Below are 144,179 nucleotides of genomic sequence, written 5' to 3' on the forward strand. Positions count from 1 at the left end.
GATTTAGGACACACACTGTGTTTCTGGGGCCGTATGAAGGTTTTCCTGTTTCTTCAGGAGCTAGTTTCTTTATGAGACTAATAGGGGTATTTCACCTCAAACATCAGAAAGCTCAGGCATTACAAACAAACCCATCTTGTCCCTCAGGTTTTATTTTCTCATTTGGGCTGTCTATTGGACAGTGGGCAGATGATGGTGCTAATTGAGGGGAGGGTGGGTAAGTCTGAGAAGCAAGTTTGAGTAGGTAAAGAGGGAGATGTTATATGCCATTGCTTGTGTCGAGTTTGAGATGCTTATAAAATACAAGTGGAGTCTTCGGATTTTATCCTATTCCTGTCTCTAAGTAACTATCCTGGGGGGCCTCAAACCCTTATGCCTGTTTCTCCTTGCAAAAAGTTCCAACTTCTTTACTTTTCTCTAGTTTCTTCCCTTCATTCATTTCCTATTCACCGAATATTCCCTGAGCGCTTACAGTGTCTCAGGAGAGGTTCTAGGCCCTGGGGTTGAAGGCGCTGTAAGGCACTGCTCCCCACAGATTAACATTCTAGTGGAGGAATACCATTCAGAAACAAATGTCTAATGAAAGCAGCGGAGCGACATCAGATGGTGTTAGGGCTGGGAAAAGAAGGAAGCAGAGTGATGTGGCTGAAGGTGATTTGGGGTTGCGTTAGATGGAGTGAGATTCGAGGCAGAAAGGGATATGGAGGATAAGACTTTCCGAGGGAGAAAATACTACACAGGACGTACAGTGGGGAGAGTCCGTGTGCTCTGGGATGGGGGCAGGACATTCCTGTGGCCAGAGTGAAGTGGGAGGGGCAGAGTGGTCAAGGATGAGTTGGCATGGGGCTTTATAAAACACAGTCAAGGGCGTGAACTTTATTCTAAGCATGATGGGAAGTCACGGGAAGATTGTAAGCACAGAGCTAATGGAATATGAATTTCATCTGGTTGTTGTGCAACAAAAAGATTCTGGCTGTGGCAAATGGGGAATCAGGGAGACCCACTAGAAGCTAGCGAATCCTATGCAGAGATGGTGGCCTGGGTTAGGTGGTGCTGGAGAAGGAGGAAATAGACAGATTTGGCATCTATGTTGGTAATATTCTTTTTTTTTTTTTTAAGATTGTGTTTATTTATTTGACAGAGAGAGAGATCACAAGTAGGCAGAGAGGCAGGCAGAGAGAGACGGGGAAGCAGGTTCCCCGCTGAGCAGAGAGCCCAATGCAGGGCTCAATCTCAGGACCCTGAGATCATGACCTGAGCCGAAGGCAGAAGCTTAACCCACTGAGCCACCCAGGTGCCCCTAAGATTTATTTATTTTAAAGAGAGAGAGAGAGCGAGTGGGGGAAGACGCAGAGGGAGAGGGAGAGAGAATTTCAAACAGACTCCTCACTGAACTCCGAGTCCGAGGTGGGGGTTGATCTCCCAACCCTGAGATCATGACCTGAGCAGAAACCAAGAGTTGGTCGTTTAACTGACTGAGCCAACTAAAGCACCCCTTAAAATTTTATTTTTAAGTAACCTCTACCCCCAACATGGGGCTCAAACTTACAACATGGAGATCAAGAGTTGCATGCTCGGCAGACTAAGCCAGCCAGGTGCCCTGGGGGTGTGTTTTTTTTTTTTTAAACAATGTCTTTAGAAGAATCATGGTAAAATGTGCATAACATAAAATTTACCACTTTACCCATTTTTAAGTGTGCAGCTCGTTGGCATTAAGTCCACTCACATTGTTGTGCAACGATCCCCCCCATCCATTGCCAGACATTTTCTTCTTGCAGAACTGAAACTCCTAGAACTGTATTCATGAAACAACCCCCTTCCTCGGCAGCCTCCATTCTAGTTTCTGTCTCTATGGATCTGACTATTCTAAGTCCTGCATATAAATGGAATCGTTCGGTATTTTTCCTCTGGCAACTGGCTTATTTCACTTAGCATCATGTCTTCATGTTTCATCCATGTTGTAGCATATGTCAGAATTTCCTTTCTGTGTTAAGACTGAATAATATCCCATTGTGTGTGTATCTACTACATATTAAACAACTCATTCATCCATCAGTGGATACTTGGGTTGCTTATATGCATTTTCACTATTGTGAATACTGCTGATATAAACATGGGTGTACAAACAACTCTTCAAGACCCTGGTTTCAGTTATTTGGGGTGTATACCCAGAAAGAAAATTCCTGGATCACATGGTAATTTACATTTAGTTTTTTGAGGAATCCAATATTATTTTCCATAATGGCTGCACCATTTTACAGTCCCACCTACAGTGAGCAAGGGTTCCAATTTCTCCACAGCCTTGCCAACACTTACTATTTTTTGTTGTGTTGTGTTTTTGATAGTAGCCATGCTAATGGGTATGAAGTGATACATCACTGTGGTTTTAATTCTTGTTTCCCCAGGGGTTAGTGATGTTGAGCTTGTTTTTGTGGGCTTATTAGCCATCTTAATATCTTTGTAGACAGTTTTGTTCATGTTATCAGAGTGGTTGTTTTTGTGGTAGTGGTGGGTGAGTTTTAGTCCTCTGTGTATTTTGGATATTGATCTCTGATCAGATATATAATTTGCAAATATTTCTACCATTCTGTGGACTACCTGGCAGTATATTTGAAGCATGCAGTCAATTGGATGGAGAGGCAAGAGAAAAGGATTGACCCAAGCTACCTCCTGGACTTGGGCTCAGGTGAGTAGGGCTGCTGCTCACCTAGGTGGGACAGACTTGAGAGACTTGTTGGAGGTGAGAGTGAGAGGAAAGCTCCATTGGGACATATTATGTCTGAGGTGCTTCGTAGACATCCATGTAGAGGCGTGAAGGCAGCCAGTGAATATAATATTTCAAGAAGAGGTCAGGCCAAAAGCAGAAATTTGAGTATTTTTCAGACAGTAGGTAGCATGGATAGAACTGGGTGAGGTCACCTAGGAATGAGAGAGAGCTCCAACCTGGGTTATCCAACAGGTTCAGCAGTGAAGGGAGACCCAACAAAAGAGACTGAGAAAGAATCACCAGTGCAGTAGAAAGATCCAGGAGAGTTCAGTATTTGAGGAAGCCAAGAGAAGTCTGTGTTGGCATGGTGAAGGATTACAGAGCAATGAGATGGGAGTGGAAGGGTTCTTTCATCTAGAATGTCAGTTTTACATAGATGATGCTAGAATATATTTATGTATTTGTGTAAAGAATCTAATAAAGAGGGACACTTAATAGTTCAGGAGAAAAGAGAAAATTGCAGAAGTGGAGCCCCTGAGAATATGAGAGGTCTGATCTCCGGTAAATAGAATGCTGGAAGGTGTTATCAAGGTCATGAAGTGATAATAACGATGGCTGGCATTTACTGACCACATGAGCCAGGCACTGTTCAGGTGATTTATGTTTGTTTGCTTTTTTAATAAAGATTTTATTTATTTATTTATTTGACAGAGAGAGGGAGAGAGAGCATAAGCAGGTGGAACTGCAGAAGGAGAGGGAGAAGCGGGCTCCCCACTGAGCAAGGAGCCCCACGTGGGGCGTGATCTCCGGACCCCGAGATCATGACCTAAGCCAAAGTTGGATGCTTAACTGACTGGGCCACCCAGGTGCCCCAAGTGCTTAATGTTATTACTTGATTTCATTCTCTTAACCAGAATGGGCAAGATGAGTGTGGACAGTGGGGCAGGGAGGACTGGGTGGTGGCAGTGAGGAAGTGAGAAGTAGTCACTTTGGACAATGGGGTAGGAAGATACCAGGGTAAGGTAGAAGAGCCGAGCAGGACTGAGCTTGTTTGAGATTCACATGCATGAACTTATTTTTTTTTTTTTTTTAGGATTTTATTTATTTATTTATTTGACAAAGATCACAAGTAGGCAGAGAGGCAGGCAGAGAGAGAGGGAGAAAGAGTTTCCCTGCTGAGCAGAGAGTCCAATGCGGGGCTCGATCCCAGGACCCTGAGATCATGACCTGAGTGGAAGGCAGAGACTTAACCCACTGAGCCACGCAGGCGCCCCCACATGCATGAACTTGAAGTGTGACCAGTTAGCATGGATGTGTGCTTCTGTCCAGCAATGTTTCCCTGCTCTGGGTAAAACAAAACAAACCCAAAAGCCAAACAACAAACAAACAAACAAACAAACAAAAAACCATCAACAACAAAAAGATCACCCCCCCCCCACCACCAAAACCCAAAACAAAACAACCCCAGCGTAGACCGGGTAGACAGTTGGATTTGCCTAGGTTAGGGCATAAAGGGGCCACTTAGAACAAGAGCAGGCAGGGTTTCAGGCTGTCTGTAGGGGAGGGTTTATAATCAGGAAACCAAGGAGTCTAAGCTGGATCTGGGCAAAAATAATGACGAGAGCAAGGTGATGGATAGATTTAGGATAGATTTAGGCTTAGAAGTGTTGGAAGAGTAAGATACTTGCTGGAGCCCGAGTATCAGGGATATGAGTTGGAAAGAGCCATGGCCATAGATCTGAGGACACAGTCAAGATTTCAGAGGTGCTCAGGTTGTTGGTGATGCTGAGGTCAAGGGTGGGTGGAAGCTTTGATGACTAGGGGTGCTCTCCTGCCTTCTTTCCCTAATTCCTAACACAGCGAAGTGATGCTGTGATGTTCCTAAGAAACCCCTTCAACCTTGGCTCCTATTTCTCCCACCTCCCACCTTGTGCCCTGTAACTTATTGTGGAGATCCCACTGACCCACAAAGTCCGAAAAAGAACACGGAAGAAGGGAAATGTACATTTCTTTTTTTAAAGATACCGTTCTCCACATGCTGAGCTCAGCTCATATATTGCTTTCGTTCTGAGTCTGATGGGACCCTCCCACCTGTACCTGTTGTCACTTTTTCCTCCTGGAAATGAGGAAACCCAGTGGTTTAGGATAATTTGCTGAAGCCCTTGACCTGAACACTTTGTCTTTAATTAAAATGACTCATCTGGGGGAGCCTGGGTGGCTCAGTGGATTAAGCCTCTGCCTTTGGCTCAGGTCATGATCTCAGGGTCCTGGGATCGAGCCCCGAGCCCCGTGTCAGGCTCTCTGCTCAGCAGAGAGCTTGCTTCTGCCTCTTTTTGCCTGCCTCTCTGCCTACTTGTGATCTCTGTCTTTCAAATAAATAAATAAAATAAAAAATAACAGTGGTTTAGGATGATTTGCTGAGGCACCTGACCTGAACACTTTGTCTTTAATTAAACTGACTCATCTGGGCAAGTTGCCACCCAATGATGATAAACAAAGATATTTAATTAGAAAGTGTGGGTTATTTTTAGAATAGCTTTTCCAAAATTACCATCGTTTGATATGTTTTCACATTAAAAAAAAAAGATTTTAGTTATTTATTCAACAGAGGGAGAGACAGAGAGGGAACACAACCAGGGGCAGAAGGAGAGGGAGAAGCAGGCTCCCCACAGAGCAAGGAGCCCTATGTGGGACTCAATCTCAGGACCCTGGGATCATGACCTGAGTCAAAGGCAGATGCTTAACAACTGAGCCACCCAGGTGCCCCACCATTTTTACATTTTTTGCCATCCGAAACCACCTATAATCATTAGTTACTTAACATCTTTATTTAAGTGATGTACTTTTTTAAACTTGAAAGATGTTTATTTTCAAAAGAACCTTTGTATAAATAACATATATTTACATATAAGTATAAAAATAAATGGAGCACCAGGAACCTCTTGCCAAATATAATCTGAAAAAATATTGGATGCCCGTAAAACAGTGTTAGTAAAATAGCTAGATATAATGGGATGCTGAAGATGGGGGCCCGAGTTTGGCTCCCTGTTATAGGGACAGCTTGTCATGTGGTGGAGAGATGTTGCCACATGCTAGCTCCAGCCGGAGACTTTCTGACCTAACAAAAAAGACTGAAAGGGAACCAACCCAACAGAAATGTGTACATAAGTTTGCCAAAGACATATATCAGTATGTCCATAGCCCTGTTTTCTAGTTTCCAAAAACCGGGAAATCACTTAAATGCTCATTATGAGTAAGAAGGATGGGGCACCTGGGTGCCTCAGTCGATTAAGTGTCCCAATCTTGGTTTGGGCTCAGGGCATGAGCTCAGGGTCATGAGATCGAGCCCTGCTTTGGGCTCCAGGCTCAGTGCAGAGTCTGCTAGGGATTCTTACCCCTCCTTCTCCCTCCCCCTCTGCTCCTCCCTTGGATCATGTTCACTCTTTCTCTCAAATAAATAAAAGAGTAAAATCTAAAAAAGAAGAAGAAGAAGAAGGAGAAGGAGGAGGAGGAGGAGGAGAAGAAGGAGAAGGAGAAGGAGAATAGATGGATAAATCTGGTCTGATACAGTCCCAGAATAAGATCCTATGCAGCAATGAAAATCAGCAGTCTAATCCCACATGCAGCTGCATGGAAGGATCTCATCGTAAACACGGTGTTTTAAATGACTCATGGTTGCATCTCCAATACCCAGGAGGGGCCTGGCACCTCATAGACCCTTAGCAAATATCGATTGCCTGAATGGTCTCATTTTATCCTCACACAATGCTGGAGACCGGTGGGGTGGGTATCAGAGTTTTTAGTTATAGATGTGGAACCTGAGACTCAGAGGGGCCAAGTGGCCTTATTCAAGGTCATGCAGAACACGACCACTGCATTAGGGGGCCTGCCCTGTAAAACGTGTGAGTTCTCCATCATCTTCGGTTACAGAGCTGTTCCCCTAGGTTTTTAGCACAAATAACATATTTCAGTTTCTTCTGTTGTTGTTAAATCATCTTTGAGGCCTAACTTAGAGATGTTTATTTCCATTATGAGATATTTTGGACTGGGCTTTGAAAGGGAAAGGGCCAGAAGGCTGCACTTTCAGAGAAAGGGGTGTAGGGCAGGGGAGAAAGCTCGCTGGGGAGATTTATGTTAAGGAATTACAGCAAACTGTCATTCTGTCTGAGTAAGTGTGGCTAGAAACAGGAAGGGGAACACAGAAGATCGTGGTAGCATGCAGACTTAATGGAAAGTCAGATGAACAGATGGGACCGAGCTGTCCTGGGAACTGTCAAAGGAAGACGCTCGAGGCGGCTTTGGAGAAATCCCTGCACAAACGCAGGTGAACTGGGCTGGAGACAAGTGTCTCTTGTAGGCTCAGAAAGGATTCTTAGTGAAATACACAAAAAGAAAAGCAAAGGCACCTCCTGCCCAAACCGTGGCTCTACAATCAGTCCAGATTCAAGGAAGTGGTGTTCTGGGGGTGGGAGGGTGGACACATTTATTGAGACATGTGTTTCACTTAAAGGTTAGATTTACTTTTTTAATTTTAAGAACTCAAAATGACCAGCTATATCCTTTAATTTTAATTTTTTTAAAGGTTTATTTTAGAGAAAGAGAGAGAGGAGGGGCAGGAGAGGGAGAGAGAGGATCTTGGGCAAATTGCCTACTCAGCTTGGAGCCCAAAGTGGGGCTCGATCCCACGACCCTGAGATAATGACTTGAGCCAAAATCGAGAGTCACATGCTCAACCACCTGAGCCATCCAGGCACCCTCCGCTGCCAAACTATATCCTTTTAAACTCCAGTAGTGTTTTCTGGGAAAAGGACCAGAGGAGTTGAAACTGACAGAGATGAAGTGAACAACAATGTTTGAGGGTAAAGAGGGACACATGAGCCAAAACAGGAAAAGGCAAGCTCTTGTGGAGTATTTCCTTTCAGTTGAAAAAAAATGTTGACTATTTCAAGTAAGGCTTGGTGAAGACCGACAGGTTGGTTTCCACAAATAAAAACAAGTCCGCGTTTTGATGATAAGCTCATTTTGAAAAAATGATATTAAAAAAAAATATTGCAAGGATTCTGTTAGTGGTCATAAGGAACACATTTATTAGAAGCTCACAGAGAGGCTGATCCTTCAGGAGATATAAAGTGAGTGAATGAGGACACCAGCGATTTCTGCAGAGGATTTGAAACATGTATTTGGAGTCCCCACTTTAGAAAGCATGCCATAGTAGGAATTTACCAAGGCCCTACTGCAGCAAAACACCCAGATGCTAGGTGATACACACTTGGATTGCAGACTTAAATGCATTGCTGAGCTTGCTAGAGAATGAGGGAAATGCACAAGCCACCTATCATTCCTGTACCGAAATTTCAGGATGTATGCATGGTGTGGGGGGTGAGTAGTCAGAAGTGTGGCATGTGCCAATTATTAAGCTATTGTGCTTTTTAAAAAATATTTATTTATTTAAATTTTACTTAGTTAATATACAGTGCAATATTGGTTTCTGGAGGAGAATTCAGTGATTAATCATTTATATGTAGCAGCCAGTGCTCATCATAACAAGAGCCCCTCTTAATGCCCATCCCCCATCTAGCCCATCCCCCAGGCATCTATGTCCATTAACCCAACAGTTTATTCTCTATCGTTAAGAGTCTCTTATGGTTTGTTTCCATCTTTCCTTCTTGCCCCCTCATATGCTCATCTGTTTTCTTTCTTAAATTCCACATATGAGTGAGATCATGTATTATTTGTCTTTCTCTGATTGTATTATTTCCTTTAGCATGATACACCGTAGTTCTGTTCATGTCATTGCATATGGTAAATTTCTTTCTTTTTGATGGCTGAGTAATAGTCCATTGTGTACAGATGCCTCATCTTTATTCATTCATCTGTCTATGGCCACTTGACCTTTTTCATAGTTTGACTATTGTTTTTCGTTTTTTTTTTTTTTTTAAAGATTTTATTTATCTATTTGAGAGAGAGAGAGAGAGAGAGAACATGAGTGGGGGAGAGGGGCAGAGGCAGAAGCAGATCCCTGCTGAGCAGGGAGCACAAAGTGGGGTCCTATCCCAGGACCCTGGATCATGACCTGAGTTGAAGGTAGATGCTTAACCAACTGAGCTAGCCAGGCATCCCCAGCTATTGTTGATAATGCTTAAGCTATGAATTCTTAGCTTCTGAGCCAGGAGGACTCCTCAGCTTGGTGGTTCAGAACCAGCTCTCTGCAGCCCGGCTTCCTGCCTATCCCACTGGCTCTCTATAGTCTGTCATTGGAGGCACTAAAAAGAGACAAAGGCTGAAGCTGGGGAAGGGGCTTGCTGCTTCCTGTTGGCTCACTCTTTTGTTAGTGCCACTCCTGCAACATTTCTTCACCCCAGTGGTGGCAGCTGATGGGTTACAGTTGACTTCAGTTTCCAGTTTGCCCCACTTGCTTGGAATGGGTCTCCCTGTCCTGTGTCGGGGGGGCCAGTGCCCCACGGGCAGCACCCCTCTGAGTCTGAGCCCCTGAACTCTTCTCTTTCTGTCTCCTGCCAGTCACAACCTTGCCTTTGTGCTTCCCAAGCCACACAGTGGTGATGGTGGCTGTCTGATGTTACTCTGTTTTCCATCTGTGTCACTCTGGTGCTTGTGAATCAAAGCCAGTTCCCTAGATTGAGTTATTCATTACAGTAACTGATGTGTTTTCTCATAGCTGACTGAACCAGGATGAAACAGGCCTCAAATGATTTGCTATAATGTCATAGGAAGAACATGAATAACATCAGGTCTTTATCCGATACTGAGAGATGCCCCGAGGAAGAAATAAGGTGACCTGGAGCTGGAAGTTCTTAAAAATCTGCTAACGAGGGGCCCCAGGCGGACAAGTGATGGTGCTTGCTGTGGGAGACTTGATAGGGAATGCTTTTGGCAGGATGTACCTGGTCCCTCCAGGGTTGCTTATAGCAACAACAGAACAAACAATCCCCGCTTGGAATCTGTGATTTATGGGCATAGCTCCCTGAAAAGGTCACACAAGCCATGTAATCATCTGAGGAGGGCTGTTGCATGATTGAAACATCTTCCTTCCCTGTAAATAACAGAGCTGCAGGGGGTTTTCAGAGACCTGCACTCATAAGGGCACATGGGTGTCCTGCTGAGAAGGGACTGAGGGGGTAGGACCTGGCCCAGACCTCCGTGCTTCCTTTGTGCCCAGCAACTACGCGTGTCCTTGACCTAATTAGTAACACGTGATGCTGGGTAAGAGCTCTGTTACAGATGAGTCTGATTTGACAGTTGGTCCTTCATGTTATTACAGAGGCCATTTCTCAGAATGCTACTCTTGCTTCATCGAAATAGGGGAGGAAACAACAGCTGAAGATGTATGATACAGGCCTAGGGGACCCAAGAGATGAGTGAAGGGCATCCTTGAGGCAGTGGGTAGAGGATCCCAGATGAGGGGGAGGCCAGTTGACACTGGAGGAGCGTGACCCAAGAGACAGTAGGTGGGGAGCTGTTTTCAGCAAGAGGCCTTCTGGCTTTGGGCTGGGAGAACTTGGCTCGATTTCTCCATATACTTGGCTTGCCTGGGTCTCATGCTAATACAGCCCTTGCTTTCCTCTCCATACCCTAAATGTGAGAGGCGAAACGTCAAAACTTGTAGAATATCTATTAAGATGCAAGAGCTAACTACAAAATGAAATTTATATTCAATTACATTCAAATTAAAAACTGTTCACGAAAAGTACGACAAAGAAAGTGAAAGATAAACCACATAATATGTGTATTGTGTGCATGTGTGTGGGGTGTGCATGTGGTGTGCATGTGTGGTGTGTATGTGCATGTGTGGTATGTGTGTGCATGTGTGGTATGTGTGTGCATGTGTGTGGTGTGTATGTGCGGTGTGTATGTGTGTGCACGTGTGTGGTACGCAGTGTGTGTATGTGTGTGGTGCGTGTATGTGTGTGTGTGCTGAGTGCATATATGGTGTGTGTGTATGTGTGGCCTGCATGTGTGCAGTGTGTATGTGTGGTGTGTGCATATATGTGTGTACATGTGGTGTATGGTGTGTGTGCATGTGTGTGGTGTGTGTGTGTGGTATGTGTGTGGTGTTTCATGTGTGTGGTGTGTGGTGTGTGTGCGTGTTTGAGGGCATGGTATTTATGACACATATACACAAAGGTTATTGCCCCAAATCGTAGAGATATATATTTATATCTTTTTGTAAAGATTTATTTATTTATTCAGAAGGGAGAGGGGCAGAGCAAGAGGGAAAAGGAAACCCACAGAGGCTGAGCACTGAGGCTGGCATGGGGCTCGATCTCACAACCCTGAGATCAGACCCCAGCCAAAACCAAGAGTCAGATGCTTAACTAACGGCACCTCCCGGGCACCGCTATATTTATATCTTTATATAAGAATATATAAAGAACTCTCACAAATCAATAAGAAAAACATAAAGAGCCAAATGGGAAAATGAACAAAAGCCAGGAACAGGCATTTCACAGAAGAGGAAATAAGATGGAAAATAAATACATGAAAAGATATTCGATCTTCTTGAAACCTGTGCAAATGAAAAACCCAAATAGGCAAAAATCAAGAAGTCCTAAATTTACCAAATGTCAACGGAGAGAAGTCCCTAGCTGGTGGGAGTACAAGGTGGTTAAAACGTTTGGGAAACCCTCTGACATTACCTTGCAAAGCTGAAAACATGCTTACCCTGGACATCAGCAGTTGTACCCCTGAAGCAGAAAGCTGGGTATGTCTTGGTGTGGAAAAGAGGGACATATTGATCTTCTAGCCTACAGAGTGGATGGCTGACCTGGTCCTCTGGTTCACAGGCTTATGGTCTCCTCGGGCAGCAACCAGCCTTGTCTTGTGCTTATTTCAGTGTGCCTACAGATAGAATTTTTTGTATGTACAATGATATTAAGGTCTGTCCACAACATATTCATAGAATACTAACAGCACCACTCTTTACCCGGGAACAGCCCCAAGACCAGGACCAGGCAATGAAATGGCTTTAGTATGTCGCAATGCTGGCTTTCAGTGGAATACTAGACAGTAGTGAACATGCACTAATCTGATCTATACCCATTACCAGAGATGAATTCCAAAACACGGTATAAAAGGAAAAAGCAGGTCTCAAATGATCCTTAAAATATGATTCTATTTATGTAAGGTGTATAAACATTCACAACTTAAAATGGGTAGGGTTGTATACATATGTAGTTAAAATGATAAACTTGTATCTAAAGTGTTGGTAACCTTGGGGACATGTGGAAGCTTCCAAGATGTTGCTATTATTCTGTCTCAAGCTGAAGGGTAGGTAAATGGGATTTAAAAAAACCAGTTGTTTATATAATATGTCATACATATATTATATATACATATATACATTATATATATATAATCTTATATTGTGTGCATATACACATATATCTATGCTTATATATACATATTAGATATACAATATTTTTATTATCTACTTGTATATATACATATGTATATGTATATATATAAAAGCTCTCTATCTTTTTGATTATAAGAAATATTCCATATAGTTGTATACTATTTAAAAATTTTTTTTAAAATCAAAATTTTAAAATTTTAAAGTTAAAATCATTTAAAAAATATTACATAAAGTTGTATAATATTTTTAAAAGGGTATAAAAAGGTAGATAGGTAACCACTTTTTTTTTGTATAAAAGAAGTATCTACATATTTCATTAATTCAAATGCACACTTTTTCTTTCCACAGTTTAACACCCATGAAATTAGAAAGTATCTTAAAATTGCTACTGAACAAGCAGCACTTAGGCTATAATCACCATTGTCATGTGTTCCTGTTTCTAACTATTGATATTACTGTCAATTATGTGCATCGTTGATTCTATGCGCTTTGATTTTAAATACCACTTAAAATGTCTTTAAATAGATTTCATTATAATTTGGCAACAAACCAGGAGTACTGTGTACACAGGAACCTGGCAACAAGAAATACATTCTGTATCAGGGAGGCCAATACTCAGTGTTGAAGAAATACTTGTGATCTCATCTTTTCTTGCAATGTAACAACCAAGGATCTTCTGAGACCTAAGAAAGGAAGATATTCCAGGGTAGTGAGGCTGTTGCATTTTGTTCCTGATATATGCGCAAAGGTATTATCCAGTGCATTCCCAGTCAAACAGCTAATGGTGGGGCACCTGGGTGGCTCAGAGGGTTGAGCCTCTGTCTTCGGCTCAGGTCATGGTCTCAGGGTCCTGGGATTGAGTCCCACATCGGGCTCTCTGCTCGGCGGGAAGCCTGCTTCCTTCTCCCTCTCTGCCTGCCTCTCTGCCTATTTGTGATCTCTCTCTGTCAAATAAATAAATAAAATCTTAAAAAAAAAAAACAGCTAATGGTGAGAGGAATCATCAAATCCCCTGGAATAGAGGAAAGACATTTCAAAGCAACAGCAAGTGGATATGATGGATTCATGCATCTGGTGAGACTGTGATTAATTTTTGTGTCACACTTTTAGTTTTTTTTCCCCTTAGGAGTATATAAAGTGTACTGTCAACAGCATCTTAGATGAGATGAAATACAGTATATGAGTTCTGGACTTAATTAAATAGAAAAGTCTGGAGGAATAGAAAAGTCTTTGGCTATCAAAGAAATAATACATCTGACTTGTGAGTTTATAAAAGTGATTTTTTTTCATCGTTGCCTATGGTTGTTGTTGTTGTTTTTTTTCCCCTACGACTAGGACATTACTTTGAGAACAAAAATACCATTATTGAGCAACATTCAGATTTCATATAATTTGTTAAAAAAAAAAAAAGTCAAGCATACAACTAAGATAACGTGACAAAATGGTAGCTGACGTGCGCCCACAGGTCACACAGATCCTGCTGTGGCAGGCACTGGCAAAGCTGCTCTGTGGAGAGAGCTCTGACGAGACTCACAGCATCTCAGTTCCAGTCCTAGCATGTATAATGCGTATGTTCTCAACAGTGAGTTCTAGAACCTCTTGGCTTCACCTCCCCCAACTGTAAAGTAGGGGGTCTGATACACCTTTACAGGCTGTTCACAACTGATTGTAGTTTTCAAAGTTTTGTGTATCACCAATGTCCATGGATGTTAAGTTTGTGTGTGCACAAATGGGGTGAGGAAACAGGGGTTTTAGGTTTAGTAAGGATGGAAAAAGTTAACCTGATTTCTTGGAAATTTATGTGTACTACTAATGTGTCCCATGAATATTGCAGAAGGGCTGCAGTGTGAGGAGTAGTTCTTGGGACTAGTATTTTGTGTGACGTAGAGCTATATAGTGATTATCTGTATGGATTTTCTCCAGAAGTTTCTGGAAGGTTGACTTGGTGGTAAAAGTAACCCATGTCACTACCTCTAGTTCTCTCTGATCCTCAGTTTCCAAAATGTCCTCATCTCTAGGTTCTAACCTTGCTTAAAACTCTATTTTATACTTTAAAACCAAACCAAACCAAAAACCCAGTCTTCCTCATCTGTCAGGAGTTAGTCCTTCACCAGCTTCCCTCAGGAAGATTTTCTTCCCCCAGCATGCCCCGTGACTGGACACCAATCCCAGTGCAGCACAGCTGCCTGCTTCATGGGGCTGTCACCCCTCGAGACTTGCATCCCTGTGCTGGGCATGACACAGGAGCTCATCAGTCAGAAGATGGAGGCTCTAGAACCATTTCCTTCCCCTGTGAGAAGTGTCTGTCCATGAATAATGAAAACTGCTTTGTTCTTGACTCAATCATAGAATGATAGATAAGTAGTAATTTTGGGAAATGTGGTGAAGTGCTCTTGCACATAGGGTGAATAAAAGACATGAAAATAAAATTACAGAAAGCAAACCTATTCAGTATTTCCAAATTCGACTTACCAACCCCCCAATCTCAAATTGGTTAGGTTTATAAGTTGCAAGGCATGTCTGGGGTAAATCTCCACTAGATGATGGTCTTTAAGCTGGTGGGCCTGCTCTCGAGGTGCATCAGTGCTCCCTCTCATGGGGTCTCACACAAAGAACCCTGACCTGAGCATTAGAAGAGTTTAGTCTCAACTTTGCCACCAACTGTTCTGAGTGTGAGATCTTGTCAGGTAGAGGAATGTCACACGATGGCCATTTCTAGTTGGAGTGCTTAAGACAAGCCATAGTTAGCAAGTCTAGGTGGTGTGGTGGCAGTGGTGGCCAAGGGTCGTAATGCTGAGAGGCCTGAGGTAGGGAGGGAAGGACTGTGCCTGTAAGCTACCAGCTTCAGCTGAAGAGGAATTAGTCCCATCACTTTTTTAAGTTTATTTTTTCAGTGTGCCAAGATTCATTGTTTATGCACCACACCCAGTGCTCCATTCAATACATGCCCTCCTTAATACATACCACCAGGCTCACCTAACCCCCACCTCCCTCCCCTCCAAAACCCTGCTTTTTTCTCAGAAGAAAGGTTGGGAAGGCTACATCTTCTACAGTGCACTAGACAGTCTTTGCCTCCATAGAAACATCTATCCAAATGCCCGTAGCTTCCCCCTGCAGACACACTGAGAAACACTCCAGACCATTGCCATACTTGCCACTGCCTGGTCTCGGCTCACTGCTCTTCCATAAACAACCCGAACAACAGCCCATCTGCTTTCCCCCTTGCATTCAGGTTGTTTATGGGGGAGCAGTGAGCCGAGACCAGGCAGTGGCAAGTATGGCAATGGTCTGGACTGTTTCTCAGTGTGTCTGCAGGGGGAAGCTACGGGCATTTGGCATAGATGTTTCTATGGAGGCAAAGACTGTCTAGTGCGTAGAAGGTGTAGCCTTCCTGACCTTCCTTCTACTAAATACTAGCAGGACCGAGTTATCATGATGACCAGAAACTGCAGCAGTTCTAGTACCCCCTAGGATGGTATCTCTTTCCTACCTGGGTTTCAGAACAACTGGAAGCCAAATGGTCTAGTTGAGTTCCCACCAGAAAATTCATTACTCCAGTGTCAATATTTAGTTCCAACTTTAAGAGGTAACATATCTTCACAACCCAACTGTTTGGTCCCTGTATGCTCAGAGCAGGCGTGACTAAACTGAACACACTGAGAACACATCTTCAGGTGTGTAACCAACCTCACACTCACAGGGCAGAGATTGTTGGTCAAGGACTTTGGAGCCTGGGAACCTACTGGGGACCTACTCTGGCTTCTCCTGACCAACTTTAAGAAAAATCACTTTAGCTTTTTGGGCTTTGGTTAAATTCATCTTGTTCCTTGTCTCCAAGGTCCCTTCCAGATCCAACATTCACTTTTACCAGGAGGCCATCATGGACTCATACTTGAATGTGAAAATGGAACAATATACCTAAGACCAAGTATTTGGAGAGAAGAAATGGTTTCCACAGGGAGAAAATTTAAAATATAGAAAAAAAATTCTTACCACTCAAGTTTTGGAAACATTTTATAATTTATATATAAAATCTTGTAAGAAACCATGTAAAATGACAGAAATATCCACCTTACATTAAGAGTCAAAAAAAATTCACACACACTGAATGTAAATTTTAATTATAAAACAATATGAACAAAACATTTTAAAATAATCTCAATTATTTGGCAACTCATCACATCATTGCTAGAGACAAATTTGATCTTAAGAAAAATTTAATTTTATGAAAAACTTAAGTTGGACAGTTTGTTCATATGGGAGTTAAAACATGTCTAAAAAAGAATCTGGCAATAAAGCCAGTTTCTATCTTGAAATAACTGCATATAAAACAACATAAAATCCAGAAGCTCGATAGACATGAGTGAGCTAATCTCGATGCATTTCCCTTCACTGAAAAGGACAATATGGAAAGAGAATGGGCAGAAGCCTCAGAAAAGCACAGAGGGGAAGAATGAACAACGACAGAGGCATGTTTGCTGCAGGTGACAGGATGTAACTTTACCTGAACCAGAACCTCTCACACCAGTGGGGCTGGAAGTAAAGTCACAGATGTGAGCATAATCTAAAAACAAGTTACATTCTTAAAAACAGTCACAACTGTGAACAGAGAAGCAATGCAGACCCTTTCTTGAGCTAAACTACTTCACTTGGATACATGCGAGAAGATTCTGTATTTCCTGCCAGATCATATTCAGAGAGTTACTAGGCAGGCAGCATCCTAAAACATTTCTACTAATGACTGCATAGCATTTAAAACCCCCCCTTTTTTTATAAAAAAAAAATAATAAAATAAAATAAACAGATATATAGTAAAGTTCACAGATAAGTTTTCTCTGTAAAATAAATAAAGTGTTCATTGATTAGCATCATACATAGAGTAAAATACAACCTATTTTTACATGTTTATATACTGTACACAGATTACCAGTAGGCAGCCTGGTGTATGATGGGCTGGAAGGGTTTGCATTAGTGATGTGTCACATCGGGAAATCCCAATTTCAAATGTTAAAATATACAACTACTTTGTTTTGAGTTCAGATACAAAGTAAACTTATTTTTCTTTATCTGAAATAAATGTACATAATATCTTCTATGAACAATAGTTTATAAAGCTGTTTAAAACAGAAGGAGAAAAAGCTTGCACCTAGGAACTTAGAGCACATGCATGTCCTTTCCCTGGTTAAAAAAAAAAAAAGCTGTGGCCCCAAGGCTTGATTCTCTTCTCTTGGCTGTGTCCCCAACAAGCCAGGGGCAGCAGAGGCCAGGATTACCGCTTGGCCTTCTTCGAGGGGGCTTCTTCCACCCTCTGCTGGCCTCTGGTTCGGGCTCCGGGAGGGCTGGCTTCCCTCCTGCGCTTGCTAGAAGGGGAGAGCTGGGCCTTCGATCTGGAGTAAACCAAAATCAAGATAGTGGTAAGAGCTGAAAGGAGTGGCTTCAATAATTTGGGAATTCTTTAAAACAGGGAAAGTTTTTGACTTGAGAGCCAGGAAGGGAAAACCCGGGTCACATTTATATAGAAGAGGAGACTACAGAAGAACAGTGCTAACTGGTCATCTGCTGACCAGCTCACACCCAAATGGCCCGAGAGGAGCTTGGAGGCCTGTGCTCCTGTTCCAGCTTGGTCACACTCCCGGTGCCGGCCTGTGTCAAATCTACCTTCTTCTCTGGGTCCTAGTTCTTTTATCTACAAAACAATCAACAGCCAGTCAGTCCTCCACATGCTGCCCAAGGTGAGGCGACCAGTGGGAATAGAGGACTGTGGACTATGTCTGAGTGGTGCCTGATCAGGTCTCATGGGACAGTGTTACGGAGGAGAGCCGGCAATGTTAGAAAAGGCATGGGAATTTCAGAGCAGCATTCTGGCCAATCTCCCTGCCACCAGCCTACCCCTGCTCTCCCATCTGCCAGAATTACCTGTCAGAAACCCCAATGAATCAAGTCACTGTCCTGTTTATCTTTTATACGTATATTCCTCTTGATTATCTGATGCCTCTGGATCATCACCCTGAGAATTCACGAAGTCCTTTATAATTTGCCCCAGCTTCTAAACCACTCTGGGATACAGTCCTGCCAAAATACGGCCATTCCCAAACACAGGACATTCTTTCACATTTTCATGCTTTGGCATGTGAGTTTTTAGAGATCACCCCATACCTCCCATCTAGCAGACATCCTTGTCTTTAAGTCCCAGTTCAAAAGCAAGCCCTCCAAGCCTTCCTCACCTTCAGAGAGTAAGATGCTCTCTGGATATCCACAGCACTCTGTGTCTTCAACAGAGTGCTTACCACTGTCAATTACCTGCTGGCTTTTGCCAGCTCTAGGCTATAGTCATTATTTTGAACAATATGCAAGTTTTGTTGCAGTGATAGAGGCAGAATGTGAGCATTCTGCAAGTGTACTGCGAAACAGAGTTTTAGTGTGAGTGGTGCCAAAAAAGCTTCCAAGTCATGGATGAATGTCCCTGTTAGGATCCTTTTCCAGGGCCACTGCTGGGTATTACTCCTTTTCCTCTCCCCAGTATGTTGCACGAAGGCACATATCAGCAAGCAGCCATAGTTCTATCCATGAAGGAAAAGGCCTGGAAAACCCAGACTGCAAGAGATGGACTGATGGAGCTGCACTGATAAGACAGGTCTTCTTACTGTTCTGACGGCACAAGTGAGTAAACTCGAACCGAGTCACTCGGTGCTGCATAGGATACAGTTTCAACATACATGCATGTACCGAGAAGGGCTGGAGAGCAGTGGGCATGCCAGTGCTGTGCAAGATTCCATGTAGCAGGGGACAGCAGCTCGGGGTCAGGGTGCATCCTCCGGGCTGTTTGAGCTCAGGGGGGTCACCCAAGCCCTTTCCTGCACCCTACGTGTGGTCTGTGACCAACGGCACCAGCATCACCTGGGAGCTACTAGAAATGCAGACTCTCAGGCCCCACCCAGACCTACAGAATCAGAATCTTAGCACTGAGTTTCCCCAACTGGTCCGCAATTCCATTTTGAGAAATATGGACCAGACCTTCCTGAGATTCCTTCCCTCACTTATAAAATAAGGATAAATATGACATTTCACTTAATGAGGATTAAGTGGGAGAATGCGTATGAAAGATGCCTGGCACTTTACTGTGCTTCCCTTTCTAGAACATGGGGCTGATAACACATACTACATTACCCATATGCTAGGAAGATCATGACTGTTTTTGTACACTGTGAAGAGTCTTTTAGCTCTGTCGATGCTATAATGTACAGAAAGTAAGACAAGACTCACATCTCAAGAAAGAAGCTTAGAGTTCAGAGACGGCATACACCACCATCCTGTGCACAGCAGGCTGGTAGTGCTGCAGGAAGGACAGAGAGGAACTAAAGCAGCAGGGGCCTCCTAAAGAGGGAGTGGGAAGGATGGCAGTGCCTGGCCTGCTAGCAGCTGGGGCAAGGGCACTCAAGAATCAGCATAAGCCAAGGCCACAAAGGAGGGCTGGGCGCAGCCTGTGGGAAGTGGTAGGATGAACGAGGCTGTAGACGGTGGGAGCCAGCCAGGGGCTGAGCTGGAAGTGGCTGTTTTACTCTGTTTACCCCACTGCTTCTCTAACATGCTGGCTAAAACAGAAACGATTCTGGGCTGTGACGCAACTGGCCATGCTGTGCCGCTTTAGCCAAGTACTTGGACCTGGGACACTCGGGAAGAAACACGCTTCACCTCTGGTCCTGGTGGACAGGAGTCCGTGTGTAAGGCTCACAAAGCTCAAGGGCAAGTCTGTGGAGGAGGGCGTGAAACGAGGCCTGAGATTCCTTCTGCGGCCCCAATGCCTTCTGGAGTGGGTTTCCATTTGGGAAACCAATGATCCCAAGACAGTTATGTGGCAAGAGAAAAATCTTAAAGGAATTTGGGAAGGAAACATTACCGTACCAAAAATAGTCTCTGGAGATTAAAGTTGACTTCAAGTGTAAGCAGGGACTTACCTTCCTAATGGGGGAGATTTACTAACTTTTTCGCAGGTAGATAACTTCTCTTTTGCTAATATTTGGCGATTTCTAGCAGAAATGGTTTCTGGGCTGCCAAACGTGGATGCTGCACGTGCTGATGGCTTGCTATGATGCCTTCTGAAACAGATGACAAAAACACCGGGCAGCGGTATACTGAACACGCCAGGCCCAGGGCCACTTCAGAAAGGACGACGCTCCTCATGGGTGAGTCAGAGAATGGGGACAAAAAAAGCAGAAAATGGTTGGTTTTCTGGACTGTTGGTAAAAAGTAGGTCCGATGTCATCCACAACTAACTGCCTGCATGACGGTGTCTTTGCTTTTACTGTGCAGGGTATTTTGTCATGATTTTAGAGAAAGACGACTCTGTGATAATAAACAATACACTGGTGGACAAGATGACAATTCCTCAAGTGCTCACTAGGGCCAGGATAGTAAAAAACAGTACAATTCATAAGGCCAGCTGGTCAGACCCTGCAACTGGTCCAGGCAGGCAACTGCACAAGGACTAGGGGATGGAAGAGCAGGCTTGCCAATGAAACTCTAAGAGAAAGGACTTGCTGAGCCAGTGTGCAGGTCCAGCAAGGGAACAGAGACTGGGTGCATGTGGAAGCAGGTACCCCAGGATAAGGTGGGGCAACCCTCTTCTGAGTTCATCAGCCCACGCTCTGTGCAGAACCTGTGCTTCCTTACAGAGGAGAGCAGATAAATTCTGGAACAAACAGGAGTGAGGAGGGGGATCGAAACAGAAGACCTGGAAGCTGCCCTCCAATGCTCAGGGAAATGCTGCAGAGAAGCCCCAAGAGCAGAACTAGAATAAGAGCAGATGCCTCAGGGAGGCCGACTTCTACTGGACACAAGGAAGAGAATGCTGAGGAGAAGGAGGCTTTCCTGTCCCCAAGGAACCTGCAAGCAGAAAGACCTTTGCAGAGGAGCTGCTGGTGCAGACAGTGAGGCAGTAACCCATAAAGACCCCAGCCAACCCTAAGAATCTGCAATGAGGAAGATGCCAGAGCCCAGGAACCGAAACTGATGCTGACGAATCTAAACAAAGAGAAAAGGATCCATTTGCAAATCAAAAGTTCTCAAGGTCCGTTAAGGAGGAGTACTGACAGTCTAGGTGTTTACAGAATCACAGGTCAAATAAGATTTGTTTTCAAAGAAGGAAGTTTAACAGGGCAACCTCACCACTACTTGTGGCTTACGCAACTATCTGAAGTGGGGCCTTTTGGCCTACAAAACTATTTGAAGTGGGGCCCTGCTGTCCTGGGTGACCTCTGTGTGGGTGTTTAAGGAGTGGTGGTACTGCGGGGGTGTGCTCCAGCACCCCCAGCTTCTCCCATCAGCAGGAAACTTGCTTCTGTCTCTTCCGTTTATTTGAGTTGTTCCATCTAAAAACAAATATGGGACCCCACCTTACCTTCAGCTGTGGGAGCTCTTAAAGTCTTGTGGCTCTAAAATCTGACTCTTTTGAGAAATCAAACCATGGCATGAATGGCTAATAATATGCAAATATGAAGTGAACAGAAATAGGCTGATTTTAAGTCTTTATATAAACACAAGACATTATTACTGTTACACTTCGGTGACAGATATAGTAAGTGATACTCATGAAATAAATGTCCCTGAACTTTTTGATTAATGATGGCTAATGAAACGACAAAAGATGATACCAAATCAACAACTTCTGAATCACCTTGGAAATGGAAAATATTTTTGCTTTAGTAGATTGATAAACAGTAAACGGATGCAACATGTCTCAAAATGGGCAGTGGGAAAAGAACACTGATATTAATGGGTACCGGTTGGGGTATAATTGGCAAATAATATTTGTTCAAAGTTAAACAGGTTTCTTTCTTTTAGGACTATGCCAGGCTCTTAATATTTTAATGTGCGCTGTGACTTAAGAAGGAAAAGGAATTCACCAGCATTCCTGAAACTCATTTGACCATGGCACTTTTTTTCCAGGGGCTTCTGGTCATACTGGGGTTTGGCAGAATAAACTTTGGGAAACATGAAATTAATTTATGTTAGTAAAACATGGTTGCACATGGGCAATTTCACATGTCAACCTATTCCATAGCACTGCAGAATTCCAAGCATCCTATGATGGTGATGGGTATGCCTGCCTTTTCTCTTGCACTTGACCCGGGCGTGCTACATGTAGGGACTGTTCTGTATACACAGGACCTGCTTTCACCCACGGGCCCAGAATAGTATCTGAGATAGCTACTGAGGCTCAATAAATATCTGTACAGGAACTGAATGGGTTTCACTGAACAGGCACTTTGAACCTGGCAAAGCCTGGTGTGATCCTCAACAATCGTTTAAGATGCAAGGCGGGTTTCTCCAAGAAGAACTGCAGTGTCCAAGGGCTAAGAGCATGTGCTCTCTGCTTAAGATAAAACGAAAGGAAATGGCTTACACTGTGGCACGAGTGAGTCAATGAAAAGAGAATCACATGAAAGGCAAAGCTGCTGTCTGATGGAGAAGGTGGTGAAGGCCTGTGGAAGCTCTCTGTTGCCCCCGTTACCTCTGAGCCTCTGATCTGGTGGTGGACCTTGTAGTGGCTCCTGAGGGCTCATCCTCTTCCTCCTCCTCCTCTTCCTCCTCAGAATCCTGGTCCTTCTTGTCCTCAGTGTCTTCAGAAACTGATTTCTGGCGTTTTCTTTCTGGCTCTGAAGATTCTGTTCAAATAGAAGGGTAACACCTGGATTGTACAATTCCCCAAGACACTTCCAAAGGAGAGTCATGGAGTTTAGAATGTAGGATATTAGGGACTTGGAGGCAGAAGAAGTGGTTTTCCATTTCCTTTTGTTTCAGCACTTGCAATTCACAACTGTTTAACTTAATCTCAAACACATTTGGGATAGTTTACTTAGGCAGTTCACAGCCAGCATTCATGAGAAATTCACATGTACTCAGAAAAGCATCTGGGATGTACCATTTCTGACATGGGATTAGAGTCATTTCACACATATTTATGTAATATTAATACTGACTGTGCCCCACTGGATTTTTTCCTTATCCAGAGAAAAACTCTTAAAAAAGGGGATTTTGAAATGATAAGACCCTGCAATTAAGAAATGTGCCAGAAACACACCAGCATCATCTGACAGAGTGAGTGAACGCTTGGGCTTTCTTCCTCTCCGACGCACACTTGCTACTGTTTTTTCTTCACCATCGTCCTGGAAGCAATAAAATTAAAGTTGAAAGGATGGTTAATTGAACATACCTTGTTCAGTACCTAAAGGACATACCTTGATAAGAAAACTGACACTTACGTTGCTTATACCTCTTTCTTGTAGGGTCGTGGTTTCTTTATTGGACTCATCTTTAAGAAAAGGAAAATGTCTGCATTAACACTCTCTTAGTATAAAATTAACTTTTCAACAGTCTGCCTTATTGTCTCTGAATGTACCAGTGCTGATTAATGTACTGTTTAACAATTTATCATTATTTTGTATCAGGCAAGCAGAGTTTGAGTGAGAATACCTAGCAGAAAGTACATTCGAATACAAGTCAGGACCTCCAGATTTGCACTTCAGACTTTTCACAAATAACCTATGCAATCTGAGAAAATTACTTAAATTCTTCAAGCCTCAGTTTTTATCCATAAGATAAAAGGGTCAGACCACCTGTATGGTCCCTTTCAGATCAAATACTCTGCACCCAGAAAGAGAGGAGGAAAGGGACATCTGCGGAGCCCTCAAACCACACCAGGACGCACAGGTCAGGATTACAGATCTCACTGATATCTTATGTAGCTCCCTCTCCATTATGATATCCCTTTGGTAGTTAGGAAAAACGAGACTCAAGTAACTTGATTTAAGTAATTTGTTCAGTCACAGGACTAATAAGTAGTGCAATAGCTAGAGTTCTCTTGACTATAAACAGTTACATCAGAGCAATTAGAAAAGTACATATCTAACTTATTTTAGGTTGTGTATGCCTATTCTTTATATATTTGCTTTCTGTAGAAGTTACAATTTTCTGACAATGTATCTTGGGGAAAAATGAAGTTTAGTTTAATGCACTGTTTGAAATTAAAGTTCAGGGATGCTCCCTAGACACTCAACAACCCAAAGGTACTTCTCACTGGTGGCGAGGTCCATGTATCACCCTTTTTGCAGGTTCAGTACACTGATGTGGGCAGAAGAGTCACACCAAGAAGGCCACAGCGAAGAAGCCTGTCGTAACTGGTCACCATTACCCAGACTTGGAAAAGTGCTGCCCAACCCCAAACATACCCGCACAGCTCCAATTACAGTCCTTAAAGGGCGGTCAATTATAAAGGTTTCTTTATAATTCTTTCTCGTTGTATCGATTCAAAATATTATAACATTATGAATAAAAACTGGTTAAAAACCAAACATAAGCAAAATTTCCCCTTGTAAAAAAAGATAATAAATCAACCTTAATTTTCCAAGAGACAAGAACAACTGAAATATGATCACAAGATCACACAGTTAACTACGTGGAAAGGTTTCCACATTACGTATTTGCTGTACCTTGGTGAGATTATGTACGTACTTTCCTGATCGCACCAACTATTTTACCCCAAACAGGTGTCACATTCATCTTTTTTGCCTATGCCATCACTTTAAAACTCACCAAAAGGCCTTGTTGCCTTTTAAAAAAGAAAAAAGATTTTATGAAAGAGAGTGAGAGCGTGTGTGTTGAGGGCAGAGGGAGAGGGAGAAAGAATCTCAAGCAGATTCCCTGTTGAGCACGGAACCTGACATGGGGCTTGATCTCACGACCCTGAGATCATGTCCTAAGTCAAAATCAAGTGTCAGTTGCTTAACCAACCTAGCTACAGGTGCCCCGGTCTTGCTGTTTTTATGTAAAAAAAAAATTTAATTAACCAAGACATTAATATATACACATTGTAAAAATTCCAGAAAATTCAGGCAATGTTAACAACATGGAATGTTCCCATTATCCAACCACCCAGGGCCAATCATTGTCAACATTTTGGAGTATTTCTCTCCTTGGAATGAGGACAAAAAATAACTGAAACAGTTTTATCTCTTGCACTCTGGCTTTAGAAACTACACAGGCTGCTTTCAAAATTCTTCTTTTTCTGAGAACAATAGGCTCTTGAGTAAATTCCTAACTTCCTGGTAAGAGTGCCTAGTTCCCAGGCTGATCTATTTCTCCCTTAAACATATCCAGTAAATTATGATTTGGACACAGCAATGTCATCCCCATTTTACTTTTTGTTGCCTTTACCCTCCTCTCTGGAGGCTTCTTAGACACTTCCAAAACCAAGAAGAGCTCAGATCACAAGAAATGCCAATAGCTGTAGTCTCCCAGGGCTACAAGGACAACCTTCTAATCCACTTCATGGCAAAACAATGAAACTCTAAAACCTTCCCCAATAGCCAACTGCCCCCACCCCTTCCTTGGATCCAATGCAGAGCAATGCTCTAGGTACACACCTGTCTGTGTGAATTTTGGTTTGCCGCCAGGTGGAGACTGTTCTACCTAAATTTAAACCAACAAAAAACTGAAGTCAGCAGTTAGTCATCATCACAAAGAAAGTCATCTGTTCTGCAAGGCAGGTTTAGGACCTCTATTATGGAGGCAGAGTACTTGGAACCTATCTTTTGCAGCTAATTAAGAATACCAAGCAAATATAGATGCCATGCTTCTGAACACATGGTCTTTCCACAAGACAATCAGGGCTCCCACGAGCCTCTTCCCCAGCCATTCCACTGCAACCCTAGGAGAGGGGCACAGGAGGTGACGCAGCCAGGCCACTGCTCATATTCCCCATGCTGTCTTACGTGCTGACAAATGTGTTTGCCTATGGTGCTTTCGTTTTGCTGTCTTGTAATAATTCTATTGAGATGAGCACTATAGGTATTCTTATGCTACTTTATGTCCAATAGGAGCTTTAAGAGGGTCACATGATCAGCTCGGCATCACAGTTCTGGGAGTAAGTGGCAAAGCCGAGGCTGGAACCTCATTTGCTTTTAGGACACTGGACATATATTTGTCCTTCTACTAATGCTGTCATGCAATGAAGTCTTGATACAATGATTTTTGCTGAATATACACTTCAGAGTCAAAGATAAAGTTTAAAAAGATAAAGTGTCACTGAGGATTTTCCTGCACTGAAATCAGTGTATGTTTGTTGAGAGGAACTCTACAGAGAGTAGTAAGAGGTGAGACACACTAGAGATTTCCATAAAGAAGCAATTACCTAAAAACCGTATAAAAACGACCATTTTCTGTATTTTAATCAAGGATGACAAGAAGCTAAGTCCCTAGATAATTTTTATATAAGCAAACTCATAAGTGAGGATGGGATCAGACTGAAGACTGTTTATGTAAAACATTAGTAACTGAAAAATTATTTAAATGGTTATTCAGTGTTTTATTTAAGGGATTCTTTTAATACTTTTCTAATATTTGAAAAAATAAAGTAGTGGAAAATGCAAATATTGCAGTATACACTATCCAGGTCAAGAACTCCCAGAGTTCTCATCTGTTACAATTACTTACAGTGACAATGCCAGTATCTGTTTTGCAGTCTTCTTCTAAAAAGCAAAAAATAAAAATCTCACTTAGAAAATCAGTTTGAAAATGTCTTTTTTTTTTTTTTTTTTAAAGTAGGCCCCATACCCAACATGGAGCTTGCACTCACGACTCTGAGATTAAGTGCACACTCTACCAGCCAGGCACCCCCTGAAAATGTCTTGCGTGTGAACCGAAAACACAAAAAATACTCACTTGTTTTTAACGCTGTTTCTAAGGGGTGTTTACGAGGTCTTCCTCTTTTCCTTTTAATAATTACTGGCTGATCTTCCTAAGGGGGAAAGGGAGGGGGAAAAAAGCAATAAAAATTTAGAGTTCCCTCCTCAGAGGTCTCCGATCCTGTCACTTAAAATAATACATGACCCCTGTGCTTCATTTCTCTCTGTGCATTCCATCACCTGACAAACACTGAGAACTGTACTGTGAAACTATGATGAGGTAATCGAAGTGAGCATTTTGTGTCCACTTTGACTTCGGCAATCGGTATGCATGCACATTTAAATTTGGATTTAGTCCTAGTCACTTGTGACCAAATGTTATCCCTTACGAAAAATAAAGGAGGCCACTGAACTTCTCATACAGAAGTATGAGAAAACAATAGGAACTATTAAGAAGTTGTACTGGGTAGAATGTAAGAAACAAAACTAATGAACACAGGAGAAGGGAAGGAAAAATAAAACAAGATAAAAACAAGAGAGGGAGGCAAACTAGAAGAGATTCTTAACTCTAGGGAACAAACTGAGGGTGGTGGGAGGGGAGGTGGGTGAGGGGATGGGTAACTGGGGGATGGGTATTAAGGAGGGCACTTGATGGAATGAGTGCTGGTGTTGCATGCAACTGATGAATCACTAAATTCTACCTCTGAAACTAATAATACATGTTAACTAACTTGAATTTAAAAATAAAATTTAAAAAAGGGTGTCAGACAAACTTGGTAATGGTTATCTAGATGTGTCTGTTGTATAGGTTGTCTCCCTTGATTTAGGGCCTGTCTCAGGCCAGTGGATTCCTCCCTGCACTGGGCTCCCTGCAAATCCCCTGAGACAGGGAGGGGCAGGGCTGGAGGTTGGCCTGTTCCTGCTGCCTTCCAGGAATCCCCCACCTGGCCTCACAAAACTGGGCTCCACTGGGCATCAGCTGTAGGCCTTCTGCATATCCCGCTGTGCTGCCCCCATTTTGTCCTGTCCAGACTCCAGGGCTCAGCAGCCCGATTCTCTGACCTAAACACTTGCCTGACTCGGCCATGCCCCACTGCCAGGACAGGAACGTGACTTAACAACTGAGGTACAGCTCTGGGCTGATCCTATGCAGTCTTGACAGAAATAGGTCTCAAACAAATGTTTGGATGAAATGCAAATGAAGAGACCAAAATTAATCAAACAGACACTGATAAAATGCATAGTATGAAAGGGTGTCCCACTGCACTAAAAAAATGAACTACTTCAAAAGCACTTGACAAAAACTTTAGGTAATAGCACTTAATGCATTTTATTTGCCATTAGTACTTAAATATCTGAACAGGAAGATACAAAAAAGACATCCCCTACCTCCTGAGATTTCACGTTGTCATCGTCATTCTGCTCTGTCTTTTCGCCAGCAGCTTCACCACTGCTGTATTCGTCTGCAGAGACAGCAAAGCTCTGTTCAGGGCTGGGGACCACAGTCAGCCACATGGCCACCACACCTGCCCAGGTGTCCTGCACTGCCCCAGTCACACATGCACATGTATGTCATCGTGGGCCTATGCCACAGAAGTTAACAAGCAGGAGTCTGGCTAATTGATAAGAAGCACACTTTGGGTTAAGACCCAAATTCAAAATGATTCCCAAGCCCTGTGAGTATAAAGTGCATTCTCAAGGGAGGGCAAACAAGTCGGCGCGGTTTAGGCTATGAAGCCTGGTGAGAGATGAGTCTCATCTCAAAACAATTCATCTAAGTCTGTATAGTATACTCACCTTTTTCATCCATGGCCCTTGAAGCAGTGCTGTTTGTCTTAGAACCTGTTTTAGATAATTCTTCCAAATCTCCAGTGTTCTCCTCCTGTGGAGAAGTTAAACAATACAAGAAGCTTCTTAACCCTGCCTCACTTGTCCTCCCCAAGGTTTTCCTTTTTATCTCAAAAACAAATTTCTAGCTGTTTTTTAATAAGTTTGTCGCAGAATTTTAAAAAGTAACTCTTTCTTGAAGCTAGTGAAGCTATACAAAGAGATACAAATTCTGAAGGTGGAACAGAATGAGATAAAACTCAACCATAAAGCAACAAGGGCACTATCTTCCTCCCTGCAAAATAGAATCGGTCTTTTCCTCCCTCATCCCGTATTTTATCTTTCTGAGAGAAATTCCAAAGAAGGAACTGATAGGAACTTGCAACAGATTTCTTTTCTTTATTGGGTGTTGGAGGAGGGGACTAGGGGGAAGGGATAAAGAGGGAAAGTGCCTATGAGAATTTCAGAGTATCAGGGTAGGCTGATTTAGAGCAACGGTCTCTCAACAGTTGAATCATTCACACTTAGTTGCAAAACAGTTTTCAGCATGATATACCAAAATGTTGTACTGTAATACTGATATAGTATGTAAAAAACAAAACAAACCCAACCGACACAAATTAAAATATAAAATTAGAATTGTCTTATAAACATTTTTTTTTTTTTTAAAGATTTTATTTATTTATTTCACAGAGAGAGATCACAAGTAGGCAGAGAGGCAGGCAGAGAGAGAGATAGAGGAGGAAGCAGGTTCTCCGCTGAGCAGAGAGCCCGATGCGGGACTCGATCCCAGGACCCTGAGATCATGACCTGAGCCGAAGGCAGAGGCTTAACCCACTGAGCCACCCAGGCGCCCCTAAACATTTGTTTTATAAACATTGAAAACATTATCTAGATGTGATTTCTTAGTGAAAATGGTTGGTATATTTTAGTTAAATTCTGCATTAAAAAACTTTCATGATATTGAAGGGAAAATAAAAAGAGACCCCTTCAATATTCCTGCCTCTCTCCAAATTAAAGAGTACTGTCTCAGGATTCTTGTTCTAGACAGGGCAGGCGGAAGGATGGGGTTAAAATCCTGTTTCTTTCCTTCACCATGACCAATTGAAATTCATGACGATACAGGACTCTCTACTTGGTTGTTAAAATTCTTTGACTACTTTTTATTTAGTTCATCAGTCACTGGCAGAAAACAGAGACTCTGAACTGGTTTTAGTAAGCTAGAATTCAACTGAATATTTCTATAAGCTAACTTAAACACTTTTGGAACATGGTGGAAAAAAATAAATTAGGGAAAGACAGAGAAAGGAGATGGAACTAGTTTGGAATAGACAATGAGCAGCACTGAGTCTCAGAAATGGAAGCATGCCTAAGAAGAGCTATCTAGCAGGAAATGGAGAAATCTGGGCCTAGAGAGCAGGAGCAGAAATAAAATTTGTGAGCCACTTCCCTGAGTCATCAGATGAAAATAAGACCATATGAAAAAAAGGCAATGAGTGAGGCCAATCCTTGGACAACTTATATTTTAGAGGCAGGAAGTAAAGTAGAGAGAAGGCAGGTTATTAAAACTTTAACATAATATGTATCACTGTATTTCAATGTTTTGGTACAAGCACATCTGTGGTAAAGCATCTGACACTTTGGAAGGAAGCACCTAGAAGCCTGAAGTCAATGACATCACTGAACAGAAACCTATGCAATGGTTATACACAAACTGTGAAATTAATACACTCTTACAGTATAAAATAATAAAGTACAGTATTTTTTTTTCCTGCAGGATCCTAAAAAATATACATTTTATAATATAATGAATATTAGAGATACGTAAAGTACAAAGAATACTAGAATGAAAAAGAATTATTTTAATAAGTGTTCACAGTGATGAAATTAGGTTACCCCAAAACTTAAAATTAATACGTGGAAAGAATACCTTTATATCTTGTGGTTCAGTTTCTGAACACTGCCTCTGTGCTGTTTCTATTTTGGAATCTAGGACATCTGGATTATCATCTGTAAATCAGTTTGGACAGAATCACAAAGGAATAAAAGCTAAATGAAAAATGAAATACACAGTTCTATTTTAAGACAGTTTAAGACTTCTTTTTTAGTCTTGTGATACAGTGAAGAGAAAAGTTATTCTAAATGTATTTATGTCATGTGATTTAAGCACTGAACACTGCTGTGGCCCCTGCAAAACCAAAAATGTAAAATATAAAAAATAAAATAAAAAAATCCACAAATGCTTAGCTGATACCAGTATGCTAGAAGACTCTATGGTAAGGGCTTAGGGCATACAAAGTTCCCAGAGATATGTCTAACTTCCCGAATGTGGTTACCACCTAGGAGGTACAGCATAGTGATTGAGACCATGGGTTTAGGAATCAGATTTACTTGGTGGGAATAAAGTCACAATCTTGCTGAATCTTAATTTCTTTATTTATAAAATGGTAATAATGCCTAATTCACACAGTTATTATGAATGTGTATAAAATAACATGAATAGTACCTAAAATATGAACTCAAGAATTAAAAAATAATTACATGCTCCTAACCAAAAAAGGAAAGTATTTCTCCTTTCTTTCTCACATATTACTTAATAAATATTTGTTACATTTGTACCTCATGCCAGGTATCAATGTATAAGTCTCTGTACCATCTGATAGGGTAGCTATTAGCTATATGTGGCTGCTGAAATTTGAGTAATTAAAATTGAATGCAATTATAAATCCAGTCTTTCATTCACACCAACCACATTTAATTGCTCAATAGTCACACATGGCTAGTGGCTGCTGTACTAGATAAAAGAACATTTCCATCATTGTGGCAAGTTCTGTGGGAGCACTGTTATAGACCATGGGAAAATCAACAGTATGAAGCACACAAGGGCTATTACATGAATTTTTATTAACGTGCTTCACTAGCTCTGTGGGGCATCTGTTGATGATATAAAATAAGGAGTTAGATGGCACCTGGTTGGGCCCAGGCACAGGTTACAGAGGGAGTGTGGGTCTGTTTGAGTTCCAGGGTTTGGGTCTTCTGCAGGTAAAAATGTAGTTTCTAAATCAACTTCAGAAAAAGCCCTGGAGATGCCAAGCCAGTCTGGATACAAACTGGACTCCAGAGCTGTAAAAGTAAGCAATTATTCCTCTCAAAAATTTTTGATATTGGCCCAAAATTTTGGATGTAAAAATAATATGATCTTCTAAGATGTCTGAAAAAGGAATATATATGGTCTAAATATGTTACCCAGTTCATCTTCTGAAGAGGGATAATGCTTCTTTCTTTTTCTTTTAGGCATCTGCCTTTCTTCCTCTTCAACCTGGAATCAAGAATGACTATATATTAAAGTCAACAGAATTTGGAACCAAATCTACTGAAATGACAGTACATTTATTAGCTTTAGTCTTTGAAATAAGTTTTTTTTTTTTTAAAGATTTTATTTATTTGACAGAGATCACAAGTAGGCAGAGAGGAAAGCAGAGAGAGAGAGAGAGAGAGGAAGCAGGCTCCCTGCTGAGCAGAGAGCCTGATACGGGACTTGATCCCAGGACCCTGAGATCATGACCTGAGCCGAAGGCAGAGGCTTAACCCACTGAGCCACCCAGGCGTCCCTGAAATAAGTTTTTTAAAAATCTAGAGTAACACTTTCGGCATCTAGATTTGGATGATACTTATTTTGTAAGGTTGAGTCGTCTTCTTTTTTTTTTGTATTGTATTTGAATGTAAATCCATACAAAACATTAGAACCTGTTTCTGGTTAGTCACTGTATTCCAACCATTCTAAAATGTGTTAAAAACAAAACAAAACAAAAAACAACAACATGCTTCTTCTTTTCCCATCTCTGAAGTCAAGATATGTCTTACAATCAGTGGCATGTCCTAAATTAATTGGTAGCGTTCTCCTCTTTCGGTGGCCTAGCAAAGAACTGAGGAAAGACAGTGTAAGAAATAACATTTAGGGGCGCCTGGGTGGCTCAGTGGGTTAAGCTGCTGCCTTCGGCTCAGGTCATGATCTCGGAGTCCTGGGATCGAGCCCCGCATCCAGCTCTCTGCTCAGCAGGGAGCCTGCTTCCTCCTCTCTCTCTGCCTGCCTCTCTGCCTGCTTGTGATCTCTCTGTCAAATAAATAAATAAAATCTTAAAAAAAAAAAAAAAAGAAAGAAAGAAATAACATTTAGCCTTCCTGACTACAATGTGGACATAGTTACCAATAATTACCTACACGAGAGTATAAACAGATAAAAGTGATATGGAGAGCCACTTAATTTTTAATACATACAAAGAACTAAGGCCTTTGTACAAAAGCACTATATACAAAACACGAATACTTTAGTTTCTTATGCAAACCCACCTCTTTAGGATTTGCTTCAACACTGTGATCTCTTAAGGCTTCACTGTCTTTTCTGCCGCTGGATATTTCTGATTAATAAATACAAAAAAGAGAAAAAAAAAGTTAAGTATTTATTCATTTCAATACTTATTTTAGGGTGTGCATGGCAGCGGGAAGGACACTTTATAAGTCATTTTGACGGGGTCCTCATAGCAACCACGTAAGCTCCCTGATTCCCATTTGCAGAATGTAAATAAACAGGTTTATGGAGGGATGAGGTCACTGGACTCTGCACAGTGACTTCACAGCCAGTTTCCTCCAGCTTATGGAGCAACACAATATGAAGATGTATCCAAGGAAAACAAGAGGTATTATTTCATAGCTGTCAGATTAGCAAACATTCACCAGTCTGGTAAAACCAAAAAAGGAGAAGGTGTGGAGTACACCACCCAGGGACAATTTGGCACATCCAGTAAAGCTGAAGAGGTACCCACCAACTCAGCAATTCCACACTAAGCTCCAGGTACATGACATATGCATTGGGAGAGAGGTACAAGATCATGTGCGGCAGCACTCTGCAATTGGGAAAAGTTGCAAAAGACCCAAATGCCCACCAACAAAAGCAAAAGAGAATTACAGTGATATATTCACACAATGGAATACCAAAGAGCAACTGAAATAAAGTAATTAGAGTTATACATATCAACATGACACAATTTCAGAGCATAATGCCAAATGAAAAAACAAGGTGGAGACAGTTTCTTTAATGTGATCTCCTCTTCCTAAACTATGCAACATCAGGCTACATATTTTTTATGGAAATATATATAGCAATTGCAGAACAGTGGCTCCCTTTTGAGCGAGATAAGAGAGACTGGGATCAGTGAGGCATATGTGATTTCAACTATATCTGTAATATTTTTTTAAAAAGCACCTGAAGCAAATATACTACACTTTTAAAGATATGACAAAACTAGGTGATAAGTACATGACTGTTTATAATTATTGCTGCTTTACTTTGGTTTGAAATATGGTATATTATTATAAAAAGACTTCTTTCCCCACTCTTGGAATAAGGTATCAACAACATTCCTATGTTCTTTTTGAGAGGAGAAGTATCCCTCTGGAGTTGGTAGCCTCCACAGGTTTCATGGAATGAGGCCTGACTCCTAGGAGAATATCGACATAAAGGTGATACACTTGATCTACCAGAGACTGCCTGTCAGAAGTAAACACAGAACTTCTACAGTACAAACCTCAGGCAGCTACACATTTTGTATTCCCATTGGATTAAGTCCACAGTGAAGTTACTGAGAAAGTTCTAGTAGCTATTTACGTCAAGGCACCACTTAATAGCTGCAGGACCTTGAACAAGGCAGTGGACCCCTCACACCCTTGGTTCCCTAGCTACAGAAGTAATGCTGCTAATACCTACCAAATGATATGAATTAAGTAAGAGAAAATTTGTGAAGTAATTAGCACAGGGCTTGGCATTCAACAAATGGGAACTATAATTAAAACCAATATTAATACTACAAAATTCATTAACTTACCTTCTTTGTTAGGAGATTTGCTACGAAGTTCTTCATTTGCTCTTGAGCCCATATTTTTGGCCTAAACATACCACAGAAAAAACAAGTAAGAGAACTGACATAACCTGGTTGTTTGTAGGAAATGTGGAAATGGGCTGGAATACATGCTCTTTTAAATTTTATCCACAAGAGGTAGAGCACAGAACATCTTCCTTTTGAAGAAGTCTCGTTTTAACAAATTATCATCCTACTATGTTTTATTCTCCTTGTTTTTAGAACAGTTATAACAAAAGTGTAAGAAATTTAAAAAAATAAATAAATAAATTCTGAATTCTATGAATTTTCTTCCCATCCCATATCCTCATGACTTTTTTCTTTATTTAAAAATGCTAAAGGATTCTGTCATTTTGTCATCATCTCTCTGGCAAATCTCGTCAACTGTACTTTTATTTTTTTAACCGAGGGGAAGTCAGAATTTCCTACAACATTCTAAATCCTAGTTACAGAATTTCATGCATATTTGGAAAGGCCAGTGATATTCTCAGATTGGGGAAAGGCAGCTGCCAGGGTCCTCAGGGTAGTGAGGTGAGGAGGAGCACTGGCTCCACAGGAGAGTAAATCTGAACCAAACCAAGTGGGCTTTTCTCTTTCCTCTTACTCAGCTGACTGTATAAGAGTTTCTAGCCATAACGCAGGATGTTTCAAGGGGTGAAGATAGCCCTCTGATGTCTGGCAGTGCACAGAGCTCCCCGGAGTTCTCTTGGGACACTGGAAATAATGTGTCTCTTTGCAATTTACAGGCACTTTACAGAATGTTCTCTCCTGGTATCAGGTCCCCTGTGCATTAAGAAAGACATAAAATTTCTTTCAAGCACCAAAGACATTATGACAGCCACAGCTGGGAAAGAATATGTATATGTGGCAATTAGAGTGTAGTATCTTCATAAAGGCTTTCCAGAAAAACAAAAAGAACTTTAGTTCTTAAAATAAAATGTTTTGTTTATAGCACCAGGATAATTTCAGATGTTGTAATCCAATTATCAAACTTGTTACAATAATAAAAAATAGAAAGTTCATGGTTCTTTGAAGGATTTCATTAGTAATTCTGAGGTGAGTTTCCTAGTCTGAGGTATCTGGGCCTTCTTCTGTTTCCTTAAATGTTTCAAGAGTGATCTTTTTTCTTGGGGAAAACAATTAAAATTCCCAACATCAGTGAATACAATTGTACACTGGCCTGAGTATCTCAGCTGGTATGCTGCACGTGAGCGGAGAGCGCACTACAAATAGCCTCCTGTCTCCTGAAGAACGCACAGACCACCTTTGCTAGATGGCCCTTTTACATTTGCTCTCAAAACACCAAGCCCCATAACAAAACCCAAACCATTATGGTGACTTACATTATTAAGTGATTCATTCACCAAGAAAGGCTCCCTCTGTAGTTCGGCTGTTCAAAAACAAAAATAAGAAATAAGGAAACTGAATATTGTTTCTGAACCACAGAGAATAAACTTAGAATTTTTTAAGGTAAAGCAGGACTATGTCGCTATTGCCTAGCTGCCTTGTGAACTATTTAAATTCTGACCAATTATTTTCTATAAACTGTGCCTGCCATTATTCCAGAAAAACAACAGAAATTAATGTTGCCTACATTTTTATAATAATGGCAGTGGTCCATTAAATCCCTGCACCTATTTACCTATGTTGATCATCTGAAGCTTAGGAGAAAGGTAGACCTTTGCTGTAACTATTCAGCAGCAAAGTGACACTGGTTCATTTAAAAATAATGCCATCAAGTGAAAAGTTAGATTCTATTCCTTCAAACAGCAATGGTCTATTTATATTCTCTGGAAACTTGAAGTACGAGGTCTACTGTTTCTACTCAACAATGACAGAACACACATTTTTCTTTTAAACAACTTCCTTTTACGTAAGTAGATCCCTTATTGAATCGTACCTAAACATAGTGAAGTCATCTGGAATAAACTGTGGGAACAAAGGACTTCAGAATCCAAAAATGTTACCTTCTTGACAATTAACAAATGGGATTATTAATTATTTGTACCTTTTTAAATAAAGATTTTATTTATTTATTTGAGAGCACGGGGGGGGGGGGAGGAACAGAGGGAGAAGCAGACTCCCTGCTGAGCAAGAAGCTGGATGTGGGGCTCCATCGCAGGACCCTGGGATCATGACCCGAGCCGAAGGCAAAAGCTTAACTAAGCCACCTAGGTGCTCAATTATTTGTACTTTAACACATATATACAAGTTTTAACTAATACATCTAGGTTTTGAATACATCTGTCATCATTACGGTTTTAACACATCAGCATGAATGGTTTCTCAGGCCTTGGGGGTGGTCTTCCAGGACTGCCTGATACTTCTGTTTATAAGGCTTTTGAAATCACATACTTCAAAGGTCACCTCTTCAGATGGTTTTGCCTTAGAAGGTCCCTGCCCGGATCACCCCAGATAGTCCTGGGTGAGGATTTATACACACTACTCCTTACACACTGCCCTTCCCTTTGCTGTGTCCACCTAATGCAAACTTATTCATGCCTCCATATCTGGTTCCAACTTAGGGGGAGTGACGAGTGTTATGAAAATTCAAAACTTACATATTCTTTGAGCCTTCAATTCTCTTTCATGGAAATACTTAGGGAAACACGTAACTACACACATAATGAAAGTTCATTGCAGCTTTATTTATAATAGTAAATACTATAAAACTGGAGACCACTGAAGATCTAACAAGTGGGAAAAGGCGTTATAGACTACTTTCAGCTGTTAAAACAAATGAAGTCAATCTGTATATACTAAGTAAAAAAAAAAGATATTAGAAAACACTACAAATACTATGATTACATTTTTGTTTAAATAAAGGGTTGTATTTAAGGAGGGTACCATGAGAAGTGGGAAAACGATTATGCACTTCTATGTGTCTTACTTTCTATAATTAAAGGGGAGAGAGAAATTGGTTCAGTTTAAACCCTTGCCCTCCCAAAAGCCCTCCCCAGCAAAGCTGACCCCACCAGACACGAATGTATCTTTATTACAGAGAGCACCTTTCTCCTGGCATGTTATTTCTGCAAACTCCCTGAGCGCAGACAGGGACTTCATTCTCTACCTCAATTTCCCTTACCTTGCTTACCAATGTTCGTTGGGGGAATAATTTAAAGAGCCAAGGTCATCACATTGTAAACATATAGTTGCTCTCCTAGCACCTTCCCCAAGAGCTTGGATTGTGGTCTGGGGCACAATGTGTTTCCAGGGATACCAGCTCTACTCTCACCCCAGGAACAGAGCACTTGATTTACTTTTAATCAACCAGCAAGTACGTTCATCTGGCCAAAGTAATTAGTTTAGGATGGACAAAGGTAACTAAGCTGAATCAGAATAAGTCTTGGGATTTTGGCCAGGAATGAGAGGACAAAGATATTTCTCTAGAGACTAACAAATGAGAAAGCAATTACCTCTACTGGGGTCTAAGGGAAAGGGAAGAAATTGGGTGTTTGCAAGATGGGTCTTTGGGGACATCACCATGCTCTTGGATCATGCTCTGCCTGAACTTTGCAATTTTGTGAATACTATTATGAACTAGATGTTTGAGGCCCCCCAAAATTCATATATTGAAACCCCAAGTCCCTAGTGTGATAGTATTTGGAGGTGGGGCCTTTGGGATGTTTAAGTATAATGAGGGTGGAACATTGTGCTGGGATTAGTGTCTTTATGGAAATAAGAAGAGAGAGGAGATCTCTTTCTCTACATGCATACATGCGAAAATATAACCAAAAAGAGATTCCTTACCAAGAACCTGACCATGTTGGCACGCTGAACTTGGACCTCCAGCCTCTAGAACCAAGGGAAATAAGTATTTGGTGCTTAAGCACTCAGTCTATGGAATTCTGTTCTAACAGCCTAAACTGCCTAAGATGGTGAACTAATACATTTCCTATAAACATTTGCAGGTTTTTTTGTGACTTGCAACTAAAATCACCCTGACTGCTCTATGCAGCTTGCATGGACATTTTAACATGGGAGAAAAAAAAAAAAAAAAAAAAAAAAGAAAGAAATAGCATAAATTTGGTGACAGGCTCTAAAGTTGCTTTTACTTTCCCCCCTAGTTAACATGCAGATCAGAAGAGACAATATCGTAATGACTAGAATACAAACCAGAAATAATTGTCCATTGTCACAATTCTCATTTCTATTTCCCTAACCCAGTGGTTCTCAAAGTGCGGTCCAAAGACCCCTGGGGCTCCTGAAATCGTCATTCAAGGGCTCCACGAGGTCCACACTACTGTCAAAATACTAAGATGTTATTCACCTTTTAAATTCATGAGTACACAATGCAATTTTCCAGAGGCCATGTGATGTTCCCAGAATTATCTGAAAAGGCTATTAAAATCAACCATGTTAAGTGTGATGCTGAATTTTCTTCATATACTTCAACCAAGACAACAACAGCAACATATTGAGTATAGGAACAGCACGAGTAACCAGCTGCTTTCTATTATGCTAGATTTAAAGAGATTTGCGAAAATGCAAAACCATGTCGCTTTTCTTAGTGCATTTTGTCATTTGGGAAAATCGGCTATTTTTCACGAAAAACAGTGTTATTTATGTTAACCTACAGTGAGTTAATTATATTGGATGGATATGTATATTATAACCTTCTCAGTTTTAGTTTGTTATTTGGTAAATGTCAACAGGTATAATCCACAAAACGAAAGTTCTCTAGGATCCTCAATAATTTTTAAGAGTATAAAGTGGTCCTGAGTTTGGGAGCTGCTGCCTTAAGAGGCTCTCTCCTACAAAACATCAAGTAGACCCTGAAGACAGCACACAGAGACTGGGAAGAGGCTGTACAAACTGGCAGCAGCGCCAGTGGTCACTGGGGCCCAGCTAGAGTCCAAGGGCCAATAGGCAGAAGTGTGAGTGGGTGCATGGGCTGTAAGTTAGCTTTTGGAAAGGAGGTGTGACAGCACCTGGAAGGGCAGGAAGGTGCGTGGAGACACATTTTGGGGAAAGAGCAAGAGTCTGCTTCAAAGCAACTTGCTTTCTGCTGTACTTATTTGGAAATAAGAGATTTACATGTTACCTTACATAAAACTGACCGATAACTGATGAGAAAAAGTATATGCTAAAAATAAAATAGTAAAGAATCCTCTCCAACCTATTTTAAAAAGTGAGAGGCAAATTCACATTGCCTGTCAGGTGTTTTATTATGAATCAGCTATTATTTTGATTTTTTTTTTTTTTTTTAAGATTCATTTATTTGAGAGAGAGCAGAGCGAGTGAGAGAGAACATGAGTGGAGAAGAGGGGCACAGGGAGAAGGAGAAACAGACTCCCCACTGAGCAGGGAGTCTGATGGAGGATTTGATCTCAGGACCCTGAGATCATGACCTGAGCCAAAGGCAGATGCTTCACTGACTGTGCTACCCAGGCACCTCTCAGTTATTGATTTTAAGCTGTAACAAAAGATAAAACCATAGGCCAGGAAATTAATGTGAACCACCACGGAAAGGAGCTTACCTACTCCACTTGGCTTTCTCCCACATGGACTTGCTGGTGCTGTTAGAATTTCATGGTTTTTCTCTTCCTCCGATGGTATAAATGTCTAAAAAGACCAAAGCACCATAAAAAACTAAGTTAACTGAGGTTTTTAGAACAAGAAGTCACGACTAACCTAAACTTAATTAAAACATCTAGCATATTGTAGCAACATAAAAGACTACTTTCAAGTCTGTGCAAAATTGAAAATGAATACATGCCAACTTTCGAAAATGAAAAACAAAATCAATCTATTTCATCCATCAATGGTTCTCCCGTTGCTTTAAAAGTTAAACTCCAAATCAGTAATGACACACATGACCCTCATTAATCATGTCCCTTCCCTCGTCAGGTCTGCATTTGTCCACACAACGCTGTTATCACTGCAGTGCCCATGGCTCACAATTGGCCCTTCTGCTCTGTGTCTAGAACATGCATCTTTGCCTGCAAGGCTCTTTTTGTTTCTTTCTCCTCTGGTAAACTTCTACTCTACTTGTAAAACCCCACTCCAATATCTTCCTTGCAAACCCTCCTGTCTGTGTACCCATGGCTCCTGCTAGTAAGTGGAGTCTCCTCTGCATGTACATAGTCCCAGGGTTACTACTATCTTGTCTCTCATATACTCAAGAGGGTGCCATGAGGTCAGGCTGCAAAGGGTGTGTGGAGATTCAAGTTATATTTTGGAAATAGATCGGGCAAGAACTGGCAATGGATTAAATATGGGGTGACAAGAAGAGACTGAAGGTGACTCCTGCTGACCGGTTTGAGAAAATGGAACTATGACGGCACTATTTACTGAGATTGTTGAGGTTCTTAGCTTTCCTGCCTCATGATATGACAGAAACAATGTGTAAGTGTCTTAAGTACACTGGCAACAGGAGCCGCATGATGCTTAAGGACACATACATCTGCGTGTAGTCAAATGGCACTCATATCACCTATAGCTCAGCATAATTGGACTATCAGCCATACCTTAGTTTTCAAGGTGCCTTTCAGTGCTCGTCCTCCCAGAACATTCGGTGGAGATTCTTCATGGCCTAATGAAATTCAGACCATTAAACCAATTAAAGAATTTGCTTACAAAATACATGCTGAATCAAAAGGTAACAGGATGCTATTATCTAGCATGCCATGACCCCTTCCTCTGCTGTTTTATTTTGCCATCAGTAGAAAACAATAAAAGGAATATGGATGAAAAATCTTGGATGAAAGGCAGGGGTCATTTACTCATTTTGGGAAGTGAAATTGTTTCTTGCTGTTAAGACGGCTGCCCAGAAAGAATAACAAAAGATTATTTCTGGAGACATCACATTTCCAAATATTTTTCTACAGTGTTCTGTATCAAGTTTGGCCCTAAAAGAAAATATTCTGGGCCACTGTTATATATTCTCAACAAAGAAAATGTTTATGAATAGACTCACTTTGTTGCTTCACTCTGACACAGCAAAGCTGAAAATCAAATTAGGAAGCCATGAGGCAGACAAAAGGAAAATGGCATTTTCTCTGGTGGAGACTCAATCCTATCTCTGTTGTAGTCCTTTCTTTCTCTCTCCCTTGTCCCTCTGTGACTGTGGCTTCCAGTTCTTTCACCCACCCACACAGAAGCCTCCAGAGAAAATCCTTCCTTTCTCTAAGAGGCTGCAGGCTTTTCCTTGGTAAAACCTTTTCTGTTTTTTGCTCCTTCAGGGAAACAAAGGTGGGGAGGGGAAGGAGTAACAGACTGTAGCAAGGGTTAAGTCATAAAAATCTACAAAGCATTCAATTTACCCAGGCTAAATTCAATGGAAAAATTTCAAGTTATTTTAACCCTTGGAACACTTCTTAACGGCGCCTTTCTTAAGTCCCTAGAATGAACAGGACTCAATCTACTGGCCTCAGCTTCCTGAGGCTGTATTTGATGACATTCAAGGTCTGTTCCAGTTTAAAAGTCCAGGACACCAAAATTTATACAGCCAGAGTAGAAAAGTCAACATCCCTGACCCCTTCAAGTCTAGCCCATGATGTCCCTCTGAGTTCTCAAAGATTCTAAGCATCTGCCACCAGAGTGTCACTGCCTACTTAAAATACAAGGCTGGATTCACAGCTGTTTCCCATTTTGAAGAGTTACCTTTGCATTCCCAGAGCCTAGCACAGTAGTAGTTGGCACGGAGTGTTCCAAGTTGTATGGCATAGTGAATGACTGAGCCCAAAAGCTTACCCCTTTGAAAGTTATCAAGTATGTCTAGCAAGATTGACACTCTTTGAAGCCTGTCAGGAGGAAACATTTTTCTTTTCTTTCAAATTTCAAATCAGAAACTCATTTTACCTGAACATAAAACTCAGTTTAAAAAAAAAAAAAGTGCTTCCCTGATTTTAAGTAGCCAGCTGAACTGAACTGACATATACCACAAGACAATAGGACATCAGATGAAGGCTGGATTGGTGTTTGTTACTATTGTCCCCATCTTACACAACAGAAAACTGAAGCTCAGAGGTAATTTTTTTCTAACAGGCCCCAAGGACTATGCAAGTTATTTAAACAATCAGAACCCATTTCCTCATTTGTAAAATGAGGATGATAAAAAAAAAATACTCATTTCGCAGGGCTGCTGTAAGGTAGTGTTCATTTTGACTCACAAGAAACCTGAGGGTCAAAGTATACCAACTTGCACGTGGCTGGCTGACTTCCCCTCCCCCAGCTTCCTGCCTCTGCTCTCCTAGCACAGGAAAAATGGGTCTAAGGTTTTCAGTTTTTAAACCCAAGTTTCTAAGCTCAATCTTCCCATTTGAGAAATTATTTTGTGACATTTTGGAACCAAAATCCTCTTTTGGAAGACTGTTTAAAATGTACTCTACAATCATCTTTGTGAGATGTTAAAATGTGCAATTGGAGAGATTCTCACCTATGTCATGCAAATTTTCTTCAGGAGGAACCTTGAGGTCTGCCTCTTCCTGGGATGATTTCCTCATGCCATTACCATCTCCTGTTTTCTCGCTGGACCCTTGAACCAGCTGTTTGCCATTGTGATCACCCTTTACAGTCAGGTCGTGCTCATAGTTTGGAGCAGACAGAGCAACATTGTAGGCAGCTGGAAGGACTAGCGCGTGGCAAGGGCCAATTTCTGATTCTTGGCCATTAATACATTCAGTGGTAGTGTTCACGGGGGGCGTGGGCCAGGACTGCTCAGGGGAGGATGGCTCCACTGCAGTGTCTCTGGCAGGTAGCACGTCATTGGTGTTCTTAGCACCAGGACTTACTGCTGGTAAGCAGTGGATCCCGAGGGAGGGGTCCTCAGTCGTTGGCCCCGCCTTTTGCTCTGGTCCCGCCAGATCCTCAGGTGAGTCCACTCCCCTCCGCAGATCCCTTCCTGCCCAACAGGTGCTATGGCCTGCGGTAGCCGCCTCCTGGCTCCCCCGTCTTCTCTGAACAGAGCTCAGCCACACACTCCTCTCTGCTGCATTTATGAGGCCCAAATTGCTCTCACTCTGTCCCTTCCCCACTAGCGGCACCTCGCAGGAACCGTCCCGCCTGCACCCTTCCTCCGATGTTTGTGCAGCCCCTGGCTGGCCGCCCGCAGCAGAGGGCTCATGGAATGCCACCCTGCGGGGCCCCTCCTCGGTGCCCGCGGCTCTGCCCCCTGCCGGCGGCCCAGAGTGTGGACAGCTGTTTGCGCACATCAGGCGCGGCCTTGGGGCCTCGCCCTTGCTCATCCTGTGAGCCGACGGTAGCGCTTTCCCATCTACGCTACTCGCAGTCCGCGGGTTCTCATCCAGCCTGTCAAGGCCGGCGGGCGCCAGCACGCACTCAGCCGTGCTGGTGGAGATGATGGCGGCGTCACTCAAATCCTCCATCCTTGCCGCGCCAGGTGGCTCGTCGTCCTGCGGGAGAGCGCCCATCATGACTGCTTCTCGGCCTTCGGAGGTGCTTGTGGAAATCATGGTGGTGTCGCTGATCTCCTCTGCTCGGGTGACGGAGGGCTGGACTTCCTCCTGAGGGGCGGCGCTGGACACGGGGCCCTCGCAGTCTTCTCCCGAGCTGGTGGAGATGATGGCGCTCCCGTCTTTCTCTTCCAGACCCAAGGTGGTGGGTCGCACCTTTTCGCTTTCGGCGACGACGCCAGAAATAGAAGCCTCGCACTCCTCTGCTATGCTGGTGGAGATGAGTGCGCACTCATCTTTCTCCTCCTTGCTGGTTGAGGCAAGAGGGCTCTCAACCGCTGTGGCCGCACTGGGCATGGGCCCCTCGAAGTCGTCGGTGCTCACTAGGCCGGGGTCCTGAGTGCTTTCTTCCATGGTGGCCACTGGCTGCTGACTTTCTGCACACGTGATGGTTGTGGCACTGGAGATGGGCACTTCGAACTCCTCCCCTATGCTCGTGGAAATCATGGCACACTCATCTTTCTCTTCATTTCTCATAGCAGGGAGCTGGCTCTCATCTCCTGACACTGCACTGGGCATGGGGGCCTCAAATTCCTCCATGTTTATTCTGGTGCCGTCCTTATTTTCTCCGGTTCTCAGCGCACTTGAATGACCTTCTTCCACGCCTGTGACTGTGCTTAACTGAGTGCTGTACTCATGCGTGGTACTGGTGGAAATCATCAAGCCTTTGCCTGGACTTTTACCCCCAGCTAAGCAAGTTTGGTTGGTAACACTGTCACTGGCTGTACTAGCCATAAGGCCATCACATTCTTCATTGTCCACTGAGGTGATGATACCTTCGTCTTCTTTTCCACTGGGTGATGTGTGACCAGCTTCACATTCTGGGACTGCCCTGGATGCAAGCACCTTGTAGCTGCCCCCCACCAGGCCGGTGGAAATTGTGGTGTCATCAATTTTTTCTTTTCTGGTGAGCAAACTGTCACTCTGACCTGAAGCTGCACTAGTCATGGGACCCTCACCACCTTCAGGAACTGGTGCCACTTCACCCTTCCCTGAGGCCACGCTGGTTACACTGCTTTCTACAATCCCTTTTGCACTGGAGCAGATCTCCCTATGTTTCATGCCTTTCTCTGCACCACTCATGCTGTCAACATTGCTCTCATTGGCATTGGTGATGGTGGCTCCAGCCTCTGCTCCCATGCGCCCTGCTGCAGTACCAATCTGACTGTCACCTTCTTCGGCACTTCCACAAATTGATACCCCTTCACTCTCCTCCTCTGTCCCAGTGCAAGTGGATGCATGCCCAATTTCATTTCCCCTTCCAGTACTGGTCACCACCCCTTCACCTTCCTCATCCTCCTCTTTTGCACCAGTGCTGGTTACAATTCCTTCATCATCACAAGGCCCAGCAGCGACGGATGGTATGTTAGTGGCTTCTTTGGCTACTGTGCTGTCCATTGCACTCTCTCCGTTGTCTTCTGATTCAGAACTTAGAGGAAAGCCCTCACTGCCCTCTTCTGAACCTGTGCAGCTCCCCAACCCCTCTCCATCTTCTTCTGTTATCCCTGTGCTGGTGACGGCACTTTCGCCTTCTGCCCCATCATTCACAGAAGCATTTCCTTCCTGGGGGGCACTGGTTCCTGGTGGTGTGTCATTACTGACAAGGGCCACAGCTGCGCCTGTAACCACATGCTCTTCCTGTCGTTTGGCGCCTGTTACTGGGCACATAATAGAAGTAGCACTTCTCCTTTCTGCTCCAGTACATGTCACAGTTCCCTCAGTTTCTTTTTTGGGGCCCATTCTTGTCAGATTTCTCTGGAATCCATCCACCTCTTCACTGCTTAAGGAGCCCTCTCTTATTTCTGTCCCAGCACTTGTCACCGCGCCATCACTTTCAACCTCACTAATAAAGGTAATAGTTCCTTCAGCCATTTCCGAGTCCGTACGTGAAGAACCATCACATTTTTCTTCAGAGCCGGCACTGGTGACAGCGTCATCCTTCTCTTCTATCACACCACTGTTGACATCATCTTCAACCGTGACTTCGTGAGCAGTCACAGGGCCCACTGCTCTCTCTTCAGATTCCGCCATAGCACACTCTCCACTTTCTCCCTCCTTGGTGCTTGTGAGGAAGGTTTCACTTTCGGCAAATCCTTCTGTGACAACACCGCCGCCTTCTTCTGCTGCAGCAAAAACCGTGTATTCACTGGCTTCTGCCCCAGTGTGAAGAGGATTGTTTTTAGAGCATGCACCTGTTATGAAGCCTTCATCTGCCTCAATGCTTGTGCAGGGCACAGCCACCTCACCCTCTCCTGTTTCTGAGGAAGTGGTTGTGGCATCCCCTGCCTTTACTGTATTTAGGGGAACACCTTCGTCCTTCCTTGCAGTGCTAGTGGCAAAAGAAGTCTTTTCTGCTCTGCCAGACCCGGCTGTGCCATCAGCAGTTTCTCCATTCCTTTGCTGTAAAACTGAGGAAGCAGCGTTACTTCTGGCACTGGTGTCAACCTCGCTACTTTCAGTCCTTCCTTCAACCACAAGTGATTTGTTTTCCATTTCACCTGGGCCATTACTACACTTAAGTTTGACGGTCTCAGTATCTTTTTCTGTTCTCATGCCTACCACAGGGTCAACAGTGATGCCATGCTTTTTGCCATTTTCTAGTACCGCTCTTGTTGTCTCCTTTGAACTGGGCTCTGTGTTGAAGTCACTTTCTTTTCTGGCCATGTCCATAAAGCTGCCTTCTTTGTGAGCATTCTCATTTTCTGTATTCACATCCATTAACTTGCTACCAACAGGCACAATTACTTTTCCTTGTTTAGTGTGCAGCACAGCAGGCTGGAAACCTTCTGGAATGTGTCTTCTGCTATCCATGCTTGCTTTTGCCAGCGTATCTACTGTGGAAACTACCCCACTTTCTTTGCTGTCACTTGTCCTAGGGACTTCTGATTCCCTAAGAGTCAAACTTTGGTTAGGAATATCAGACTGCTCTACAAGGGAAGTGCTAGCTGTGCCACCTTCTAAAACAGTCCTTTTGTCAATCAAAGGACTTATATCTGCATCACAAGATTCTTTCTGAGGGGTCACAGTTACTGAACTTAAGAACGGTGAAGGATCTAAATTTGGGGAATGCTCACGATCAGCATTTCCTTGAGCAACATGTTCTTCAGTGAGTCTGGTTGTGTTTTTCAAAATCTTCTGTGTCCTATCATTTTCTGATGGGGCTCGTGGCAACAGTCTATGACTAGTTTCAGAGTCTGTATTTGTTTCATGAGTTCCCTGTTGAATGGGTTCTTTTTCCCCAGGGTTCAGTTTGGACACAGCACTTTGGGTATGCACTTTCTTGGTAAGGGTGCCTTTATGGTCAGCATGCTTTTCAGAATTACCAACAACTCCTGTTCCACGTCCTGATTTACAGGCTGGAGCTGCTGTTTTTGAATCTACTGTGGAAGTTCTTAATTCATCCTTTAGAATGATATTGGTTTTTTGTTTCGTAACATTTTCAGAGTCACTGCCTTGCTGAGAACTATTACTGCTGCCATCTTGGGTTTTAGATACTTCAAATACATTTTCAACAGATGGCTCAGAATCAATTTCCATTGGCTCTTGTTCAGGCATTACTGTGATATCACTGCTCTTTTTTGGTTTCTGAACAGAGGAACTATTGGGAGTGCTCAAGGAGTTTGCTGCTGGTTTTTCTTCTCCTTTGGTCATTTCTTGGGATAAGCTTCCTCTTCGGTTTTCACACAACCTTCTACTTAATTTCTTTTCCAAAACCGAACTATTCCCTCTGGCCTTTTCATGATTACTGTCAACTTCTTTACCATCCTTGTCATCTGATTTATTTTCTTCCTTCCTTTTCATTTCCTTACTACCATGCTTTAAGGTTCTGCTTTTGTGCCCATCTGATAACTTTCTCTCGGGTCTGGAGGAGCCTGAATCCTTATCAGCCCTGTATTTCTCCTTTGCTAATGGTAACTTGGTTCTGTGACTAGAATCCTTCTGTGTACCATGTGCTAAGGAAGCAGCACTGTCCAATACAACTTCGACACCAATTTCCTCAGAAGGTTTGTCTTCAACTTTAGACTTCCGCTGTCTATCTGGGTCGATTTCTTCTGTGTTCTTCTCCTTATCTGGTTTTGGAGTGGCCACCTGTTTTGTGACACTTTCTTGTAATTCCGTTTCAACTACTTTTAACTGTTTGCCTTGACTTTTTGGTTTAGACTTTAACATAAGTTTCTCTTCTAGTAAGCTCTTTGTTCTTCGCTTCTCCTTGTGAACCACCTCTTCTGGTTTTGAATTACTATCTAAATTAGTTGAGTCTGTATCACACTTATCCTCTGAATAACTTTCACTTCTTCTCTGTAATGCGATTCCATGTTGCTTAGAACTCAGAGAATCTTTCTGAATTTTAGAATCACTTGATCTTCTTGATTTGTGCTCTGCCTTAGTCTTCTCGGCTGATATGTGCCTCTCTTTTTTGTTGTTTTCTTTACGAACATTCTCATCAGTTTTTATAATATATTCAGAAACTGGCTTTCCATCTTTGCCTAAAATTGATAACTTCCTTTCATTCTTATGTTTACTTTTTCGTTCAGTTTTTTCATCTGAAGAAAGTTTCGTTTGTTGATTTTGCTTTTGAATATTTTCATCCATTTTTAAACCTTTCTCTGAAGAATGAAGCTCAGTCTCATCACTTGTTTTATGCATACAGTCACCTTTATATTTATGTTTTGTAGATAATTTGTCTTCTGACAGAGTCTTGTCTTTTTCAGACTTTTCCTTGGAAGATTTTGTCTCTTTCTTAGGTAGGCTTTTCACATGTGCTGTTTCAGAATCATCTTTTTTTAGATGCTTTTCATTTTTAAGTGTGCTTTTCTGTTTCTGGGGCTCTTCTGTGCTAATTTCCGACCGTTCTGCTTGCCTTTTCCCATCTCTTGTATCAGGCTCTTCCTGTGCCCCTTCCACCACAACAGGGGTAGACGTGCGCCTTTTATGTTCTCTTTCTATTTTGGATTCATTTTTGTTTTCATCAGCTGAATGCAAAGATTCTGAAAGTCTCCGGGCAGGTTTACTTGGTTCACTTTTTGCATGAACATGCTTCAGATCCTTTGAAGAAGATATCTTTTCCTTTTCACAATGCTGTAAGAAAATAAATGTTAAAATATGAGCAATACTAAAATCGACTTTTATATTTAAACTTAACATTTGGGTACACTGTATATGCTGAATGTTGTCATGTGTGACATGTCACTTAATCTCAGCCAGCAGCCTGTGGTAAGTATGGGTGACCTCATTTTATGCACCAGGAAACTGAAGGTCAGAGTGGCTCCATAACTTGATACCCAGGCAACAAGTTGAGAGGATTTCATTCTCAGTTGGGGACTCTTCCCACTATATCACAGACATCTGTGCACAATTAGTTATTTCTCCTAAGATCTGTCCATGCATTTGGGAGGCCTTTAACTTCAAATTATTAGAGCTCACTAATACCCAGTAGCCATTAATATAAGCTGCACAAATGACAGTCTGATATTCTTTTTAGTCCCAAAGCATATCTGACAATGAAGATAATTAAAAATTTTATACTGAAATAAATAAAGGTTCCCTAACATTTTAATTTAGGAGCCTGAATTATTTATGGAAACCTCATGAATCCAGGCTACTTGTAGGACATTTTACTTAGGAAGTTTCAAATGCACATGATAACTCACTGTAACACTAACCATATCACATATAAAGCATGTGTATGTTTGTTTTTTTAAAAATATTTTATTTATTTATTTGACAGACAGAGATCACAAGTAGGCAGAGAGAGGAGGAAGCAGGCTCCCTGCTGAGCAGAGAGCCCGATGCGGGGCTCAATCCCAGGATCATGGGATCATGACCTGAGCCAAAGGCAGAGGCTTTAACCCACTGAGCCACCCAGGTGCCCCAAGCATGTGTATGTTTATATAACCAAAGGAAGACACTGACGGATGAGCACATCTGACCTTCCTCCCAGCCCCAAGGTATGACACTGAGGAGATTATTAGTATTAATGAATGAAATATACTTTAGTACAGTCTCACTACTACATAATTATTCTGATTCAAATAATGGGGTGAAGTTCTCAGAAAGATTTCTGTGTCTCTGGGTCAGTTTATCACTGTACTGTCTTAGCATTTAACACAAAGATTAATGAAATTCTACTAACTCGGGAGTAGGGCATAGTGAAATCTTAAAAAAACACTTTAAAATTCATCGAAGAAAGAACACGATTTTATCAACCTAATTTTATAATAATTCTAACCAATTAACATGAATAAAATTTTATGAGATACTTTTTCAAAGAAATTTATCACAAAATGAAGCTAAATATTTTAAATTACTCCACTAAAACATCAGGATATACTCATAAATATACCTATAATTTCTAAATAAAGAAATGAAGATTATTTATTGGCTACGAACAAATAATCTTTAAATTATTAGTTTTCCCTAACATAGTTAGGGTTTAGGGGCACCTGGCTGGCTCAGTTGGTAGAGCATGTGACTCTTGATTTCAGGGTCATGAGTCTGAGCCCCAGGTTGGGTGTGGAGCTTACTCGAAAAAGAAAAAAGTTTGGCTTCAGAATTACAAATATGGCAGGGCAAATAAGGATTTAAATCCGTGAAAGTAAAAGTTTACCCCAAGAAAATAATCCAAACGTTCACTGAACATAATTTTTACTATTTCAATTGATCAGATCTTGTAAGTAATCTAAGTGCTCAACTCTAAGGAAATGCTTAAATCATGGTATGTAAGGCAGATGTGCTAACCACTACACCATGGGACCTTAAATCATGGTATGTCTATTCAATAAAACACTATGCAATCATTAAATATAATAGTTAGAAGCTTACAAAATAAATGAGATGAGTAAGAAGGAATGTTAAAATCATTTTGCAAGATTATATCCACTCTACAAAATTACATACATTTATGGATGAAGAGTGTATGAGAACGAAATGGATGGTCCGCTATGGTGGAGGGATTTTAGAGCCCTCCCTTTTCTTTCTTTTTTTTTTTTTCTAAAGATTTTATTTATTTATTTGGGAAAGAGAGAGTGAGCAAGAGAAAGGGAGCATGAGTAGGGGGAGGGGCAGAGGGAGAATAGACTCCCCACTTAGCAGGGATCCCAATGTGGGGCTGATATTAGGACTCAGATCACGACCTGGGCGGAAGGTAGACGTTTAACCTATGGAGCCACCCAGGCGCCACACCCCCCCATTTTTCTTATTATCATTACTGGCAATTTTGTTATTGTCAGTATAAGAAATAGGGGTGGGGACTTAGGGGTGAGGGAAAGGAAAGTAGGAAAAAGTAGCTGTTAACTAAATAAAAGATTACATGAATCAACTAGTTAAAATGAGGAATTCAGGCCATAATAGAATGGGAGTTCAAGAATGCTAAAGATGAGGGATTTTTTATTTAACTTGGAAAAGAGCAAATTGAATTTCTAAGTTTTACTCCAAAGGATTGAATGGCCTACATCTAACAAAAGAGAATTTAAAATAGGTTTTATTAATTAAGACACACCTCACTTGTCTTGAGAGTTTCTTTTGAATCTTCTTCAGACTGTGGTTTCTTTTTAGAATTCTCTTCAACATTCCTAAATGAGAAGGAAGAGTCAGACATTAACTTGATTTGAATCAAATATAAGTGTTTCTCAGGAAGGTTTAAAAAAAAAAAAAAAAAGCTTCGTTTTTCTTTATTATAAACACTTGATCCATAAATGAAGCCTCTCTGCATTTCAGTTTAATTCCTATCTTAGTCAACAGAAGCAAACATAATCCCCAGTGTGACTAACTTACTCTTGGCACTAAAGGAAAGTATACTTGAAAAAATTCCCAATTTGTTGCTTGAAAATGAATACTTTATTGGCTATCATTAGATTTCAAACGTCTTACCATCTTTTGAGTAAATATGGTAGTCGTATTTATTCAGATCAACAGTAATGAGGTACAATAAGAAAACTGAGAGCAGACTCCTCTGAGTTCTGCAGATTATTGATTCTGCTACCTTGAAGTCTGTGATAAATGTCCATAATTGCAACCTGGTCATAGCTTATGGCTCCAAGGACTTCAGAGTCACTTTCAGAGTCTCTCCAGCTTTCTAATTCTTATAGAATTAACTATGATAACATAATGATAAGTAAGAATTTGGTTCAGCCCTCTGGATTATGGGGAGATGCATGAATACCATTGAAGAGAATGCCTAGCAAGCCTGGAAAATGCATGCAGTCACTGTAAATAAGTGGTTATTGAATGTCCACAGTGGAGATATTTCTTGAGATTCTAGAGGGGCTATGAACTCTGAAATTCTAGAAACAACTAGTTTATGCATGTGCGTTTTTCTGGGGACCCACCCTCCAAAAATCATTAAGAAACACTATTTTGAAATATAGATATTAACACAATGAATTATGCGACAAGAAGTGAAACCCTATGGTTTTCATAAACATGTGATAATGACACACACATTCAAGGTATGGCTGCTCTTTATTAACCCTGTCAATGCCTCTCTTCTGAAAGCATGCCGGGGGAATGTTACCAGAGGAATGCTGCCAGATAAAATAAGTACCTCGAATCTTTCTTTCTTTTTTTGCTTAAGGCTACTTTTTTCTCTAAAACTTTCCGTTCTTTAAGGACTTCTTTAATTCTGGGGGTTTTAGGTTCCACACTCTTTGCTGATGATTCTTCTAAATCCACACTATTTTTGCCTAGGAAAGAAACAATCAATAAATTGTATTTCAGAACAGAGTTTATAAACAACATTAGTATTTCTTTTTCATTAAGATTTTCTAATTACTGTAAAAATGCTAGATAGCTTTAATATCCTTAAGTTGTGCTGGGATAAAAAAAATATTTTAGATGGAGGAGCCTTACTTTTTTAATTGCAAATGTATATATGTTTTTGTATATTATACAGGATCACTGCCCAGAGTAAGTTCAGTTTGGGTCAATGAAATATTCCAGATAAATGTCTGACACTTTAGATAACATAAAGCATTGATTAATTCTACTGATATCACCATCAAGGCTTGATTACTCATGGGATAACAATTGATTTTCCAGAGATAATTCATTCCATAATCACAGAAAGTAAATTGCTAAAATGTGAGTTGTATAAGCTGGCACCCGACAGAATGTTTAGACACAGAAATATAATTTAAAAAGCTATTCAACACATCAGATTAAAAAGGAATCTCCCATACCTGAAAATAGATTAATTTTTTAACACAGTTTTTTGAGATGTAATTTAGATCATTATATTTTATAATCATCTCATAAGTAATATGGGTATCTAAAATTAATGAAGTATATAAGACATTTAAAATATTAAAGTTAACACTTCCTATACCTTGATTCTTAGCTTTTGAAGACTTTGTCTTTTCAGCTTTCTGCTTTCGTTTTTCTTCAAGTTTCTCTCTATTAATTTGCCTTCTTAAAAGCCTCTCTTCTTTTTCTTTAGCCTAAAACCACAAAATAGTCACAGTTACCCTATGAGGAAAAAGCAAAAACACTGAAAAAAAATATGTTTGCCCTTCAGATGTTCTTACAAAATAAGGGGGTTTGCAATGCTGCATATTCATTATACCATCTGGAAGCTACCAGAAGAGTAAGAGACAGATGTGAAAATTTTTTATTACTCTTTCAGATTGCCATTAGTTTAAAGAATGGGAAAGGTATCATTTTGGGAAATGTGATTTAATAAACCAGTTAATTTAACTAAAAGGAGGGCTGTGAGGGGCCACTGGGTGGCTCAGTCAGTTAAGCATCCAACTCCAGATTTTAGCTCAGGTCATAATCTCAGGATTGTGAGACTGAGCCTCATGTGGGGCTCTGCCCTGGGGCATGGAGCCTACTTAAGATTCTCTTTCTGTGTCTCCCTCTGCCCCCTGCCCCACTGCTCACTCTCTCTCTCTCTCAAAAAAAAAAAAAAAAAGCTGGAAATTATGTATGAACATCAAGTATACATAGGCAAATATATCATAATTTTAAAATTATTCTAAAGGAGAAAGTTGTGCAGATTTAAGAGACAGGCTAGTCTTAAAACAAATACAACTGGCTGGTTATGTTCTTGGAACCCAGGTTTTATATGTGGGACTTTCTGCTTTTCTATTTAAAAAAGCCAAGAGGGGCGCCTGGGTGGCTCAGTGGGTTAAGCCTCTGCCTTCAGCTCAGGTCATAATCTCAGGGTCCTGGGATCAAGCCCCGCATTGGGCTCTCTGCTCAGCAGGGAGCCTGCCTCCCCCCTGCTCTCCTTCTGCCCGCTTCGCTGCCTACTTGTGATCTCTGTCTGTCAAATAAATTAAAAAAAAAAAAAAAAAAAAGCCAAGAATCCAGTTATTGTCGGTTACTCCCACCACCCCATTCCCACTCAGAACTCAAAGTCTCAAAGTGCCAAAAATCCTAGGTATAGGCATAAATCCTGATGAAGCCAGTTTCTCAAGAGATAAGCCATTATTAGCATTCCTACTTCTTTCAAATTATTTTTCTGTGCATTATTTCCTTATTCTAATGTGTAATTCCGTATTTTAATGTTTCTAAAACTGTTAAGTCATCTTAAAACAGATGTACACATATGATGAAGTGGCAATCTTTTTCTTTAAGAAGCTGTTAATAATCCAAGCACCCATCTTTAACTAGAAAATATGCAGACTGTACCCCCTCTTCATATTATACTGATGGCTGCACATCCTCTTTATATGGCTCGATCCATTCTGGATTCAAACATGTCCATACTGTGAAGCATTGTTACCAAGTTCTCACAATTGATCAAGATACAAAGACCCACATTCCATGTTTATGTCTGTACTGCCTCATTAAATGACACGTTCCTGAAGGCAGAACCGACATGTCAGTTTGGTGTGCTGTCCAGTACTCTGCACACAGACCAGTCAAATAGGCTAAAATAGCAACAGATCTAGTCTGAACTTACAATCGACTGGCGCCGTTGTTCTACAGTAAGCTCATCATCGGAATCACTGTAATACTTTGAGTAAAGATACGGTTTGTGAACATAAGCGTGCCGTACACTTTTTGCTTTTCCTTCACTGGGATCACTGGTTTGAGTTTTTGTTTTGTTCTGCTTGTTCTTCTCCTCATCTGGAAGAAAGCCAACAGAAAAAGGAGTGCTTCTGTGAATGACCAATAAAATTAACACTATGCTTGAACCACATCAAGTGGCAAAACAGTACCAATGTAGTTCAAGTACATCTGAGGTCCAACAGGAAATATCAGTATGCAAAAAATCAGAAATAAACATTTTAATGGCTGTAATCCAAATCTTAATTTATTTCTTACAATTAACTTATCACACATAAAGAAAGCAAAGGAAAATCAGATCTTATTGCTATTTATGGTTCCTTGACAAATAGTTAATTCTCATTTGTAGGTCAGTGGACCTGGTATGAATATTTTACCACCGTAAAACTGAATAAATTTACTTGAAGCAAAATTTAAAATGGGCTTGAAATTCTTTTCTTTGAGATTTTAATGATAAAAGAGTCCCTACACAAGAGGCCCTACACAAAGTATACACTAAAACTCCTCTACCTTGGAGTGCCTGGGTGGCTCAGTTGGTTAAGTATCTGACTTTAACTCAGGTCATGATCTCAGGGTCCTGTGATTAAGCCCAGAGTTGGGCTCCCTGCTCAGTATGGAGTCTGCTTCTCCCATTCCCTTTGCTCCTCCCCGTTTATGCTCTTTCTCTCAAATCAATAAACAAAATTAAAATAAATAATAATAAAACACCTCTACCCTACAAAGGTAGGTATGTTGCCCCATGACACAGTCAAGTAGAACACTTGTAAACAAGGTTTTCATTTCCTACCACTTAGTACTTTAAAAATAATCACCTTCTTACTTTTTGGATCTCATACATAGAAAACCAGGAGTCCTGTCTAGGAAAAAACTTGAAGAGCCCCACAAAAGCAACCAGAATGAGAATTTTAGTCAGCTTCAGAAAGCGGGGTGCTCACAGAATGATTAGCATCCATCATCCTACATAAAGCCTACAGAACTGACCTCATGAAGAGGTATGAAAAGTGGCTGAATACTGATGTTGCTTTTTGAGCTGGTCATCCTGGGGCTACTAAGAATGCAAAATGGGAGAGACTGAAAAATACATCTGTGGAATTAAAAGCATCTACTTTTTCTCCTCTAGGATTTTCTCTTTACAGTGTTTTATCCAAAAGTCAATAGCAAATTTACAAGATGCTACTTACAAATAGTTGCAAATATTTGATTTTTTAAAAAGGTCATAAGCAGAACTTAATCATGTGATACAGAGCCACACAAAATGTTGGTTAGAAGCCCAGACTCAGGTTTGAAACTGGCCCTGTAGCTCAACAGCTGCGTGACCCTGGACAAGGAACCTTCTCTTGGTAACTTTGTTTCCTCACTTGGACCCACTCCCCAGGGCTGTTGTGAGGATTACAGAAGCTTGTACACATAGGAATGTGAGAAGTTAACACAATGACTAGAATACAGTAAGTGTTTAATAAGGATTAGCTGAAAAACGAACTGTAAAGAGAAGTATGGTTGTGTCCTGGGACAAGGCATGACTGTGGTCTAGCTTCTGGGAGGTGATCTCTGAGTCTCTGGAATATCGTGTCTGACAGGTATTTCTGTTTGCTTGGGGCTCTTGGGTCAAATTAAATCATATCACAGTATGATCTGGGTTGGAAGATTTGGGCCATGAGGTATCAGCCTGACTTTCAGAGAGGCTGGGGACTGAGATCAGACACTATGTCTACATGATGAAGCACCAACAAAAACTTTGGACATCAAGGGTTATGTGAGTTTCCCTAGTTGGCAATTAGCCATACATATTGTCTGACATCAATGGCAGGAAAGCAATGCTCTCCATAACTCTATAGGAAAAGGCCAACTGGAAGCTCAATGTTTGGAACTTTCTTGGACTCTGACCTATATGCCTGTTCCTTGGCTGGTTTTAATGTGTGTCCCTCAGCGGTAACAAACCATAACCATAAATTTTAAAGCTTTCAGTGAGTCCTTCTAGAGAATTATCAAACCTAAGGGTGGGCTTGGGATCCCAAATTTGCAACTGGTGTCAGAAGTAACGGCAATCTTGTGGACTGTGTTCCCTCAACATCACCTGTACAACCCCAGACACATACACTCACACATAGAGCATCTTCATGTACACTGTCTCATCTACACCTTCTAATAAACCTGAGGAATGGAGTTAAAAGATGGAGTACCAAGGCTTGTTGAGTAACTTACCAAGCTTGCTCAGACAACCTCGGAGCTGGGACTCAGAAACAAATCTTTCAACTACAAAGTCCCATGCTCTTGCCACTATACCATACTGTCTTTCACGAAACAGCCATCTGAATATACAAATGATGCTCCACGGGAAGCTTCATAGAGGCATTATTAAGTAAAATGCTTTACCATCTGATGTAATCTCTCCTTCTTCCATGCTATCAGACATTAGAACTTCCTCCTCGGTATCTTCTTCAAAAGAGGAAAGGTCACTGGTATGGACGGAGCTAACTGTGATGTCTGTAAGTCCATCCACATCAGAATCTATCAAAGAGCAATCTTCAAGAAGGAAACAAAACATGAAGATAAATCACATTGTTACAAAAACATATTCAGCACCCAATTCCTAATTACATCTATAATTCCTGCATTAAATACATGTCAAGGATCTTCAACTTTAGAAATAAAAATCTCTCAAAAAAAAAGAAAGAAAAAAAAAAAAAAGAAATAGAAATCTCTCATCATTTGTAACCAGTATCAAGGTAGAGCTGTTTTGAGAAAATACAAAGGCAAACTAGTATTCTGTAAAAATAACTACTAATTTATGATGTAAATGACATATACCAAAGCAAATATTAAAAAAGTGAATTATTTACTAATATTTTAAAGATTAGGATATATAACTATGAATTAAGTTGCTTGGAATAATGTATGTGCATAAATTACAAGTTAAATTATAAGGTTTAGACCTTTTCTCTTCATTTACTTTGTGAGTTGGTACAGTGACATGGAAAATATACAAATGTTTATTCTTCATTTTTTAGCAAAGGGGATATGACTTTTTAGGCTTTTGAAATAGCTGAAATAGTTACTAAAATCTGAAGGCAAATTTGACACCTCGTCCCCGATGGACACTTTCTGATGTGTAAACAGCTGTAGATTTTTGCAAGTTTTTATATACCTTCTTTTGTCCCTTCAATGGTTTTAGGTTTATTACTGTTCTTTTCTGAAGGGAGTTTTGAACATTCTATTTCTTTTTCCTTTGTTTGTTTTTCCTCTTTTACTTTTTGTAGGTCCTCATTCCTTTTGGAGTGATCAAATTTCTTTTCAGTCTTTTCCTTCTTTTCTTTCTTTCTTTCTCCTTTGTCATTGCTCTCTGGCTTCTTTTCACCTTTGTCTGTTGATTTGTTCTTTTGGTCACTGCTTTCCTGTTGAACATCCTTATTCAGCAGAACTGAATTATTGCTCTCTTTCGTGTGATTTTTAATTTCTTCAATTGGACAAGGGAGATCAGTAAATTCTTCAGGCTTGGGAGCTGTCTCCTGTCCTTCCCCTGCAGAATCGGGTGTAGGTTTTTCTTTATCAGCTATGTCCTCTGAAGTTTTTTCCTTTTCAGTACTAGTGTCAATGCTTGGCTGAGAAGGGAGTTTTTTGGATACTCTCTCACTGGTCTTGGCATTTGATGTTTCTGTCGAAGCCCTGGCCGCACTGGCTTCTTGGTTAAGAGAAGTTATGGTTTCCAAGATAGACATGGCATCATTGGCTACATTAGTGCTGGGTCCAGGAACTGGGACACCTTTGAGGGAAAGACAAGTGTTAAAAAAAAAAAATTATGCAGAGGCGCCTGGGTGGCTCATTTGGTTGAGTGCCCAACTCTTGATTTTGGCTCAGGTCCCAATCTCAGGATCATGGGATTGAACCCTGTGTGGGGCTCTGCACTCAGCAGGGAGTCTGCTTGAGGATTCTCTCCCTGTCCCTCTGCCCCTCCCTGTGCTCGTGCACCTGCACTCTCTCTCTAAAATAAATAAATCCTTTAAAAAAAGAGAAAGAAAAAATTTATGCAGAAGGTAAGCCCTTCTGCTGAATTAACACTACAAGCCACTGCCATCTTTATAAGACACATATGCTATATACACCATTCATATTTCTTTAGACTTTTGGATACCAGTGTTAATACCTAGTACATTCTAAATTCTCTACTGTTCTAATACTGAGTCACAGGAAAGCCACCATACTGAGAATAGTCTTAATTCTCTTTAGTTATTTTAATTATTCCCTCTACTGAAACATACATAAACACACACACACACACACACACACTCTCAATACATTAGTAAAATGACTATTATTTTGTGTTAATCTAAAAAAGAAACGTTTTGTCAGTTAAGGAATATAGGTGATCTTTAAAATAAATATAATTTCACTAGCATTGCCATGGAGACAGATGTTTTAAGGAACTACATATCCCTAACTTTATACTTGGTTCAAGAAGCAAAGCAATGGAACTGACCAAGAGGAAAAGCAAGGCACCTTGTGTAATGATGGAAGAGTCTGGTTTCTCATCGTCCGGGGCTGTGCTGCTACTTGCATCCTCTTTGTGATTTAGTGTGGCCAAAAACTCATGCACAGCTTTCTCTACTTGAGGTCTGAATGTGTGGTTGATCTTTGGATCCACAACCTGAGAAATAATTCGGTCAATACCAGACTCCAACATTCCTGATCTGAAACACAAGAAAATTTTCACAGAAAGGTAAAAAACAATTTCAAATTATTTGCATTAATTACTTTTAAGTAAACTGTATCTATTACATGTATGTGCAACCTTAAATTGCCCTGATCCACTCATCTTAATATATGGAAAGAACAGGTGGTGGGAAATATACCACACTACAAGAAAGTCGGTATGCTGTTTATCATTGGTATCACTAGTGGAAATACTAAAGCAGACAAAACAAAAAACAAATCCTTAAAAACTAGACACAATAGGGGCACCTGGGTGGCTCAGTCTTTAAGCATCTGCATTTGGCTCAGGTCATAATCCCAGGGTCTTGGGGTTGAGCCCTGCATGGGCTCCCTGCTTGGTGGGAGGCCTGCTTCTCCCTCTCCCACTCTCTTGCTTGTGTTCCCTCTCTTGCTGTCTTAAAAAAATCTTAAAATCTTAAATCTAAAATCTTAAAAAAAAAAAAAAAAAGAAAGAAAACTAGACACAATAGACTATCTAGAGTCTACCCTTAACAGGTGATGCCTATCTTACTCCAACGCTGGCAGGGAATATGGGAATAAATGTTCACTAAAGCTGAATTCTGGGTATAAAATAAACCTATGTACTCAACAACTTTTTTTTTTTTTAACAGAAAAATGTAAAACTTTTGTAGTATTAGGATCTTTAGGAAAACTGAAGAACACACAGAGTGTAATTTCATTAAAACTTACAAAAAAAGAAAGTAAACTTCAGAAACACAAAAACAAAACTTAAGACTTCTGGCTTTCTTTTTATTATCTTCCTCTATAAAAACTGGTGATTTATTCATTCAACCATTATGTTATAAATGTCACTATGCTAGTCCATGTCCACTACAAATCAGACCTGGGCCCCGGCTGGCAGGAGAAATAGAAACAAACAATTAAAATACCAGATAGGCACTACAACACACCATCTACTGTAGGGAAAGAGTGGAACAAAGAATTATTAGATATATTTAAGAACATTTGGGAATGCATCACAAAGAGAAGACATTTGCACTGAGCCTTGATTTCCACAGAAGAGGAAGAAAGATCTCAGAGAAATATACACTAGAGATACAGGAGCAAAGGGAGCAACGAAGTCTGAAATGTGTAGAAAATCACAAAACCCTGAGTAAAATAAGAGGACAAGCATTTTCTTTCTTTCTTTCCTTATTTTTTTTTGAGAGAGAGAGAGAGCGAGCAAGCGCGTGTGTGAGAGAGAAGAGGACAAGGATTTTAAGAAATGTACCTGAAACGTGTTTCTTCCTTAAGACAAAACAAAACAAACCACCCAAGGAGCCAAAGTTCCCTGGAGAGTGCTGCAAGAGCAGGGTGCTGGTCCCTCCAGCCTCTAGGCCTCAGGCTCTCTCTGCAGAATGGGGGAGGTGTTTCTTCTTTTACATTACAATGCTATTTTTGAGTGCATCTCAGTCTGGAGTAGAGGACATTTGATTTCCATTTCCTGTGGCACCTTGCAGCCTTGTCATACTATAATTCTACTTATGTGGGCCATAGAAAAAAATGAGTCACCACCATATAAAGTAGGTAACCTGCTTTTTAAAGTTCTAAGATTAAAAAAAAAAAATGCAAGTCCTGCAAACACTGTTACATCTTAGAGGTGCCTTCAAAATGTAGCAGGAGGAAAAGAAAAGGACAAGCAATCTTAAAAATGTTTTAAGGCATAATACAAAGGCATTACATAAAAAATAAAACCCACCCGCCCTAAAATTACTGCCGCAGCCTCTTTCTCTGCTTATATTCCAGGTCCTCGTCTACTTCAGTCTAGTCTTCCACCAAGGTCAGCTCTGATCTTAAAGTGGAGACCAGTCCTGTGACCACATTGAGCTCAAGTAAACCCACTAATAGCACCGCGGGCTCTTAGTGGGCTCACTCAAGGTGGTGTGGTCACATCTGCCTCACCTGAGAAGCCACAACCCTGTATCCATCCAAGGGCAAGGCCAAAAGGCCAGCAGGTGGTATTTTTCCTGATTGAAGCTACTTGTCTTCCTTTTAAATTGCTCAGTTAAGATCATTATTTAGAGCTAACGAGCATTTTAGAGTCTGTTGTTCAAATGAATGCATAAAAAGAATACTACTGAGTCGGAATAGCAACGATTAAGTTCAACTATTTGAAACTGCTGAAATTAGATGGTTTTTGTTCTACAAAAATGGCAACTGTAGATGGTTCAAGCTAATGGTCAACTGAATATTTCTCAATGTCTTTGTATGAAAAACTCTTCGAAATTCTATTTATAGGGACTAGCCTCTCCCTACAACAGTAGTTGGACACAACTCTTTAAGGATGCCTGAAAATGTTATAATCAGTAACATGTGACTTTACTAATGGAATTCAAATAAGAGAATATTTTATTTAAAAATAAATAACATGGCTAGAAGAAAATTAACAAATGTCCCAAGAAGAGCAATGACTAAGCTACCCAAGACACAGCTGTTTCCCTTGTTCTAAAATGTCTCTAGAAGCCAGTCACACTACAACAGTAACTATTAGTAGTCATGAGAACCCCTTACTGATGGGGTATAGCAACCCCTCACCAAATAAGAGTCTGTGAAAATGTCTTATATTGGTGCCCTAAGAGTTTTAAGTGCTTGATTTTAGAGGAACAAGAAAAGAGTAACTGACAGCTTCCATCTTTTCTAGATTTTGTATGCTAAAGAGTAAATGCAATACAAGGAAATCTGCCTTCCACTTTAGTCTCTCAATATATGAAAAAAAGAGAGCACCTCCCCTTCCAACCCATGAAAAACTCCGTTTTTAAAGCTATGTAATCATTTGTGAGAGGGGTGAGAGCCCTCAGTAATCAGGAGTACTCTGTAGAAATAGTCAGTAGGCTTCTCCCCTTTCCCCCTACTGTTTTCTTGAAAGCCTGGAAATAAGTACCCCCCCAGACCCCGCCCCCCAGCAAACCACTGCTGCCTCAGGTTTTTAGGAAGGGCTTTGGTTTCTCTCATCAGATCTTACTATGCAGCCCTCCCTGGCATCTTTTGATGTCTCCTAGGCTCTTTTATAGGTTCCTTAAACTTCCTATAAAATGTAGACAATAAAACTATTGTTCTATTTCCCTCCTCTCTTCTGTGGTAGGAGACAGTAAGAGCCCCCAGGCTCCTGGTTTCTCGTACTACCTGGACCTAAATAGGTCTTTGAGTCAGAGTAGGAAGTTCTGTGGGGTTTCTTGCAGGCAGAACTATCAATGGAGTACGCACACTATTAGGTTAGTGAGGTTCCTATAGAACAAGAGGGTATGAAAAGGTGGCAGGTAGAAAATGGATTTAACGGTTTGGAAGTCACATTTCATTCTAAAAGATGAGCTTGAATATAAATATTTGTCAAGAGAGGAAGACATGGTACTCTTTAAATAACTTAGTAACCCCTTGAGCAGGCTGCAGGGGTGGTGAAGCAAAGATACAGGGTCGAGGTCTTCTTGTCTTGTCAAATATTTATATTCAAGAACAAGATAGTATTGTAAATCTGCTTTTTTGGGAATACTTTTTTTTTTTTTTTAAGGTCCCTCTAAACATTCCAGTTCTTTTCATTCTCTTTATCTTATGTTTACCCAAAAGTGGCTCTGACAGGTCCAAACACACTTTCCTTCCTTTACTGGGCTTATCATCACTAAAAACAGAGTTAAAAGTCATAGTGAAGTGCAAAAAAAAAAAGGGGGGGGGGCTGGGAGTACTGTATTAGAAGATACAAGACACAACCTCAAGCCAGAGGCAATTATTTTAATTGCAATGATCTAGAATGTCTTTTTATTTGTCAAAGAGGAATAAAAAAGCCTGATCTTTTAGGGTCAAGAAAATAGTTGTGAATGGATGGTATAGCAATATTCTGGCACTTACCATCTATTAATATTCTACGCTAGGGTTTTTTTTTTTTTTTTGTAAGTCACATTGTCATCCTCTTCCTTTAGTTAGTTCCCAGGTCTACAGGAGAAATCACACTGCTATAATTTATGGGGAATGTGCAGTGATAAGACAGCTCGCTTTGAAATTACACAGCATCACATATGCAACAGCCAATCAAACTTGACAAAATAACATCAGACTTCCATGTAACATCCCTGCCTTCCACAGAGTAGATGGACATTGTCAAGCCTGCCCAGGGGCTGGGCCCTTCTGAGACTTACTTGAGCACTTGCTGCCTAATATTGTTTCTTAGCTGGTTCTTATTGAGGTGGGGACTCCATGTGTGAGTTGCCAAGTGGTTCGCAACAAAGTTGTCAACTCGCTGCCTCAGGTTCTGATAGGCAGGCTAGAGAGGGGAGAAAAACAACAACAACACAAATGTTAAAAATCTCCAATGTTATACAATATCAGTATTTATAGCCTTAGGAATTTGAGTATTTTTAACAGTGTCAATGTGTTTTAGATAATCCAACTTAGTGGCAACTAAGTTTCTCAGCTTATGCCTATGATGCTTTAGGATAATGTAGACATTCAAATACTCCTTACTTTGCCTAAGACAAGATGTTTGGAGATGGGAGGAACACAAAGAAGAAAGACATGTCTTATTTGTAGACAAGGGACTAGAAAACAAGACACAAATAAATATTAATGTTAGATGATTTGGAACAAAGAAAGGGAGAAGAGCAAAGGAAGAAGTCTTTGCTGATAACGTGGCATCTGAGTTGGACCTTCAAGGTTCCCCAATGCAGCTGGCAATTGGAAAGGTGGGCCCTGAACAAACAGCCAACAACAGAAGCAAAGAGCAACTGAATGAGAAAATGTGGGGTCATCCACATGATGGGGGCATCCAATTTGTCTGGATAAGAGAATATAAAAGGGCAGAGATAGGAGGTTGGAAACAGGTTGGGGCTGGGGGCTGGAGCACTTTGGGTAATAAGTCTGGGATTGGGGCACCTTGGTGGCTTAGTGGGTTAAAGCCTCTGCCTTCGGCTTGGGTCGTGATCCCAAGGTCCTGGGATTGAGCCCCGAATCGGGCTCTTTGCTCGGCGGGGAGCCTGCTTCTTCCTCTCTCTGTCTGCCTCTCTGCCTACTTGTGATCTCTGTCTGTCAAATGAATAAATAAAATCTTAAAAAAAAAAAAAAAAGAAGAAGCCTGGAATTATGGAGTTGAGGAGAGAAACTGAGTGCACATGAGCAGAGTGATATGTGACAGCTGAGTTTTCTGATGATTAATCTTCCAACAGTGAGAGTAAAGAGATGAAAAATATATATAGGAAAGGATGCAGTAACTCCAGTGATGAGGATCCGTATTGGGGTGGTAGAAATGGGCTGAAAGGCATGGAACCAAGAGAAGTTACAAAGGGGCAACACTAGAACTGGGCATTAATTTGATGTAAGGTAGTGGTTCTCAACTGGGAGCAATTTAGCCCTCTACTTCCACCTCAGGGGACATTGGATGATGTCTACAGACATTTTTGGTTGTCACAGCTCAGGAAGCTGCTACTGGCATTCTGTGGGTAGAGGGTAGGGATGCTGCTGAATATCTTAGAGTGCAGAAGGGAAGCCAGAACAACAAAGAATTATCTAGCCCAAAATGTCAACAGTGCTGAGGCTGAGAACTCCTAAGATAAGGGAATCAGGAGAGAGGACACAGATTATGTCACTTCTTTGTTTTTTTCTTTTAAAGATTTTATTTATTTATTTGACAGAGAGAGAGAGAGAGAGACAGACAGACAGAAAATGAACACAAGCAGGGGAAACAGGAGAGGGAGAAGCGGGCTTCCTGCTGAGCAGGGAGCAAAATGCGGGGGCTCGATCCCAGGACCCTGGGATCATGACCTAAGCCAAAGACAGATGCTTAACACACCGAGCCAGGCAGGTGCCCCATATTGTGTCACTTCTTAAAAGGACACTGCCTAGAAGGAATGTTTGCCCACCCCAGCAGGGCTGCACACTCCATTCCTAGAGGCTGCCCCCCCAACTCATGTTCTATCTTTCATGTGGCTTTTAATGTAGATGAATTTGAGCATCTCTGAATGACTTTCAGCAACATTACAGCTTCATCTTCTGCCATTTGCTGCTCTCTTTCTCCTTCAAAGCTTATACTCCTGAGATAAATTCTCCTGCCTTTCAATCTTCTATACTTACCATTCTCTGTTTTCCATTTGGCAAACTTCTCACCTTCAGAGCTCAAGGGTAAGCTCTGTGATGTCATTCCGACACCCATACTAGGCTCCCCTAGCCCTCCCCCATGTTCCTTCTATATATACCATCTTTCCAACAACTCTTGCACTGTAGGTGGTTGGGGCCAGCATTTATCTCTCCACTGAATGGAAGCCTCCTCCTCCCACTCCCTTAATCTTTGCTTTCACATAGTTTACAACATTGCTTGGCAGATAAGCAATTAAAATGCAGTTGTTAGAGGAGATGGCTAGATAACTATCTCCAGCACCGATGGTAAGGTTTCATCCCTTTGTGATGTCAGCTTATCCCTTCCCAAGTTCCAGACTTTTGCTGATACCTATTTTCTATCCTACAAGAAACACTCATGATCATTTCTCACACCCCGCTCCATTTATCCAACATCAATGTGAACTAAAACTAATTCTTTTCACCCAGTGATTCTAAAACATAATCCTTCCCACTGGGCTCAAACATCACAGTGTATTTAGCCCTCTAGTGGCTCCATAGCAAGTTCCAATTTGAAGGACAATAAGTAATTCTCCTTGTTGCCACACTCTCCTTTCAATAAAAAGCCTAGTGATTCCAGCAGTATCTTGGATTCCAACCTTCCTCTGAGATGCTCTTTTCTTTCTTTGCCAGTGCTCTCCGGTCAAAAGACCTGGAGTCATCCCTGACTCTCCCCAGCTTCACACCTCTGGCAAATTGTCACCATTAGCATTAAAATACATTCTGAATCTGGCCAGACCCACCCCCTTCTACCACTCTGGTCCAAGGCACTCATCTCTTGTCTAGATTTGTCACTGATTTCCTGGCTTCTTTCTACTCCTAATCAACTAAGGTCTATTTTTCATACAGCAGTTAGGTAAATCTTCTAAAATCAGGGTAATCATATAATTCATTATCCAAACCATATCAGGACTACTAATAATTTCCTAAAACCAATCCATCTACTAACAGAGAAGTTGGATCATGCCCTTAGGCTCAAAACTTGCCAGTGGCTCCTCTGCTCTAGTAAAAAAGCCCAACTCTTATGATAGCTTCCAAGGCCTGTCAGATCTGCGAAGGGAGGACAGGAGGGCCACTTCTATCTCATCTTCTATCACTTTCCCCCTCACCTGTGGTCTCTGCTTAGAATGCTCAGCCCCATATAGCTAGATGGCTTCTTCAGTTCATTCAGTGATGGCTCAAGTATCATCTTACTGAAATCTTCCCCGGACAACTTACTGAAAACAAATCAGCATCCCTTTCCACCTTCACCCTGCTTTATTTCTTTCACAGAACCTATTACACATTATTCCCTGTGTTTCTCTCTGCTGGGATGCAAGCTCCATAACAGCAGGGATGCTGTATCCTGGCACCTAACATAGTGCCTGGTATGTAACAAATATTTGTTGGGTGAATAAATTTATATGCTCTTTGATACTCCTTTCAAATCTAAAAGGAAAAAGACAGGCAATAATCACAGTGAGCAGGAGACACTTGTAACTGAGAAAGTATCCAAAATTGACCTTTATTACCTGGGGAGAAAGGTGCTACATTTATTTGGTTGGTGAGCTCCCTGCCTGGGATAGAATGATGGGCCTCTCTTGATCTTCCCTCTTTATACTCTCCAGTGTAACCTCAGAGCAAAAGGTTGGAATAAATTTGTAACCTCTGGTTTGCTCCAGGGATCTGGCAGCTTGTAATCTACAGCACAGGAGCCTTAGCATTAGTTAGGATGTCCAAGGTTCCAATTCTTTGGGTAGGAGGGCTGATTTGATCTGCTATGGTCAGATCCCTCTCTTGGTTGGCTAAGGACCCCAGGACAGTTTGGAAGGTTTTACGGTCTTCTGGAATGGAGGCAGACTTTGGTACTTCTCACCTTGCTTTAAACACACTGGGCTGGATGACAGTTCGGCTCTTGGAAAGTACCTGATAGGTATCAAATGTCTTGATTCTTAAATATGCATGTGACTGACACTTCAGTTATTGCTACAACCCTACAAAGTATATACTGTAGGTTAGAGTTTGACACAAAGCAGGTCAGTCTTCTGGGTTCAGTGACCAAAAGCACCATACCACAAGAGGTCTCAATTGTAAGGTGTTCTTACAGCTGAGACTCAACAGTTCTATTAGTGATGCTCCTCTACATGAGGCATCTCAGGCCTACTCTGGTCCACTCAGCACACTGGGAAGATGTTAAGCTCATACCAAAGAAAACCTTGGCTTCTGTATTTTTTTTTAAAGATTTTATTTATTTATTTGACAGAGATGACAAGTAGACAGAGGCAGGCAGAGAGAGAGAGGAGGAAGCAGGCTCCCTGCTGAGCAGAGAGCCGATGCAGGGCTGGATTCCAGGACCCTGAGATCATGACCTGAGCTAAAGGCAGAGGCTTTAACCCACTGAGCCACCCAGGCGCCCCTTCTGTATGTTTTTTGAGACTTTCAAACTTAAGACCTTTTTTTTTTTTTTAATAAGAAAAGGGAGTACAAGATGCTATAAAATAAGAAGAAATACCTTAAATTAAATTAAAATTGACATAATTGTTTGTAAAGCTAAGGAGAGGAAGAGAGAGACAGTCACAGGGAGAGATGCAAGATAACCAGAAAGAGCAGTTCACAGAGGTAGAAAGACAAAGAGAAAAAGAAGGGGGCAGGCATCAGGAATAAAGAAAGAGAAAGGACGTGAGGGCTGCGGAATTTCCACCATACCCAGGCAAACTCCTCTGCCAGGGAAGGGGTATCATTTCGGTTCTACTCTTCCCTAGTTTCAAACATTAAAACAAGAGACCTTATTCTGTGGCCGCTGAACTCCTTGAAACTATGTATTAGTTTAAGCCACATATAATTGTCTAGAGTTGACCATTTCTGAATTACAAAAACTGTATTTTAATATGTACGTGCATTTTTCTTGGGAGAAGGTCCTAGCTTCATTAGATTGTCAAGACAACAGTACTTCCTTCCTTCCCCCCAATAAAGGTTTTCAAACTCTACTTTGAGAGGATCTGGCAGGGACATTATTGACATGCAACAATAACATTTAGTGGGAAAGAAGAAGTTGAACCTTAGGATGCCTGGGTGGCTCAGTGGGTTAAGCCTCTGCTTTCAGCTCAGGTCATGATCTCAGGGTTCTGGGATCAAGGCCCGCACTGGGCTCTCTGCTCAGCAGGGAGCCTGCTTCTCCCTCTCTGCCTACTTCTGATCTCTCTCTCTCTGTCAAATAAATAAATAAAATCTTAAAAAAAAAAAAGTTGAGTCTTAATAATGTAGTGCCCCTTTCATCATATTTAAATTTCCAATGTGGGTACACAAGGATAACATACAGATCTTTAAGTTTTGGAACAGCAAACTGAGATCTCTACTTGATGGATACAAATAACCAGCTTTATTTGGGTAACATCTACCTGGACTTGTCTAATCTCCCATTGGGGGGGGGAAGGAGCAATAGGGATTATTTTCAAAATGATGGCTGTGCATATTCCCTGCAACAAAGTGAGAAAACTATATACTTCATACATAGAAAAACATCCACAAGTATACTTAATTCTCTGTGATGTAAAGACCCCAACACTGTAAACAGGTGAATTCTACTCCTGGTCTACAAGGTGGACCAGAGCCCTTATAAGAGAAGATATACCCAGACTGTCCAAAGGGTTTTCCCAGAGGAGACGGCAGAATTGTGTGCTGTTCTCATCAAATCCTGGTGAACTATGAGTCACAAGGAAGTATCTGTGGAAGCTGCAAACACCCCTTTCTCAAAGAAACGAGGTTCCTCAAAAAAGCTGAATTTGCTGAGAAAACCCTCACTCCATCAAAACTACAGTCTGATGGACCCAACCAAATATAAGACCAAATCCCCAATTTTCTAATTGTTTCTTTCAAGAGTTTCCAGAATTCCAGACTCCCTTTTCCATCTGTCTCACTGACTGCGCTTTCCTGGTGTTCTCTGCTCATTTTTCCCAGAACCAGCTCAGTGTACCCATTTCTGCTACCACCCCTTTCACTCTGATATTTGGTACAAAATCCTTCCCCTTCTAGCCCCTAACTCTTTCCATACACGGAAGCACTTTGCTAACCATTCCCCCTCTTCCCATTATTCTCTAGAACTCACTCCTCTTTCCTGTCCTTTTTCCCCTTCAATACCTGCTGTCACCTCTCCTCCAACCCTTCACCTTATCCCCAACCCCCTGCCACTTGAGAGAAGTGACCTGACCTAAACTACCTTAATCAGGTAGTCATTGGTGGAAACAAGAGTCCCGATCTCCCTAAGCCACCTTTCAGCCGTCTAGGTCTGCCTCCTTACCTTTGCATCCCCACAGTGTACAGCAAGGCACACCGCAAGTTAAGTTGATTCATTATCACCTAAACATTTTCCCAAAGGACAAAGACAAGACTCTTACCGCCCAGAAATCTTCAAAAGAAGACGCAAAAATAACTTAGATACAAAGTGAGCCGCAGAGGGGTGTGGGGGGGAGAAATCCGAGATGAAAGCCCGATTAGCGTTAGTGTTTCAGACGAGTCTCCTTGAGAACAATGACTTAGTGTTGGTCACCACTATATTCCACGCGCTTAAGCAGTGCCTGCACGTAGTAGGTCATTAACACTAGTCGGTTAAACGAACGAAAGGATCGGCGAATGAATGAACGCACCGAGACTTGCACAGTGCCTAGTGCTTGGCAGCCGCTCAAAGAGAAAGCAGCGGCACAGTGAACCTGGGGAGGGCTCAGGAGGAGCCCCAGCTGAAGAAGTCAAAGCGCAGCCTGCCTATGGACGAATGAGAGTGAGTGGCGGAGAAGACGGCCCTTGGGGTCCTCCCCTTCCCCCGCAGCCCCCGCGCGCCCCGAACCTTGGTGTCCACGTCGGCCAGGCAGTCCCTGCGGAACTGGTCGAAGAGCCCTTGGCTCTTGAGGTGGTTCACGATCATGGCCACGAGCTGCGGGTCTCCGGCACCTGCACCGGCCCCCGCGCCGCCCGCCGCACCCGGGCCAGCCCCGGGGCCCGGCGGCGGTGGCGGCGGCTGCGGCTGCGGCGGGGGAGGCGGCGGTGCCGGAGGAGGCGGCTGCGGCTGCGGGTTGGTGGCCATGGAGGCCTGGGCCAGCGAAGGCGCAGGCCCGGGCGGGCGGGCGCTCCTGGTAGGCGGCGGCTGCACCGGTCCCGCCACCTGAGGGAAGCCAACGGGATGTTGTTACGGAACCAGCGGATCTAGAGCAACCCCGGAAGTGAAAGGGAACCAGGGGAAGAGGGGGGGAAAAGGCGGTGACAATAACAAGGAAGGTGCGACGACGGGGGCCGCGAGGGGCCAGTTCCGGCTGCCCGCGGGCGCCCTCGCGAGGCCGGGCTGCGGCGGAAGTGGCGGCGACAAAGCCGAGCCAGCCGCGGGGTCTGGGCCAAAGGTCAGTATGGGAGCTGGGGGTGGTCCGGCGCGTGAGCCAAGCGACTCCCCGGGCGGGGGGCCGAGGGGGCGCCGGTGCGGAGCTGGCCGGGTGCCCGGTGGCATTTAGGCCTGACGCTCTTGCTCCTGTTTCACCGAGCAGTCGCGATCCGCAGGCATAATGCGAACCGTAGGTGGAACTGCTTATCTAAACTCTCCTACCCTTCTGCGCTCTCAGCCTGTGACCCGCTCCCGTTCTCTTCAAGCAGGGAGCTCCAGGGACCTCCTGTCTCTCTTCCCCTCTCTCCGTCCTTTTTTCCCGTGGGCATCCCCCTCTTACTCTCCGAGGGTGCCTCTGCTCCATCCCTCCGGCATCTTCCCGCCGGTGAAGACAAACCCACAAGCTTTTAGTTTTGAGGGTTTGCTATGGATTACTTTAATAGTAGTAACAGGAAACGCTTATAAAGCTCGCACTCTGTGCCCGGCATGGCGCTAAGCGCTTCCTATATGCATTAATTCGTTCAGTCTTTAGAACAACACTGAGCTACGTCTTAGTAAATACTGTCCTCAGTTTGCAAAATCAGGAAACTGCGACATTAAGTAAAATGCCCAAGGTTATAACAGACAACAGGCAAATCGGGTGATTCTGGACTGAGTTTTTTTTTTTATTTTTTTTTTTTAAATTACTGTTGTAGGTGGTCAAAGTAGAATAAGTATTTTCCCCAATTATTTAATGGAATGTAAAGTTTATTGGAAAATACTTTTCTTGGTGAAGTGGATATTTTACTTTTACAAATTCATATGTGTGTGGTTGAATATGTCTCGCTTCTGGAAAGCTGAGCATCACTTCTGTTTTTTCTTTTTTTTAGCTTTTATTCTTGTTTCTAATTTTTACATCTGTATGCCCTGAAAAACCGTATTCGTATAAACAAGTACTGTATCTGGGAATGGACTTTTATTGTAGCAATGCCATTCAGTTCTTGGTATCAAAAAATTAGTTTTGATGACTTACGAGTTCACTGTTCAACCTTCCTTCAAAGCAAAAGAATTGAAAACCACCTGACTTGCCAAAGGATTTGTTTTTCTAGTCCTTGTTCAGTTTTCAGTTTCTGGGAAATAAACCAAATAGACTTTATTAAAATATCAAATGACTATAAATGAGACTTTTTTTTTTTTCAGTGAGATGTACCTTGTTTAACCTGCTATATTCCAAAGTTTGGGGAAAATCTAGACATTGTTCATTTTCATAAATGGTTTCAGATAAAATGCTTTTTTAAATTTTGTTTTGTAATCCTATACTTCAGTTTTGTTTTGGTCAAAACTTTGCAGCTAATGATACAGCTCATTCAGTTTGAAACTTTGTCAAGCATGGAAAGTGTGTCATATACCCTAATTAACAGAGCCTGTTTTCAACATAAAACTAGCCAAATCGGATTCACTTTCTGTGAGAAACAGTTTGGCTTCATTGTTTCAGTTCAAATAAAGTGTCATGCTTTTTGAGGATCGTTATGAAGACTGCAGAGAGAAAAAGTCATGGAATGAATCTTAAAAGATTACTAGAAGCAATGAAAATTAAAATAGTGTAAGACATAATTGTTTTATCCATTTTTAAAATTAGAGAAAATAAGATGCAAATGTGATGTTTCCCTTAATTATCAACAATGCAATACAATATGGTTCTAAATATGTGTTATTTACTAAGTGTATAGTATGATAAGAGACATGGCTTTTGGTATATATAGGTGCATGTATCAAATTTATTCAGCTTTTAGGGAATAACTAAGAATCACATTTAGCTAAATGCTAAACATTTAGCAAAACTCCATAAATTTAAGTAGGCATAGTGATCTAGTTTTTAAAATATAATGAAACAATAAGGCATTTGCTGGCAAAAATAAATTGGTTCAGTGGGTAGTGGCTTCTCCCTCTCCCTCTGCCCTTCCACCCTACTGTGTGTTCTCTCTCTCTTTCTCTCAAATAAATAAATAAAATCTTAATTTTTTTGTTTTGTTTTGTGAGTAACATATAGAAAATCCTAAATATTTTCTAAAATGTAATAAGGTGAGAATTGATTATAATCTAAATAGATGATTCACAATCAATTTTATAAAATGTGTGTTAACTGTTTTACTCAACAATACACATTGAATCTAAAAGAAATAACTGTATCCATGGGTTCAAGTTACACTGGGTATACACATACTAGATACAGTGTAACTGAACAATTTTGCAGCCTTGTCAACTAGTTACATTGAAAGAATGAGGGTCCGTAATCCTCATTGCTTTGGCTCTTCAAAGGTACTTTTCTTTACTCTTGAAGACAGGTCCTAGAGATGAGTATTGTGAATACCTGGAGGGGAAATGGCATATATTTAAATCTTTTTTTTTTTAATCTGTTTTAAGCAGTCATCATTTCTTACCATGACCTCTTTGCTTTGATATCTCTTGTGACAATATAATTGTCTATATAATTTTTGACAATAGTGAGAGTGTGAGGTCTTAAAAAAAATGCCATTGTTCCCCTACCCCGCTGTGTCAGAATTTGGAACATTCTGATAAGGATCAATTGCTTTTCTCAAAGAACATGATTGAGATTTTGTTTCCTAAGTCTGATGCTAAGATGATGGTTAAGAAATTTTATGAGTACTTTGGGAATGAGGGGAATGATATAATATATTGCTAAATCTATGTTATTTATTATGGCAGCAACTTAATGGTAGCCATTTATATCCTTGGACACTATACTCCTGCCAGGTGTCTGGGCTGTTGGGTCCATAATCAAAGGAGCGAGACTGATAACAAAGCGAACGTGAAGCAAAGCTTTATTTCACGCCAAGCATCGAGAATCAAACCGACCTTCAAACCGACCTGTCGGGGCCATCTCTTACAAAGAGGAGACCTCTCTCTGCCTTACAGACTAGCTTTTAAGGGCAAAGGCTATGTGGTTGGGCCTGGCCACGCACAGGTAGCCAATGAGATTGTAACACACAGAGAAAGCTACACAGTCATGCTAGGTCACACATAAGTGACCAATTGAATTACAATTTACCCTGTAGTAGATATTTGAACTAGCCTATCACCTTGGTCAGAATTGGTGCCCAGAGGGAGGGGCCCATACTCCTTGGTAGCTAGGGGGACAGTATGGGCCCCCACTGATTGGATACCTCCACCTGGCCTGACCCACCCTTGTATTTGGGCTTTGTTACCTGGGACTGGTTTCTAGGACGAGTTTTTAAGTAAGTCCCCTGGGGGGAAGGGGGACAGGGACAGTTTAAGTTCTACTGTATAAACAACAAAATCGCTGTTTAACCGGTTGGAATCCCTCTGGCTAAATAGGCCCTTACAGGGCCCTGTGATTTACCCCTCTTCTACAGACCAGCCTGCCTGACCACTCACCTCTACCCCATCCTCTAAACTTTGTCTCTGAGGGTTAATCCAGTAAGGTCAGTGGTTTATGACTATCTCCTAACCCCCAACGAAGCCCATTGGCTTATTGGGCAGGATTGGTTTCTTTCCCTCTCCTCCCCAGGGCTTCCCCACTCTAAATCAGGCCCTAGGCCTTGCCTTTCATAATCAAAAGACTGACCAATATCATTTCCTAAATGACCCTCCATCAACACTGATCCCAGTTGAAACCTCGAAAGTTCCTGTTTTCAATGACAATAGAACACGTTTTTAGGTGGGGTTCAAACTCCCATTAAGTTCTCGGTGACAGTTTTTGTAAGGTTGTGTGGGAGAGGACAAGTATTATTTGCCTTTCCATAGCAAACTCCAAGCTCACAGCTATCCCTCTATTTCTGCTGCAGTATAAAATCACCAGTACAGGTGGAGATAATAGTTGGGCAGAGTGTTATCAAATGTGAACGTGAAAGGGGGATTGCTTTTTGTCTTGAAGGAGCTTGAAAGAATTGCCTTCTTGCTCTGGGGTCAGAACATGGAGGTGGGGTGGTGCAGGGGATGATAAACTAGAGAGGGGGATGGGTGGTTCCTGGGCAACATTTGGCAGACACTGGAAACCTCATTCCTTGCCATTCTAGGAGTGCTCAAGAGTAGGGGTGATTTGGAAATGGGGGCTGTGTGAGCATATGTTACCTGGAAGAGCTGCAGAATTCAAGAAGGCAGCTGAGACCTAGCTGGTAGGAGAATAGATGATGGAACTGGGATAACAAGATAGTGGGAATGGCTACAGAGAATCAGGCTTGGGCTACATAAGCCCCTGGGATATTGGGGCAGGAAATCCAGAGGAGGAGAGAAGTCAGGAGGGGTGGGGGAGGAGTAGGGGAGGGGTGGGAGGCAGGGAATGGACACTTTCTGGTGAAGTGGGACATATCTGTCACCTTAGTTATTCATACTTGATGTGATAGGAGAGTCCTGTGGGGGTAATCAGGAACATTAGCAGTGGGTCTCAAACTTTAGCATGCCTCATAAATCTGGAGGGCTGGTCAACACACAGTGCCAACCCATGCTCAGAGTCTAATCTGGTAGGTCTGGGTCAGGACCCGAGATTCACTTTTCAGCAAACGCTGAGGGATCACCATCTGAGAAATACCAGACTAGACAAACCTTTATAAATATTTTTTTATAAATATTAATATTTTTTTATATTTTTTATAAATATTAATTGGAACATAGCCACACCTGTTGGGTTTGCTTGGTTTCAATTGTCTGGCTGCTTTGGCTGCAAGGCTACAGTTGAGATGTAGACTGGTTGGCAAAGGTAAGACGAGTTATCATATGGCAGTCTGTAGGAAAAGTTTGCCAATCCCTGGGCTGGAAGGAGGCAGCAAAAGGTGTGGTTGTGAGACCTTCCAGTTGGGAAGTCTGTATTGAAGAAGTGCCATTCACTAGATAACAAGTTATTTCTCTGAACAGAGCAAATAATGCTTATTTCACAGGGTAGCCAAGTCATATAAATGACAGTGGTTTGTAATATGCATCCCAGATGAAGTAAATCATTAAGAATGGTTGGAGTTGTGGGACGCCTCTGTGGCTCAGTTGGTTAAGCGTCTCTCTTTTGTAAAGATACTTATTCATGAGAGAGAACACACACAAGCTTGGGGAGCTGCAGGCTCCCTTCTGAGCAGGGAATGTGACCTGGGGCTCAAATTCCAGGAATCTGGGGTCATGACTTAAGCCAAAGGCAGGCGCTTAACCAACTGAGCCACCCAAGAGCCCCTAGGCCTCTGACTCTTGATTTTGGCTCAGGTCATGATCTCAGGGTTGTGAGATCAAGCCTGGCATCTGAGATTTTCTCCTCTGCCTCCCTGCCACCCCCCCCCCCAATAGAATGGGTGCAATTTGGACAGAGAGAAAGGGGGAAGCTCTGCATGTTGAGCAGAGGTCAGGGTATAAAGTAAAAGGTCAGAGTGTGCCATAAATGAGAATATAATCAAGGTAGAAAACCAGGTCTTTAGTATGGTACTGGGTATATACTATATGCATAATAGATGTTAATTTATTATGGGATGTTTATTTCATTTCTGTTAGAAATATTCTGTGATGTAGCCCATCAGTTAACATTAAACTGTCCATTAAGATACATGCAGATTTGCTACTTAGTGAAAAAATCACTTCTTAGCCTTGGGGGAAGGAGATGGTGGGTATACCAAGATAGAATTTTAAAATACGAATTTTCTCATCTATGTTTGGGGAACTCTGATGGCCATTTATCTTTCCCTTAAATGAGTCTTTTTATCATATTTTTGTTCCATGCTTTCTGGTGTGAACACTTTTTTTTTTTTCATAAGAAGATACTCCTTTAACGCAGATGACATCACTTTTTTCATATTTCTCAGCTTTTAAGATTTAAACTGGTAATGATAGTGATCAGATTAACAAAACTAAGATTTATTATGAAGTTAAGGAGCCAGTATCTATTAATGTTATTGAATTGCTGGCTATTTTCACAACTGGGGTGACATTATAGCAGATGGCTTAAATAAAAGATATTCTATATGTGCTTATAAAGATGGAAAGGAGCTTTACAGTAATAAGAATTAGTCTTCAAGATGGTTGTCTTTATTTTATTTATTTTTGCGAGGGGAGGGTTGCAGGGTGGAGGGGCAGAGGGAGAAGCAGATTCCCTGCTGAGCAGGGAGCCTAATGTGGGACTATGATGTGGGACTCGATCCCAGGACTCTTGGGATCATGACATGAGCCCAAGGCAGATTAACCAACTGAGCCACCCAGGCACCCAATTGTTTTTTATCTTAAAAATAGCTTTAGTATATATATATATGTTTCTTGAATATTCTAGATGATAGATGGTGCCCTGAAAACGAAAAGTCACACCTCCTGGAAGGAAATTAGGGAAAGTAGAAATGAAAGGAAGATCCAAGAAAGTAGAAATGAAAGGAAATTATGTGATATTATCTGAATATCTTAAATCCAATTCAGGTCTAGGTGGAATCTAGGTAGAAATTCTAGGTAGAAATTCTGAGGAGGAGAAAATAGTGATTATAAGCAAGAAATTGCATACTTAAGTAATAAGAGTATTTGACCTTAGAGTAAGGAATATTTTCAGAGGGGAGATGGCTGACAGGCATCTGTGAAAGGAAGGGATCCAAAGTGTCTAGAATTGGCATTGTCTATGGAGAGGATATGTTTGGTATGTAGGGGCAGAAGAATTATCCCTTCTTCCCTGCTAGGTTATTTGGCTGGTCAAACAACTAAATGGATATGAGACAGATTTAACAGGAGAAAAACAAATGTCATTCTGTATATACAGGAACCCTATGAACATATGAGACCCGAAGGGGGCAGCCAGGTAACAGCTGAGGAAAGCGGTAGAGGTCTGGGGATATGAAGGGAAGGAAGGCTATTCATGGAAAGGCAAGAGATGTTTGGAAAACAAAGCTTGCCCTGCTCTGCAGGTACCTTTCTTAGAAAGAAGTGATCTTTTAACCCCTTTCTTCAGCTGCCACTAAGGTGCTCAGCTGTTCAAAGGAAGGTGAGGCCATGTTGGGGTGAGGTCCTCCTTCATCAGTGACTAGCATGGTGCCTGGCAGTGCCCATCCAGCTACCTGCAGTCTGGCCTCCCCCTGGAGCTCATCTGCATCCACTCTGCTGGATGGTGAGGTGACAGTCACAGATGATAAGATCAATGCCAACTGTAAAGCAGTGGGTGTAAATGTTGAAGCTTTCTGGCCAGGCTTGTTTGCAGTGACCTTGGCCAATGTCAGCACAGCTGCAGTGTAGGCATTAGTAGACCTGCCCCATCAGCTGGCACTGCCCTAGCAGGAGCTCCTGCCCCTTTCAGCCCTGCTGTCCCATCTGAGGAGAAGAAATGGAAGTAAGGAAAGAAGAATCTGAGGAGCCTGATGATGATGGGGACTTCGGTCTTTTTGACTAAACCTCTTTTGTAACATGTCCAATAAAAAGCTGAACTTTTTCAAAAAAAGTGTCTTCTGGTAATAGTTCTCTTTGTGTTACAGGCTCCCTTTCCTGTGTAAGCTTAGGCAGCTAAGGAGGAGGCAAAGAGCTTTTCCTGTATCTGCTGGGTCTTGACTACCTTTAGTTCAAAATAATCCTCATGCCAAAGTGGCATATTTTGGAAACACTTGTTCTGAACCCCTTCAGCTATTAGGTGGAAGACACTAAGTTTAATTAGATGATCTTAATTGTTCCTCTTGTGATCCTCTGTGATCATTAGGTAACATTGGGGGCATATTTGGCTTCACATTTGGATTTTACTAGAAGGGGGGATGGTGGTGCCTGGGTGGCTCCGTTGGTTGAGCGTCTGCCTTGGAATCAAATCATGGAATCAAATCATGATTCCAGAGTCCTGGGATTGAGTCCCACACTGGGCTTTCTGCTCAGCAGGGAGCCTGCTTCCCCCTTTCCCTCTGCCTGCTGCTCCCCCTTCTTGTGCTGTCTCTCTGTCAAATAAAGAAATAAAATCTTAAAAAAAAAAAGTTGGGGGGGAGTTTAATATTGGAAAAAAAGATGCTGTTCAACACCTGGAGAGATTCAAAGTAATCTCTCCACTGGGTGGAAATACTTCTCCCCATGAATGATTTTAATTTTTTTAGTCTAATTCCAGTCCCTGGAGTTATTTTAATGTACAAAGCGCTAAGAGTTTGGTTAATTGTGAAACTACCTGGATTCAGATCCATTCTTCATGTCCTGATATTCACCTTTGGGCCTTGCAAGACTGAAGGGTGGGCCCACACTATAGTGAACCAATTGAGCCATTGCCATGGGAAGCAGTGTGGGTGGCCAGCTAGGCTATCTCAGGTCACATTCAATTTTATTGACCAGTTTTATTGGCTTTAAATTCAAGTGGCACTGATTACACTGGTGACTCATGTTCTTTGTAGACAATGAGGAAAATAAAGAGGTTTATAGACAACCGTTAACAATCTAGGGTTAATCCCTTGATCTGAGCTGCACAAATTAGAACTTGTGACATTTGAAGGTAACTGGTGTCCCTCTCTGGTCATCACGCTGTAAACACATGTCTGGAGTAGTCAACCACTAGATCCTATCCCACATGGACAGAGTCAGTCTGTGAGAGGGAAAAAAAAAAAAAAAAAATCTGTGAACCCGTCGAATGAAGCACAGATGAGAGATCGGCGGTGAAGGCTCTGCCTGCATTCCCCATATTCCTGCAACCCAGTTACTTGTCCTAGTCATCTTTGATTATGTGAGACAAATTGCAAAAATCATCCTAACTGATGAAAGTCCTATTGTTTAATATGGAATGTGCTTTGTTATGTTTATGGGAGGGAACTAAGATGGGAAGGGATGCTGAAAAGTAGTGTCAGGTGTGCAGGAGCCTAATGAACACCAACGTTCATCAGTGTTTACCCCTTTGTAAACCACCTCGACCTCAACACTTCCTCCTAATCGATGCGGGTGTGCATCACAGTGTCAATACAAATGTGATATTCTTCAAGGCAGATGAATTGTTCTTTCCATATTAGTGCCTCACTTATTCAGAGAGGCCATGGGTTGGGTGGGGACAGCTCTTAAAATGCAGGAACTTTCTCACTACAAAGATTTGACTTGAGAAGGATTTCTTTCTTTCTTTCTTTTTTTCTTCCTTTCTTTTTTTTTTTTTTAAAGATTTTATTAATTTATTTATTAGAGAGAGCAGGAGAGGATGCACACAAGCAGGGGGAGTGGCAGGCAGAGGGAGAAGCAGAACTGGATTCCAGGGCCCTGGGATCATGATCTTTCTAATTTATTTATTAGAGAGAGCGAGAGAGCATGCACACAAGCAGGGGGAGTGGCAAGCAGAGGGAGAAGCAGAACTGGATCCCAGGACCCTGGGATCATGACTTGAGCCAAAGGCAGATGCTTAACTGTCTTAGCCACCCAGGTGTCCCTAGAGAATGATTTTCATGGAGTTGAACCATATGCCTCAAGAGATATCAAAGTTAGTTAGAGAAAGATAAGACAAATGCTCACTTCTTCAAAGAAAACAATAAAATAGTCATCAGTAATTATTTTTGGCAATGAATACTAAAGCAATGGTTGTGCTTCTCTGGATTTAAGTTAGGAAGTTATTCAAATGTTTTGCACACTCTTTCTGTGAAAAGGGGTAAGATCATAATTAACAGGTGAGATTCAGGTAACCATTTAAAAAATGATAATAAAAGCCTGAGTAGCTGGGGCACCTTGGTGGCTCAGTTGGTTGAGTGTCACTGACTTGATTGCAGCTCAGGTCTTGATCTCAGGGTCATGGGATCCAGCCCTATATCGGGCTCTGTGCTGGACATGCAGTCTGCTTAAGATTGTCTCCCTCTCCCTCTGTGCCTCCCCAACCCCATTTCTCAAAGGAAAAAAAAAAAAGCCTGACTAGCTGTGAAGATTCTTTTAGCTTGAATGTAAACTTGAATTTCCACTATTTTAGGTGATCAGAAATACATACTTTGATGTGGTAAATATGTTGAACAAGTTACAGTCATGGTTAAACAGTGAATTTTGCAATAAAGAAAATATCTGTGTTGTTCCCCAAATCTAGACATTTCAACAAGGAAGGAAGAGAGAAGAAAGTGCATTTTTATTTATATATTCACATTTTCTGTTAATAGGCAACTGAAGGGATGTTCTCCACTATCTTGGTGGACTCATGTACATTTGCCTAATACAGGAAGCCCCGTGGGCATGGGCCCCATTCTCAAGGAGCCAGAGTGCTCACTGTTAAGACAAAACATGCTTGGCAAGTACAAACAATACTTACTTTTTAAGCTTCAATTTAAATTATAATATATATTTGAAGTAAAATAAATGCAGTCAAATCATGTAAAAAATGAGGACAACATGGGAAAAAAAAATGAACGTGTACATATATGGAAGGGTGCTGGGGTAAGGTGAGTTCAGAGGTGAAGCAAGCACTCTGTAGGAAGGCAGCCTTGAACCTGGTTTTAAAAGAAATGATAGTGGGTGGGCAGGGGGTGTGGAAGGCATGAGTAAGTAAGTTAGTAAGCTTAATTTTCAAGGTTAGACATAGGAAAAATATAGTCATACAAATATGGGCATGTTCACTCCTGAAGTGAGCATATTTCTTAATTTTGATTAACATAAACCAGTACATAGCTCTTTGACTAATGAATGTAGAAGAACAGATTAAAGTCTAAAGCAAGGGCAGATTTATACCAATTTCCTAGACTAAATGTGTATTCTATAAAATAGATTATATGAGTGAAGAAGCTTGTTTTTACGGGCATGACTATGAAGGGGTAAAGCCTAGGGGCTTTGGAGCAACAACTGGGTATGCATTTTTAGCTTTGCTGGTTTCTAGCAGTCTGACTGGGCAAATTGTTCCACATCTCTCTGTGCTGTTTTCTTTTCTTTTTTTTTTTTTTAAAGATTTTATTTATTTATTTGACAGAGATCACAAGTAGGCAGAGAAGCAGGCAGAGAGAGATAGGAGGAAGCAGGCTCTCTGCCGAGCAGAGAGCCCGATGCAGGGCTCGATCCCAGGACCCTGGGATCATGACCCGAGCCGAAGGCAGAGGCTTTAACCCACTGAGCCACCCAGGCGCCCCTCTGTGCTGTTTTCTTATTTGTTTAATGCAAAGAATAATAGAGCAACCATATGGTTTAGGAGAAGATATGATTGATAACATTCATTCATTTCACAAGTATGTTTTGGGCTCCTACTACATGTCAGGAAATGTTCTTTTTTTTTTTTTTTTTTTTAAAGATCTTATTTATTGATTTGAGAGAGAGAGAAAGAAAGCACAAAGGGGTAGTGAGTGGGAGAAGTAGACTCCCCACTGAGCAGAGAGCCCAATGTGGGATTTCATCCCAGGACTCTTCGATCATGACTTGAGCCAAAGGCAGAAGCTTAACTGACTGAGCCACCCAGGTGCCCTCTCAGGAAATGTTCTAGATGTTGGAGGGAAAACAGGTAAGCCAGACAGATAAACCTTTGTCATAACAGTGCTTCTGTCCCAGTGGAATTAGCTGGTCATCAAATAAATGCAAAAATAACATTTCAGACAGAGATAAGTGCCCGACAGAAGATTAAGTAGAGCCATATGATCGAGGGTGAGGGACTAGCAGCTTTCAGGTTAGGGATGGTCTTTCTCAAATCTGAAGGTCCTAGGGAAGCCAGCCATGAGAAAATGAAGAGAAGCAGCCCTGGCAGGGAGAGCAGCTAGTGCGAAGGTCCTGGGGCAGGATTCAGCTTTATTATGTTTGAGGAGCAGAAATAAGGTTTGCAGCTGCAGGATATTGGGCAAGGAGTAAAGAGGTAGCAGATGGAATCAGACCATGTAGGGCTTTGATATCAAGGATAGGAGATGTGTTTTGTCTTAAGTGCAAGGAAAAGCCCCTGGAGAATTTTAAACTGGTGAATGACATGATTTTGTAACGGATGTCAAGTGCTCATTACTGGTCCTGGCACAGGATGCACATTTAGTAGAAGTTAACTGCTATTAGCACTTCATTTAATCCTCACACCAGCCCAGTGTGATGGTTACCACGAAAGGAAATCACTCCAAATATGATCCGGGGCAGAACTTTGTGGGCTGATGTGATTTTTAGCCCCTTTGGGAAGGCTCCAGCCTTCCTGATAAAGTGCTGGTGTTTTTTTCTGATGGAGTTTAATGTGATTTAGAGTCCTTCTGGGAAGTTAGATTGACTCCATTCTGCTAACTCTTGTTCTTTAGATACATGCAATAACTTTTAACCAGATATTCAAAGGTACAATTCTCTTTTAAGCCTGATGCTATTCTAATAATCTGTAAACCACACATTCATCTTTTAAACCTCCAGTCAAGTAATGTTTATTAAATCACATTTGTTTTCCTCCTCAAAGAAAACCTTTGAACTAGTGTTCTTGAAGTATTTTCCCTTAGCGACAATTTGAAATAAAATGTGGATAAATGTTCACACTCAATTTACCTGAGAAGTGGGTTTGAAGGTATCATCAATACCACCATTCTACAGATAAGGAATCTGAGGCTTATAAATGTCACAATGTGACTTGATCAGTGCCACAGGTTGTCACCCCAAAGCCTGTGCAGGTAGGCATTCCACTGTTTCCTCCCAGGAAGACCAAACTTAACCCAGTGTTCTAAGAAGCAGCAAAGTGAATCTGAATCCAAAGGAAAGCATGATCCCCAGTTACCATAGTCTGTCTGTCTCCCTCCCTTCCTCCCTCTTCCTTCCTCCCTCCCCTTCCTTCCTTCCTTTCCTCCTTCCTTCCTTCCTTCCTTCCTTCCTTCCTTCCTTCCTTCTTCTTTCTAAAGATTTTATTTACTTTAGAGAGAGAGAGAGAGAAAGAGTGAGAGAGGATGAGCAGGGGGAGGGGCAGAGGGAGAGGGAGAAAGAATCTCAAGCAGACTCTGCACAGAGTGTGGGAGTCCCATGTGGGGCTTGATCTCATGACCCCAGGATCATGACCTGAGCTGAAACCAAGAGTTGCTTGCTCAACTGACTAAGCCACCAGGTTCCCCTTATGCCTTTTTCTTTTATAGAAATCCCATTATTATCTGTTTAGGTTTATATTGATTTTCAAAGACGAATATTCATTGTGACCTCCTCTCCCCCAGTGGGAGAGTCATATAGAGAGTATATACATACATACATATATATATATATATGTAGTTCATCTCCACTCTCACTCTGCTTTTTCATTTTTAAGGGTTCTAATTTGTTCCTTCATCCATGGAACCCAGTCTTGACTTGGATGGACCTTTTCTCCAGTTTGATTCATGAAACCTATTCCTCTGGTCTGGAAGGTCACTCACTTGGATTTTCAGCCTGTGGAACCCAGAGCTTTCATTCATTAGTGTTCTGTGCACAATGCCAGTCGCACAACCCGGTTGTGTGGGTCTGCCAAAATGAAGTAAATTACACATTAGCCCTTGTGAGAAGAAACCTGAATGAGATCACTGAAGGGTGCTAAAACACTCTGGGTTATTTTGACCGACTGGGGGATGGGGTGGTCCCTACTTCTAACTGCCCAGTATTATTTTCTTCGACCAAATCAGTTCCATAGGTATATTGGAGCCAGTTCAGACAATAAGCTTGTGTTAAATTTTCAGGAAATTTGTGAAGTAGTTGATGCCAAGTTGGTAGCTTGAAATTGGCCACAATGGGAATATTTATACCACAGACATTGAAAAATGCCATGAATGAGGGTTCCCCCCAACAAAGCCAGTTTTTAAATACTTACCAGTACATCACTCAAGTGCCCCTCAGGTTCATCCATGTTTTCTGCCCAGTTACAGGCCAAGGAGAGGGCATAAAAAGACAGCGAGTGGGACAGTTGCCAGGACAGGTTTTTGGCTGGCATTCATTTTCCTGCCTGCATTTTCCCCCATCACATACTCTGCCAAGAGTTCTGGAGTCAATGGACGCTGCATTCCAAATAGCAAATGAGGGTCACTATCATCCCCCACCCCCCATCCTGAGCCCAAGGTTGAATCCCGGCTCATCACTACTTGTTCTGTGACTTGAGCTAGTCAGTTATCCACATCTCTAGGCATGTCTCCTCATTGCTGTCATGAAGAGAATGCCGCCAACCCCATGGTTTGTGTGTGTTTGTTTGGTGTTGGTGGGGGTGGCTTGTGAAGGGCCCCCTTAAACGGCCTTGCTTAGAACATGGTGCATTGTAAGCTTTCAATAAATGATAGCTCTGATTGAAATTCTAAGGGAAGCTCTAATTGAAATTCACTGCATATTCACAGACACTCTGAGGGAAGTGCTAGTGCCCAGAGGCCCCACATCTCTGGCGACGTCTGAGGCTCTGGGACCAGCCTGTCTTGCACTATTTCTCCCACAAGGTGGCGGACTCTGTCTGAGCTCTTTGTGGCTGGGAGCCCAGGCACGCCTGTGATTCCCTCAGAGTCCAAGCCACACCAGCTGCGTTCTTTCTCCCTTTCATGCAGCTCTGGTCTCCATACCTTCAGTGCTTTGAGCTTAACATTTCCAGCTACAAAGAAGTGGGGAGAAAGAAGCCTTTATTGAAATATGTTGATCTGGCCTGAGTGGCTTTTCCTTGCTATGCAGGAGTATTGTAAAATCCTTTTACTTCCTGCAAGGATATTTTTAACAGGTAGGAAGCTGAAGTCTTGGAGGGTGTTTCTGTTGTTCTGTCTGTCTTGGTTCCTTTTTTCTCATTCTCCAGTTGTGAAAGCAACATGATAGAATACAATCCACGTGGGGCAGCAGTCAGACCGACCTAGATGTGACCTATGACTTTGCTACTGACAGAATGAACTGGGGCTGCTCCTTTGAATTTCTAGCTCCCAGCTTCCTAATCCATAAAATGGCAGCATCTTCCTCTCACTCTCTCTCATCTACTCCTCTATCTTGAGTTAGTCCTGTACTTCACAACCTGGCCACACATTAGATTCACCTAGGGAGCTTTTCAAAAATTGTCAATTCTTTGGCTCCACTCCAGAGGACTGATTCAGTTGGACTAGGTTTCAAACACAGCATCAGTTTGTCTGAGAAGCTCCCTGGGTGGTTCTGTGAGTTGTGAAGGTTAAGAACTGCTGAGATCCTCTTATTAAGCCTCTCTAAGCCTCAGTTGGCTCATATGCTCATAACCTGAAAATCCCTGGACCTCAACAGCTCATAGAAATACAACATGATTCCCTTTGCTAACAGTCCTCCTACCTGCAGTCCTCCTGCTCAGATGAGCAGGCAGTGCCATCTCTTCCTCTATCCACCCCTTGTCTTCAAGGGCCTTTCATGAGATGCCCAAGAATCCCCACTGGGGTTCTGCTGGGGGAGAAGAACAATAATGCAGGAAACAAAGGCAGAAGAGAAATTACTAAATTTCCCTACACCTATAGCTCGTTGAAAAGTCCTTGAAACAGGCAGAGTGACCTTCTTCTAGGGACTCAGCTAATATTTTGCTAAGGGCAACAGGTAATTTTAGCCCAATCCCCAGAATCCTGTAAGTCTACTTTAACATATAAAAATTGCTTTGGAGGGGCGCCTGGGTGGCTCAGTGGGTTAAAGCCTCTGCCTTCGGCTCAGGTCATGATCCCAGGGTCCTGGGATCGAGCCCCGCATCGGGCTCTCTGCTCCGTGGGGAGCCTGCTTCCTCCTCTCTCTCTCTCTGCCTGCCTCTCTGCCTACTTGTGATCTCTGTCTGTCAAATAAATAAATAAAATCTTTAAAAAAAATTGCTTTGGAAAGATGCCCTTCAGCAGACTAATGGATAAGGAAGATGTGGCCCATATACACTATGGAGTATTATTCCTCCATCAGAAAGGATGAATACCCAACTTTTGTATCAACATGGACGGGACTGGAAGAGATTATGCTGAGTGAAATAAGTCAAGTGGAAAGAGTCAATTATCATATGGTTTCACTTATTTGTGGAGCATAACAAATAACACGGAGGACATGGGGAGATGGAGAGGAGAAGGGAGTTGAGGGAAATTGGAAGGGGAGATGAACCATGAGGGACTATGGACTCTGAAAAACAATCTGAAGGTTTTGAAGGGGTGGGGGGTGGGAGTTTGGGGGAGCCAGGTGGTGGGTATTGTGGAGGGCATGTATTGCACAGAGCATTGGGTGTGGTGCATAAACAATGAATTCTGTTACACTGAAAAGAAATAGATTTAAAAAAATGAAAAAAAAAGAAAAAATTGCTTTGGAAATTTCCTTTATCTCTATCCCCCAAGATACATGTTGGCCATCATCCTCTAAGCATGACCAAGCATCTGAAGGGTCTCATAAATTAGGGTTTTATTAGACAGTAATAAATGACCTTTCCCAACAATAAGTAGCCCCCTCAAGTTCCTGGAAACCTTGCTTCCAAAATTCCTTACAGATTTAGGCTACCCTAACCCCCTTCCAACTTGAAAGCATATAATGGGCCACTCCTCATGACCCCAGTGCAGCTCTTTCTGCCCACCAGTCCTGTCTCTGTTCTTCCTTTTTTTTTTTTTTTTAATTTTTATTAACATACATTATTAGCCCCAGGGGTACAGGTTTGTGAATCACCAGGTTTGCACACTGTCTCTGTTCTCTAATAAAACCACCTTTTTGCATCAAAGATGTCTCAAGAATTCTTTCTTGTCCATTGGCTTTGAACCCTAATGTCTTTTCCTATATCAAACAATACCTGGCAACCTTGTCCCCATGCTGAAGCTGGGCTGTCCCTGTGGTCAGCAGAAATGGTCCCTCAGAACAATGCACGATGGTCCTTCTCTTGGTTTACCTTTGACTAGGAATACTCCTCTCTGATTGGCTTGGGTTGCAGGTCCATGGCCCATCAGATGTCAGCTCTTCCACTTCACCACAGAGCAACCATATTTCCTAAGTCACGGCCTGGTACCCGGAGAGCAGTGTTGGGAGTTACAGCATCCACTCATGACTCAGAACCAGCACTGTACTCCAACAACATGTGCTTGGGGTGCTCATCCATACTTCTCCCTCTTGATGAATTTCCTCTTGGAGATCCTTCTTTTTCTTCCCATTATCTGGCCTCATATGTGTCCACCCTTGTCCATCGGATGTGTTCTAATACATGTAATTAGTAGGTAAACACCAAGCCCTCTTCTCCCAGAAGACTATGTAGATTCTTACAGATTTAAAAATGTTAAAAAAAAATAAATAAAGAAAGAATCAAATTTTTAAAAAATATATGAGAGAAGATCCATTATCACTCCACTTATCAGCCTTTCTCTTCTAAACACAATCTTTTCCCAAGCACCCTCTCCACTAAAACAGCCCCTTTTCCCAAAATCTGTGGGTATGAATGAACTTACTTTGCATATGTGTAACCCAGAGGGATTTCTGAAATGGGGATTTCCAAGACAAAGGACCACTTGCCCCAAAAGCAGGATCAAGTTTTTCACGTGAGAAACCACACAAAATACTCGAGATGGTAGTTTCCTTAGTATCAACCAATTTTAGAATTCAGTCTCTTCTGGGCAACCTGGCCCACATAAATGGGGTTGATATGAATGGCAACCTCGCAGGGCAGTTGAGAATAATAAACAAGACATGGAATGAGCAACTTGTAATGTCTTATTATTATGTCTGTTACTAATTAGTTATTCTAATCAGCATCTAATCAGAGTTGCCCCTCCGGACAGTGAGTACCCCACGACTGAGTCATCTTCTCTCCTCTTACACACACACACACACACACCCCCCACCCCTGTGCAGTTGTCAGTGTAGTGGTCCTGACCTCTAACCAACACAGGATCACCATTGGGAGGAGTCACATTAGCTAGAGTGATGGGGCTCTTCACTGAAAGGCAGGCTGTGGGCCCTGTGTTATTTACTCTCTCTCCCTCTTGCTATGGAAAATGATTGCTTATATTGAGCTAAAATCTGGTGGACAGAAAAAGACAGTTCGAATTTTGTTGTTTATGATCCCACCTCCAGGCTTCAGACGAGGAAGACTCCATCACCAGCAGGGTGGGCTGCGCCGCTGGTGTGTGGAACAGCACAGTGGGTGGGGAGATCTGCAGAGGCTGGCATGCTCTCCAGGTGAAACGATACTGGATGCCCTGAGAGAGAAAGATCCCGAGAAAGGGATGCCGGAGAGGCATGGCTGGAGAGGGACAGGGTGAGGAGAAAAGGGAGGAGTTGAGGAAAGAGACCGAGATGTGGAAGCTGTCTCAAATTATTCTTCGATCTTTGTGGAGTAGGATTTGGGTTTGCTGGTGGGTGCGTTTCTAGATGCTTCAGTGTCTGTTAGGAGATCCAGGTGCATTTGAATTGTGTCTGTTTCCCTGAAGCTCTCATGCATTGGTTGTATATTATCGGTGCAAAGAGCATTCAGAACAGTAGCACCTTGGCCGTCGTCGTCCAAACCCACTGTTCTACCTTCCTTCCTGGCCCAGATTGCCTCTTCTCATGCTTCAAGGGTTGTTCCAGACCAGAGGTGTGGAGGAAGCTAGAGGAGGAGGGAGACCATGGGCCATCTCCTTGGCCCAGTGTGGAAGCTTTTGCAAGGCACAAGGGTAATACAGGTATCTCGAGATGTATGTCAGAGGCCTCAGGCTCAAGATCTTTCCTGCAATCACTTCCACGTTCAATATTTGCTCATCAGCTCTCTTCCCTGTGCCTCAGTTTCCTCCTCAAGGACAGTGTCCCCAGTACCCCTCTTTGCACTTTATGTGATCTACAAGGGGCAGCCAGGGGTTCAGGATGGGGTGGCAGCAGTGTGGATGCTAAAGGGTTGGGGTTCCTGGCCACCCTACTCTTTCATCAGAGTCACTATGCTGTGGACTGGGTAGGCTGGGTTTCCTTAAAATCCCCTAGGACCACTAAATTTCTTTCTTTCTTTTTTTTTAAACTTCTAATTTTTCTTTAATTATTTTTTGTGAGTTCTATGCCTGACGTGGGGCTTGAACTCACAACCCCTAGATCCAGAGTCACTGCTGTACCAACTGAGCCAGCCAGGTGCCCCTAGAAATGGACACTTCGGAAAAAAGTTATTTTATTTATTTTTAGTAATCTCTATATCCAATGTGGGGCTTGAACTCATGACCCTGAGTTCAAGACTCAAATGCTCTACTGACTGAGGCAGCCAGATGCCTGTACCATTGAATTTCTGCTACTACTGAAAAAAAAAAAAAAAGCTAGAATCCAACAACCTTTAGCAATATTTTGTCATCATGTTAATTGTACATGCCCCACTAGGGGATTGCATTGTTGATTTTACATGTTAGATGGCTGAACGATTTTTTTTTTTTGAAATACACTTGACCTATAACCTTACATGAATTTCAGGTGACAACATAATGATTGGATATCATATATATGACAAAATGATCACCACAATAAATCTAGTTACCATCCATCACCACAGTAGTTACAATTTTTCTTTCTTGTGATGAGAGCTTTTTAAGATCTATTTTCTCAGCCGTTTTCAAATCTATAGTATAGTATCAACTATAGTCACTATGCTGTACATTATATCCCCTGGACTTATTTATTTTATAACTATTTTCTCCCATCCTTCATACTCTGCTTCTAGTAACCACCAGTATAATCTCTGTATCTGTGGGTTTAGTGTTTTTAGATACCACATGTAAATATTCATTCTTTGTCTGACTTATTTCACTTAGCATACTGTCTTGAAGATTCATCCATATTATCACAATTGGCAGGATTTTGTTCTTTTTCATGATGAATAATATTCTATTTTACATACAGACCACATTTTCTCTATTCCTTCAGCTATCAGTGGACACTTGGGTTGTTTCCATGTCTAGGCTCTTATAAGTAGTAATGTAATGAATGTGAGGGGGCAAATATTTTGTTGAAATAGGGTTTTGATTCCTAAATGCCCAGAAGTGGAATTGCTGGATAATATTATAGTTCTATATTTAATTTTTTCATTTCTTTTTTTATTGAGGTATACTTAACATACAGTGTTATATGAGTTTCAGTTGTACAATATAATGATTCAATAATTCAATATGTTACTTAGTGCTTATCATGATAAGTGTACTCTTACTATTTTTAATTTTTTGAGGAAGGCTTCATACTTTTTCCACAGTGGCTGTACCACTTTACATTCCCACCAACAGTGCATAAGGGTTCCTTTTCTCCACATCCTCACCAACACTTATTGTTTCTGGTGTTTTCAATTTAGTCATTTTGACATGTGTGAGGTGATATCTCATCATGATTTTGGGTGAACATTTTTAACTTTCATAACTACCATATTTATTTTAATATCTGTAAGGAAAACTACAGCTAGCACATCAACCGTATAATTTCACTGATCTGCTTCCTAGGATGAGGGTCAATACAGTCAAGTAAATGGACTTATTTAAAGGAAGAGAATAAGAAAATAATAGTAAAGATGGCATAGGAATATGGTAGTCATGACTGGCATTTGGAGAAATGGGCAGAATGGCATCTGCAGGTCCTCGTGGCTCTAACAGTCTGGCATTCTTACCCCACCCTGTCTTTTCTCCTGTTTCCTCTGCTTCCCCAGGAGAGAAGGCATTACAATGTGTATTTCCAGATTCAAAATGGCACAGGGCCTGTGCATATTGGGTCTTCTCAGTCTTCCCCAGCAAAGAGCTCTGTTTTGTCAGAGGCCAGCTCTGTTTTTCCCATCTCTGATCTCTGATGAGGTACATGGAATGGCAGGAAAGCAGACCAAACTGAAAGCAAGAAAAATAGGCAGGGCTCTGCAGAGATTGTGAAGCTGACCTTTAGCTGGGATTAGCCAAGGCACTCTCTGCTCCATTGGCAGAATACCTCATGTGCTCAGGTTTGAAAAAGCAAATCTGCAGAATTAGCAGCCAATAAATTATTACTGTGGCAGACTGGTGATTCTGTGTTGCTCCTTTGTAACCATCAGGGCTCACTTATTTTTATTTACTTCTTGGCATGAAATCATTTCCTATGTTCTATTTTTAACTCACTCTTAATGGCATCATGCATGTCTATTTTCCTTGTTCTCGATTCTGAATGATTCATCCATAATTGTCTGTTGTCTAATGTTAGGCATGCATTGGTTTTCCATAGCTGATGAAGTGTGGCATGCCATGGTGGACAGACCTTGGGTGTTGGGACAGACTGACCTGGATTTATACTTGCCTTAGCCACCTGTGATCTGTGAATTGGTGCTTCTGACTTCAGTAAGACTGAACATTATTTTCTTTGACTACTCAACAAGAATTATGCTTCTCTCACAAGATTTTTGTGAAGATTTAAGAGGTACCATCTCTGTATGTATAACCCTGGGCCGAGTTTGTTGAGCTTTAGATGCTAAATAAATATCAGTTCTTTTATCGTTTTTCACAACCTCGACAAGTCTTTGTACCAGATGCTACAGACAAGGCAAAGATGAATATAACCTGGGTCAGGATGGGACATAGGTTTTATTTCATGTGCCAGCCCTCATGGAATGTGCAGCTTCAGGGAACACCTCGGGAGATGGCTTTAGGGGTCAGCAAGGAAGAGGAGCGCCACTGATTACCCTATCCTCAGGTGTGGGAATGGACAGTGGGGGGTGAGCCCATCCCACGTTTGCCATCACAGACACAAACGGTCCTTTGGGGAAGTCAAAGTTAAGGGACTGTGAAATTCCTGGAGAAGGAATGAAGAGCTATTGAACACAATAGTTGGTAAGTATTAGGTGCTTTTTCACGTGTTATGTGTAGAATCCTCTCTTCAGACTGGAGACAACTGAGTTATTATGCTCATTCTGTAAATGAGGAAATTGATGCTCAGACAGGCTAAGTAGATTTCTCAAGTTCTCACAAGGTAGGAAGTGGTGGAAATGAGACTTGAACCCAGAACTCTGATTCCGAAGGCCTTTCATTTTCAGTTACTAATTTGTTAAACTGGGGTGTTCAAATAAAGTCCTTAAAAAAAAAACAACTGAGGGTCGCCTGGGTGGCTCAGTGGGTTAAGCTTCTGCCTTCGGCTCAGGTCATGGTCTCAGGGTCCTGGGATTGAGCCCCACATCAGGCTTTCTGCTCAGCAGGGAGCCTGTCTCTCTCTGCCTGTTTCTCTCTCTGCCTGCCTCTCTGCCTACTTGTGATCTTTCTCTGTCAAATAAATAAATAAAATCTTAAAAAAAAACTGAGGTAAAATTAAGAACTTCAAGGTTTGTCAAAGTGCACTAATTTTAAGTGTTCAGCTTGTGGACTTTTTAAATATACCTGGGTAATTTGAATACACCTGTATAACTATCAGTGAGATTAAGATACAGAACTTTGTCACCATTCTAGAAAGTTCCCTCGTGTGCTTTCTCAGTAACCTCTTCACCTAGAGATAACCACTGTTCTGACACTTAGCCTCAATGATTAATTTTCACTGTTCTTTAACTTCACAAGAATGGCATTTTATAGTAATTTTGCTTTTGAGACTTCCTTCTTTGTTCATCATAATGTCTGTGAGATTTATCATGTCATATTAGTACTTTGTCTTTTTTATCCATTGTTATGAATACATCACAATTTATTTATCTAATCTCTTCTTGGGGGACATTTGGATTATTTGATGTTTTTCCTTATTGTGAGTAAAGCTGCTGTCAACATTCTTGTAGTATCTTTGGGTGAATATATACTCTTATTCTTTTCAGTCTATACTTGCTGGTGGAATTACTAGACTACAGGTTTGGTGACTATTTAACTTCAGTAGATATGGCCTATGGCCAGGCTAGGGCTGGTCCAGAGGTACTTGTGAGGCCACAATCCAAAGAGCAAGTGAGAAAGCCGACAACTAGAAACTGATCTTAGGGTGTAGAGTCAGGGAGTCTTTCAGAGACTCTGTCTTTTGTTATAATAAAATTATTATTATTATTATTAATAGTAATAAAGAGGAAGGTCTCCTACCATTTCTGGACCAGATGAAGCTCAGCTAGGGGTGTGAGAGCACCAGTGGGGCCTCCCTCAGCCACAGGCCAAAACATGGCCCTTTGGCAACTTTGCAGTCTCTGCAAAGGTGTTCATAACTTTCGTGTAGCCCCTTCAATGTGGAAACCAGAGGCTGCAGCACAGACAGTCTCTGAAGGACTTCCTGACTCTACACCCTAAGATCAGTTTCTAGTTGTTGGCTTTCTCACTTGCTCTTTGGAGTGTGGCCTCACAAGCACTTCTGGACTAGCCCTAGCCTGGCCATAGCAGCAGACTTCTCGGCTCCCTGGTGGGCAGAGCCACACCTTCTCCAAAGATGTCTGGATCCCTCCCAAGGCTGATTCTTCCATGGGTACTCATCTGAAGCCATAGGGTGCCTTACAGAGTCTCTTTGTATCTTACGGTTCCTCTAGCACAGTTAATGGTTCTTTGTACTCAACTTTCTTTGTGTGGGTTACTGTGTATTTTCTGTCTCCTGATTGGACCCAGATTGTCATTGTGGGGGGGGTGATCCCAGGAAGAATACAAGAGAGTGGAGAAGGAAAAAAGCCAACATAGAACGTGTCAATGAGTGGCTCACTACTGTGAGCATTTGGGACTCATTCGCACTTGTGTCCCCCGAGAGTCTGGGTACAACACCCTTCAGCATCACTCCAGCAAGAGGGAAGGAGGCTGACTATTTATGGTATGTATCTACCAGTTTTCATCCCACATTGCTCTATGGGGAACTTCATGTCCTGGCACTTCTGTCCTGCCTTGCATGCCTGGACTGTCCAGAGCATACTTCTGTAGCCAGAAAAGCCCTTGGGTAGAGAGAAGCAATTCCTTGATGGTAAGATATCTGTGTGCTCGCACTGAAGCTGTGGGTGACTGCTAGGGTGGACCCCGGAAACGTGAGTGGGCACTGACGTATTGACTAGTGACATGTTGCAGTATGTTGGCTGACAAAAGGAAATTGGTCAGCTGGATGCTAACCAATGGTGCAGACTGCTTTGAGGGTGAATTTTCTGGAAAAGCCAGTTGTAGAGGATCAAACATTTTTCTGACTGGTATAATTTAATTGTACGGTCAGTGTTTGTTATAGATAATTGGGTTTTTCTTTGACCTTGACAATCTCACTGACTTGCTGTCTGCACTGGAAGCACCATTTTCTAACTGTTTCAAATAAGCCAAACCTGGCTCCCACTGCCACGCTTCGGAGGTGCTGACGGCTGTGGTAACCAACCAGCAAAAAGGCAGCGGTGTTTGTATTTTTCGTTTTGCCCTTTACGAGAGCATTTCAGCTGAAGCGAAAGGCTTTTTTCTTCACCCTGGGTTTTTAATAGAAATCTCGGTGGCATGAAGCTGTTTTAGTTCTGAGCGCCAGCTTGTAAAGTTCAGTGGTGACAAAGCTCTGTTCTGGCACAGAACGCGGTGGGTACCACGGCAGAGATGCTAATTCACAGGAGGACCGGAACAAAAATCTAAGCAGGAGACAAGTTTATTACAAAGGGTCATGGACAGTGCTTGTCTGTGGGTCATGTGGGCTGAAGGTCATTTCTATGCTAAAAATTTTAAATCATTCACATTTTGCAATTAAGTCAACCAATGTATATGGTTTCCCAACTGGCAGTGTATTTTTTTTTTCTTCTATATTTAAGATGTTCGGTGAAGAAAGAATGAGGAAGCTTACAGTGTCCTGAAATGGAAACATCTCTGAGACATATCAGTGACAAAAACAATATACAGAACAGTGTTGAGTAGCTACCTATTGTATGAGAAAGAAGGGAAAAAGATTATATAGCCACATATGTTTATATTTACATAAAAAATCTAATAAAAGCATCTGAAGTATGGGCAAAGAAGGCAGAAACATGGGTGACATTTTTCAACATATCATTTTTATATTGTTTTGATTTTAAAATCATATTAATGTATTTCCTGTTCAAGAAAAGAAATAATGTCCTGTGAAGAACATAATCATTGGAAAACAGGCCCCTGTTCTTTGATCACTTCTACAACCTTTGAAGGTAGCTTCAGATGGGAAAATGGATTCCATAAAATTTAAATTCAAATGCACGTAGTGAATCCTTTGCAAACATTTAGGGCATGAGTGGAAATTTTTTACATCCACACTCATGGAAATTTTTAACATCTATGCTGCTACTTACCTTCTCGCCAGCAGGGGGAAGTGTTTCTCTGTTTTTCTTTGTGCCTTCGCCTACCTCCCCAACTTCAGAGGCAAAACCAACCAAGAATTCTAATTCAAATCTATGCACAAAATGCACCACATTTCCTAGATTCATGGTGTTACTCTCTCATCCCGAAAACCTTTTGGGGACTTGGAGCTTCCAGTAGGCTGCTAATGATTATTCAAAAGCGGCTGATTATTGGGCTTGCTGGTGTAAAGTCTTTTCTTCCCCATTCTTTGCTCCCTTGTCATTCCACTGGGCCCCTATACATCACTTTCCATAATCAGATCGTAGGAGAAATCCTTAAATTATGAAAATTCACAGCACGTGCTCTCTCTCTGTCTCTCTCTTTGTTTTACTTTGCAGATGAGACCCAGGATTTGGGAGGCAAAACAAACAAACAAATATGAAGAGGGCAGATTTTGGACCTCCATGAATGATGCCAAAGTTATGAAAAGCTAAAAGAGGTAGAGAAGGTATCTCTGGGGAGTGTTCTTCTCTTGCCTGGCTGGCCTTGTACCTGATGGGACTCTGGACATCTTCACAACAGGAGCCATTTTGCAAAGGACGAGATGATAGCTCTGAGAGGATGAGCAACTCACCCAAGTTTATGTTACTGCAAAATGATAGAATTGGAAGTAGGTGCCAGACTGCATCCAAGGAGGAGACACTGAAGTGTTTTTTCCCTACACCGTGCTAAATAAACTAAGGCGGTGCCTTCCCTGTGGTCTTTCCTGCTTCTACCCCTCTAGTCTCTGTCCTGCTCTTCCTCCTCCTCTTGGTATCTCTGAAGAGAGGAAGGGGAAAAGGACAAACTGCCCAGAGGCTCCTCAGTTCTTCAGGGGAAGCTGTTCTTGGTTGTACACTGGCAGTGATTTCTTTCAAAAAGGCAGCAACATTGAACTGCCCAAGGTCAGAGAGTCCCAGAGCTGTGGACTTGGGGAAGAGCCAGGGAAGGCAGTATGCTGTTTTTTGTTTGTTTGTTTTGTTTTGTTTTAATTTTTTTTTAAGCTGTTGGGGGGCATTTTGTCCTTGTGTGTAAGGGTATGTTTGAGTATTCTGCTTCCCTGTCCCGGCTGCCTGGCAGTACCCGGAGGTGAAGGAGATGGTCACAAATGCAGACAGGGACACTTTCCAACACTGTATCATAGTGAACAAAGAACAACAGTGAAGATGTTTTACACAAAGAGAAGGATGTGAGAGTGAACTTGGGTGGCATGGCATCCAGCCTTTCTGATAAATAACAGCAGCACGCCTTGGGGAGAGAACTGTGGCCCTGGTCAATGGTGAGTAAGGCCAGGAGAAATCACCTTTTGTGGAAGCATTACTCTAGCCACCTTTCAACACTAGCTATGCTGCCATTTCAACACAGAGGTGCAAGCAGCCGGCTAGCGTCTTCGGGTGGGTGATAGTACCTAGATAGAATTTTCTGTTTGCTTTATTTTCCTTTAGTTATGATTCTGTTTATGACAAAAGATTATGATTTTCTGATTATGGTAGTGATACATTGTCCCTTTTAAATACAAGCTTTTAAGCAAAAAAGTCAAAGGAAAATAATTGAGTAAATAATAGGATAGTTGGTATGGAGATGTGGAAAAACCGTTGGAAGATGGAGGATGGCATCTTGGATTATTTCGACACTGTCTTCCATTTCAGATAATTTAGGACTCTAACGCCATCATTTGAGAATCATGTGAAACTGGAATGGTGTCATTTCAGAACAGAAAAGGATGACCTAGTCCAATCTCCCCATTTTAGAGTTGATGAAATGTAGACTGAGAGGGAGGTGATTGGCCGAAGGTCTCGAGTTGTGTGGGCTGATGCCATAATGCGTGTATGCTCATGCGCGTGCGTGCAACTGCTGGGAGGGGCTGGAGCTGGAGAGAAGTTCGAGGTAGATGCGAAACATAGCTCTGCTGTAAGTAATCCGGGTTGTCTCGGCACCACAGAGGGAAAGAGGGAAGAGGAGGTGGACACAGTCTTTGAACAAAGTGAAAACCCCTAGATAACGAGAGGGAAAATATCCTGAAAATCCAAGTTTCTTTTGCTTGAGGCAGCAGCAAGGCCAAGAGCTGGCGGGTTTCCCTCAGTAATCTCAGCAGTAGCTTTTTGCTGTGGAATGTGGCGTTAAATACGATAGGTCAGCATTAAGCTTGAACAAAATGTGATGACTGATTAGGAAATGAACGGTAAGTCATGGATCATGGTGATGCTTATCAACATCCTCCCCCTGCCCCCACCGGAACAAACAAAGCTGCACTTGCAGGCTCACGAAACTGGACCCAGATGGCCTTGTCCTTGGGACAATGTAGCTCTGGCTGTGACAGTCATCTATGAGGAAATCAGGTGTCACAGGAAGAAGAGACTCAATTGTGCTTCAGCTGTTTCAGGAGGAGTGCTGTGGGGTCTGTGGCCCCCAGCCTCCCCACTTCACTGTGAGGTCTGCCCCCAGTCTTGCTTTCTTGTGTGTATAACTGCGAGTCCAACAGTATGGTGCAGCCCAGGATTAAAGACAGTCTCCCTTGTGGATGGGGCTGGGGAGCCCAGTGCGTGGTCCAGGAAAGGAACTTAACATATATTTGTGGAACAGACAACCACGAGGTTGGTTAAATCAATCCATAATCAATCAATAGGGCTTTGCATGGTGCCTGGCATAGAGCCAGCCTACTGCTCACCCACATTCCTATGTGGATAGTCCATCTTTCAGTGTCCCTATTTCTTCATGTCTAAACTTTATATAAGAAACTATGTTCTAGGGGCACCTGGGTGGCTCAATCAGTTGGGCATCTGCCTTCCACTAAGGTCTTGATTCCAGGGCCCTGGGTTGGGCCCTGCAGGGGCTCCTTGACCAGTGGGAAGCCTGCTTCTCCCTCTGCCCCGCTCCCTACTGTGCTCTCTCTCCCCCTCTCTCAAGCCCTCTCTCTATGTCAAATAAATAAAATCTTAAAAAAAAAAAAAAGAAAGAAAGAAACTGTGTTCTACAAATATGTTGTTGGGATTTGAGAGATGAGTCCCCTGAATGTGGGGTTGCCTTTTCATTCATTGACTCATTAAATCATTCATTTATCCAACCTACTGACATTTATTAAGCATTTAGTGCAGAGAGAGTCTAGGCTCCTTCTTATAAAGGTTGAGACCTAGTGCGGAAGTCAGGTAACAACCACATAAAAGAAGTCAGAAGCCAAGATAATGCTTTCAGAATAACATACCTGCTAGAGTAAAATAGTGATTAGATGGAAATAGTAATACTAAGACTATTGATGAAAGCTAACATTTGTGAAACCCCACGCACCATACCTGTTGCAAACATTTACCTGTATAATGTGTTTAATCCATATCATCAACCTAAAAGAGGTATAATTGTTATCTTCATTTTATAAAGGGAAACTGAGGCACAGAGTTAGAAAGTCATGAGGAAAGGTGGGATATTTCAGACAGCATGGTCAGGAAACATTTCAGGGGAAGCACACTTAAGCAGGCGCTAGAAGTAAACGTTTCTTGTGCCTCTCCAAAATCCATGATTTCCTTTCTAATCACCCCTCTTCCACCCCACCAATGCCATTCATTGTCATCGCAACTACCTTCTAAGTAGACCATCTCTCCTTGTGGCCAGAGTGGTGCGACAGGTGTGGGGAGGACAGAGTATTGGTCAATGCATTGGCCCATTTATTGCTCTGTTGACCTTACCAGGGTGTGGCTTATTAGTGGCCTCTAAATTTGAAGGATACAAGGCTTAGACCTCTGGGATGGCATAGCATGGAGTTATAGCTTGTCCTCTGTACTTGTCCATGGGGAGGCTTGATATACATCTTCTCTTCCCTTAAGCATTCAGTCATGGTCATTTACTGTGGGAATGGGAGCAGAAGATAACACAGTGGTGGGGGGGATAATCAGAATACTCTTATTCATGCACACAATACATTACGTTTCAAGGCCTTTCAGCTCCACATCCCACCTGGGTGTCTGGTCCCAACGACCTTGTGAAGCAGGGATTGTTACGCACATTTGGAAGATCAGAGACAGGGAGGCTGAGAATCTTTAGAAGTGCAGCCAAGCCCCCATCCAGTGGGGGGTGGGGGGTGGGGGTTGAGGGGTTGGGTGGGGGGTGGGGGGACAAAGCCAGTGCTTGAGCTGTGAGAAACGAAAAATCTGTCAGTCCATCTGAACGGGCTGTAGGGATAACATCTTTCTTCACAGTAACAAGAACCATCATTTATTGTTTTCAATGTTTATCCTGTGTTGCATTCTGAAGCGGGAGCTTTAAACACGTGAACTCATTCAATCTGGTGCATATGGCATGGACAGCAATTGGCAGAGTGTCTAGGGTGTAGTAAGTACTTAACATTAACTTCTATGGCTCTCTTTTTGGATAGGTGAAACCTGAGGCCCAGAAAGGTTAAGTGATTTGTCCAAAGTTACCCTATCATTAAATATAGCCATGTGGCTATGAGGTCCAGTTCTTGTCTCTGATGCCCATTGCCGGCCAGCCTGCCTTGGTGTGTGTTGTGGGCAGTGCACAATGAGGTTTTACCTTTTGCAACTTGTCACTGGCAACACTTAGACTTTCTTCAGGTTTATTTAAATTATGCTTGAAAGCCACATACACCTTCAGCCTTGCAGACATCATTGGGATAGTAGCCACCTCTGTTGTTCCCTTGAAACTCATTTTCTCTTTACTCAGGAGATGCTGAGAATCTGGGGTGTTGGACAAGATAGCTAGCCTCTCATTGTGTCTGGAAGATTCATGTTTCTTGGAGGGGCCGGTAGAATTCCTTCCCTATGAATTCCATTGGATTTGGAATTCAAATTGGGAGGGTTTCCTGTTTTGAATTTTACCAAAGTTGCAAACATAAAGCTGTTTCCTAAGTAGACAATGTCCTGGCACTCCTCATCTCTACTCCAGGCTGCAGCTTTATGTTTACTTTCCCTCATTTCAAACGGAATTTATCTGAGCACAAGTGGGGATTTGTGCTCAGCAACACAGAGAAGGCAAGTGGAGGTGGATCTGGACTCTGTTTCCCAGCCTCTGGGATGTGCTAGAGAAAGGGCAGATGATTCCCAGTGGAAGCTTTTATCAAGGAGCCATTTTAGCCAAAGTTTGAAAGACATTTGGATTTTGATCAAAGGAGGAGGAAGGCAAGCCCAGGAAGCCATGTATCCTACATGAAGTTAATATTGGAAATATATAAGAAACTCAAACAACCTAGCAGCTTAAGAAAAGCAATACACTTAATTTACAAAATGGACAAGGGGTGCGATAGACATTTTCCCAGACAAGACTTACAAATGGTCAACATGTATATAAAAAGGTGTGCAACATCACTAGTCATCACGGAAGGGCAATTTAAAACTACAATGACATAGCACCTTACCTGTTACAATGGTCATTATCAAAAAGACAGAAGATAATAGATGCTGGCGAGCATATGGAGAAACTGGAACCTGTGTACACTGTTGGTGAGGTGTAAATTAGTGGAGCATCATGGAAAACAGTAGGGAGGTTCGTAAAAAAATTAAGAAGTGGTCTCACTTCGGGACGCCTGGGTGGCTCAGTTGGTTAAGCAGCTGCCTTCGGCTCAGGTCATGATCCCAGCGTCCTGGGATCGAGTCCCACGTCGGGCTCCTTGCTCAGCAGGGAGCCTGCTTCTCCCTCTGCCTCTGCCTGCCGCTCTGTCTGCCTGTGCTCACTCTCTCTCCCTCTCTCTCTCTGACAAATAAATAAAATCTTAAAAAAAAAAAGATGGTGGTCTCACTTCTAGGCATATCTATATAAAAGAAATGAAATCAGCATCTCAATGTCTGCATCCCCATATTCATTGCAGTATTGTTTGCAATAGCCAAGATACACAAATAACCTAGGTGTTTGTTGATGGATGAATGGATAAGGAAAATGCGGTGTCTAGCTATGATGGAATATTATTCACTGAAAAACAGAAGGAAATCTTGTCATTTGTGTCAATGTAGATGAAACTGGAGGACGTTCTGCTAAGTGAAATAAGCCAGACACAGAGATGCAAATAGTCCATGACCTCACTGATATGTGGAATTATAAAATGTTGGACTCATAACAGCAGAGAGTCGGATGGTGGTTTCCAGGTTTTGGGAGGAAAGGGAAACGGGAGATGTTGATCAAAGGGTATAAAGTTTCAGTTATGCAAGATGCATATCTACGCTGCAGTATCATGACTGTAGTTAACAATACTGTCTTGAACACATGAAATTTGCTGAGAGTAGATCTTAAGTGTTCCCACCACACAAGAAAGATGGTAACTATGTGAGGTGACTAATTAGCTTGATTGTGGTAATTGTTTCTCAATGCATACTTACATCAAAACACCACAGTGTACACTTGAAATACATTCAATTTTATTTGTCAAGTTTACCTCAAGAAAGCTGGAAGAAAAAAAAAAGAATATCACAGACTGCGTGGCTTAAACAACAGAAATATATTATCTCACAGGTCTGGGGGCTCGAGGCCCAAGACCGAGTTGTGGGCAGGCTTGGTTCTGGTTTATAGATGCACATCTTGTGCTGTGGCCTCACAGGGCTTTTCTCTGAGTTCAGGCATCTTTGGTGTCTCTCTTTGCCTCTGAATTCCTTTTTATAACACCAGTCTGATTGGATCAGAGTCCACCCTAACAGCCTCATTTTTACTTAGTCATCCCTTTAAAGGCCCTGTCTCCAGATACACTCACATTCTGGGGTACTGGGGCTTGAGGTTTCAATATGCAAATTTTGGAGGGATGCAATTCAGCCCATCACAGACATCAAGCCAAACACTTTACATATTCATTTGCAATGTTTATAATAATTCCATGACTAGTACTATTAATAACTTCATTTTCAGATACAAAATCTGAGGCAAAATAGGTGAGGTATCTTGTTTCTGGTCACGTAGGTGATAAAGGACAAAGCCAGGATTTATCTACATTCAGGTCTGTTTGATAAGAGACTTCATTCTTTACCACCCAATTGACCAAAATGGAACCTGGTTGTCTTCATGATGGGTATGTTTGGGTTGTGGCCAAGGGCCTGCTGTGCCTTATTATCAGCTCCCCCTAAGTAGGTGTGGAAAAACAGCACCAGCAGGGAGGGTTTTCAGGATGGTGGAAACACAGGCAGGGTTTCATTATTTTTTTTGATAGATATTTCTATCTTGGAAGGGAGTGGCAGTTTTGTGAGGAGCATGGCTGGCTGTGTCCATGGGGTTGCATCATGGAATTGGCATTCTGAGCTTGGGAGGAGATGGAGATGGCTCCTTGAGCTGGTTCCATCCCTGGGAATAAAGAACAGGTTATCTGTCCTAAAGTCCAGTTGACAGAAGCACAAGGATCTGAAGTGAACAGGAATGGTGTTCTCAGTACTCAAAAAGGTATGTTGAAGTCTTAACCCTGGTCTCTGGGAATGGCTTTATTTGGCAATAGGATCTTTGGAGATATAATTAATCAGACTGAGTTAGGGTTTCCCTAATTCCAATGATTGGTGTCTTTAGAAAAAGGCTATGTGAAGACAGAGGTTGGAGTGATGCTTCTACATGCCAAGGAACACCAGGGTCTGCTGACAACTACTGGAAGCCAGGAGAGGGCACAGGAGGATTGTCCCTCAGAGGCTGTGGAAAGAACCAACATGGTAGACTTCTACCCTCCAGAACTATAAGACAATACATTTCTGTCATTTTAAGCCGCTAGGTTTGTGGGACTTTGATAAGGCAGCCCTAGGAAACTTATACAGATAGGAAGGCAGAAATAGTCATGGAAATAATTGCTCTGGATGATAATAAGTATGACTTCAAGAGAAGAATGGAGATGCAGACTGTGTCTGGGGACTTAGAGGAAAGAACAGTTTTAAAGGAGGTGAATTATGTCTCCAAACCTCCATACAAATGGGCAGATTATGAGAAAAAAAGAAACTAATGACAGAAGGTGGTAGATGTGATATTTAGCGTCACCAAGACTTGGGCTGGAATTCAGTATTGGTGCATGCTAAAATGAAGCCATATACCTATTATGTGAGGAGGGTAATTTGAATTAATAAAACCCACAGAGATATTCAGGGAAATCAGGGCACGAGAGGGGAAAACAAGCCAGCAGAGAAGAGGATGCAGGTACAGATATAGATGTGCAGAAGTGCCATCCTTAAAGGTGTAATAAAAGCCCTGTGGGTCTCTGAAGGAAGTGGCCAGATGTCTCTCTTGCCCAGATCACAAAGTGCTCAGAGTTAGGATACTGTAGTCATGGGGGCTCACATCACCTCTCCAGCTAACTGCGGCGAATTTTATCTGTCTGAAAGCGGAAAAGTGTGGCATATTTTTGTTTTGTTTACTGACAACTTCCCCTCATAGGGGGCAGTGACTAAGGAATTTCAACTCTGGACCTAATTATGAATTGTTAATTGGTTGGTGAAGTGGAAGTGACAGAGCTGTAAGACGAAGCCATATGGGATTTCTCCTTTTGGGTTGACCATGACCTCATAGAGTTTCTGAGCTCCAGTGAAAAGAAAATGTATACACAGTTCAGACTGTGCACTAGGGTTTGGGAAGAAAAGTTTTTACAAATTAGGATATCCTTTTCTTCAGTTCTTATTGGTAGATGATGCAAAATTCCAGAGGTTTTCTTACCCTTCCTCCCTCCTTCATTCCTTCCTTCTTCCCCCCTCTTCTTTCATTTCTTTTCCAAATGCCATGCACTTCTACACTTTATATGATTCATTAAGGAATATTAAACTTTAGTATTTAGAAACTGAAATTAAGTACTACTGGAGTTTGTGGAAGGCTGAAATTGGTGTTCAGTGAGAAGTCAGGCAGCCTCAAAAAGCTCCCATGAATGGGGACACCTGGGAGGCTCAGTGGGTTAAGTGTCTGCTTTTGGCTCAGGTCATCATCTCGGGGTCCTGGGATTAAGCACCAAGTAGGGCTCCTTGCTCAGTGGGGAGTCTGCTTGTCTATTTCCCTCTGCACTGGTCCCCTTCCCCCACTTGTGCTATTTCTCTCTCTCAAATGAATATATAAAGACTTAAAACAAAACAAAACAAAAAGCTCCCATGGATGGCTGCATGCAGGCTGACATTCCCACTATATTCTAGAAGGACAATTAGTTATTATGTATCATTGGGGCGGTCTGTTGGTTGTGGTTTTCACATGCACTATTCATACTTGTTTAATATAAATGGCAGCTTGTTTTGTTTTATCATTATTAATTTAGATTGTTGTACATTATCAGATGAAACCCACAGTGTTTTGTTGGCCCTCTTGGGGGAAATAAAAATACTTGCATCACTTGCATTTTTGAAGCTACAGTTCTCTAATAACTATGCCTTAAGATGTGTGGTACTGTGGATTCTAACATGAAATAACAACCTGCATGAGGTTAAAGCAGGTTAAGGCAGAGGGTGGATATCCTCTCCACCCCTCCCCCAAATTATAGAGTATACATTTAGTGCTAATGCTAGAGTCAGACTGACCAGCTTGAATCATGGTCCCACCTAAATTGTTTTAGCCTCATTTTCTTTACAAAATGAGAAGAGCAGAACCTACCTTAGGATTAAACATCATCATGCATGTACGCTATTTCAATAATGCTCAATAAACAGGAACTAGAAGTTACCAGTGTTTGCAGAATGCTTACAGTTTGCTAGGTATCATACAAAGTGCTTTATATATATTTACTAATTAATCCTCAGAAAATTCCACAAGGTAGGTATGACTATTATGCATGCCTTTTAAAAAACATTCAATTAGCCAACGTAACATACTACATCATTAGGTTCAGATTTGCATGCCTTTTAGATGAGGAAAAGCCTGAGGCAGAGGACAGCTGGTCAGTAGCAAAATGGGGTTTGAACCCTGGAAGCCTGGTTCCAGATGTATTGCTGGTAACTACCACACTACCTGGGAAGATAACAAGAATCATCCATTTCTTTACCAAATGGGTCATACAGTGAAATCAGAGCCAAGTGAATGGTCTCTATTCATTTGCAAACCACTTCTCTCCTCACCTGCTGTGGCATCTGGATGGACAGTGTCTTACTCCCAAATCCCCAGCATTTAGCTCAGCTCTTGCTCCATGAGTGGCTGAGTTAAGGCCTTCCCTCATTGACCTTTTCAATCACCATGCTGATGATGCTAACTAAATATTATTGTGTCCGGGAACACCACGTGGACAGAAGTCATCCTAGATTCCACTTTGACCCCAGTGCTCCTTGAGGTGAACATTGTTAAAATTTCATGAAGTTAAGCCACCTCCAGATGGACGTCATCCTGTTGAACATCTGGAAAATGTCATTTTCTACTACTATTTCTTAAAATTCATGGAGGTCACTGATGATAGCTTTTTAGTCTTGAAATGAACCTCAGTGATAGCCTACAAGAGAGGAAATAGAGATCCAAACTGTGATGTTACTGTCTGGAGCTTAGTCAGGGGTAGATTACAGACTGGATGCCAGGACTCCCCACACTGTCCCGTGTACTTTTCAATTTGCATATAGTAGGAGAATCTGGGATATTACAGAACTTACAAGACGGACTTTGCTTATATGTCACATAACATTTGGGCTGAAGCTAAAAAATCCAAATAAATATTCATATATTGCTTTTTTAACTAATAGAAACTGTGACTTTATAAGTTTATTTTGGGACTTATAAGGACATTTATAGAATGCTCATGGGCAATAAAATCATGACACTATCACCTAAGGCACTTGGTGATATCTTAGTGAAAGTTATGTACAATTGGTCCTTTGTTTTGCACACCATAAACCAAGTAAGTATTCTGCAAAAGATTAAAAACATCTAAAATATTCAGAAGTGTATTATTTGTGGAAATTTCTAGGCACCCATGAAGCAAACCGACAGTGCTTTGGATAAACTCAACTGACTCCACTAATGGAAAGCTTAGAAAAGAAGGTTTGAGTAAGGTTTGAATCAAGATCCATTAAAATATTACTTTAACAGATGAGCCATTTGTGAAATTGGATTTTCTTTTTTTTTTTTAAGATTTTATTTATTTATTTGACAGAGAGAGATCACAAGTAGACGGAGAGGCAGGCAGAGAGAGAGAGAGGGAAACAGGCTTCTTGCTGAGCAGAGAGCCCAATGTGGGACTCGATCCCAGGACCCTGAGATCATGACCTGAGCCGAAGGCAGCGGCTTAACCCACTGAGCCACCCAGGCGCCCCTGAAATTGGATTTTCAAACAAATGACTGCACCATATTTTGAAATGAGGGACTTTCAGGTTTGCTTGGAAAGGAAGAAATTTGTGAATTTAGGGGAAAGATATTTTCTCAATGACTCTACTGATAGTAGTCAAAGATACCAATGATTATCAATTAATCAATAAAAGGCAATTACTAGATATATGACCCAGATACAACCTGTCACTCCTTCTTCAGGGCTACCTCTGTCCTTTGCACCTAGTTTCAGTATGGAAATAATCTTACTCTTAAAGCATTTGTAGCCTATAAACTAACTGTGGGTAGGGACACTGCCTCTTTAATTTTTTTTTTTTTTTAAGTGGTGAGACCAATGTCACATATGAAATGAGTGGCAGATCCGGGTTTAGAACTAAGATTCTTTGATTCCAAGATCTATGGAAATAAACAGAAATCAACCAAATGAGGAGCACAAGGCTGTTTTTGCTGAACCTGATACTACAAAAGAATCCTCCACCATCACCTGTGTTTCTACAGAGAATCAAAGACAGGCACGGGAGTGGAAAAGCATTTTAGTGGGAAACAAAGAAGGCTTTGGGTAGGTCCTAATTGGAGACCGGGGGCAGAGGGAAGATGCAGGGAGGATCCTTCAAAGCTGGGTAACCTGTAAGATTGGGTGGGGCACATATTTGGCTTTCTCTGGTTGGTTTTTGTTGGATGTGAGGATGAAAATTAGCAAAGCTGTCAGTTTTAATCAAGCCCTGGCTATTTTGGGCTGATGGTTACAGGATTTGTACGGCTTTCTGGACTAGTTGCTAGAGATAGTGGTCTCATTTCCCCCAAGTCTAACTTATAAGTAGCAGATTGGATTCCTGAGCTGGTTATTGGGGGTCATGGATTGGTTTCTCGGGCTGGTTGCTGTAGATTATGGATCAAAATTCATATGGGTTTAGGTGAGTTGTTTTTATATTTGGTTGGTCATATGTGTATATACATTTGCACATGATGTATATATATATACAATGATGATAATCTCACCCTTAGAGTACATGTAGCCTGGGAGCCTCCATGAGCAGGGGCCATCATCCTCTTTAACTTTTAATTTTTATTTCCTTCCAGGTGAAGTGAATTATTCCATGTCACATAGGGAGTGAGTGGCAGATCCAGGATTAGGACTCAGATCCTCTCAGTTCTGTGGAAATCAGCAGAGATCAGGCAGATAAGAAAGCAAAGGCTACGCATCCTGCACTTTTGATGGCAAGGGAGTCCACCAGAAAACCTTAGCTGTGGGTGATAGGTATATCATTTGTATCCTCAGCCTGTCAGTCGTCCTCTTCCTTCTAAATCGGGGAGGCAAACCTTCAGTAAACAGCCAGATAGAAAAAGGGCGGTCAGCTTTACGAGCCGCAGAGTGTCTGCTGTGATTACTCAACGCTGACATTTCAGCACAAAAGCAACCCTGACAATATGTAAACAAGTGGACTTGGCTGTGTTCCAACAAAACTTTATTTATAAAAACAGGGAGCAGGATTGATGTGGCCATAGGGCTGCACTTTGCAGACCCCCGTTCCACAGTAAAGAGTGCACAAAACCAACAAATGTGCATTTGACAGCTGCCTCCTGTGCGGTGACTCATTTCCTTCAGTCCTGTTTTCATGCTGTTGAAGCCGTGATCATTGTGGTCTCGCTTCTGAGTGGTTCCTGTTCAAGAAGCATAGTTCAACAACCAAAAAACTTTTTAAAAGTTCCATTATTTTTTCCTTCCTCTCAAAGGATGTTATGTGGTACCCATTTAATAGCTAAAGTGATCGTTCTCATAATGTTTTTTTCTGTCCCTTTCCCCCTATAGGCCATACTGCTTTTTTAGAACCTCTTATTTGTCAAATCCACCCTCTGGCCCCCAAAGAAACACTGTCATGCATAGTGAATCAGCACAGGGAACCATCTTTCTTTGAATACATGACATGTCAGACAAGAGCTGGTAAGAGCAATGCTGTTAAATTAATACGAATCCTGGCACTGCCACTTACTGGTCTGTGACCTTGGTATGTCCTTAGCCTGGTCCCCTGATATTTGCAACATGGCCGCCACAATTCTAGGCATCATGCATCAATGAGAAAAGTATATATTCAGAAGAAGCAGAGGTCATTTCCTCTTTGTACCCTCTTAAAAGTGAAGAATCATCTCCCAGAAGCTTCCAGGCTGACTCATCCTCATATCCCATGGGCCCAAATGCAACACATACTCATATCTAAGTCCATTTGGGTTAGGGAATGGGACCTCCGTGACTAGCTTAGATTAGAGTAGATTAGATTAAGCTGGGGTCACCTGCTGAGCCTGGGCTTATGTGGCCTTGCAGAGGAGGGAGGATGAGAAGGAGTGAAGCCGAGCTTCTGTGGGAAAGACGAAGGAGAGGGGTCAGTTCTGAGAAGACAACCACCTGTATCTTCAGCAAGAGGGCAGGTGGGGAGAGCCTATGAGGAGCTCACCTCTAGGTTTTTAAAGTTCCTCAAAGCAGAAACAGTCAAGGATTCCTTTTCATGGCAGACGGAAGGCTTGGGTTGCTGATGGAGAGCTGACTTCCATCTTCCTCCGACACATCACGTGTAAGGCCAGCGTGGGTAACAACATTGTCAGATTGGCAAAACTGGTCTGCCTGTCTTCTCTCCTGCCCAATTTGTCGTCGGCTTTCACTCTTTCCCCCAGTCTCACCCTCTCGTGACCGAGGACTGTGCATGCTTGGCCATGAACTCACCAGAGGGAACGCTGGTTAGGGAGAGGGCAAGACCTGGGGATGCATCCTGGCTCTGCCACTTAATCGTCTATGACCTTGGGCATGTGGCTTACCAGCAATGAAGATTAGTTACCCAATCTGTAATGAGGGAAGATGTCTGCCTTCCTAACTCATATCATTGCTGTGAGGATTAAATAGAATTTTTTACTGCTTATGGAAGACAGGCACTAAATGTATGTATTTTTTTTACTTTGCTAATTAAACCTGTCTACTCATTGTCCCCTGAAGGCATTTACATGTTTTGTGATTTTCTACCTTCACATGCAGCTCATGCCCTTTCTACCTCTTACTCTTACACTCCGCCCACTTGCAATGCCTTTCCCTCTCTTCTCCACCTCGGATCTTAACTGCTGTCTGAAGACAGGCTTGACTCACATCGCTTGTGAAGCACCCCCAGTCCCTTCCAGACCCGGGATCCCATTCTCTGAAGGAGCCATCGGGTCTATGGCATTAAGGGCACCACTGGAGAAGCCCTCATGGTGCTGAAGGGTGTCCCAGAAGGTCCGCACTGCCCAGGAGATAAGCAGTCCTCAGGGTCCTCCGAGAAGAGGAAGCAGGAGGCTGTCAGCTCTGGGATTGGGGTTATGCAAAACAATGGAGTAGAAGCCCATGGCTAGACAAAGAGATATGACACTGGGAACTTTTGGCTAGAGTCCTGTTCTTCTGCATGTCACTTTTTTTTTTTTTTAATGGACAAATTATACATGTTATTTGAACATCGGTTTTCTTTTTTTATTTTATTTTATTTGTTTTCAGTGTTCCAGAATTCATTGTTTATGTACCACACCCAGTGCTCCATGATACGTGCCCTCCATAATACCCACCACTAGTTTTTTCATCTCCAAATTGGTTTCCATACCCATGTCTTCTTCCCTCTTAGCCTTCATGAAAATGTTAATTCCAGAAAGCCAGCACCTGTATTTTATTTTTGATTCACAGTTATATCCAGCTCATAGGTACTATCCGAATCCTAGGAGGCGCAAAATACACTTGTTATAAATGAAGTGAGTGTAACATAAGGAAACGTAGATGTGAATGTTTGTAAACTTCACTATGTCACAAGTGGAATGCATTTGCCCACTACCTCCAAGAGCTTAGCATCTATCTCTGAACACTCATGCAGTTTATGTTAGCTGATAGCTACATATCCTGTATGGAGTGTGTAGTCTCCTACGGCAGGAGAATGGGTGTCTTGTGTGAGGCCAACCCCTGTAAATCTTGCCTTCAGGTTGCCTAACGTCTAAAAGCAGATAGATACCATGCATGCCTCTGTCTGCCTCCTCTACATTCGGGGAAGACGTTGCTAACTGACAAGGGTACTTCCCCACTGAGCCCGGACATGGCCTCCACATCCTTGATTAAAACCATTTTTATAGGCGGCTGCTACCAGTGGATCAGAATTGATCCAAATTCAACCTAACTCGAGGCCTATTTGCTACCTTGGACTTAATTCAAGCACTCTCTCTTTTTGCTTGTTTGTTTATTTTCCTGAAGATCTCTATTGATGGAATCTCCAGTTTTCTTTCCTTGATTATTTCTTTGTTTGCATAGCCATCAGGAAGGTCATATCCAAATGCAATCTCTCCTGCTGCAAAAATAGGGCTGTCCTTATCTTTCAAACCAAGCAAATATCTCAAAGAAATATGATTTGGTTTTGCTCCTAGGAAATAGAAATATCGAAGGGGAAATGAATCAATCCACTGTAGTACGACGACTGTGAAATTTATTATAAGAATGTCCCTGTGCACACAAAGGCCCTATCTAGAACACCAGATTCCCTGTTCGGTGCGCTGCCACGTTTCTGTGATATGCTGTACTTAACCACACTTTTTATTTTTTAAAGCCACTTTACAAACATTTCCTAATTGATTTACTGCCCTGGAGCCAGTCTAGAACACAGCAATAAGAATGATTAAAAGACCAGAAGAACGGATTTATGATGAACAATGAAGAATAGAATATGATCTGAACTTGGCTAAACAGAGATCCAGAGGCGGACGGCCCAACCACCTTTAGTTACCTCACAGAGCGAGGAGAGACAAATTATTTCACTTGGCCGTTCGAGGCTTCAAAAGAACAAGTTGACTTTTTTTTTAATGAAGAAAAATTCAGTCAAACAGATTGATTCTTGAGGCCTACAGGCTGTCCCAGAAAGTGGACTCAAGGTTGCTCCAGGACCAAGGTTGAGAGCAGAGATGATGTTCTGCCATGTTCAGGAAATAAACCAAAGTCTTCTTCTATGCCTCTGCTCCCATCCTTCCCTCTCCCATGGTACATCTGCATCTAATATATGATTTTGGGAGACTTCACTGTCTAGGAATAAACTGAGAATCTGCAACATTCAACTTGCAAGGAAAAATATAACCTGGTTCACTGTGCAGGAGACTCCCTGTCAAAGAGATTCTCTATTGATCACAGGTGCCAAATTGGGCATTTTGTTATGATTTGTTCTTCGAGGTTTTTAGAGGCAACTCTTCTCAGGTTTGTGAAAATGTAGAGTAATCAAATCAACAAAATAGCTCACGGATTCTTTTTTTTTTTAAATTGTGTTATGTTAGTCACTATAAAATACATCATTAGTTTTTGATGCATTGTTCCAAGATTCATTGTTTATGCACCACACCCAGTGCTCCATGCAATACTTGCCTTCTTTAATACCCACCACCAGCCTCACCTAACCCCTCACTCCCCTCCCCTCCAAAACCCTCAGTTTGTTTCTCAGAGTCGAGAGTCTCTCATGGTTCATCTTCCCCTCTAATTTCCTCCAATTCACTTTTCTTTCCTTCTCCTAATATCCCCCATGTTATTCCTTATGTTCCACAAATAAGTGAAACCATATAATTGATTGTCTCTGCTTGACTTACTTCACTCAGCATAATCTCTTCCAGTCCCATCCATGCTGATGCAAAAGTTCAGTATTCATCCTTTCTGATGGCTGAGTAATATTCCATTGTATATATGGACCACATCTTCATCTGTTCATCTGTTGAAGGGCATCTTGGTTCTTTCCACAGTTTGGCTATTGTGGACATTGCTGCTATGAACATTGGGATGAATATGGCCCTTCTTTTCACTGCATCTGTATCTTTGGGGGTAAATACCCAGTAGTGCAATTGCTTATGGATTCTTATGTTTCAAAAAATGGGTTTTGGTTCAATTTTTATTTGTTATTTAAGAATATACGTCTCTCACCGGGTGCCTGGGTGGCTCAGTGGGTTAAAGCCTCTGCCTTCGGCTCAGGTCATGATCCCAGGGTCCTGGGATCGAGCCCCACATCGGTCTCTATGCTTGGCAGGGAGCCTGCTTCCCCCCTTCTCTCTCTGCCTGCCTCTCTGCCTACTTGTGATCTCTGTCTGTCAAATAAATAAATAAAATCTTAGAAAAAAAAAAGAATATACGTCTCTCAACTGAAGATAAATGACATTTCTTACCTCCAAATCATTCATCAATTTGTAAGTGCATTTACCTAAAAATCATTAAGTGAGTAATTACTATGTATACCTTATAATTTAAATAGTTGGTAAAGAGGAAATTGTGTGTGTGTTTTGTTTTTGTTTTTTGTTTGTTTCTTAGCAGCTCTCTCCTCCCTAAGAATAGGAACACATTAGAATAAGGATCCTGAGATGCTCATGCTCCAGGCAGAAACTGGTGAACACAGTGCCCTGGGGCCAATGCCATGATCAGGTGGGCCTCCTGCTCTGAAGTTTCTGTTGTTAGGTAACATCTGCTCACAGCCTAGTTGGGTGTCTTGTAGACTGATTTTTTTTTTTTTTTAATGAAGCTCTATGCAAATTTGCCTTCTATCCTTGTTTATGCAGCAGCTGCACTGACCAACCTGTAAGCATTCTTGTCTTGCCCAAACCTAGAAACAGATAGTATGTGCACTGAAGAACAGGGATAACAGTTTCTAATTCATTCTCTTAAGCCTTTGCTAAAAGCAGCAGCCAGGGAGAAGACAAGTTAATGGCTGCCCTATGGGACTGAAATTAACCCAAATGCCACCGAGGCTGGTAGGACAATGGAGCCAACCTCTCTGGCCTTCAGAATGAAGTCACCTCACCTGGGGAGAGAGAAAAGGTTAAAAGAAATAGAAGGTATGACCCTTGTCTGTAAAGAGCTAATGCTGAGACTAAAGGGGCAAGGGGTCCCAAACTCTTCCTTATTACCACTATGTGGCTGAATTCTCATCTTTGTAAGGAGCCCTGGGACTCTGGTCAGGGGGGAATTCTGGGGCTTAGGGCTGTGTGGGGAATGGTGCTGCCTGCCCATGGCACATATGACCCCAGTGGAAGTCAATGATACTGACTCAGACAGAGTTGAACTTGAGAACCATTGGAAAAATGAACACTTTCAAATCCCAAAGCGCAGAATATGCAAAATGGGTTTATTTGATGGAATTGATAGGTTTGAAGGATAAAGGTTCTGAAGAGAACCTGAAGACCCATGGGCAGAGAAGGGAGCCTCTGAAAAGAGCTGTGGTCATGACTGTAAGTGGGATTTGCTGTGGGGGTAGTGAGGGAGAAGGGCAGGAGACAGGCATGCACACACCTGATTTGGGTGCAAAGGCTCAACACCACCATGTTGGATAACTCCAGGGAGTCCTATTCATTGTGTTCTAAGGGAATGGTACCCCTGGAATTGGGAGGGGTATGCAGAAACACTGAAAAGACAGTGACAGGGTTACAGGGGTGCAGAGGGAGAGAGACAAGCTATTCAGAAGTGTTTGGAAAGAATTCTGGAGGAGATAACATCCAAGCAATTTCATGATGATGCAGAACTAACTAAAAGGAGAGAGAGAGACACAAATGTCAGGCAGAGGAAAAAGCAGCTGGGGATGTAAGGACATCTGAGAGAGCAGGTTGTCCTGGGCAAGGCCTGTAGAACAACAGAAGGGAACACTCAGGTGTAGTAGTAGGAGTGGAACAGAGGAGGCAGGGCAGAGGTGAGCTACCCTATGGAGATCATAGTGGGGTTTGCGCTTCGTTTGTTGTCATGGGAAAGCTGTTGCAGAGTGATATAGGAAGCCATGGCCAGTGGCATAGAGGACAGAGCTGGGTGAAACCAGGGGCAGGGGACCAATTAGGAGGCTGTTGAAATAACCCAGCCAGGCAGCAATGAGGGTCTGGGAAAAAACCATCAGGGACAGGACCTCTGCTCTCTCCTTCATGCTTTTGCCTGTGTCTGTCTCCTTTCAGCTGAATCAGATTGGGTGTCTTTCACATTTTTGCCATCTAGGCCACTGCTGGCTAGCATGGAAATACCTAGAAATATTTTATTCTTAACTGGCAAGTACCTAGAACCACAGAACCTGGCACATCCTTCATCATCTGGCAAAATGACTTGCCTTATGAAGAACAGAGGCCACACCATGACTCTTTTTGTATTTCTAAAAAACACTTCTCCTTTAGTGGGGTTGATGAATTTGAGAAAATTCCGGAGTAGTATGGAAAGGTTATGTGGAACATATAACATATCCCGCAGGTTGAGAACCAGATAGATTTTAAGTCAGAGACTCTAATCATGTATGATATTACAGGGAGCAAGACACAAAAAAATATTATGGCAGGTCCCAAGCACTATACCCACCACAATCTTCTGAGTTTATAGCTCTCCCACCAGATACCTAATATATAAGATTGCCGTGCAATGCTATAAAAGGACTTACACAGTCTATTCTGAAAAACTGATACTTCAATAAAGAAGATAAGTGGAGAAACCAGGATATAAGAAAACATACAAAGAACCTTTAGAAGGTCAACGAAGCCTGGGGAGATAAAACTCAATAGTTCAGGGACAGAAACAAAATGGAGTTTTCTTTGTTTTAGATGGAAAATACAAGGCGCTGTTTGAAGTTATAGCTGTAGTTGGACTAGTCCCTTGAAAGAGTGCAATTTAACAAGCCAGCTAGGAATCTGATACCATCCGCATAAAGGGAACGGATAACTTTTGCCGGCTTTTCTCAGTGATGGGAAATGTTCCACCGGCAAGGAACTTTGGAGGGGATGGAAAATGTTTTGTCTTGTTTTAGGTGGTGGTTACAAGGGGCTGGGGTACATTTGGCAAAACTCATCAAGCTGAACATTTAATATGGATACATTTTATTGAGATCAGTACACCAATAAAAATAATACCAATAATAAAAAGAAGCTGAAAAGGAGAAAAAATAGTTTGTCACTGTCTCAGTGGCAAATTAACGGCACTGGCTAGTGGGGCAAGTGATACTTGGAGTGCTTAGGACCTTAGGAGGGCAAACCTAGCCCAACTAGACCAATTGCTTGGAGGAGGGCCAAATTCATTTTATGAAGCAAGGGAGCTGAGGTCATCTACAAGCAGTGCATAGGCTGGCTAGACTGCAGGCACCATTATACCTTTGCTTCTCAGGCCATGTACAAAGTTAATTAGGTCTCTCTGTGAATTTGGAAGCCAGTGTAGGGATAGCTAATAGGTTTCATTTTCTCTCATCTGTGAATCACACACAGAGTCCTGGGCTAATGAGGACTCCAAGATCTCCTCCATGTCCGAAGAGGAGAATCAGCATTGATGAGTGGTGGCTGTTGAGGGTATAGTAGGGTGGATTGAAGGTGTGTATGCCAAATATTTACTAACCACTTCTGGCCTAATTCTTTGAAGGGAGAATGGGAGCTCGTTTCTTAAGGCCACCAGGAAATTTCTCCAGTTGTAGGGAGTCGTGACTATGGTGATGCTGGGAATGTTCAGGCACATTGGGTCTGCAGATTAGATTCTATGCCTTTCAGACGTTTTGGAACATGAAGCTGGATTGAGAGAGCCAAACAGCATGACTGACACACCAGCCTGAAGGGGCTGGGCAGGAGTTGAATCCAGGTCCATGAAAAGTCAGAGAGAATGGGGGAAGAATAAGTGAGTGTTGACTAGTTTTGGAGGTGGCTCTGGTGGGCATATAACCCCAGGGGTTTTGTGGGAGAGGCCACTGTTTCCCACATTGTGCTCCTGAGAGCACGGAGGCCCTGATAGTCCTCAGACAAGAGAGAGTTTTGTTTCCAAGTCACCAGTATGCGGAAGTCTGGAAAGAAAGGACCTATGAGTGTTTTGGTGGGATGCTATTAATTAGTACCATCTTTAATTTGGACCATGAATAAAAAGTCCTGGATTATTGAATTCTGGCTCCTTCAACCATCTCTTTCTTCCTTGAGGACAGATGCGGTGCCAAGACCTGAGGTCTAGTAGTCACACGTGAGGGAAGGACAGAGAAGGGGGTGAATGCAGAGATTTGTAGGGGTCCAGAAGGGAAATACCCACTTTGGGCACTATCTCCTGCACTGTTGGCCATCTTATTTCTCCAACAGCTCATCATCTTTTCTAGATCCAGGTTTTTTTGTTTGTTTGTTTGTTTGTTTGTTTGTTTTTTTCCTTAAAGGCAGGCTATAACTACTGTAAAGTGCATGGTGTGTGCTAATATTTGGTGCTCAGCAGGATGACTTTTACATGCATATGCAGCCTGTAACCACAGCACAAATCAAGTTTCCCACTCCCAGTCTCAATGGGTTTCTTCTGTGACTCTTTCTAGTCTGTAACATCCTCTTATGGACTAGTCATAGGGTGACCAATGGTCACAGTTTGCCTGGAGCTGAGGGGTTGCTGGCATGAAAAATTTTCAGTGCTCAGATACTTTCTGATGTGAATAATAAACACATTGACTAACTTGCAAAGAATACTTGCCTTTATTATAGTTTCTTCAAATTCGTAGAAATTAGGTAGGGAATAAATTCCAAGCACATCTATGATCAAGTGGGGGTTGGTGATCATTCCATTTACTTAAAATGATTTCAGGTACTATGTCAGGGACTAGGTAAAGAACTTAACTATTTGATTTTTATGCTAACTCTAGGTGGTACCATAATCATACCCCATTTAATAGTTGAGAAAATTGAGGTGCAGAAACATTAAGTAACTAGTATGTGCCAAAGTCAGAATTTGAACCCAGACATCTAGCCCCAGAACCTGCTTTCTCAACTACTTCCCTCTTTGCCTCTTGCAGAAATGTGTAAAATCTTATCAGGTGGGGATTCAGCCTCAAGTCTCCCTAAAGAGAATATTGAAATCTGAGTGGCTTCTGTAAATTCAGAAAGTCAATGCTTTCCCACCTACCTGAAGGTTATGAATGAGCAAAGATTCTAAAGTGGTGTGTACTCATGAGGAATTAAGGAATCTCTTTGGTAATGTAATGGTCCAGCCATTCCATGGTTTCTAGCTAAAGTTCTACTATAACTTGTTCCTTGATCTTGATGGCCTCTGATTTTCCATGGAGTTCTCTAAGGTTGAAAAACTATGATTGCCCAAGAGTTAAAGTATTTATTGAGTGTGTCCTGTGTTTCGAATAGCTGGGTGTTCTGAAGGACGTAACAGAGACAGAAAATGGAGATCTCAATTTTATTAGCAGATTGAAAATGATTGTTTCCCACATTGTTTTCCTGAGAAAAGAGGCCTTGGTAGCCCTCAGACAGGAGGGAGTTTTGTCCCCAAGTCACTGGCAAGTGGGGATCTGGAGTGAAAGGACCTGTGAGTGTTTTAGAGGAGTGGAGTTAATCAGTACCATCTTTAACTGAATTGTTTTCCACATAAACCAAAGGCCAAAGGTGAAGTGGGCAGATAACAAATAATTGCTTTATTTCAAGGGTGAGTCATTTCTAGCTTGAGGCACTAGATTCACATTTCAGTTTGAATTTATCACATTCCTCTAGTTACCCCTGCCTTAGCACAGAGATTAATTTCTATCCTGGTGGGCTTGTGTGGTAAACCCATTAGGCAAGATGTTTCAAGTTTTAATAATGAAAGCAGATGAAGATCTGTGAAGAATCAGTTTTAAAGGACTGGGACTTAAATGTAGAGCCCAATGAATACTAGGCAGTGGCTTAAAATCAGCATTCATCTCAAAAATCTGTATTCACACCTGCTTTGTCTGTATCTCTCTCTCCTTAGCTCTCTTTGTTCTCTCTCAATTTTTCTGCCCTGTCTGACTCCTCTGTACCTCCTGCTCCTTTTTTTTTTCCTTAAAGATTTTATTTATTTATTTGACAGAGAGAGAGAGAGAGATCATAGGTAGGCAGAGAGAGAGGGGACAGCAGGCTCCCCGCTGAGCAGAGAGCCCGATGCAGGGCTTGATCCCAGGACCCTGAGATCATGACCTGAGTTGAAGGCAGAGGCTGAACTCAGTGAGACACCCAGGTGCCCCCCATCCTGCTCCTTTCAATTCCTTCCATATGCCTCCTGCTTGCGTACATTCACTAAGGGTCTGGAGTATATTGGAGTCATGGAACTCTAGATATGAACAGCAATCTCTGTGTTTTTCCTCGTAGACACCTGGCCCAGGGAAGGGATTTGAAGCAGAGTTGGAGTGGGAAAGTGGTTCTTGTAATTTACTGCTCAATATTCTTATTTTCCAGAAATATTTGAAGACATTATTTTTTCTTGCTATAAAGCATTATATGGAGCTGTGAAATATGTTTAAAAATAAAGAAAACTATAAAGAAAAAATAAAAATCAACTGCTATCTCTTCATTCAGAGATAACCACCATTAAGAATTTCGGTATGTTTCATTTCACTCTCTTTTCCATTCAGATCAACAGATATATATTTCAAAGAAATAGAATTGTATTTTAGAGGCACATTGAAATCTTATTTTGTTTTGTTTTGTTTTTAGAGAGGGGGAGAGAGATAGAAAGGGAGAGGAGAATGAACAGGAGAGGGGCAGAGGGAAAGGGAGAAAGAGAACCTCAAGCAGGCTCCACACCCCACCCAGAGCCTGACATGGGCACTGATCTTATGACCCTGAGATCATGACGTGAGCCAAAATTAAGAGTTGGACACCTAGCTGACTGAGCCACCCAGGTGCCCCTGGAATCCTTTTTTTATGTGTAAACTTCTCTTATTAGTATTGTCTCATGGCATTAACTATTACTGAAAATAAGACTTCTAGTAAGGCCATACTACTCTAATCTATAGTTATACCATAATTTGTTTAACCGTTTTTGGAACTTACTGAATAAAGTTCCCTGTTTTTGATTTAAAAGCAGGGGAGTGTTGGTAGAGAATCCACTTCATTCTTTGCCTCCTCAACTTGCTACCAATCTCATCTTAAAAACCAATTGCCTGATGGCTAGTGACGATGAACATTACTATGGACTCTTAAAAACAACCTGAGGGTTTTGAAGGGGCAGGGGGTGAGAGGTTGGGGGAACCAGGTGGTGGGTATTAGGGAGGTCACGTATTGCATGGAGCACTGGGTGTGGTGCAAAAACAATGAATACTGTTACGTTGAAAAGAAATTAAAAAAAAAAAAATGCCTGGGGCACCTGAGTGGCTCAGTTAGTTAAGCCACTGCCTTCAGCTCAGGTTATGATCCCAGAGTCCCAGGATTGGCAGCTCCCAGCTCCGAGGGGAGTCTGCTTCCCCCTCTGACCTTCTCTCCTGTCATGCTCTCTCTCACTCTCTCTCTCTCAAATAAACAAATGAAAACTTAAACACACACACACACACACACAAACCAATTGCTTGCTTAAGCTGCCTGCCTTGCATACAATATCCACACGACTGGCTTTGTTCAAAATCCTGTGGAAGCAGAGAAAAAGTGCCTGCTGGCACATGCCAAGCATTGCCAGAGGGGACAAAAGAGAAACTTGTCCATTGTCTGCAGAACAACACTTTACAGTTTAGAAATCCTTGCCTGCCCTGGGAAAGATAGAGATCCTTGAGATCCATGGAGAGTCACTCCCAGTTTTAGAATCACAAATTAGTCTCAGTTTTTGAATTTTTTAATCCATTGCAAAAATGAGGCAGTATATGGAGCATAGATTTTTATGGCAAACAGCTCTCTGCTTGAATTACTCCTGTGCCTCAACTTGTAGTGGGATTTGGGGTAGAAAATCCGTGTAAATCATCTGAGCCTTGGTTTCCTCATATGTGATTTCAGAACAATAAGGATTAAAAGACATCATAGAGCTGAAGAGTTCAGTGTGCTGTTTGGAACATCAAAGTCATTGGTAGATGGTGGCAAGGACCATCATTTGGTCTCCCTGTGCTGCCCTGCTTCTCTATGTTCAAGGTCAATGTGTAACTTTGCAGTGAATAGTAGAAAGTGAAAATTAAAATGATAGCCATGAAATTATTCCTTATGTATGTACAGAAGACAAAGCACACTTAGGGTTAGATTAAAGAATGAGAGTCTTTGATTGTTAGAACTTGACAGGGAGCTTGGGCATCAAGTTTGATTGCGAACATCTTATCAAACCATCTTATTGTATTTAGTTTTCCTTTTCCCGATGCTTATAGGCCTGTGAAGCTCTGCAGATACTGACTTCAAGGGCCCATGTCCTACACTCTGAACTTCCTGGACAACAGCCCATTCCTGGGAAGTTGCACAATCAATCTTCCTGGTCCCAGGTGGCTCCATGGACGGCCTGTTGGCTTTGGAAGCTGATGGGAGCTGTCACATTCACTCATTCAGACTGACATGACCTTCATTGCTCACCTGCGGGTGTTCTTTGTGAGCTAAGTCTGGATGGCCCCAGTGCAGAAAAGATGTGCTGTGCTGTGGAGAACAATTTAGAATAATATCTGCTCATAAACATGGCCGTTTCCTCAAAGTGATGTATTAGCAGGCTGGCGGCTGCTCTGTGCTGTTCTCTCAGGCTGAACGGCAGCGACATCTGAATCACCTTCCGGAAGCACCTTGGGGCAATTTGCTAATTATTTTTATGATGCCAGGTCAGCAATAAAGGTGGCTTTCCTGCTTCTCTCTCCACAGCCGTGTGACAGGAGAGACCATTTTTCAAACCCGAATTTAAGCTCCCAGCCTGCCAGGTGATGGAGGCCCTGAATGTTGGCTGACTTGCTCTGCACCCCTGTCCCATTGCTTTTCCTTGTCTCAGGCCTGATTTTCTGTCCTTATTGAAGCTGAAGGCGTATTCGTTTCCCAGGGCTTCCATGATAAGATGCCGCAAACTTGAGTGGCTGAAAGCAACAGAGATGTATTCTTTCGCTGTTCTGGAGGCTGGAAGTTCCAGATCAAAGTGTCAGCAGGTCCATGTCTGCTTGAATGGCCCCAGGGGAAAAGCTTCTCAATGCTTTTCTCTTGGCTTCTGGTGTTGCTGGCGATCCTTGAAGTTCTGTGGCTTACAGCCTCATTATTCCCATCTGTCTCTATTGTCACATGGCATTTCCCACGTGTGCCTCTACTTTTTATTTATTTATTTATTTATTTATTTATTTTGGAGTCGGGGAGGGGCAGAGGGAGAGGGAGAGAGAGAATCTCAACCAAGAGCAGGCTCCATGCTCAGAGTGGAGCCCAACCCAGGACTCGATCTCACAACTCTGAGATCATGACCTGAGCCAAAATTCAGAGCCAGATGCTTAACTGAATGAGCCACCCAAGAACCCCACCTATCTCAACTCTTCTTATAAGGACACCAGTCATACTGGATGAAGGGTCTGCCCTACTACAGTCTAACCTCATGTTAACTAATTTCTTCAGCAAAGACCCTAATTCTAAACAAGGTCACATTATAGGGTACTAGGGATTAGGGTTTCAATATATCTTTACGGGGGCCACAATGAAAACTATAACAGAGAGTACCTAAGGGTATCTCATTTATGAAAGTTTGGGGCATAATAATGGGATACCTAATGAACTGTCAAGCCTGAAACAGTGAGAGGATGCTTTTTAAGTGTTTGCTTTGTAGGTAGGAAGAGTGTAGCTCAGCTACAAGCTTACACTTGCACACATGTGTTTATGAACATGTCCTCTGTAAGCTACATTTGTTTGGGTGCACACAACTCTCTCATTATCCTAAAAAGATCATAGTGTTCTAATGAATAATAAAAAAAAAAAGACCTCCTACCTCCTTTCCGGATGGGACCATTTGCTGGGGGCTATCTCCTTTTTGTGGCACCTCTATTGTGACAAAATCCAGTTTCCAGCTTAGAGGAAAAAAATTTACAGGGTCATATTAAATTACCAAAGAAGAGTTAAAACTCTGGAGTTAGTCTTTTCAGGAAGGGCTGAACTCTTTTAACTAAACAGGACAACTTTGAAATGTAATGGAAACCTGTAAGCTATAATAAAATGTGAAACCCTCTATTCCTTTTAGTTATTTCATGAAAGGCTGGGCATTTCTGTGGTGACTTTCATCTCAAGTGCCTCAAATGCCACGCTAATTTTTACAAATTATGCTGTCTATGGGGATTCTATATTCTGTTCACATTTCTTCTCAATTTCCAAAACCTTCGGAGGTTCAATCCCCTTGGAGGTCCAGGTTGAAGGGCTCTGTGCAGTAATGACTCTACTTTAATGATTTTTTAGGATTTTGAGGCTTCTTCTTCCTCATTTTTATCATAAGGAAATACTTGGCCTAGTAGCAAGGAATACAGATTTGAAATTAGATATGTAAATGAGCCTCAGTTTTCTCAACTGGAAAAGGAAGCATTTGAGATTACAACTTACAAGGTTCTCTTCCTCATCTAAACTTCCAGGAGTCTATGGTTTCTGGTGACTTTTCTAAATTGCTTCAAAGTGTTGATCAGGAAGTTAATCATGCTTTTAGAGAACCGTCTGTGACTTGGCATTCCATTCAGTTCTGCTGACAAAAATCTTCTGTTGCATGAAAGAAAGATTTTCCCCGTATTCGACCTGCTTGTTCTTCAGACTTGTCAATGTCCGTAGCACAGCAGTGACCTTGCAAAGGTAACAGCCACTTTGCATTTTTTCTGCAAGCATTCCTGTTCCCTAAAGGCTGTCCCAAAGATTATTGATGAAGGCTATGTCCCATTGTGATCCCTAATATTTGGGGAGCTCTTTATACTTTTCACAGTGAATTCATGAACATCCATTTATTCAGTGCCCACAATAGTCTAGAGGTAGGCTAGATTGGCATTGTTATCCTCATTTAAAAATTGAAGAAACCAAGGAACAGCAAGCTGGTATCACCTTCCCAAGGTCACAGAGGAAGGCAGTGGCAGAGGAGGGCAGGAATACACACTTTTCTGGCTTCCAGTTCAAATTCTTTCCACTCCATTACATTTGAATTGAAATGTACAGATGCAGAAAGGAAAAAAAAAACTTAACATATATACCTACAATGTGCTAGAAACTGTCCTAGACAGTATTCAAACCATCATCTCTTTGAGTCCACAGACTAAATTCTCCCCATTAACTAGTATTTCTTCCTTGATTACTGGAAATAAATTTTAAACATCAAGTGCCACTATATAAATCAAATTAGTTTTGTTTTATTAGCATTTGAGCACTCCCAATTGTGATGGGCTATTATGATTAGGGATACAACTAGTCCTGGGTTAGGTCAGTCCCCTTGGTGACCTCCAGGGAGAGTCGAGGGGAAGGGAGTGGGGACACAGGGAAGCTGCAGCAGGAATGTATTGTTTCTCTCTGGGAGATTGCATTTGAAGATGTGAGGATCCAGGAATGTCTTGGCTTACCCAAATGGGTGATGTGATGTTCAGAGGTACCAGGGAATCCTTGTATATACTCTAATGTCCTCCTCCCCTGATGTCTGGACCCACAACTTTATCTCTAGGGACTGAACTCATGGAAGTATTGCCAAATAACTGTAATAATGCCTGCCTTACTTTCCTTCTTTGCTGTTGTGAAGATCGAATGAGATAACATATATGACTGTGCTGTGGAAAAGCAGTCAACTAATCATAGTAAGAAAACAGCATTTTAAAAAAATTATTATTATTTTTTTAAAATTTATTTTCAGCATAACAGTATTTATTGTTTTTGCACCACACCCAGTGCTCCATGCAATCTGTGCCCTCTCTAATACCCACCACCTGGTTCCCCCAACCTCCCACCCCCCGCCGCTTCAAACCCCTCAGATTGTTTTTCAGAGTCCATAGTCTCTCAAGGTTCACCTCACCTTTCCATTTCCCCCAACTCCCTTCTCCTCTCTAACTCCCCTTTTCCTCCATGCTATTTGTTATGCTCCACAAATAAGTGAAACCATATGATAATTAACTCTCTCTGCTTGACTTATTTTACTCAGCATAATCTCTTCCAGTCCCGTCCATGTTGCTACAAAAATTGGGTATTCATCCTTTCTGATGGAGGCATAATACTCCACAGTGTATATGGACTACATCTTCCTTATCCATTCGTCCGTTGAAGGGCATCTTGGTTCTTTCCACAGTTTGGCGACCGTGGCCATTGCTGCTATAAACATTGGGGTACAGATGGCCCTTCTTTTCACTACATCTGTATCTTTGGGGTAAATACCCAGTAGTGCAATTGCAGGGTCATAGGGAAGCTCTATTTTTAATTTCTTGAGGAATCTCCACACTGTTCCCCAAAGTGGCTGCACCAACTTGCATTCCCACCAACAGTGTAAGAGGGTTCCCCTTTCTCCACATCCTCTCCAACACATGTTGTTTCCTGTCTTGCTAATTTTGGCTATTCTAACTGGTGTAAGGTGGTATCTCAATGTGGTTTTAATTTGAATCTCCCTGATGGCTAGTGATGATGAACATTTTTTCATGTGTCTGATAGCCATTTGTATGTCTTCATTGGAGAAGTGTCTGTTCATATCTTCTGCCCATTTTTTGATATGATTACCTGTTTGGTGTGTGTTGAGTTTGAGGAGTTCTTTATAGATCCTGGATATCAACCTTTTGTCTGTACTGTCATTTGCAAATATCTTCTCCCATTCCGTGGGTTGCCTCTTTGTTTTCTTGGCTGTTTCCTTTGCTGTGCAGAAGCTTTTGATCTTGATGAAGTCCCAAAAGTTCATTTTTGCTTTTGTTTCCTTTGCCTTTGGAGACATATCTTGAAAGAAGTTGCTGTGGCTGATATCCAAGAGGTTACTGCCTATGTTCTCCTCTAGGATTCTGATGGATTCCTGTGTCACGTTGAGGTCTTTTATCCATTTCGAGTTTATCTTTTTGTACGGTGTAAGAGAATGGTCGAGTTTCATTCTTCTACATATAGCTTTCCATTTTCCCAGCACCATTTATTGAAGATACTGTCTTTTTTCCACTGTGTATTTTTTCCTGTTTTGTCGAAGATTAACTGACCATAGAGTTGAGGGTCCACATCTGTCTGGGCTCTCTACTCTGTTCCACTGGTCTATGTGTCTGTTTTTATGGCAGTACCATGTTGTCTTGGTGATCACAGCTTTGTAGTAAAGCTTGAAATCAGGTAATGTGATGCCCCCAGTTTTATTTTTGTTTTTCAACATTTCCTTAGCGATTCGGGGTCTCTTCTGATTCCATACAAATTTTAGAATTATTTGCTCCAGCTCGTTGAAAAATACTGGTGGATTTTTTATTGGAATGGCATTAAAAGTATAGATTGCTCTAGGCAGTATAGACATTTTAACAATGTTTATTCTTCCAATCCAAGAGCATGGAATGGTCTTCCATCTTTTTGTGTCTTCTTCAATTTCTTTCATGAGTGTTCTGTAGTTCCTCGAGTACAGATCCTTTACCTCTTTAGTTAGGTTTATTCCCAGGTATCTTATGGTTCTGGGTGCTATAGTAAATGGAACCGATTCTCTAATTTCCCTTTCTGTATTTTCATTGTTAGTGTATAAGAAAGCCACTGATTTCTGTACACTGACTTTGTATCCTGCCACGTTACTGAATTGCTGTATGAGTTCTAGTAGTTTGGGGGTGGAGTCTTTTGGGTTTTCCATATAAAGAATCATGTCATCTGTGAAGAGAGAGAGTTTGACTTCTTCATTGCCAATTTGGATACCTTTTATTTCTCTTTGTTGTCTGATTGCTATTGCTAGGACTTCTAATACTATGTTGAACAAGAGTGGTGAGCGTGGGCATCCTTGTCGTGTTCCTGATCTCAATTGGAAGGCTGTGAGCTTTTTCCCATTGAGGATGATATTTGCTGTGGGTCTTTCATAGATAGATTTTTATGAAGTTCAGGAATGTTCCCTCTATCCCTATACTTTGAAGCATTTTAATCAGGAATGGATGCTGGATTTTGTCAAATGCTTTTTCTGCATCAATTGAGAGGACCATGTGGTTCTTCTCTCTTCTCTTATTGATTTCTTCTATCACGTTGATTGATTTGTGAATTTTGAATCATACTTGTAACCCAGGGATATATCCCACCTGGTCATGGTGGATAATCTTTTTAATGTGCTGTTGGATACTGTTTGCTAGGATCTTGTTGATAATCTTAGCATCCATATTTATCAGTGATATTGGTCTGAAATTCTGCCTTTTGGTAGGGTCTTTGCCTGGTTTGGGGATCAGGGTAATGCTGGCTTCATAGAAAGAGTCTGGAAGTTTTCCTTCTGCTTCAATTTTTTGAAACAGCTTGAGAAGAATAGGCATTATTTCTTCTTTGAAAGTTTGGTAGAATTCCCCAGGTAATCCGTCAGGTCCTGGTCTCTTGTTTTTCGGGAGGTTTTTGATCACTGCTTCAATCTCGTTACTAGATATCAGTCTATTCAGGTTGTCAATTTCTTCCTGGTTCAATTTTGGGAGTTTATAGTTTTCCAGGAATGCATCCATTTCATCTAGGTTGCTTAACTTATTGGCATATAACTGTTGATAATAACTTCTGATGATTGTTTATTCTTCCTTGGTGTTAGTTGTGATCTCTCCCTTTTCATTCATAATTTTATTAATTTGGGCTTTCTCTCTTTTCCTTTGGATTAGTGTGGCCAATGGTTTATCGATCTTATTGATTCTTTCAAAAAACCAGCTTCTAGTTTCATTGATATGTTCTACTGTATCTTTGGTTTCTACCTCATTGATCTCAGCTTTAATCTTGATTATTTCCCTTCTTATGTGTGGAGTTGGTTTGATTTGTTGTTGATTCTCCAGTTCTTTAAGGTGTAGACACCGCTGGTGTGTTCTGGATTTTCCCGTTTTTTTGAGGGAAGCTTGGATGGCTATGTATTTCCCCCTTAGGACCGCCTTTGCTGTATCCCATAGGTTTTGGACTGAAGTGTCTTCATTCTCATTGGTTTCCATGAATTGTTTCAGTTCTTATTTGATCTCCTGGTTGATCCAAGCATTCTTAAGCAAGGTGGTCTTTAGCTTCCAGGTGTTTGAGTTCCTTCTGAACTTTTCCTTGTGATTGAGCTCCAGTTTCAAAGCATTGTGATCTGAGAATATGCAGGGAATAATCTCAGTCTTTTGGTATCGGTTGAGTCCTGATTTGTGACCCAGTATGTGGTCTATTCTGGAGAAGGTTCCATGTGCACTTGAGAAGAATGAGTATTCTGTTGTTTTAGTGTGGAATGTTCTGTATATATCTATGAGGTCCATCTGGTCCAATGTGTCATTCAATGCTCTTGTTTCTTTATTGATTTTCTACTTCAATGATCTATTTCTGTTAAGATCTCCTACTATTAATATAGTCATATCAATATGACTCTTTATCTTGATTAACAGTTTTCTTATGTATTTGGGTGCTCCCATATTGGGGGCATAGATATTTACAATTGTTAGATCATCTTGGTGGATAGTCCCTTTAAGAATTATGTAGTGTCCTTCTGTATCTCTGACTATAGTCTTTAGAAACATAGCATTTTTATTAGAGAATGAGCATGGAATGTAAGAGCTGCTCTATCATTTAATAGTTCTGGGTTCTTGGGCTAGGGCCTTATCTTGTTGGGTTCCAATTTTCTCATCTTGCCTAATGGTCGTTCTGAGGATTCAATGAATTGGTCTTATTAAATTGCCAGGCCCATCACACCTGTCAGAATGGCTAAAATTAAGTACACAAGAAACGAGTGTTGGCAAGATGTGAATAAAAAGGAACCTTCATGCACTGTTGGTGAGAATGCAAACTGGTACAGCCCCTGTAGAAAACAATGTGGAGGTTCCTCAAAAAATAGGAAATAGAACTACTCTATGATTCAGTAATCACACTACTGCATATTTACTCCCCAGATACAAAAACAGTAATTCAAATGATACATGAACTCCTATGTTTATTGCAGCATTATTTCCAATAGCCTAACTATGGAAGCAGCCCAAGCGTCCATTGACTGATGAATGGATACAGAAGATGTGGTATACTATTTGGCCATAAAAGGGAATTGAATTTTGCCATTCACAGCAACATGGATGGCCTAGAGAGTATAATGCTTAGGAAAATAAGCCCATCAGAGAAACACAAATACCATATGATCTCACTCATATGTGGAATTTAAGAAGCAAAACAAATGAGAAAAAAAAAAAGAGGGAGACAAACCAAGAAACAGACTCTTAACTATAGAGAATAACATGGTTACCAGAAAGGGGGGAGAAGGGGGAAATAGAAGATGGGGATTAAGGAATACACTTATGGTGACAAAAAAAAAAAAGTGATAAAAGAAATAAAAGAAAATTGCCAAGATCAGTACCTGATCTTTTCTATGGTCAGTCCTCACTAAGAAGCTCCCCTTTCTTCTCTTTTGGCTTAGTAACTTGATTCCTGTTAAGTGTTCTGAGAAAAAACTTTTTTTTTAATCTTTAGGAATATAAGATCTGCAAGCATAGCAGTGTTTTTAAAAAACAAATTTTCTTTTTTTTGATGGCTGCATAGTATTCCATTGTGTATATATACCACATCTTCTTTATCCATTCGTCTGTTGATGGACATCTAGGTTCTTTCCATAGTTTGGCTATTGTAGACATTGCTGCTATAAACATTCGGGTGCACGTGCCCCTTCGGATCACTACGTTTGTATCTTTAGGGTAAATACCCAGCAGTGCAATTGCTGGGTCATAGGGTAGTTCTATTTTCAACATTTTGAGGAACCTCCATGCTGTTTTCCAGAGTGGTTGCACCAGCTTGCATTCCCACCAACAGTGTAGGAGGGTTCCCCTTTCTCCGCATCCTCGCCAGCATCTGTCATTTCCTGACTTGTTAATTTTAGCCATTCTGACTGGTGTGAGGTGATATCTCATTGTGGTTTTGATTTGTATTTCCCTGATGCCGAGACAAACCATAAGTGACTCTTAATCTCACAAAACAAACTGAGGGTTGATGGGGGGAGGGGGGTTGGGAGGGGGGGTGGGGTTATGGATATTGGGGAGGGTATGTGCTATGGTGAGTGCTGTGAAGTGTGTAAACTTGGCAATTTGCAGACCTGTACCCCTGGGGATAAAAATATATGTTTATAAAAAACAAACAAAAACAAAACAAAACAAAACAAAAAAACAAAAACAAAACAAAACAAAAAACAAATTTTCAAAGTGATTTCCTCACATCAAGTTTTGATAGGATGCTGTGTAGTTCTTCCTTAATAATATACTGTGCCTGAAGACTATCTCTTCCTTCTGGGGACTCTCCTCTCTCTCTCCAAGTGTTTTTGGTGGGGCGACAAGCCTGTGGCTCTGCTGTCCTTGCTGCAGTCGTTGGCTCAGGAATGGACATGTGAGGAGCCAATCGCAGTCCTTGCTTGAGTTTGCAGTGGTTGCTGGTGGGTAAGGAGTAGCTCTCTTCTTTCAGAAAGCTAGCTCTGAGCAAAGATGATCTTGGAGCTGCTGGTGGGCTATGTCTCATGCTTTGTACAAAGAGCTTCCTGAGGATGATGCCCTCGTGATGGAGGGCAGGAGAAAAGAATGTTGGAAAGAAAGGTTCCTCTCCTGGGGCTAATAATGCATTATATATGTTAAGAGCAAGTTTCCTGATGGCACATTTGGACCTCTGTATTTCACCATGTCAAAGTCACCCATGCCTCTGGTCTGTTTAGTTTCTTCGAACAAAAGCTTTGTTTATGGTTTAAGCTAGTCTAAATTGGTCCCCTGTCATTTTTAGCTGACAAAAATCCTAATGAATACGTGCAGTTGTTGGAGGAGCCAAGAGTCCTGGGGGTCTAAGAAGCAAAGGGGTCCCTATGGAAGCTAGTCAAGTTGTTAAAGTGGATCATTCATGACTAGCTTTGCTTAATTCACAATGCTCAGGAGCTGACTTGTTCTTCAGAACACATTTGTATGGAGAGTTCAGCATGTGCAGACTGACTTATCATGTCTAACACAGCTGTAAGAATAATAGATATTTTGAGGAGTTGGCCAAAACCCTACATGTGATCTTTTAGATCCGACCAAAGGCAATTATAAGGCTTTATTTGGCAGGCCTTGTGGGAAGGAAGCTACCCTCCTTCTATTAGACTGGAATTGCTGTTTTCTGGAGGGAGATGCAAGGATTCAGCATCCCCCCTCCCCTTTGCCAACCATGCTCTTAAATGTTTATCTCTATCTCTCGGGGCACTTCTATTCAGAGACCTCTTTATTGGGCGCCTTGGCTGAGGCACTTCTCTACTCTGACTCGGTCTCTTTCTATGGCTAGCCCATTCCCTCTATCCCCTTTGCTTACATGTTCATAGAAAGGTAGGAGACCAGGGTGTCCCCCCAGCTGCACTGCATTCCACTGACACATACCTGGTGCCAGGGTGAAAAGTGAAGCACTGGGGAATCAGCCCCTCTTGCTTGCATTGTTGCAATGGGTAGGTAAAGGCTCAATTGTTACTTTCAGGTTGGCTCATTGTCCTAATTGACCACCTGGACACCTGGAGGTTTAGCAGCTTTAAATTCATTTTTCTGGATTCTTCTAAACATTATCATGCATAATTATCCAGACTGGCTTAGGAGAGAGATGCATGATGAGAGTGAATATCATACTCCAGTGCAGAATTTCCAACCCCGGCTGTCCATTTAAAATATTGATGTTCGGGTCCTAACCCAGACTAGTTATAGGAATGTGCTTGTGGATGGAGCTCAAGCACGGTATTTTTATAAAGTTCCCCGTGATTCTATTAACAGCCAACATTGTGAACACGATTTTAGTGGGCATCCAAATCATTAATCTGGAAAATTAATAGCATTAACTTGTGAGACTTCATTGATCTCCTGGGTGAGCATCATATAGGGGTGGACCTTAGGAATCTTGAGAGTCTAGGTGATTCTGATGCAGGTGGTAACTAATTTGAGGAAAGTTCAAAACTGTTGGTCCAGCACATGATTGTATGTGTCTGCATATACTTGTTTGTTGGAGGGAAGTAGAAAGGGGGAAAAAAGGAGAATGTGGAACCCAGAATTCATGGAATAACCTCCAAAGAACTTATATTCATCCACCCATTCTTCTGTCCAGGTTAGGTGGTGATGTAGCGCAACAGTTTCAAGCATACAATCCTGCCAAAACCACAGCTGATTCCTAACTGTGCAATCATTAGTTTTGTCACTTCGGGCAAATAATGCAAACTCTGTGAGTCTCATTTTCTTTATCTGAAAAATAGGAACACATATGATATTTTCTTGCAGGTTTCTATGACATTTAAAAAAATTAATACTTATTAAATATTTAGCATAATTCCCAGAACTGCATTGTTTTGATGTGGTAGTCACTGGCCACATGTGGCTGCCAATCCTTAATTGTGGCTAGTCCAAATTGAGATGTGCTTTAGATGGAAAATACACTGAGGATTTTGAGGACTTAGGATGAAAAAAAAGGGAAGATGCATGTATTTTAAGAATTTTAAAATACTGAAATGATAATATTTTGGATATATTGGGTTGAAATGATAACATTTAGTCATATGGGTTAAATACAATGTACTTTAAAGATAGTTTTACCTATTTCTTTTTATCTTTTAAAATGTGGCTACCAAAATACTTAATAGTAACATAGGTGGCTTGCATTATATTTCTATTGGACTGTCTTGGCCTAGAATATAGTAAACTCTCAGTGAATGTTAAGTGTATTATCGATACCATTTTTATGTGTTTAGTTCAAAAGCAGCTAGTGAGCACTTGCTGGGAAGGCTGTAAACATCAATCATTGGTCAGACGGAGTGCTTAGAGTTTAGTGAAGGCAAACAAAGTCATAGGGAGTGTGTGGCATTTGATTCACTTGAGAACTCTGGTGTGTGCCTGGCATAGTCCATATTCTTATAGCAAACCAAGATGAGATGATGCCAGATCATTCCTGGGACATTATAAATTGTGGTGATTGCCTTAGGTGCCCTTAGGTGCCCCAAATATCCAGTGACAAGATATGCAATATCCAGTGACAAGAAGGTGTCTCAGGGAGAGCACCAGAGTTGAAGAACTTCACAGACCTATAAAACTATTTAAAGAAATCCAATTCTGATACAAATCATGTAATCTGTCACCTCTCCCTTTCTCAACATCACAGAGAAAAGAATCAATGCTTATTGGGGTAGTGGGACTAATAGTGTCTTCCCTAAATTCATGTCCAGTTGAAGCCTTAGATTATGGCCTTATTTGGAAATAGGTCTTTGCAAAGGTAATACATTAACATGAGGTCATATTGGATTAGGGTGGGCTCTAATCAAATGACTGGTGTCCTTCATATGAAGGGAAACAGAGACAGAAACACACAGGGAGAACATATGTGAAGATGGAAGCAGAGACTGGAGTCCTGTAGCTACAAACCAAAGAATGCCAAAGATTACTGACAACCACCAGGAGCTAGAAAAGGCAAGAACATTTTTTCCCTTAGAGCTTTTGGAGGGGGGCATGGCCTTCCTCCCACCTTGATTTCAGACTTCCATCCTCCAGAGCTGTGAGAGAATAAATTTCTGTTGTTACAAGCCACCTTGTTTGTGGTAATTTGTTAGGATGGCCCTAGGAAACATACATTGGATATTGCTTGAGCCAGACTTGGTCTTCTTAACACTTTGTGAGACAAATATTAATTTGTTTTTTTGGCGGGGGGGAATGGAGGGGGACTTCTCCTGGATCTAGGGAGAATCTGTTAGGGTTGTATCACACTGATGGTCTTCACAAATGTAGAGACCAGCTCTGGGAAGGGCCAAAGAATGTCAAAACAATGTAGTCAGTGGGAGTTTCCAAAATGAGAATGAAGGAGCAGGCTAAAGGTCAGAGTCAGAAAGCAGTGCCAAGAATTGGTCTTAGGTGAAGAGAAATGGAGGAAAATCAGATTAAACTGTTAGGTTGGCAAGCAGAAAGAAAGATTGAGAATGGGAAAGAAGGCTATAATCAGTGTGAGAGGCCCATTTCTGTGTTGGGTCTAGTGTTTGGCAGGGCTATGGTCTTTAGGACACACACAGAAGACAGAGATGTGGTTGCATCTGGACACATGGGGCTGTGACGGGAATAATGTAAAACTATAGGACAACCGCAGGGCATCTTCTGTCATTGTAATATAAATGCAAACATATGTTTGGGAGTATAATGCAAAATTTCCATGAATGTGTAATCTAGAATATGTGATTTAGAAAGTTTTCCTTTTGTGTTGTTCACTTCGGGCTATCTTTAGAGCTCCCCAGCTGTACACACCACTTTTGTGTGCTGAGATAGGCACCTCCACAGCTGGAAAATCTGAGAAGCACTGATGTATACGACCCAGAAAGGATTGGCTAACATTTTCATCATTTCTGATATATAGTCCATGCACCATGCCTTCATATAAGAGGCACACATTAAACATTTTTTTCACTTCTATAATAGTCAAAGTTAAAAACCCATGATGCATTTCTTGCAAGAATTTTGGACGGTGCTTTGGCACATGCTTTCATAAACAAAAGAAGAAAGCATATACAGGGAGGATATTTTTAGGAGAAGTATGCATGGCAAGGAATGCTTGATGATTTTCAAACTTGAAAACACTTTGGGCACATCAAAGTAAGGAGAAATTAAACCAAGTGCTAATGCACGACTTTTACCTTTATCTACACAAGTCTTTCTAACTAAGAAATACTTGCGGGGGGGGGGGGGGGGCGCCTGGGTGGCTCAGTGGGTTAAGCCGCTGCCTTCGGCTCAGGTCATGATCTCAGGGTCTTGGGATCGAGTCCCGCATCGGGCTCTCTGCTCAGCAGGGAGCCTGCTTCTCTCTCTCTGCCTGCCTCTCTGTCTACTTGTGATCTCTGTCTGTCAAATAAATAAATAAAATCTTTAAAAAAAAAAAAGAAATACTTGGGATCTAAACGACCTGAGAATACCATGGACTATGTTTTATAGAGCCCTTCTGCTGCAAGTCAGGGTCTGCCTTTATGAATATTCTGTTACAAACTTGTATTCATATTTACGTTATTCTTCTTTTACTTGGTCACATGAAGATGTGTGCAATTTTAGTCTCTGGATCTTCAAGGGGAAATGGAATTTTCTGAGGTCAATTTCCTGTGCAGAAGCAGAGCCATTGCTCAGTCTTGATATGCTAAGGAAACAATGAGGGGCTCTGTGGAGAAACCCGAGAGTTACCCTAGATTTTTTGCTCTCCGTTCCAACACCTCATCAGTCACCAAGACCTGAAACCTATCTCTGCAGAACTCTTCGATCCGTCCACTTCTCTTCCTCCTTTTGCCTAGACAAGAGTGGAGTATAGTCCCTAAAGGAATGGGGGAGGGGTACGGAGAAGTTAAAGATTCCAGAATTGGCATATATGAGATCAGCTGTAGATAAAATGATTAATTTGGGGAGGAAGAACATGGGGAAGAAACCCCGTAACTTTTGCTTCAATTGCCTGACCTGGGTCCAGTAAAACAAAAAAACATAGAATAAACTGTTATTTGTTTTGTTTTTCCAACTGAGGTCATCCTTTCTCTGGACCAAAGTCTGTTTTTTGACAGAAGAAAGGATGGAAAGGTACACAAGGACGTTCCTCTTTTGGAAAATTTCATTTCATTTCTACTCAGCATGATTATAAATGAAAGGATGTGGTGGTACTTGCTTCCATTGGCAATTCTCTCAGTATTCTCAGGCAGGCCTAGCTAACCCCATGAAACTAGATAAGGGCATTAGCCAAATAGGATTATATTGGCTAAACCTTCAGTTCTGCCATAAAGTGTTATTTGGGCCCATAATATTAAAAAAAAAAAAAAGACAATGTTAGTCTCGAGTAGGCAGAAACACAGCAAACCACAATGTGGGTCCTTTGGGGTGAAAGTTAATGGGATTATTAATAAAGGACATCCAGGTCTTCTTTGCTGACTGCTTGTTCCCAAAGACAAAGTCTGGATTTCCTCTCTTCTTTCTCTTACAAAGTGGCCAGTGTGGGAAGATTTCCTGCCAGCCTAATTTCCATTCCCTGAAGGTGGTTTAACTGAAGGTGTGCTGGCCCAGTGTTCCAGATCCATCTCCCTGACAGAGCCCATCAAAGTGTGGCTGCAGACACAGAAGGAGATTCAGGTGCATGGCTGGATGAACTTGAGTTCACATCCCGGGCTTGCTGCAGAGCTGGACATCATTGGGAAAATTATCAAACGAATCTGCTAGTTGCTTCCGCTCATCTGTTAAACGGATGTTTTTGCCAACTTCATAAAGTTGCTGGGTGGGTTATAAATGTAGCTCCTGGAAGTGTTAAAAATAGAGTTTCTATCTCTTGTCTGGCCATTCACAATGGGAGGATATTCCCGGAGGTTTCTGGAGGAGGCAGAACCTAGGGGAAATCTGGTACCATTGCATCTTATGTATTATACTCATAGAAGTTACAAGAGGGGAAAAAGGGCTTTTAAAGTGGCTTTGAGAACACTTTAATCACAAGATCACTTTCCTATCTTTTCTACAGCACAATCGCTTTCAGATGATTGGACAGCTTTACAAGCTCTTAGATCTTGGGTTCACTCATAGCAGCAAGGTCACTCTTCGTGACTGTAAAGATATATATGGACATCTGCTTAGCTGTCCTGTCTGGGACAGAGAAAGGATATTCATTTTTCTAACTCCTGACTGAAATGGCGTTTCTCAACCACTTTCCAGTTTGTGGTTACTTACAATAATACCAGGATACACTGAAGATGGGAAGGTGTAAACACCCTTCAATACAGTCTCCCATTCATTCTACACTGGAAGCCTCAGCCCTCAGGGGAGGCAGACAGTTTTAACTCAGAAGCCAATCTGGTCAACTGGTTGTGGGTAACTATGATGCTCTGTTGAGAAGATATCTGAGCTCACATCTGCACTTCACAGAAAGAGACAGAAAGAGACCCCTGATTAATTTATGATGCCTTCTGTGGGCATGGATGGTGGAGTACAGCCACATATTTTCCATACCTTATCTGTCCTTCAGCTGTCTACCAACCATAGTGTCTACTTCCTTTCTCTACCTTTGACCTTCTTATAGGATATTGGTGGAACATGGGAGGGAAATGCAGGAAAGGATGACATAAATTGACTACTTTCATTCCTGTGTGTCAAATTTTAACTAGAGCTACTTAATGTAGAGTCATGATTTGTCTGTGGTTGTTGCATATGTCTCTTTCCATTACCACTCTGTGAATGTCTTAAAATTAGGGCTGGTTATTTTTCATTCTCGTATTATCCTCCATCTTGTGTCTCCCACTCCAAAATGTGGTATAATGCCTGACACATAATAGTCATTCAGTTTTAATGCCAAGTTTAAGCTTTCTAATTCCACTATCTTAAGTCATCTACACTGCCAACAGAAAGACCTTTCTTTTTTTTTTTTTTAAAGATTTTATTTATTTATTTGTCAGAGAGAGAGAGGGAGAGAGAGCGAGCACAGGCAGACAGAATGGCAGGTAGAGGCAGAGGGAGAAGCAGGCTCCCCGCCGAGCAAGGAGCCCGATGTGGGACTCGATCCCAGGACGCTGGGATCATGACCTGAGCCGAAGGCAGCTGCTTAACCAACTGAGCCACCCAGGCGTCCCCAGAAAGACCTTTCTAATATACAAATAAAATCTTGTCTTATTTCTACTTAAGATCCTTTGAAGACTTCCAAATGGCTAAAGGATAAAGTCCAAATTCTGAATCCTTTGACAAAACAAGGCTGTCAAGGTTTTGCTCTCACTCAGTTCTCTGAATCACCAGCCACTAAACTCTTTTCCACTTCTTAGACACCATATTATTTTGTATTTTGAGCTTTTAAATCTGTAGGTTTTAAAGTCCAGAATGCCTGCTCTCTGTTGACTGCCCAGTGGACTGCTCTTCATCCTTTGGAATTCTGTGTCTTGAAGGGGTATGACAGATTATAGTGGTTAAAACTGTGCTCAGGCAAAATACTGCTTGGGTTCAAATCCTGACTCTAGTTGTGTGACCTAGAGCAAACTACTTAAGTTTTTCCAGCCTGAGTTTTGTGGTTTGTAAAATGGGGGATAGTAGGGTTCTTGGTGGGAGAAATCAATGAGCTAATCTATCTAAAGTGCTGCACACGATGCCTGGCGCATGGTGAGTATTCAGTTAAATTAATCGATTTTCTGAGCTGGGGATTCAGAACTAACCTAAAAGTTCATTGTAGCAAAAACTTAGGATTGTAATGTAGTTTGATGGGGATTGTAAGCATGGTGTGAAGAACATGCAAAGGGAACACAAAGGGTGAGCCCAGAAAGAAAAGCACAGATCCATTGGGGGCAAGGATCTGAGAAAATGCTTATGGGAAGATGGCTGCTTGAACTGAGTTCTAAAAGATGGATCAAAAGTGTTGTGCCTTAGGGAAGGGATGGGGATGGTGGATCAATGATGTGTGGAGTGGGGGCCTCACGGATCTTATCTGGCTCATCAGCTTTATTAAGGTAAGAGGCAATTACTCAAAGGTGGAAGTTTTTAACATTAGTGTTTTAGATTGTTTTTGGATGCAGTGGTCTCCTTGTTAGACCATCAGCACCCCAGGCAACTTGCGTCTTTCTCACATGCAGAAGAAAAACTGGAAGGAAGAGGGCTCAGACAACAAAAGCTTTCCTCTTGATGGAAAAAAAAGATGGAAGGTAAATATGAGCCAGAGTGTGGAAATGTGGCTCATAGAGAAGACTTTCCTTAATCTCTCCCTTATTCTTTTTCTTTTTTTAAAGATTTTATTTATTTATTTGAGATATTGGTGAGAGAGAAAGAGAGAGAGGAGAGAGAAAGAGAGAGAGAGAGAGAGAGAGAGAGAGAGAGAGAGAAAGACAGCACAAACAGGGGAGCAGCAGGCAGAGGGAGAAGCAGGTTCCCCACTGAGCAGGGAAACTGACTCAGGGCCCAACCCTAGGACTTCAGGATCATGACCTGAGCAGAAGGCAGATGTTTAACCGACTGAGCCACTCAGGCACCCCTCTCCCTTATTCTTGATAAGTAGAATAAATAAAATGGTGTGTGTGGAGCAGGCTTTATCCTCTTCCTCAGGGCGAGTGTGGCAAGGGTGGGTATGCCAGGGCTGGATGGTCTCCTGTGAATTAAGAGCAGGAAGCAGGATCTCTCACTCTTGTCATTCTGGGGTAGACCGACAGTCTGGGACGGAGATGAGTGCTCAAATTCCATAGCTATCTTTGGTATGAATGGAGTGAAACCAACTCCTGATCTCTCTTTCTCTGCCCAAGAACATCATTTATGCATTGTCAAGATAATTTCCTACATTCAGTGAAAAAAGAATGAAAAAAAGAAAAGCGGGGGGAGCCATTCTTGTGGTAGGTAGGGGAATCTGATGAGAGGGAACCCAATCGGATTTTTCACTAAGGTTCATTTTAATTGGCTAGAAGTTCGATAGTGGAATGTATACAGGGTGAGGTGGTGAGAGAGTACTAGAAGCAGAGGGCAGGGCATGAAGACAAGTATGGCACTCTGATATGTTAAAGATGAGAAGAGGCATCATGAGTTTTTTTTTCTTTGAAATTCAAATTGGGTGTAAATATCACTTAGTAAAACTCAGGGGAAAAAAAATCAAGTCTGACATGCAAAAAACTGTATGAATGTGATTGGAGATGTTGGCCTACAAAGCTTAATTTCATCTGAAAGAAATGCAAGAGAAAAGAAAATGAAATGTATTCATTAGTAATTGCCCTGTGCTAATGGGAATACCGAGTAAAAGATGGATAAAGGAATAAGCATCCTATAATACAGCTATTTAAGTGAAGTCCCAAAGTGTTGAAAGGGTACTCCTTCTTGTATATTCTTTGGGTAGGCTTCTTTAGGATCTTCTCTTTTCAATAGTTTGATTCAAAAGGGAAGCAACATATTAAAATGTTATTAAATGTGTGATTTGGTTTCTTAGAGTCTGTCTACAAACATCTGAGAGGTCCTGGGAAATTGACTAGTCTTCAGATATCTACCTGTACAAGTGATGCATTGAAAAGAAATGGGCTTTTTAGCTGGACATACTTGGGTTTTACTCCAGGCTCTACCTTTACTAACTGTATATATAAGGAAGACAATTTGTGGAAATTCTAGGTAATCCCTCAAAAACACAAGTTGCGGGGCGCCTGGGTGGCTCAGTGGGTTAAGCCGCTGCCTTCGGCTCAGGTCATGATCCCAGGGTCCTGGGATCGAGTCCCGCATCGGGCTCTCTGCTCAGCAGGGAGCCTGCTTCCCTCTCTCTCTCTCTCTCTCTCTCTGCCTGCCTCTCTGTCTACTTGTGATCTCTCTCTGTCAAATAAATAAATAAAAAATCTTAAAAAAAAACCACAAGTTGCCATTTTCACTAGCTGTTACGTGAGGATCTAAAATGAAATGATAGTCAATCCTTTGGGGAAAGAAGTACAGTTTAAAAATTAAAAAAAAATTTTTTTTGCTACACGGGGAGTGCGGGTTAGTATGTTGTTCTTTTATTATTTTTTATTAATTTTTTAAGTTTAAATTCAATTAGCCAACACATAGTGCTTCATTAGTTTCAGATGTAGTGTTCAACAATTCATCAGTTGTGTATACCACTCAGTGCTCATCACATCACATGCCCTCCTCAATGCCCATCACCTAGTTGCCCGATCCCCCCCACCTACCTCCCCTTCCACAACCTTCAGTTTGTTTCCCAGAGTCAAGAGTCTTTCATGGTTTGTCAGTCTCTGGGATTTCTTTCCATTCAGTTTTCCCTCCCTTCCCCTGTGATCCTCTGCACTACTTCTTGTGTTGTTCTCATCAAACATTGACATCACATCTTCCATAAGAACAAACAGATGGTATGATGTTAGGTAGAGACTCTCATCTAGAGTATTTGAATGTAGGTTTTATGGAGTTTAAGAACATTCTAAAATTTTGTTGAAAGTGTATGTGTGTATGTGTGCACATGTGCTCGTGTGTGTGCATTTGTGATGTCTCATTTTGCAAGCGAACATGAATGAATGTCAGATTCCTTTGCTTTCTAATTAATACCTACATTATCTGTGAAATTTTATAGTCCTCCTTCACTTTTCTTTGGAAGATGCAAAAAATTGAGGCCTAAAATTTAAGTGACTTAAAGGTTATTATTATACCTGAGGCTTGAACCTAGCTTTTCTGACCCCAAATGTGTTGGCATTTCTGCCACATTATACTGATTCTGATTAAAGACTTAAGCATTAATCATGGCACAGGTAAATTCAGATGGTTCTGGGGAGTAGTAACCTTTTCCCAATTTAATTTTCGTTTTAATCAAGAGCCTGAATATGTCATTTTCCCATATTATTACTGGAATTCTTGGCAATTGCCTATGTCCATCTGTGTTTTTTGAAGATAAAGCTGATGTTTCCCCATTCTAGATGCCCACGTGGAAATTTAAAAACAAGTCTATATGCTATACTGTGTCTTAAGTTTGAGACAGTGTGTCATGAGGGCAAAGAGTGATTAGGTTTTTACCTGGGTGTTTTTGTTTTCATCAGATGGTTGAGTGTCATGGGGATACTGCCAAAGTATACTCTCATTTCATCCTGTGATTCTCAATTATGAAGCTGAGGACCAGTACTTCCTGTAGACGATGTTTATCTGTCAGGGTCAGTGACTACTGGTTACTTGATTCCTTGTTAGGAGACTGAATTTCAGAGTCAATTTTCTCAGTCTTGCTCACTTTGCTCAGCCATGAGAATTGTTTTCCAGTGCCATTCAAAATTCTACTTTACAACTTAAGTTCTCATTTTTTTCCTGAAACATAATCTTTTCTATTATCTAAAAATAATCTAATAAATGAAAAGGGTGAGACACTGAGAGTACAAATGGTACAGAATTTAAAAGTAACAATATAAGTCTTCCTCACATTTGAGAACTGCCTCTGGTACTCTGTCCCCACCCCTTAGACCCTTACCTCCTTTGTTGGAGAAAAGGTGAGTAGCAATGTTAATTTGGTATAGCCCAGAAACTTCCTAGGAAAATATATGCAAAAACATTTGCATATAACTTGAAAAAAAATGAAGACAGAGTGGTACACGAGTTCTGTACTTTTTTTTTTTCTACTTAAAACGGTGTTTTGGAGCTATTAGCACAATCAACAATCTAACTCAATAACTCATTTTTAAAAAGAATGATTCATTGATATCTCATCATATTAGTGTGGCATCCTTTATTTAATTAGCCCCATAAGTTTATGTTGTTTTATCCTTTCCCTTTATCCTTGACCAATGCAAATAATTTGAAGTGAACATCTTTCTGCATACATCTTTGCACACATGGTCATGGATATCTGCAAGTTATCTGTAGGTTGTTTCCAGAATTGGAATAGCTGGGTCAAAGTATTTGTTCAAATTGCTTCATTTTGCAGCCTTCTTCTTCTCCTCCTACTCCTCCGTTGTTGTCGTCTTCTTCTTCTTCTTCTTCTTCTTTTTCATCCTCTTCTTCTTCGACAGAGAGAGAGAGAGAGAGAGAGGAAACAGGGAGGAGGGGCAGAGGGAGAAGGATAGAGAGAATCTTAAGTAGGCTTCACACTCAGCATGGAGCCTGATATGGAGCTTGATCTCATGACCCTGAGATCATGACCTGAGCCAAAATCAAGAATTGGATGCTTAGCTTAGTGTGCCACCCAGACATCCCTGAAATCTTTATTTCTATATTTAACCATTAGCATAATTAACTAATCAACCAATTAATTTTTTAACTTCTTAATGTGGTTACAAACATACAAATTTGGGCAAAGGTTAAAAGTGAAAAACAAACCATTAAAGCTCTCTAGTCATTAAATTGCCTTCTTTTAAACACCAGGTAAAGAAAATTATCTTTCACCTATGAAATTCTTCCAGGAATTTTTATTGCTTCTGGATTATTATTGTCTGCTCTAATCTGTACCTGAGTGATAAGAGTATAAGCATTAGATTTGTTCTTTAAAATTTCTATCACCTTTGAGAACTCTGTGCCTATGGTGTGCTTTAAGTTGTCTTTTGCATAGTTTCTTGTTCCATACCTGGTCTTCCTACCATGCAGTCACTTGGACTTCATTTTAATATATAGACATGTAACACCTTGTGTTATACTACGTATCTCCATTACTTAGTTAACATTTTGAAAAGCCACAATAACTTTAATTTCCTCCTTAGTGACACGCAACATCTCATATGATCATATAGGAAGTTAAGAATCTACCCTGGGCTTGAGATTTGTCTTAATCTTGGTAAATCTTTTATTACACGGTAGACTCCCATATCAACAAAATGTCTTTTACCTAATTATGTTTCACCCACACCCATTTGGCCCAGTGCTCTGTGCATATTTGCCCAGAAACTGCTGGTATATGTTGACCAGGTCCCTTCCCTTCCCCATGCAGGGCAAGCATTTCCCTGGATGGATGACACTGTGTTTTGCCCCTAGCTATTAGTCTGGTGGTCAGGCTTGGTGATGGAGACAAAGTTGGAAGGGGCAGGTGGCTCATGTTATCTTGAAACTTCTGCAATATTTTCAAGCAAGAACTAGGAGAAAAAGGCTTTAACGTGGAGGAATGATCACTTCTGTAAGGCCATGGGGTCAGGAGAATCTACAGATTCCTTCTGAGGCATTGAGATGAAGGTCTCTATGCAGCATCTTGGGGCCCTACTCTTTTCCACACCAAAGCAGAACACTTTCCAGGGTTAAAATTCAATCTTCTCTGAACTCCATGACCTCTATAATTGAGCCCTGCATCTGATCCTTAGTTGTTTTCTGTCCTCGGGCTGCAGAAGATGAAAAGTCTATATGGTGTCAAGGAGACCCTCCAGGTTTTGCACTTTGCCTTAAATTTGTAATTGCATCTTCAGCATTTCATTACATTTGTTTAATGTACCCCCCCAATATAAACCATCTGCTTCCATGGTCCTTGTGATTATTGTTTTTCCTAAATCTCAGCAATAGTTCAAATATTGCCCTGCAGGTCCATTTCCACTCACCAACATTCTGTCTCAGTTTTCCACCAGCAAAACTGTAACAATTCCTGCTATGACATGCTTTGGGCTATTAGAACTTCCTTTACTCCCTGTGATGGATTTCCCAGTGTTAACCAGCTGGCCAGGGACCCAGATCCAAAATCCCATTTTAAAAATCTGTTTTTTTGACCCCTCCTAGGACTAACTCTCTCAGTTTCTGTTCTCTGAGAAATATTTGGAGATAAAGATATGTGGGTAGGGAGTTTATTGAGGAGTACCTTTGTTCCCAAAGGTAGCACCAG

General features: G+C 41.7%; 1 protein-coding gene and 1 non-coding gene across 6 annotated transcripts; both read right to left on the minus strand.

The window, feature by feature from the left end:
* Positions 1 to 7,368: 7,368 nt before the first annotated feature.
* Positions 7,369 to 7,459, minus strand: TRNAE-CUC (transfer RNA glutamic acid (anticodon CUC)). The gene is given in 2 exon segments: positions 7,369 to 7,404; positions 7,423 to 7,459. It is a non-coding gene; the product is annotated as a tRNA-Glu (tRNA).
* An 8,725-nt stretch (positions 7,460 to 16,184) lies between these two features.
* BOD1L1 (biorientation of chromosomes in cell division 1 like 1) lies at positions 16,185 to 70,931 on the minus strand. Of its 5 annotated transcripts, none has more exons than XM_047718899.1 (27): positions 70,552 to 70,931; positions 63,764 to 63,888; positions 59,424 to 59,614; positions 58,075 to 58,689; positions 57,303 to 57,452; positions 54,823 to 54,989; positions 53,242 to 53,353; positions 52,462 to 52,600; positions 51,418 to 51,490; positions 42,884 to 48,998; positions 40,974 to 41,038; positions 39,984 to 40,068; positions 35,847 to 35,893; positions 34,471 to 34,531; positions 32,939 to 33,006; positions 31,835 to 31,907; positions 30,519 to 30,598; positions 28,559 to 28,643; positions 28,151 to 28,224; positions 26,799 to 26,874; positions 26,571 to 26,605; positions 25,502 to 25,547; positions 23,342 to 23,391; positions 23,161 to 23,245; positions 22,591 to 22,744; positions 20,036 to 20,176; positions 16,185 to 17,467 (listed from the first exon to the last, which is right to left on the minus strand). In XM_047718899.1, the coding sequence occupies exons 1-27, from the start codon at positions 70,786 to 70,788 to the stop codon at positions 17,350 to 17,352; spliced, it is 9,267 nt and encodes a 3,088-aa protein (XP_047574855.1). In that variant the 5' UTR covers positions 70,789 to 70,931; the 3' UTR covers positions 16,185 to 17,349. The 5 variants fall into 5 exon arrangements, with proteins under 5 accessions (XP_047574855.1, XP_047574856.1, XP_047574854.1 ...); XM_047718900.1 differs by having other exon boundaries at positions 20,036 to 20,173; positions 35,847 to 35,896; XM_047718898.1 differs by having other exon boundaries at positions 35,847 to 35,896.
* Between the last annotated feature and the right edge of the window lie 73,248 nt (positions 70,932 to 144,179).

This window comes from Lutra lutra, chromosome 2 (genome assembly GCF_902655055.1).
Source record: "Lutra lutra chromosome 2, mLutLut1.2, whole genome shotgun sequence".
Lineage (NCBI taxonomy): Eukaryota > Metazoa > Chordata > Mammalia > Carnivora > Mustelidae > Lutra > Lutra lutra.

Excerpts from the sequence above, each read along its gene's own strand:
- BOD1L1 (XM_047718898.1), bottom strand. The coding sequence starts at position 70,788 with ATGGCCACCAACCCGCAGCCGCAGCCGCCTCCTCCGGCACCGCCGCCT. Across the intron at positions 57,453-58,074 it reads CATTGAAGGGACAAAAGAAG|ATTGCTCTTTGATAGATTCT; the intron begins GTATATAAAAAC and ends TCCTTCTTGAAG. Across the intron at positions 34,532-35,846 it reads TGAATGAATCACTTAATAAT|GCCAAAAATATGGGCTCAAG; the intron begins GTAAGTCACCAT and ends TGGTATGTTTAG.